Source organism: Morus notabilis, unplaced genomic scaffold (genome assembly GCF_000414095.1).
Source record: "Morus notabilis unplaced genomic scaffold, ASM41409v2 Scaffold305, whole genome shotgun sequence".
NCBI classification, from domain to species: domain Eukaryota; kingdom Viridiplantae; phylum Streptophyta; class Magnoliopsida; order Rosales; family Moraceae; genus Morus; species Morus notabilis.
Genome location: NW_010358151.1, coordinates 1,315 through 103,930, shown reverse-complemented (window position 1 = coordinate 103,930; position 102,616 = coordinate 1,315). Strand labels below are relative to the sequence as shown.

The following is a 102,616-nucleotide window of genomic DNA, read 5'->3' as shown; positions in this document are numbered from 1 at the left end:
CTACAGGATAAATGATGATTTTCTCTTCCTTCCCTATCTGATATTGGCGCCACACAGGGATGAGAATCCCCTTAGAATGGCCGGCCATATAGGATAGAGGAAAAGAAGAGATTTTGTTTAAAATTCAAATAGGAGATAATTAACAAGCTTTATCTTAGAGATAGAGATTGGATTCCTTCTAGAAGTTTGACTTTTACTCTATAAATATTATTTTTGAGACAATTTTCGGAATGGTTTTTTGCCCTAATTTTAGAGGTAGCCGAAATTTCTCTATAGAAATTTTGGAAACAATTTTTCAGCCCTAAGAGTTAAGGCTGGCCGAAATTCTCAAGAGAGAAAGGAAGAAAAAATTTTTCTCCAAAAATTCCACATCGTGCATGCGATGGTGTTTGTGGAAATTCGAGTGTTTATTGTAACCCGTTTTGTCTCATGTGTGCCCACACACACGTCTTCGTGGATTCTAGGAATTGACGTGGAAGACATTGGTTTTCTAAACACAAAGATTGGAGCGAGGACTGTTCGTGGTCAAAGAACTCAAGTTATCATCCGAGTCGGCTTCCAGGTATTTTTCCTGATTGAGTTCTTAATAAATGAATTAATGAGATTAATTTATTCGTGCATAAATTAATATAATCTATAGAGTATCTCAAAAGTTTTATGAAAATTTTTGTTATACACAATCCGCCTCTTCCCCCCGCACCACCACGCTTCCGCAGCCGGATTCGATTCGGCGACCAACAGTATCTTCATTAGGGCTCGCCATAGAGGATTTACATCGAAGCACAAGTCCTTTACTTGGCGGCAAGCAAATGAGTCATAGAGATGTACTTGGAGGCAGTATCGTCGTCAAGAGGGAGGCTGACAATGTGCGAAATGGTGACTATGTAGAAGGTGATGAGGTTGGGTAGAGATAAAGATAAGGCAATAAAGCTTGTTCTTGTTCTCTTACGAGTTTGGATTATTCTTAACCACGGGGTATATATAGGTTTTTTTTTTTCTCTTTTTACACTAATATAAAAAAACAACCATTTTATCGTAATGAGAACAAAATAATAACAATATGTTAAAACAGCAAGTATACGAAGCAAAATTATACAAAAAGAAATAACAAAAATATGAAATAACCATACTTGATGTGTCGAATGGATGTTAAATGTAGAGATGCAACAATAGGTTAGGGCCCGTGGGCCGGCCCAGGCCCATCCTGACATAGTGACGGGCTGGGCTGGCATGGCCTGTTACTGTTCAAGGCACGGCCCAGCCCATAAATATTGGTGGGCTGGGCTGGGCTGGGCCAACATATATCAGCCCATGGGCCAACTCGATACGGTCCATGAAAAATCATGGGCTAGGCCAGGCTAGCCCGTCTAGGCCCATGATGGGCTGGCCCAGCCTAGCCCATTTAGGCCCATACTATCTTCATTTTTTTTTTTTTTTTAGTAATTTTGTCAACATCTTATGTATAATTATTCTGATTGTACTCTTTTTACCAAGGTTTTGTCCCACTGAGTTTTCTTTAGAAAGGTTTTTATTTAATGAGATAATCGTAAATAAAATATCCCTTTTCATATTTTTATTAACTATTCAAACTTATATATTTGTTAATTTGTTTAAAAAATAAAAAATAAAAATAAAAATAAAAAAATTGAAAATTACATGCTTAGATGGGCCAGCCCATCTAAACCTATAATGGGTCAAAATGGGCCAGTCCATTCAAAAAGAGGACGAGAAGTGAAAAGCATGATGTGCAATGAAAAAGGCAAGAAACTTATAGAAATCTAGTGCACAACAACAATATGTTAGCACTCTAGAAGGTCCATCTCAGAAAACATATCCCATGAACTCTCGTGGAAGTAGGTATTGATGGCTTGGGAGGGTAGACTGAAGTGGGGAGGAAGGCGAATGGCCTGATTAATGAAGTGGTCAGAGACTCCAGTCACTTGGAATTCCCAATCGAGAACTCTCAACCCTGGGATTAGCCACTACTTAGGCTCTATTGCCCTTGTCAGCCTAACGAGAGCTCCCAGACACCTCGTCGACATGAACAACCCCAGGAATTTCATCCCGAGCCTTCTTGGGCGGAAGAGTAATATCTTGGGTCGACAAAGCGATTGTTGCTCGGGCTTCTCAAGAAGTCATTCTACCTTTCGACTTATAGCTATCGGTAGCCTTCTGTTTCTTTTGTTGGCCTAGAAGAGTGTACTTCATTGTCAGAGTAATTGCTCATGCGAAAGAAAATATGGTACTGAGACTCAACGACGGGTAAAAAGGGATAACTCGACCGAGTTGAATAAGGGAAAAACCTTAGAAAATTTTTAATTTCCTTGAATAAGCTCAGCTGTGGGGATAACTGGTTAAGACGGGAAAGGAAGGTCGACCTGTAGACCGTAAAGTTTACGATTCTCTAATATGTTGAGCAACATGAAGCTATGACTGGAGTTGAGAAGAGCTAACATCTACTCGACTCTTTCCAATGCACTCCCAGACAACTTGGGCCACAATGGATTTTCACCTGCACCAAAAATACAATATGAAAGACTGCTTGATTAAAACTCTAAAAATAGGTCGACGTATAAGGAACCTACAATTATTGCTAAACACAATTTGAACCCCTAAAGGGTGCTCGCTGTCAGAAGGATGAGAATCAAATCGACCGCCAAAGAAGAAGAACTGGGGCTTCTGCCCATGGGAGTTAGATGACTTCTCAATCACAGTCGGTGGAACTAGTGGTTTGGACTTTGTATGAAAGGCGAGGTAGAAGAAGCCCCTTTAACCCGGAGAAGCTCGAAGAGCATAACAACACAAGAACTCCTCGACGCTGATATTGAGGTTGAAATGCTTCCTCCATAGGATGATCATGCAATTAATTGTAATGTTTCTGCACGTACCTATCTCCACTAGTATACATTAAAAGGTCATATTTAGGCAAAATATAGGTGGTGTTTTTTCTTTTTATTAATAATTTGATTTCTATTTTTAAAAAGAATATTAATTTGTTGATAGTTTGTTTTTAATTGAAAACAAATTAACAAAGGTATTTGGATGAATTAATGTTTTCGTCCCGAACTATTGGCCTTGTCATAAAATACCCTAAATTTTAATTTTAGCTTTTCCTTCCTGAACTTTAATAACTCTTGCAAATTTTATCTTTTTGTTAAATTCTTACTTCTATTGTTACTATTGCCCACCATTAATAAACTTCCAAGGTTCCTTATGTCAAGTAAATTAAGAGAAAGTTGATGTGGTAAAAAAAAATGACAACTCTTACTACGTAATTGTACTTCTATGTGACTAATGAGATTGAGCTAATAGAGGAATTGTGTAATAAAAATGGTTCAACGATACTCATTATTTATGTGATGTGTTATTTTTGTTAAAACTCTTAACATGAGTTTTTTTGTTAATTTTTACATTTCACGTGACATTTTCTACCAAAAATTTAGCTGAGAAAAAAATTTGTAAGAGTTGTTGAAATTTGAAAGAAAAAAAAAACTAAAATTAAAATTCGAAGGTTATTTGGTGACAATACCTATAATTCAGTGGGAAAATGTGTAATTTGTCCATGATATTTTGATCACTTAGAGAAAAGCTTGGAGCGTGAGTTAATCAATTCATGTTATAACATAGGTTCGAGATGATTTCTAAAAGATAAGGAATAAGTATCATATAATTTATTAAAATATAGAGTGAAATACAATATTTTTAATGAAATCATGGGGTGGTGGGAGGTTTTTGTTGTTATCACTAAATTTTTTTTTACAATCAGACAAAAATCCACACATAGTTTAACGTAATTACTTTCACTAAAAACATTGGTTCAAATTAGTTTATTAGGCACCGTTTGCTTTGTGAGTTTGAATTGTATGAATTTAAATCTTTAGATTAAACTTATAAGTAGTTTTTTTTTTTTTTTTTTTTTAATTCGAACTACGCTTAGTAATATAAGATCTAAATTAGAAATAAAGTTTAAACTAATGTTAAGTTATTTTATTTTATTTTTTTAAAAAAGAAATGTGAGTTAAAATAGTTGGTGGAAACTTTTGAATTGAGTTTTAAAGAGTAAAATGAGTTAGAACGTGAGAACTTTAGGGGATAAAATTGATTTCAATCTTCAAATTTAGATTCAAATGAACCCTAAACCCAAATTAAGTTCAAAATGTAATGCAACTAAACAAGAATAAATTGACTTTTGGATTCAAACCCACCTCAGCCCTCCAACCAGCATGTACTTAGTTCAAAACTTGATGAACTACGAACTTAATAACATATTTTAAATAAGAAATTTCGTGATAGCTTCTCTGCACTCGTATTGATCTATAAATTTATGGTAACGTTTAAAGTTTATAAATATATTACTCAATGTGTAAGTTATCCTATTCATTTTAAAAATGTTATTCTATCATAATTTATATAATTGTAACGTTATAAAATGCGCAAATTATCATATTTTCGATACAAATTTTAAAAATTCTTCTTCAAACACCATGAAAGTTTCCTCCCTGAAATTTATTTTAAGGGTTGTTCTTTTGCATTTTTGAGTTAGGGTGATTTGAGTGATGTTCTTTGAGTTGAGTTTGAGTTATAATTTGAGTTGAAGCTGTAATTTGAGTTTGTGTTTGAATGTGCACATTTGAGTTATGATTTGAATTGAGAATCTTTTTGAGTTTGTGTTTGGGTGAGTCAAAACTTAAATTTGTATTTAGATAGTATTTTAATAAAAACTCAATGGTGATGAAAAATTTTAATAGGGTATATGGGTGTGGTTTTATTTGTCTTTTCATTGTGAATGCATAGGAAAAAAATTATCTCAATCATAATTAAAACAAAAAAATTATGACATTTTTAAGAATAGAAAAAATAATGTTCATTAACTTGAGTTCGAGTTTATGAACTCGAGTTGAAGGGAAAACTTGAACTCAAATTTAGCCATAAACTCGAGTTCAAACTCGAATTCAAACTCGAGTTCAAATTTAAATTTTATAAAAAAAATATAAACTTAAATAAAATTATAACTCGAATTTAAATTTTTTTTAAATTTTATTGTGAAAGAACAACACGTTAGTCTTTTTCATTTTCCTCTTTTTGTTAGTTATTCCACACAAATGTCAGGAATTCTTCTCCGAGAAGCTCCCTGGAATTTATTTATTAGTCTTTTTCATTTTTTCTCTTTTTGATAGTTATTTCTTTCCCACAAATCATTAATAAATTTTTGGAGTTTATATACAATTATACATAATAATTTTCAAAAGATAGGGGGCAACACAAAATAGACGTTTCCTCTCTTCCTTCCACCTGCACATTTTACACAACTACATGACGCACCAAAAATACCTTTCACAAATTTAAAATTAAATTAAAAAAACATAAATTACAAATTACAAAATTATTTAAATTTAAAGAGAGAAAAAAAAAAGCAAACAAATTAGCCCATTTTCCATTGAAGCTCAAATGCGAGCTTCGTTTGACAAACAAACACCACGACCATAACGACAACAACAACAATGCCTCTAAGCAAGGACGCCATTTTCATTTCCTCTCTTGTGATCCTCTGGTACTCCTCCAACATTGGCGTTCTTCTCCTCAACAAGTTCTTGCTCTCCAACTATGGCTTCCGATTCCCAATCTTCCTCACAATGTGTCACATGTCGGCCTGTGCCATCCTCAGCTACTTCTCCATCGTCTTCCTCAAGGTCGTCCCTCTCCAAACGCTGAAATCGAAGCCTCAGCTCCTCAAGATCGCCACTCTCAGCCTCGTATTCTGCGCCTCCGTCGTCGGCGGCAACATCTCACTCCGATACCTCGCCGTCTCCTTCAACCAGGCCGTCGGCGCCACCACGCCCTTCTTCACCGCGCTCTTCGCTTACCTCGTCACCTTCAAGAGAGAGGCCTGGCTTACCTACGCCGCCCTCGTCCCCGTCGTCGCCGGCGTTGTCATCGCCAGCGGAGTATGATCTTGTGTGCCTTTTTTGATTGGATATATTTTTGTTTGGAATTTGTTTGTGCGTAAATGTGGGATCTTTCCTGGTTTATTAATGACTAATCCTGAATTTGATGCTTAAAGAAACTGATTTTGGTCTCAGTATGCAGTTACAGATCTGAAGTTTTCGTTAATTGGATTGATTTTTGTTTGGAATTTTGTTTGTGCATAAATGTGGGATCTTTCCTGGTTTACTAGTGATTAATATGGAATTCGACGCTTAGAAACGAATTTTGGTTCGATTATGCGATTGGAGATCTGAAGACTTCGTTAATCGGATTGATTTTTGCTCGGTATTTGTCTGTGCGTAAATCTAGGATCTTTCCTGGTTTATCTCAATGTTTCGATTTTGTCAGAGATCAATCTGGAATTTTGATGCTTAGAAAAACTAATTGTGGTCTAATTATGCAGCACAGATCTGAAAGTTTTTTGTCAATTGGATGAGTTTGTTGTTATTTTTTGTTCCCAAATCAGAATTGTTTTGTGTATCAATGTAGGAACTTTCCTGGTTTATCTTGGTGGTGGTTATCAGTTTTGGACTCTTCTATTTCTGAAAGTCTTTTAAGTAATTTTCATTTCTAATTTTGAAATTAATTGTGTCGTTTCACATAACATTAAAGATCTGGAAGCTTATTTACTTGGTTTACTGAGCGGTGATTTTTGCTGAAACTGGGTGATCTTTGTTTGGTCCAATCTCTATGTTGTCTTTTTCTTTTTATGGTAATGGCTCAATATATGTAATAGGTCACGCATTGGGGGTGAAAAGTAAAGTTTTTGGATGAGTATTATTCCCCCCCTTTTTTTTTGGGTGAATGAGTATTGTTCTAGTTTGATTCAGAGGAGTCTCGGTTAAATTTCTAAGATTTTGGAAATGTCAGATTTGTCTTTGAAATCTAGGATGGAAGTATAGCAGGACAAATTATTTATTTGTGTATTTTCCCTGAGGATGAATTATCTGCCAGAATATATAAAGTAAGAATTTTATCGGCTGGGAAAATTCTAAGAACTCTAGTTGCTTGTGATCTAATCTCCAATGAGTAATGCAAATCGCCTCCGTCTCTGACGCAATGTATAGGAGTAGAAATGGGATATGTCATGGCTTTTGGATTACATTTCATGTAAGAGACATTACTTGAGTGGTCTTTTTAATGTTAGTTTGGCAAAACTTCAGACTTGATATCCTGAATGATCTGTAGTACTTGTTGGCTGAATCAAATGGGTTTCATTACAGCCTTAAATGGATTGCTAAGGTTGAGGGAGTTTCGGTGTTTATTGTATGAAGTTGCATTTTATAATGGTTGCTTCTCAATTTCTTTCCTGTTCTCAAACAGTAGTTTCTAAAATAATCATACTTTGATCAATATTATCAATCAGATTGAACTGGTATCAGATACGAGACTTCTCCTAAACAAACATGCTCTTATTAAAAGTTTCTAATTTTGCATCGTCATCTTAATGTTTAACATTAGTGATGTTTCTGTATGTGATGGAACTCTGAGAATGAATTTTACTTTTTTGATCCTATGTCAATATTTTCTCCTTTGCAATTTAGATAAATAAGGAGAGCAAAACAGACATACGTGCATACATCTATTGAGCTGTTTCTTTGATTGACTGATAAAGAGCGTTGGATGTCTATTAATTTTAGCATGGCCTTTCTTTATGTTCTTATGTCTTGATTGGTGATAGGGTGAACCGGGTTTTCACTTGTTTGGCTTCATTATGTGCCTAAGTGCAACTGCTGCAAGGGCCTTTAAGTCTGTTCTTCAGGGCATCCTGCTTTCTTCTGAAGGGTATATCTTCTATTTTCTCTCTTTTTTTTTCCCCCGTACTGTCAAGAAACTTTTATCTGTCTAGCAGAGGTGACAAATATGCTTCGAAAAGGGACATGTATTTCATGATATCTTTCTAGTGAGGCTACTAAGGAGCAAATATGCTTCAAAGTAGGATATGTATTTGGTTACGATGATACTAAAATACTACCAGTAAATGTTAAATGTGAAAGATAGACATCATAAAACTAAGATCATACTAGATTGTTTTCATCCTAACCCCGCTAATTTTTTTTTTTTTTTAAGAAAGAAAGGAAATACTACGTATTAAGACCTTTTTTACTTCCCCAGACTATACAAATTGTAGATAGAATTTCACTATACTGTCAGGAAACTTTTTATCTGTCTAGCAGAAACTGTGAAGTACTTGAATCAGTATTTCTTACTATGTTCTAATGTCTCATACTTGCAGGGAAAAGTTAAACTCAATGAATTTGTTGCTCTATATGTCCCCAATCGCTGTGCTAGTATTACTGCCTGCATCACTTGTAATGGAGCCAAACGTCATGGAAGTTACATTAGAGCTCGGAAGAGAGCATAGATTCATGTGGTTACTTCTTTTTGTCAATTCAGTACTGGCTTATTCGGCTAATTTGTCAAATTTCTTGGTCACTAAACATACTAGTGCACTAACACTCCAGGTTTTTTTCCCCCCTTATTATCCTATTTCTTCCTTAATTTTTCTTTCAAATTTATTCTTCCATGAAATACCACTGGTAAATCCAAGCTGTCTATAAGATATTTAAATAAATTTTAGCGAAAATGAAAAGCTAATGACATCAAGTAATGAAGAATTGTATAAGACCATATGGGGGTTCTGTCAACTTAAAACTACAAAGGAAACAAGAAGAAGAAAGGCTTGCCTATTTTTGTTTACGGATTTGTCTTGAGCATTCAATATTTAGGATAAGATATTCTGTTAAAACTATATAGTACTGTTAACTGGCGTCTTGGTGCTATGAAAATACCACCTAATGTGATATGTGAGTTATCATTTTTCAATAGGCTATTCTATAGGCGGAAATACATATATCATCCATTGGAAGATAACTACCCCTTTTCCATTGGAAGATAACAACCCCTTTTCCATTGGAATAAGAAAGTTAGAAAATAATTTAGTTAAATAACTTGGAAAATATCAACATATTATTACCATAATGATATACTACGATCAAGAAATGAGTCTTGGAGCTCATTCCTCTGAGTCCCTTTGTCACTCAGCTTGTGCTATTACAACGGCAATATTAAGTGATTGATTTTCATATCAAATAGAATTTAATTCATTCTTAATGTATGCTTTCTTATTTTCTACTGCTGTTGAACCCTCATCTTGATCTGCCACTGAAACTATGTCATGATCAGGTGTTAGGCAATGCAAAAGGTGCTGTGGCTGTTGTGATCTCTATACTTCTGTTCAGAAATCCGGTCACCGTCATGGGCATCGGCGGGTACACAGTTACCGTAATGGGGGTTCTGGCATATGGGGAAGCAAAGCGGAGGTTTAGATAAGTAACTCCCTGCATTAACCATATTTAAGTATGGTTTATTTCGACTGAGAATTTTCTTTAACGAGGCATTGACTTTAAGCTCCAACTAGATTCTTGGTGGATATCATTTTGTTGCATGCAAGGAGAGAGGGAGAGAGAGAGAGAGAGAGAGAGAGAGAGAGAGTATTATTTTAGTTTAGTTTTGTATTTATCATATTATAGTTATTATCCGATTCCCACTTCCCATGATCCTAAGCAGTTCCTTGTCCTTGCCATTGTTATCCTATAGAAATTGTTGTTTGTAACTCTTATAGGTACCGTCTTTATTGGCAGATTATATCATTGTTGCGAACTCAATTCCCATTAATAAATTATGGCTGCTAGTTGCTACCAATATTTGATATGTCTTAGGCTCTATATTGTGGGCAATATATATTGTTTATAATCTACTTTTTATGATATTGAGCAGCATTAAACTGACTAGGCTCTATCTTCTGGTAACGATTCATCTTATTGCCACCATTAACAAAATATTAAGACTTGACCTTCTAGCTCTTATAGGACCTTTTTGAAACAACTTATTGGCAAAACTAAAATATCAAGACCTTGTTGATTTTGAATTGAGCATGAAACGGCATTTTGTTTTGGACATTAGTGTTTAAGAACTATTTATCGGGATCATTTGAAGTTGGACTGGTCAGTCTCTTACTCTATTTGTCATTCGGAAAGATATAAAACCCTCAAGGCTTCTCGAGGTGCGAGGCCTAAGCCTTGAGGCTCAAGTCTTAAGCCTCAGGGCTTTCAAGGCGCGAGGCGTATATCTATCTTGAGGCTTTCCAAAGGCATTTGGCGCAAGCCGTGACGCGTAACTACTTTAAGCTTTTGAGGCGTGAGTTCAAGAAAAAAACACCAAGCCATATTGATTGCTGCTTGTTTTTCAACCGTCAGTAAATTGCTTGTCAAATGCTGAACTTTTATCCATTTATTTGTACTTCTCAATCTTAAATATGCGCATAAAGAGTACCTTGTGATGTTTTCTCCAAATTGAACTATACAGAGAAAAAATTATCAGTCTTTTCGAGAAATACAAAATCTCACCATCCACGATTTTGCTGGCTTCTTCTGAATGCTGATATTATACAGAATTTTCCTTTTTCTGATCGAATTTGTATGAAGCAGGATGAAAATAGTGAAACAAACTGAAAACATTCACCGAGTAGTGAAGTACAATCTCAAACGTAAAACCGTTGAGCAAATTCCAGACTTTTTCAAGAGAATAAACAAATTATTGTAGAAAGTCTCGAGGCAAAATTCATAGATGCAAGCACTTTTTGTGAATCTCTCTCATAAAGAGCCACATAATGTGCCTAGTGTTTCATTTTCTCATTCCAATTTTGACTTGGTCAATAACTAGTTTCCGAGCTATACTCTGAGATTGGGTGCCTTATGTTGAGCAAGAGCCAGCAATGTGCCTTGTCAATTTGATTGGAAGCCTCAGAAATTCCTGCAAAAGATCTCAAGAGAATGAGATGTTTTTGTTTAGAGTATTGATCAAAGGGGTAAAATCATTTTAGTACTCTCTGTTATGACGAAACTTCTCATTGGTAACCTATATTTTTAATAATATTAAGATGCTACATTCATTTTTAAAGAAACCTTAGGAACAAACTAGTTATGGTTTCTCCTGCAACCAGGCCGTCGGCACCACCAAGCCCTTCTTCACTGCACTCTTTGCTTACCTCGCCACCTCCAAGAGAGAGGCCTGGCTCACCTACCTGACCGTTGTCCCCGTCGTCACGGCATCGTCATCACCTACAGAGGATGATGTTATACTCCTTTGATTGGATTGATTTTAGTTTGGAATTTGTTTGTGCATAAACGTAGGATCTTTCTTGGTTTATCTCGGTGTTTTGATTTTGTCGTTGGATTAATCTTGAATTTGATGCTCCAAAAATAGTAAGAGAAATGCTAGTGTCACGTGTCAAACAATGAATGTAAAGAATAAGAAAGAAAGTGACAGAATGACGTTAGCATTTCACAATATAGTATTCATTTTTATAAGAATAAATCTCCATTACTCACAAAAAGGTGGGTCCCATTAAATTAGATTTTACTTAACCACCTAGCAGAACCAACCTTATGCGAGTAGCGAGGTTTTAATCTCATGTAGATGAATAGGAGTGCTCATGCAGCTACTAGGTAAAACAGGTAACAAGAGGAGTTTGGCCCTTTAAGAGGTAGCAATTCGCGAGGGCCAAAAGCATACCAGCTTATGTTGCTTCATCTTCATTAACGCAAAAGTGCTTAAAACCAATTATTCTACATCCCACCCCATAAATTTACAATTTTCGTAAAATGCAAGATTTTTCATATAAATTTATTTATCACAAGACCTGTATGCGGTAATCTATCAAAAAAATAAAAATGATAATAACTTGATACTAAAATGTTCTTGACCTGTGTACCCAATTATATAACCACCCATAAATCATAATTATACCAAAGTAGAGATACTACAACATTTTTTTTATTCTCTAAGCAATCAACGTAAAATTCAAAGATTTGCAAGACTCCAAATTATATTTCAAAAAGGAATTGTGTTCCCATACATCAGTTAATGACTAAAAAAGAAAACTCAAAGGTACAACTTAATAAAATTTTTTTCACCTAACACCTACTAACGTTTGCTGTAAGATAGGAAAATATAGATGTTGTAATGATTTGAACGGAAAGTATATGTTTTCAAGAGTGTGAAAAAAGGGCAAAAGGCATTCTACTGGTCAGCCTAGTCACTAATAGTTAGCTACTTTTTTTTTTTTCTTTTTTTCAGCTTTTGCTTCTCCGAATCTTTAAGCAAGATCTGGGCCGCTAGGGAGCTCTTCATAGCCATCGTGGTGCTTGGTTTTGATTTCAACTGGGATGCACTTGAGGACAACAGCAACTGGCATACTAACAAATCCAATTAAGACACTGAGTAACCATAATTGCCAGTTTAGTGGCACGGTGCTTGCGAATGTGCCCAAGAACTCGATTATGACGGCTTGGAAGGCCACTGTGCAAAAGATGACGCCAAGGAAAACCCAGCTGCTAAACATGCCGCGGAATATGTTTATCTTCTCTATATCTCGGCTGTTTATCTCATTAAACACCTGCAGAAACATACAGAAAGAAGCACTATTATGCCCGTGTCCAAACGAGTAACTCATCCGAGATTGCTCCTTTTGTCTAGATGCATTGCATATAAAGAATGAGCTTTTTGAAGACGAAGAACATGAATACGAATATACGATATGTCGAATCAGATTTGGAGTAGGGTAGATTCTTATTTGGATAGATATACCTGGCAAAACACAAATGCATTGAATATCAAAGTGTTGAGAACCATAGTTGCATCTGAACCATTAAGTCCTAGAAGCTGCTTCCCGGTGAAATTTAGCACTGCAAGGACGGCCAATTGGTAAATGCTCTGACCGATGATATTCCTCCACATGGCCTTTGTGATGAAGCTCGCACCCTTCGGTACAGGAGGCCTTTTCAGAAGTTCATCGTTAGGAGGTTCTGTGGCCAGTGCCAGTGCACCAAGAGTGTCCATAATCATGTTGACCCACAGCAGTTGCACAGCAGTAAGAGGAGCAGAACCTGACAGTGACATAGAAAGTTATCATAGTGCATAATAATAGAAACACTGCATGGAAAAGAAGAACCAGCTAGACCAACAAACCTGAGATGCAAGCAGAAAAAAAATTTAGCACCAGAGCTACTACATTAACTGTCAACTGGAACTGAACGAACTTTTGAATGTTTATGTATACCGAACGTCCCCATCTGGCTACATTTACAATAGTTGCAAAATTGTCATCCATTATTATGACGTCGGCGTTTTCTTTAGCAACCTGCACAAAATATGCACAAAAAAAGGTCATGTTGAGAACATTTAAAAAAAAGCATCAAAAAAATACAGCAGCAGAACATGATGACCAAAGCAGAAACATATTAAAAAATAGCAACATGCTATCAAAATTGCTAAACTATTTGAATAATTGACTGGAACCTTTTTCCCATGAAGCAGATGTATAGGGAAACATACAGGTTAGCAGATTGCAACATGCACACAACAAAGTAAATGGTAACCAGAAACCAACACATTAGATGATAAAGAAGAAAAATATCTATTGCATTAATCACGCGACAGATTGGCTTGTAAGAAAAATAAATGAATGTTTTAAAGTTGCAAATGCACAGACCTCTGTTCCTGCTATGCCCATAGCAAGTCCGATGTCTGCTTCTTGCAGAGCAGGAGCATCGTTGGTCCCATCACCAGTTACTGCAACAATCTCACCGAACATATTTCTCAAATTAGTCACCAAGGTGTGTTTGTCCAACGGCAAAGACCGCGCCACTACCTGTGTCCATATGAAGCATAGAGAAGTTGAAGCATCATCAATAACACATAGCAGAAAAAGTAAATTATTTGTGCACTACAATTTTAGGTACCTGGATTCTGGGTATAATGTCTCTCATCTGTTCAGCAGACAGATTACGAAACTCCTGTCCATCTATGGCCACACCATCTGGCGTGAGTATGCCGCATTCTTTAGCTATGGCCTTAGCCGTGTTTATATTATCGCCAGTTACCATTCTAACAGTTACTCCAGCTGCTAAACAAGTCTTAACAGCATCTTTTACCCCCGGACGCACAGGGTCTTTGATTCCAACAACTGCTACCAATGTATAGCCTTCTTCAGGGATTGTCCTTTCATCGGAAGAGTCATCCATGTCTTTGAAAGCCAAGCATAGAGTTCTCAGAGCTTCAGAAGCAAAGGAATTTATAACATCCGTTATATTGCTTACATGTTGGTCCGATAAATCAAGAGGTTCTCCATTTGGGTCAACAAACTTATTACACATTCTCAATATTATTTCTGATGCTCCTTTGCAAAAAGCACGCTTCCTGCCATTAGGCCGAGCAACAAGTAAAGACATCTTTTTCCTGACTGAATTAAAGGGCTCTATCTTAAGTATGCTAATGTTTCTACGCTGCTCATCAAAGTCAGCACCCAAAAGCAAGCCGAATTCTAATATTGCTGTCTCCGTAGGAGATCCATAAATGGTGATCTTTCCATCCACATTAACAACTTCAGAACCAGTATTTTGAAATATAACTTGCAGAAGGAGGCTTAAAACCTCTTCAGATAGTTCAGATTTTAGCATGTCTTCACTCTCCTTACCCTTTATCTCTATAGATTTTTCACATAACCAAATTTTAGTAACCACCATATGGTTTGTAGTTAAAGTTCCTGTTTTGTCCGTGCAAATGCAACTTGCAGAACCCATTGTTTCACATGCGGCTAGATGTCTCACAAGTGCCCTTTCAGTCATTAATTTGTTCATTGCAAAAGCAAGGCTCAGTGTCACTGCCAATGGTAATCCTTCAGGAACTGCAACGACAATTATAGTTACTGCAATAGCAAAGTAGTTCAAAAGTGCAAGTCCATCAGTTGAAGACCAAACAGTGAACTGATGATGAAGTGCTTTTTCCACCAAAAATCTTCCTGTCAAAATCAGAAACGTAAGCACTGCAAAACCCAAACCAATTTTACCAATAATCGTAGCAACACCATTCAGCTTCACCTGCAGTGGGGTCTCATCTTCACCCCCTTCACTTAGTGTCTCCATCAACTTACCCCATTCAGTCCTCATGCCAACTGCTGTTACCAACATTTTCGCTGATCCATCCTGCACTTTTGTTCCGGATAGAAGAAAAGGTTTTTCTTCATCTACATTAACTGGCTCGCTCTCCCCTGATAAACTTGATTCATCAATCAGCAAACTATAACCAGATATAAAAATCCCATCAGCTGGAACTTGGTCTCCGATTGACAAATGAACGATGTCTCCAATAACCAAGTTATATATGGAAATTTTTTGTCTCTTACCGTCCCTAGTAACATGGACAAATATCTTCTTTTTCTCTTCATCCAACTTCTTGAATTGCAGGGATTGCTTGTAGTCACTTATGGCAGTAACCATGACAACCAGGATAATACTAAGCAGGATTCCTGAACCATCATACATGCCCTTTGGCCACCCTTCAGTGGCAATTCCAACACCTATTGAAACTGCAGCGCATACCATAAGAATGATGAGTGTTAAATCTTGTAGTGCTTCCCATACAAACATCAAAAAGGTTCTGGCTTGTTTCTCTGCATAACGATTGACCCCAAAAATATTTTGCCTGATAGGTAAATCCCTCTCGCCAACCCCTTCATTCACTGAGACGGAGACTTTTCTTGCTATTCCATCAACTCCGCCGTGAATTTTCAAGGCCCTAATATCATGGCTATGTACAATTGATGCAAGCTCATCAGGGTGAATACCAAAACCCGCTTCCCTAGCCTCTTCAGACAACTTGTATTCAATTCTACCACCAGCTGCACAACAGAAAATGCAATTAAACAAGATATTAGGAGAACAGAGAATCTTGCTGAGCACGGACAATACCATCGATGAACTGCAGTGCTGCTTTCTGAACATAAAGAGCAACTCGTATCTTTTCCTGGTAAAGCAAATGAATATGGCAAGTCAAAACACTGACGAAAATCATATTCTCGGAGGTATAATTATTGAAAAATTGGAAACTTAACTTAATGGACTTAAAACGAATGTGATAGCAGAAGCCTCAATTTCTCTACTTGAAATTTTGAGATTTGCAATATCTGAGGCATCTAATAGAATTTGCTTGATTTTCCCAGCAATTATTTGTTCATAGAATTAGTAAATGATAGTAAAAACCAAAAAAAAAAAATGCGATAACATAAGTGTTTAGTAAAATTAATGCTGACCATATCGTTGTATAGCCTTTTTGAGTGATGTTTACTCAACACTAAGTTAAAATAGCAGAGATAATATAATACTCCATTTAAATACGTACTAGTTTTACCAGTGGGCTTGTACTAAAATTATGGAACAATTATTGTAACTTCACGGTTTTATTTTAGGGTAGTAGGTAACGCACATGATACTAAAAGAAAAAAGGTTTCAGTACTTCGATTTTTCATTTCAAAAAGAAAAATTACGTAGCTTTTATCTTTGTAGTAGAGATAAGCAGCTTTTTTTTTTTATAAAAGGGGGGAAAAAGAGTCAGCATGATTGACTAATAATATTAGATATTCTTAGGCCAGACACAAATAACAATTTTTTAAAAGGAAAAGAAAAAAGAAGCCATCAGCATTGACTAATAATGTTGGATATTCTTCGAGCCAGAGAAATAAATTTTTACAAATTTAGATGGAATTTTTATTTTAGTTTACATGAAATACTTGTCATAACCAAATAACTCTCTTGTGAGTTACATAAAACTCTAAATAATTATGCAACTATATATATTATTATCTAGGATGAAGGAATTTGAATTTAATATTAGAGATAATGTAAACTTACTTTAAACTACGCTGATGATCGCTGTGCAACTCTATTTAGCATTGTGCCTTTTTTTTTCCCTTAATTTCGAGGCTTTTAATGTTAAGGCTTTCAATTTTATAGTTGATTTGGGGATTTTTTATTTACTTATTACATGTAAATATAGTATTTAGTATTTACCAATACCTATTGAATATTAACTATTTATGTACTAAATAGATTAATGAATTATCTAATATTTATCATTTTTATACCTAATAAATGCATTATTTATCTAATCTTAATCAATCTATTTACTTAATAAATAAGTTACTTAAAAAATTTAATACTTATTAAATACATTATTTGTCTAATATTTACCAAATAAATAGATTAACCTATTATTTAGTAAAGAAAATTTACCTACTATTCAGAGTAAATTCTTTACTTACCTAATATTTACCGACTAAATAAATCTATCTACTATTTTCTTGGTAAATCTATTATTTAACTAATATTTAGGGTTTTCATTTGGAGTTTTATGATTCATTTAGTTCATGTATATATAGTCTTTACCAACACCTACTCAATATTTACAAATTTTGTACTTAATAAATAAATTAGTTACCTAATATTTACAATATTGATAAATTTACCTAATATTCAATTAGTAAATATATACCGAGTTACTAAATTTACCTAATGCTTATTATAAATCTATTCGTACTTGCATAATATTTATCAATTTATATAGTAAATTTTATTTAGCAATTAACCCAAAAAACAATATCACTCATGTTTATAAATAATAAATCAATTATTTACCTAATATTTACCAATTTATTTTCTCAATAAATAAATTATATATCAATTTTTGTACTCAGTAAATTCTTTGTTTACCAAATATATAGCAAATAAATAAATTATTTACTACTTTTTATTTGTTTATTAATTTTTCTTTCAAAAATAATGTTTACTAATTCCTATATATTTCTTTCAAGGCCATTGACAGATTAAAAATTTGTCAAGAAAATTGAAATATGCAATATGTTGAATTGTTAGTGTAGAAAACATAGAAGCCATTTGTTAAAAATAAAAATACAAAAATAAAAAAATAAAAAAAAATAAAAAAGAGAAAATTTAACTTATTGCTCCTAAAATAATTCTCTCTAAGATGTAATAAACTAATAATTTCCATTGAAAATCTATAAAACCATCCATCAAAAATAGGAAACCTTTCACAAAGTCTAAAGGGATGCCATACCCCGTCCTAGAAGCAGGACGGTTGTGTTGAAAGCAACTTGCATTTAGTATAGGAAAACTTTTTTTTTTTTTTTTTTTTTTTTGTCCCCGATGGGCATGGTGGGTCTACTTTTGTGTTTGATATGTTGGATCTTTAATTTAATATTGAGCTTATATGTGAATAATTATGTGTTGGAGACTGTCATATAAGATTAAGCCCATTTAAAAGTGGTCTACTAAGATTTAGGTAATTTGAGCTTTAATGTATCTGATAGGGTGTGGGCTCTTAATGTGTACAGATTTAAAGATAATTTATATTTTTATGATGGACTAAAATAGAAATACCAAAAAGATAATAAGAAATTATCTATATATAATAGTTATAGTCTACAGATTATACATATTATTATTCTATTCTTTTCTGACATCCCATCATCAAAGAGAGCAGGGAGAAAGTTAAAGAATTCTCTAAAAAAACGTGTTAATTTAGAAGAGAAATCGTATAATTTTAGAGAATAATTTACTATTATGGATTTAAATACGCTTTCGTTTATTAATCTATTAATTTTTAGTGACTGTTTCCTGAATTTTGAGAGATATTTTACCTCTTAAGTATATTTTCTAACATGATAGGGATGAATCTCATCAAAACAAATAGACTGTTCGTTAATATAAACTTACGTACGGAAATGACAGAAAACGACACATAAAAATAAACAGAAAAGGAACTGGGTAGCCGATATAAAAGAATTCAATCCAAAAAAAGAAAAAGAAAAGAAAATAAATGTATACATCAAAAGTTTAACAGATGTCAGCAGAAGAATATCTTCGATAAAAAATTGTAAAGAAGATGACGAGCATGAGCATCTGATTCTCTTTCGCTTAATACGTGCTTACTGCTTAACTACTAATAACCAGATGCTAACACAATCCCAACAAAAAAAAAAAAAAAAAAAAAAAACATAATCCTAAAAATCTCTCCCATCAATGTACTTTGTTTAATTTTTCTATTGTCCCACATTAATGTGCCTGCTGACAAGAGAGAAACATCGAGGAAGTTTCGTCCCTTGTCATTATCAAAAGGTTAAAGTCAATAGCTCCTTTTTCTTCAAGTATTATATCACAACCACTACATCTTCAAGCGACTTTTTTGTCTCTTTTCTTTTTCTTTTTTCAATTTTGGAAATTTCCAGTTATTTGTCTAATATCTAGGGCAAAGGGACAGTCTCCAATGCGTGCAAACGCATCAGAGAGAGTCATCTTATTTGAATCAATAGATGCGTTTGCACGCAAAGAATGTTGGGCCTTTTTAGTTTCTTTTTTTTTTTTTTTTTTGAAAAAGCCAAGTTGGCTATGCATGTATTTTGGTGCCAATCTTTCCCAGTGAAAAGAAATTGAATTCTCTTTAATTGTTTTAAACTATTAGGCTGTATTTATTTATAGATTCAAACCATCATTTTTAATTCTTTTATAATATTTTTTTCTCATAAAAATTTAAATATCATAATCATGAATTATAATTTAAATCATTTATTTATAGATTCAAACCATCATTTTTAATTCTTTTATAATATTTTTCTCTCATAAAAATTTAAATATCATAATCATAAATTATAATTTAAACTTATAAACTACACATCTTTAGTCTTTTATTAAATTTTTATTGTTTTTGTCCTTTTACTCGGATGTAATTTTGTGCAGCTACACAATAAATCCAGTTCGTCTTAAGACATAGAGTTCAAATTATAGTTTAAATTTTTTTTTATAGCGTTTTTTATCAGAAAAAGTACAAATTTATGTTCAAATTTTTTCAATTCCGCCTTACGATAAAAAGGATTAGAAGCTGTGCGTCAGCAACAGAATTATTGAGCGGCCTGATCCAGAACACCCAATCGGATAGCGCCACGTCAGCATATAGTCCGAAAACGATGGTCCCAATTCTAATAAACATTGGGGACACCAGATCATTAATACAGGACAGACAAGTGACACAAAGTCACAGCCTATATAGCGTCCACTTGTGTTAATCTATAATTCCGGTCTTTTGCCCGTCAAGAGTGCAATAACCATTTTCAAATATACTACCGGCCTTGAGCAAGATAAAAAATAAATAAACTACTGGTCAAATAGTAGTGGAAAAAAAAAACCCCTAAAAATTAGTCAAAATACGTTTGTTTGTTTAAATAATTAATTCTATTATTATTTTTTCTTCTCGTAAAAAATTTAAATTTTAAATATTAAAATTAAAAATTATGATTTAATTATACCTACTAAATAGATCTAAAAGTTTATTGTGCTGGTGCACCTATTTGAATTCAAAACTTTTGATAAATTGGATTTCAAATTTGAAAACTTATTGAAACTGTAGTCCAGAAGCTGACTGACTGACATTAATTAATGGGCGAAAAAATCTCAAAATGCACTTTATAAATTTTGAGAACCTTTAGTTAGAGGATTCAAATTATGTGATTCGAATCATTTTTAATTTATGTGTATTTTTTATGAGAAAAAATACTATAACAAACTACGAATCATGATTCGAATAAGAGAACGAATCTTTCTACCAAACATCCTCTTAGTTGACATTTTAGAGCTTGATTTACTACCCACTAATTGATTACTGTAATCAAACTGAATTGCATTGTTGATGATTATCAACAGAATTGCATTGTCAAGGTCCATTTTATAAATAATGAAAAGTCTAAAGTGCATAAGTCTAAAGTGCATGAGAATAATTTTATCCCATTTAAATCTCGTTTATTTCACTGAATTGAATTTATAATTCGAGTTTTGTTACAGTAAAAAGTTCTCAGAAACAGTTACATTTAATTTTTTTATTACAGTAAAAAATTTTCACGTAATATTAAATCTTAACTCAAATTAAAAACTCAAATTAACGAACCAACGGAAACTAGAAAGTTAAACACGATTTCTACGCGGAGCACTTTCGCTATCCCAGCTAGCTACCTATTTTGAGAAAGCCATTAAAGATAGTGGATTGAAAAAGAAAGGACAGGTACCCAAAAACAAAAACAAAAACAAAAAGCAAGGACTCTGTTTGGATGCCGAGAAAAAGAGTGAAAACGTGTTAAAGCAGCAATAAACACAAAAATTAAAACAAAAAAAAAGTAAAAAAATCAAAATGATTACTCGGAAGTTCTCAGCCATTGAGTAAAATCAGTCTAATACTAGATGAAAACCTAAATAAACGAAATGACTTATGACGATATTACAAAAATAATAATAACAATTCAAAGTAAAACATAGATTAGCGAATTGTTGAAATTCGTCAATATTTGCGTTCAATTTTTCTTTCAAATTCGAAAACGCTCTTATATTGCAAATTTTTGGATCTAACCAAACAGAAAAAGAAAAAATTACGCATATAGAAAGGAATACTGAGAAATGGCAATGGAGAAAAACCTGGATACTTTTCCTCTTCTTGTCGGCCGCATCGCGCTTGGCGAAATCGGCGATGAAACGGAACCTCCGGCGAGGGTTCTTGACGACGGCGCCGACGGCAGATCTCCATCGGCGTTGAGCCTCCGGCGACGGGCGCTTGTTCTCCACATCGAAGTCCTCCAAGCTCCACAGCTTTTCCATATCTCGCTTTTTCAAGCTTTCCGTACGAGTCTCTCTCTCCCTCTCTATAACGGAAACGACAAAAAGAAGAAGACGAGAAGAGGCTTAAGGAGAAAGTGAACGGAAAGTTTTATTGCGTTGGCGTGTGTATATATATAATTAATCCAAAGCAGAGATGGTCCGTCGCTGGTATGACGAGAGAGTGAGACCGAGAGAGAGAGAGAGCCAGACAGCCTTTCAAGAAGACAATCACCTTATTTAATACTGCGCTGTGTTTGTCCTATGACTCCATTATCGCTATTAATTTCTTACCATTTTTTCTTGAGTACTGAACAATATTCCACAAAAAGTGATGGCATTGATTTTGACTTTTTTTTCTTTTTTCTTTTTTTTTTTTTTTTTTTTTTTTTTTTTTTTTTTTTTTTTTTTTTTTTTTTTTTTTAAGGAAAAGCTTATGGTGGCAACCCTAGTGGTTCGTCCTGTTATGTTGACTATTTGATTTACTTCATCTATGAATTGCAAGTAATTATCTGTGGCACACTTTAAATTTTTAACGTAGACCTGCCTTCAAACTGTAAAAAATTTGATTCAAGACTTATGTTTGGTACCTAGATTCGTTTTCTGGTTCAAATTATGATTCGTAGTTCGCTGCAGTATTTTTTCTCATAAAAATACACATAAATAAAAAATAATTTTAATTACATAGTTCTAATCTATGAACCAAACGTCTTAAATAGTAATAAAACTGGTATGATAAAAATATTTGCCTTATCATAAAAATTGCCTTTATTTTATTGATTTTTTTTTATTTTTTATTTTTTGAGGACGGTGTGTTTGTGTATTTTAGTTTACTGGCCGAGGAACTTTGAAATGTTATAAAAATCTTCCTTGAATTAATAAACGTTTACTTATAAGAAATCTCCCTTGAATTTTCGTATTTAAAAATCTCCTATGGACTGTACTTTATGTAATAATTTAATTTTTAAATTTTGGACCCGTTTAGTTCGTTAATTCAAATTTTTAATTTAAATTGAAATGTGACTTTACGTGAGAATTTTTTACTGTAGTAAAAATATTAGATGTGATTATTTTTAAGAGCTTTTAACTATAACAAAACTCGAGTCGGTGAAATGAAGGAAGCATTTATATTTTTTCGTGAATTTTTATTAGTGCAAAGATGGGTGACTAACCGTAATTACCTTTTAAGATGTGATTATATTGGTCCTAACACGCAAATAGGTACAAAAAAACGTCTGCGTTTAAGTACAACTGCTTATGTTGGGTGTCAAAAACCAAAGACTAATAAACATGTCGGTAGGGATTAGACAAAGCTTATGTTCAAGATTCCTTTACAAATTTGTCAAGAAATGGGTAAAGCTGTAAGAAAGTTCTGGTGGACGGGTGGAGTCGAGAAATCTAGGTACTTGTCTCTCTTGGACTAGATCACACTGCGTCGAACCGAAATTGGATAACTGAAGAAAACAGGATTGAAGTGAATAGAAGAATTCGAAGCTTCAGTCATGGCAGACAAAGAACCACTCTCACCAGAACCAGTTTGCTCTGATACCATATTAATTTTAAGAAAAAATGAAAGAACGTTTTCTAAAAAATGAAACTAATCTTCATTACACAAATGAAATGTACAATATCTATCTTAAATAGCCTAATTAAGCTCTAACTAATTACAACTCTAACCAGTGTCTTGCTAATACGTGTACATTATTCTAACAGACTCTCTAACTATAAAATTGAATCACAAAATTAAGGGCTTGTTCTTTTGAGTGAAAAACTCAAAAAAAAAACAACTCGAGTTACAACTTTATTCGAATCATGTTCTTTTAAGTTTAAACTCGAGTTCAAAATTGAGTTTAGGACTAAAACTCGAGTTCAGGTTTCCCCTTCAACTCGAGTTCAGAAACTCGAACTCAAATTAATGAACAATATTTGTTTTATTCTTAAAAATGCTATAACTTTTTCGTTTTAATTCTGATTGAGATGATTTTTTTTCTATGCGTTGACAACGAAAAGACGAATAAAACCCGATTCATATACCCTATTAAAATTTTTCTTCAGCATTGAATTTTTATTAAAATACTATCTAAATACAAATTTAAGTTTTGACTCACTCAAACACAAACTCAAAAAGATTCTTACCTCAAACCATAACTCAAATGTACACAACTAAACACAAACTCAAGTTACAAGTTCAACTCAAATTATAACTCAAATTCAACTCAAGAATTATACTCAAGTTAAATTCTAAAAGAACAAGCCCTAATTAACTATCTCGACCAAGTGGTGGCCTTGGTTTTAGGCGTTTTGAAGACTTCAATATAACCTTGCTTGTAAAGCTGGCATGGGGATTGGTGTCTAACAAAGATTGCTTGTGGATGAAATGTTCAAGGGCAAATACTGTGGTCAGGAATCCTTCTGGGATGTCGAGGCTAAGGATTCAGATTCCTTTGTTTGGAAGAGTATTCTCAGTGCTAGAAGTTTAGTGGTAGCGAAAAGTTTTTATCTTGTGGGGAATGGTGCTTCCATCTGAATTAGGCCCAAACCGGTGGCTGCCATGGTATAAAATGGACATCTCTAGAGCTGCCTTCAATTCAAGAGTCGGTGATGACTCGCCTTTATTAAAGTCTCGTTGGCTTCTTAAATTTGAGTTTTTAATTCGAACTGAGATGTGATATTTTTTGAGAGTTTTTAACTGTAACAGAAAAAGTTATATGTGACATTTTTTAAAAATTTTTAACTGTAAAAACTTAAAACTGATAACTCAAATCGGTAAAATAAATGAGACCTTACTTTAGACTTTAAGAAATAGTTGCCGTCTTCAAGGGAATGGAATGTTGATCTTGTGGACAAGGCCGGACAAATTGGTGTGGTCAGCTACAAGAAATGGTTGTTTTCTCAGTGAAAAGCGTGTATTGGTTGTCCTTGTTATCACGTCTCAAGGAAAAGAGGCAGCTCGATCACTACTTAGTGCAGCCTGCAGCCTAATTGGCAACTGTAAGCCAGTTATAGAAGCTTTGGCGGCAAACTTCTTGGCATGTTTATCATTTGTCCATTTCAGTTTCTTCCGAGGCAAGTTTGTGTAATGACATATCGTTATTTGGATCCCTGGATCAGAGAATAGCTGTGCGGATAGATTGGCTAAATAAGCTCTAGCTTCAGGCTCATCTTGTTGTTTTAGTCTTAAAAAGAGGTGGCTATTTCTGTGGTCATCATGCGTTAGTTGGGCTTTTTTATTTTTTTAATAAAGTTTTTCTTTGGAGAAAAAAAAGAGAGAAAAAATTGTTACACTTATTTTTAAAATAGATAAGTCTATATTTTTAACTTTAATTATTAATTAATACTCTTTTAATTAATACAATTATTTAATTGAAAATGATATTAATTAAGAATAAATGATAAAAATTCAGATCTATACAGAAGAAGTATTTATCTCTTTTTCTAAAAAAATAAAAAAATAAAAACAAAAACAAAAACAAAACGTTATCTCGGTAGCTTATAAACTCAAGTGCTTTACATGGAACTAATAACCCCAATTCTACTAAATCACTAAGGGTGCGTTTAGAGTAAGGATCCGTGCCATGATTCGTGACTCACTACAGTATTTTCTCTCATAAAAAATACACGTAAATCAAGAATACATCTGAATCATGATTCTAAATTTATAAACCAAACATCCTCTAAAGAGTAAGCCCAAAGCCATTAAACCACTTGATGTCCCGTGAATTATATGTTACACTTATAATGTTCTATTTCATAAATGCCAATAGATTTTTAGATCAACCCGTCTACCCAAAAAAAGTTCAAAAGAAACATAATGTTTTAAAGTTTGGAGGGGTAAATTGAGACGCATGCTACAGTTTATAGGTATCTTTTAAGAACAAAAAACTCCAATTATTAACACGTTGAATTTCATTAAAATTTCAGGCTACGGAAGGAAATTTCTTGTAACAATTTAACAATTTAAAAGTATATTTATAAGATTCTAACATTCGAGATTAAATTAAGACCAAAGTCATAATTGAGGAGGATTTTAAAATTATTTCTTTTTAGTCACTATCACTCTAATAATTGCCGCAATTGATTATTTACAATTGCTAATTATAACACAGACATTCAATGTTTATTATAATTACTAGAAAAATGGTAAGTTCTTTTAGAGTCTGTTTAGTTCGCTGATTTAAGTTTTTAATTTGAGTTCAAATGTGATTTTATGTGAGAGTTTTTACTGTAGTAAAAAAGTTAAATGTGATTATTTATAATAGCTTTTTACTGTAACAAAACTTGAATTCTAAACTCGAATCGGTAAAATCAACGAAAAATAAATAAACTACTAGTCAATATTAGTAGAAAAAAAAACTCCTAAATCATAGTTTTTTTCCCCTCTTGCCAAATTATTGATTCAATTATTATTACGTAATACATAACAATTTTGATGTATAAATTGTAAATATATTTATGTACATTTTACGTTTATGTATAATGCGTGTTAACAATATTTATGTGAAGTTAATACTATATACGGTTTCTACCAAAAAGTAATATACACGGTGTCGTTTAAAAAGAAAATTATTTATGAAGTGTTCGTTTGGTACAAGAATTTAAATCAATGTGATTTTAATTATGATTTTTGAATTAGAATTATGTTTCATAATTTTGGGTTTAAATCATGAGTTTGAATCACTTTAAATCAAGAGGGGATGGTTTTAGAATCATGAGTGATTCTGGTTTAAAACATCATATCAGATTCAGAATCATAATTCAGAATCATCTAAATCAAACACTGATTCTGAACTATGATCAATCTACCAAACGGACCCGAGGTGTGTATATATATATTATATGTTTATATATAACGAGTTTTGACAATATTTATGCAAAGTATATACAATATAACGGTTTTTTTTAAGACGATTGTATATATGACATATAAATTCCTCTTTTCAAATTTTTAAGCTTCATTTTTGCTGTAATTGTAATCATGTATTATTATAAAGAAGTGATCTTAAGTTATTAAACACCTTTTATTAAGAAAGAAAAAAATGGCAGAGTTGTAATAACGTGTAAAATAATGGTTTATGCCTTTATGGTTATACTCCATTTTTATTGGAAAGTAAAATGACATATGGTAAAAAGAGAATTAAGGAGAGTGAGAAAAAGAATGACCATACTTTCTCTAATTACTAATTATAGTGTCCAAGCAAAAAAAAAAAAAAAAAAAAAAAAAAAAAAAAAAAAACAAACAAACAAAACAAAAAAAAAACAAACAAAACTAATTATAGTTAAACATGACAGCAAAAAAAATCAAAATCAGCACTATTTAAAACTTTTTTTTGTTCATATGTAAAGAAAAATATTTTTATTGCAACATAAAAAATAGTAATTTATTATCATTTTTTAACAATTTTTGAAAAAAAAAATTGTACTTTCAAGTAGGTGTAAAATTAATGTTATTAATTTCTTTTGTCGAGCTTTTATTGCTGCGGATGGATTTTCAAAACACCCCATAGGGTCCTGTAATTTAATAATAACGTCGCTTGATTGGGTAAGTACACTACTAATTTTGTGATATTTTTTTCCTTTTTTTTTTTTTTTAGAAAGTCAAGTGGAGGTAGAGGTGTCAAACGTGTCGTGTTGGGCCGGCATGACACGCTTGACACCAAGCCCATTAAGGGCCTGGTCCGTGCCTGGCCCGGGTCTAAGAAGAAAAACTCAGGCCCGGTCCAGGCCCTTGGCCCTAATCCCTAAGGGCCAGGCCCAGGCCTGGGCCCAGGCCCTTCATGGGCCGGTCCCGGTCCTTGTATTTTTTTTAAATTTAATTAAAAAAAATATATCATATACCCCAAAAGATGTGATTTTATTGACGTAATAAGAGTACATATAAATGACTGCCTCGTTAAAAACCTTGCTAAGTAAAACTCGTAGGGAGATCGGGACAAAACCTTAGCGAAGGAAAAAAGAGTGCAGTAGCTAGGAATAGTAAATTACAAACCTAAACGCTTCCAGAATATTATGTTATTTCTAAGTTAGAAAAATATTCTTGCATCGAATCATCTGTGTATTGTTGTTTTCGTCTTCTAGCATCTTCCCAGTCTCTAATGCACATTAGCCCCTCCAAGATATCTGGATGCATTCTACTTCTCTTCTCGTCAAGAATTTAGTTGCTTGCGCTAAAAGCTTGCTTCGATGTTACTGTTGACACTGGAGTTGTCAGAATGTCACGAGCTATTATGGACAGTGTTGGAAAACGATCGGTCTTACTTTTCCACCACTGTAAGATGTCTAGTTTGTCGTCATCGATTACAAAATTTACTTCAAAATATTTTACTAGTTCCGTAGACGCTTGTGTTAAGGACGATCCTGCCGTTTTCTCTTTCTTCTTAAAGAAACTCCACGACGATCTTTTAGGCCCCGAACTGGTAGTTGACGACGAAGTTCCCTGTTCTTTTTGACCTGTGCTATATTTTATTTCATACAAACTAAAAACCTTTTCTAACATTTTCTTAGCGTCAGTAATACTTAGTTGCATATCTATTTCTAAATTCTCTGCGGTAGCAGTCATCAATGATTCAGTTCCATCTACTCCGCACCTAGGATCTAAAATGGTTGCCAATGCATATAACATAGGACAACCTGACCAATAACTTTTAAATTTATTTTCCATTAAGTTAACTATATTTCTAAAAAGTTATGTATCCCTATAATAAGAAAATGTTTCTGAAATACTAAATAGTTGATGTAAAGCTAAATGTGCAGTAGGATAATAAACTCCAGAAAGTAATTCAATAGCATTGTAAAAAACTTCTAGAAATTTAAAACAATACTCAACAATCTGCCAATCAGGATCGAAAATTAAAATTTGATCGTTCTTACTGTTTACGTATGTCGTGAGAAGTTGTGAATACGAGAGTTCTGCCTTCAACATTAAATATGTTGAATTCCACCTATGTTTCACGTCAGTTGGAAACTTTCTTGGGCGCATATGACTGTTCCTGCAATATTGTTTGAATTCTTAGAGCCGAGCTCCAAAACTAGATATGAATGATAATTATTCTCTAATATTTGTAAGATTAGCTGAGATATGTTCAATTCCTGCCTGAACCACTAAATTAATTATGTGACATGCACACACCGTTGATGAAAATTTTTTCCTCCAAATGCTGGTTTCAAACTACGTTTAAACAGATTAATTGCAGCTGTATTTACTGACGCATTATCAAAAGTAATTGTTAAAACTTTATCTTCTATCCCATAAAACCCAAAAATTTACATTATTGTACTAAAAATAGATGATGCGTTATCAGGATATGGACATAAATGAAAACTAATTATTCTTTTTTGTAAAACCCAATCGTCATTAACGTAGTATGTTGTGACACATAAATATCCAGTTTCATTGCACCCCTCCCACATATCAGAAGTGCAAGAGACAGTAGCATTAAAAGTCCTAAAATTATCAACAAGAGATTATCTCATTGCATAAAAAAATTTCATGCAATCAGAACGAGTTGTGTTTCTACTTACCCGTTTAAATTGTGGGCAAAAGGCTGTCTGGATGAATTCTTCGAACGAGGCATCATCTACAAAAGAAAGAGGCAATTCGGCACTAGCTAAAAATTTAGTTAGTGCCTCACGAGCACGTTGTGCATCGTATGTAAAATTTTGTAACCCCTGTGATGTGAGTGATAGTGTTTGTTGGCGGGAGTCCACACTCCCACCTTAGTGCAATGGTAGACATACTTTCCAATGTCTATCCAGATGACCACTACCCCCACCATTTTTAGTAGAAAAGTGTTTTTTACAATATTTACATACCGCACGAATTTCTATCTCACCTGTTTTTGGATTTGGTCGGGGCTCCTCGCTGAAATGCTGCCATGCCGGAGAAGTTCGCAGACTTTTTCCTCTGCTGTGTTCTCCAGCTTCCTCGTTGTGTACTGAAGCATTATCCACCGGGGCATTTTCTGGTTCAGTAGGGGTAGGGTTGAGAGGCATCATTTCTTCCTCAAAAAATGTCTCATCACCAAGCTCAGGAAGAGCAGTGAAATTAAGAAAGTTTGGTGCGGCCATTTCCTGAAAATTGATAGAACTTGATTAAACTTTGTAAATGAAAGAGCAAGAAAATGAATGAACGTGAGAAAAAAGCTTAGAATCAAAATCAAAGAGACAAGTTGAGAGATAGAATGAGAGTGAGATGAGAAGTTGAGAGTGAATTGTTGTGTGAGATTTATGGTGAAATCAATGGGTATTTATAGGGGATTTTAGGGTGAAATTCCAGATTCTTACCGTTGGACCCAACGCGCGGCACGTGACGGGCCTCCCGTTTGGCCCGTCACGTGCCAAACGGGAGGCACGTGCTTGGGCCACGGGCCTCCACATGCCGCAGGCCTCCACGTGCTTAGGCCGTGCTTGGGCTGCGGGCTGAGAAGCTGAGGTCCAGCCCTAGCCCATTACACGTGCCGGCCCGGCACGGCCTGTAACAGTAGGGAACCGGGCTGTGCTGAATCTGACACTATTACGGGCTGGGCCGGGCCGTCCATGGACGGTCCGGCCCATTTGACACCTCTAAGTGGAGGTAGCCATAGCCACATCACAATAAAATCAAGTAATCTTTCTAGAAAAAAAAAAGTGTATTTATAATGGAAAGGGCTATTATGCTCAATAGTATGAACTATATTTTTATTGTTATGTTAATTTTTTAAATGTCTGATATAGAACCATATTTTTACCATTATTTAAATTTTTAACAGTCCAATTTGTAGTAGGAGCAATTATGTATTGTGAACAGTAAATTTTTAATAATCTCATGTACAAACAAATAGAATTGTTAGAAAAACTAATTTAGCGATAAAAAAATAACAGTTCCTATTGATGGAGCAAAAATATTCCCACCATAGATATTCTCAAAAAATAAAAGGGACTTTTTCCGATAGACTTTCATACCAATAGTGCTAATTTTGATTGTTGAATTGCAAAACATACAATTTATGACACAGATTTAATAATTGAAAAGTAAAAAAGTGCCAATAGTTTATTTTTCTTTCTTTCTAGAGAAACTCCCAAAATAAAATCAAATAATCAACCATGTATTTGAAGTGCAACATTTTACTATTCAATCAGAGTAGGAATGAGTTTGCACTTAGAAAATCTCAAAAAGAAAAGGAAAAAAAGAAATCTTGTGAAAGTCACGTGGTCAAATAGAAGGGACTTTCTCATGTAGAATTTATATGCTAGTAGTGTTATTTTTTGACGATTAAATTTAATTAAAATCATATTGATTAAAAAACATACGAAAAAGATAATTTTTTATATAAATACGGTTAAAATAAAGCATTACTTATAGTTTATTTTTCAATATCAGAGAAATTCTCATGAAAACTAAAGGTAGTTATTGGCTTTGTTAATTTTGAGACAAATAAAACGACACCTTTCGTGTGGTATGGACTAACATTTATGAGCGTAAAATTATGTCAATATTAAGTAATTTTTAAAATTGACTTTATGTGATTTATGGTTGAAAAAATGCGCTGTGAATATGGTATTTTGTACCATATCTTAGAATATTCTAGTCAAATATCTCTTAAGAAATCGTAATCAATAATTTGTTCTAGAACTCTTTGGTAGAGCACGCGCCAAAAAAAAAAGGAACTCTATTAGTACTAGTATTGCATGATTTTGAATATTTAATTAAGTGTAATTAAAATCCGTCAAATTTACATATTTTTACTATAGGATCATTTTCATAAAGGGTAAGTTGCTCTAATACAACCTAAACTATTTGTTTTTTTTGTTTTTGTTTTTGTTTTTTTTTACATAATGCACCCCAAACTCTCAATTTTGACAAACTACGTCCTAAACTCGACGATGGGAGTCCCACGCGGCAAGGACAAAGAAGAGCCGGAGATTTCGACATAGGAATTGGTGGAGGGTGTGACAATGACGCAGACGAAGGCCTTCAATTCTAGATCTCACCGTCAGGTCGTCGTGAGCCCAATCGTCGGAGTCCAGAGCTCGTAATTATCGCTGCCGCATCGATCTCAAATCTCACAACCGTTGCCATCGCGCTAAGACCATATCTGGTTTTAACGTTTCAGCCAACATAGAGAAAGCAAGGAATAGGGAGGGAGCAAGAGGGTTTTGAGTGAGGATGGAGCCCATATCTTTTTTTTTTAATTAATATTTATTTAACAGTTAAGGTTTATGTTAAGGTTACATCTTTATTATTTTTATTATTTAATTTTTTTATAGATTTAATTAGATTTTATGGCTTTATTTAATTTTTAAAGGCATGTCACATCAATAATCTGTTAAAATTATAGATAAAATTAGATGAAGGGGGTGTTTTGAATTTATATCTATTAAAAAGTGTTTTGAACGGTTTAAAAAAATTTAGGAGTATTTTAAAACAGGGCACGCACTTTAGGGGCATTTAAAACAAAGCTTGGAATATAATTCTTCATCCTAAATTATATTAAGAACGTATAGCATTTTACCAATATAGGTTGTTTTTTTTTTCTTTTTTTTTTTGCTGTTAAAATGTTACCAATATAGTTTGGAGCATGTGAAGTGCACATGTATCATTTTTTTAAAATCCGAAAATAGGTTGTTGTTGTTGTTTTTTTTTTTTTTTTGGCTGGAAAAATGTTACCAATATAGTTTGGAGCATGTGATGTGCACATGTATCATTTTTTTTTAAATCCGAAAATAGTGTTCTTATTAATGTTCAATGTAGATTGAAATAGACTGACTTCTAAATCAATGCCATATTCTTTAAGGCGTAAAAAAAATGTTATTTTAAAAAAAAAAAAAAATTGTTGCCCATGTAATGAGAGAAATTTGACAAGTTCATGACCACATTCAAGATCTTTGAAATAGGACAGGCCGCGTTCAACTTTTCATTTACTTAAGAGCTAAATTATAAATGCCCGTTTAGTTCGTTGATTCGAGTTTTTAATTCAAGTTGAGATGTAATTATTTCTGTGAGTATTTTACTGTAGTAAAAAGTTACATGTGACTGTTTCTAAGAGATTTTTACTGTAATAAAACTCGAATTCTAAACTCGAATCGGTGAAATGAACGGAGTCTAAATTTTCAACAAAAAAAAGTTGATTAAAATTGAATATTCAACGAGAGAAAAGGAGAACAATCTTCTTTTTTTCTTTTACGCGTACTACGTACCCACTACATTCCAGGTCATTGTAATATTTTTCTTTAATGTTTTAATATTGTCGTTTAGCAACAATTACAAGTGGAAGTTAGTTGTTTGCCGGTGCCTCCCATGTTGAAAAGGGAAGAAATTCCCGCTTTTGCTGCGTAATTTTGAAGACACAGAATTATTTCAATATTGATACAATTCTTGGTCAATATACACAAAAAATAAACAACAAAAATAAATAAATAAAAAATTATTGGTCAATAGCAGGACAAGGCCAGGCAGCGGCCGGTGCCGGCGGATCTATATACATATATGCCTTATTATTTTGACTTGAACGTGCAAGGTGTGGCCGGCGGTGTAAAAGCTCTTTTGGCCAATTTGGGACCAGTGAGATCTCTACCTTTTAACCAATTTGGAATTTGAAATAAAATACAATTACTAATCTAGACGCGGAAGACTCAAACGCATTTAGACCCCGACCATATGAGTTTCGATTGAAACGTTCAAGGGGGTAACACATGTGCCGAATTCCAACAAAGGAAACATAAGAGGCACATAACAAATCGAGTACAAATTTGGCTCTTTCAAATGCACCACAAACACCGCAAAAGCCGGTGGATGATTCTCGATCGAAGTCGGATACCAAAAGCACTAAGGCCTTACCACAACACTGCAAAGAAAAATAACTTGCAGACTTAATTCAAAGATAATATCAAAAGGTGGAGAGATCACATCTGTTATTCTAAAAAAAAAAAAAAAGTAGCAATGTAAACACCCTAACACTAAATCAACGCCTTCATTGAAAAGAAACAAACACAAACAAAAGTGGACTTGGACACAGGTAGATCTGCCAGCACCAAGTCGGCCACCACGAATAACAATGTCTAGCTACTTTCTCTTGTTGCTTCCACACATATTTAATTATTCTTCTTAAAGAATATCATTAATAGTACACAAAACGCAATGGTACTAAATATTGATTATATGCCAAAAAATATTAATCTTGATTATTAACAAAGTACATATCCAACTACACATTTGATCGAGCAACATCAAGATCGATGTTACGGTCGTGTTTAGAATTGATCCCGTTTTTCTTTTTCACATTTTTTGAGAAAGAAAAAATGAAAACGTTTTTAAAACGGCGTTTGGCGTAATAAAGACAAAAAACAGAAATGAAAACGATTTTTTGATTTAGTGTAAAATAAAAGAGAAATGAAAAATAATTTTTAGTCGTTTTTCATTTTTTATTTTCGTTTTCTCCTCTCTCGAGTAGAGAGAGAGACATTAATGAATTTTTTTTATAATGAAAATAATCTATTGATAAAACTACCAAAAGGATTTTCAAAAATGATTTCTGTCTGAGATTGAAAACGTTTTCATTTTCATACAAAAAATAAAATCATTTTGGAACGAGTTACAAACGCGCCTTACATTTCCAAATAACACATATTAACTAAATCAAAAGTTAAAAACAAAGTAATATGTATAGGTTGGTTCACTCGCGAAGCTGCGGGTTTGCATGGCCATGACCTCATTTAATTTGATGGTGAGCTAACGAGGCCATAATTTCCTTTGTAATTAAAAACAAAGTAATATGTATAGGTTGGCTTAATTAACGATTGAACCATATTACAAATATCTTTCCCTTTGTCTTCCATTTCCTCATCTTTTTGCAATCTTTAATCACCCAACTAATTCAATATTATTATTATTTTTTCATTTTCAGACATTTTTATTCAATTATTTTACCAAAGATAATGTTGACAGTTTTTGAACTAGATTATTGTGAACATGTAGCTGATCTAGGCTCTAGTATTACTTGATATGTAAGCATGTATAAAGTTGGCTGCCATGATCTTAAGCTAAATTTTGCATCGCTACATGAATCTTAAAAGTTGTATATATACATTAGATTTCCAAATCCTTTTCAAGTGTCCACTGGTGTGTACGCGTTTGGTTGGTGGATTTGTGTCATAGTTCGGATCATAATTCATGACTCGCTGTAGTTCTTTTACAAAAAATACACGTAAATCAAGAATGATTCTGAATTATAATTTTGAATACATAAATCAAACGTAACAAAAAGACTGTTTGATTCACGTATTTAAAATCTCTGATTCTGTTAAAGTAATCTTTTCTCATAAAAATTTTAAATAAAAAAGATTTCTATAAGTAGATTCTTTCACAAAATTTAAATTAAAAATCAAAATTACTGACTTAAATACGTGAACGAAACGACCAGCATCTTCAGTACCGACAACAACACTTATCAAGTATTCATCATGTGTCTCCATTCAAGAAAAGGTGCGGTTACTCATTAAAGATGCCATCATGCTAATTAACGAAGACATGACTACTTTAGAATTACGCATTGAAATGTTACCCGAAAATGACTTACTTATTTAAATGAATTCGTAAAATATAATTACCCAGTCACCTTTATCTTAAACGTGTTTCATTTAAAAAAAAAATGATAATCAAGAAATGAAGTATCGTTGAAGTCAGTGGACAGCGATAATTCAACATGTATCTTAAAACTTTGATGGTGTGATGGTTTATTGATACGCTAGCTAAAGAGAGACATTTTTTATTATTATCATTGAGAAAAAATATCAATTCTCTATTTTTATATATATTTTTCAGTTAAAAAAAGAAAAAAGATCCCGGTGCTATCAGAATGACACAGTGGTTGGTCAAGACTCAACAGGAAGGTAGGTGAATGTGAAAAGTGTGCCCAAAAAAATCAGCATAAGTGTAGTCAATGACGAACTATTCAATTAATTGTTCTACAAAAAAAAAAAGTCTTTTTATTGTAGGGTTTTAATTCCCACCGGTAATGTTAATTTTTGACTATTCCATCCCATCAAAGTCACATAATTATATTAAAAAAATTTACAAAAGAGAGTTTTTGCTACATATTTAATGATTGAAAATAAGATTATTTTTTATAGTTTATTTTTTGACCATGCAAAAAAAAAAAAAAAAAAAAAAAAAATCTACAGACCCTCCTTGCGCTTTCAATCTTTCAAAACGAGGAACTAGCAAGCCTACTCTACCACACCTCCTCAGCTAAAGTGCAATTTCACTATATATGATGTAAATATTATCGAATCCAACGAACAACAAGGACAAGAAATAATGCAATCCATACCCGTCTTAGTCAAAATTTTCTTTAACGTCTTCACCTTATAGTGAATGTCAGAGTTAACTTACATTGCCAGCTTTCCATTATCGCGCAAGTAATGCAACAAACTGTGTAACAGTCCTTCGAGTCCTGATGCCATGCATAAGTCCTGCCAATTGTTCTTGATCTCCTACTAAGAGAGATAGTATGGATGAGGTCAACATTATTAGAATCTCATATTGTCTGGAGATATTGATACGATCCACTTAATAAGGTGATGACAATCCTCCCGTAACAAGCCGATTTTGTTAGGTTGAGTTAGACCCAATATCCTTTGAATTCTATAAAATGGTATCAGAGCAGGTCTAACTTTGTAATGTTGGGTCCCTAAATATCAACTTATTCACAACAGTTTAGAATAATTTACGCTGTGCGTGAGGGGACGTGGATCATACTAATATCTCTAACTAACGTGCGATTCTAATAAACATCAATAGCCACCATCGAAAATAAGATCATTGACCAAAGTCCTTAGTAGGTTGATCCAGAGTCAAAATCATCATTTTGAAGGTGTTCAGTCTAGGAATCCGAGGGTCTCCACATACTTTAATGAGATTGCATGTCTTCATCAACCCGCCAATTAATGCATGAAACCCCTTCTCCAAAATTGCACGGCCCCGCCAGGAGAAAATGGAACAAACCGGAAAATACTTAGCTTAGTTTAAGGAGTCAACTCATAAGCCCTACTTAGCAATATGAAGGCTCGGTAATTGAAATTTGAAAGGACTAACATCACGAAAACCAAGGCTATCATCACTTTTTAGGCCTACAAAATAATTCAATTCCGGTAAAAAAAAAAATTCAATAAACCACCTCAAATATTATAGCTAATTAATAATTTATTCCTCATTTTCTTTTCATTACTTTATATAGATTTAAGGCCCGTTTAGTTCGCTGATTCGAGTTTTTAATTTGAGAGTTCACTGATTCGAGTTTTTAATTCGAGTTGAGATGTGATTTTATGTGAGAGTTTTTTACTGTAACAAAAAAGTTAGATGTGATTGTTTGTGATAACTTTTTACTGTAACAAAACTCAAATTCTAAACTCGAATCAGCGAAATGAACGGGGCCTTACTTTTCATTTTTTTCTCTTTCTTTATTGCTTATAATCAATTAATGCTTTGAAAATTATTGCCTGACTAACATTTTTGGAGGAAAAAGTATTCAACAAACTCCAAATATCATAACTAATTAGTAACTCAATAGTCATATCAAGATTTTAGTTCAAAAAATTGATAGAATCAAGATGGAGAGAAAAAATTGGAGACATATCATATTTCGAAGGGCACAAAAGGTATATTTTAAAGTTAAGAGAGTATATTGACACAAGTAATAAAGTTCAGTGGTCGTTTATAGGCATTTCTGTTAAAAAAACTTGACGACGTTAGATTTAGGGGACATGTTGACACAAGTAACAAAGTTCAGGGAGCACAACATGTACATTTTAAAGTTGAAGAGGCATGTTGATACAAGTGACAAAATTAAGTTGAAGTTTATAAAATTTGAGGCATTTAAAATATAATTTTGAAATAGTAATGTTGCCATTGAGAAATTTGAAATCAACCATCATATAGAAAAATTACCAAGAACATAAGAACCACAGAAAAAAAGGCTACTCTTCTTTCAAAGAACTTCTCTTCTTTCTTTCCTTTTTTTCTTCCTTTATAGAATTCAATGTTGTTAGGGAGATCTCCACTCTCTCACAGTAGGATCACTCCACATGTCAATGACGGTACCGAAATTAAAATTGAAAGTAAGTCCAGTTAGAAAAGGGATGCCCCCAATGCATGGCTTGTTTGACGTCCACTTCGATCAAGGGAAGCACGGACCTCAGTTGAGGTGTCATACTGATATCGAGGGAAAGCACAGACCTTGATCATGGGCCAAGGTCAGTATCCCCAAAGAATTCTGATGCATCGAGATAGACCGAATTCGAGGAAAAGATGTGAACGGCACACACAAGGGAAAGATCGTCCTAAAAGCAAGAAAGTGTGATCTCATTTTCAAAGAATAATACGGCCAGTGAGAGTGCGACACGTGTAAAGTAGATAACGTAATTGAAAGTAATGTCTACCGGATTGGAAAACTTCCTCAAACCTTAGGTAAGAATCAGTGGCGTGTTATGATCAGAGAAAAGATCGTCTTATAAGCAAAGAAGTGCGATCCTCTTTTTAAAGAATATTATGACCACTGAGAGTGCAACACGTGTAAAGTAGATAACGTAATTGAAAGTGATGTCTACTGGATTGGGAAACTTCCTGAGACCTTAAGTAAAAATCAGTGACGTGTTATGATCAGAGAGAATTCATAATATTTATTTGATCATGACATACATTATATAAATAGAATGTGATGCATTCACAAATAAGCTTTTTTCTCCTGCTCTCAAGCTATTTTTTATATTTTTCTTCTATTATTTTATCTTTGTCTAAATATTTATCTGACTTGAGCGTCGAGTGTGTTCTAAAGGACACCCCCAGTTGACGGAATGACTAGAAGAAAGAGCAGGAGATAGCTGATCAAGTTCCATAAGTCGATGTTTGGGAAACCGCACGAACAAGTGTGCTTTCTTTTCTTTTCTTTTGTTTTTTTTTTTTTGGTAGAATTAAGTTGAACATAAAGTTGCTTTTTCACGAAAGTTCTATGGGAGGAATCTATTCTCTAAAAATCACACACGTACGGAGAATGTATTATTATAGCTTTTGAGTCACAAAAGTGGTTGCAAAGGTAACAAAAAGTTCTCTTCTCTTTCTAGCTTTTATATTTATATTAATTTTGTAACATATTTCGCACTTATTATCTTTACAAAGCACAAAAATTTTAAAAAAACCCTAACAGATAATAATTAATAACGTGTTATGATAACAAGAAATTTAGGGCCTGTTTATTTGCGTTTTCATTTTCGTTTTTCACGGTTTTCAAAGTAAAAAAATAAAAACGGGTATTAAAAACGTGTTTGGTGCAATTTTTTTTAAAAAACAAAACCAAAAACGTTTTTGTCTTTTTGTGGAAATCAAAAAACAAAAAAAATGTGTTTTCATTTTCTCGTTTTCATTTTCTGTTTTCTGAAAAACGGATTTCACTTTTTTTTTCTTTTCATTTTCTTCCCTCTTTTCTGAAACCGTTTTTGTATTATATATGTTTATTTAATATATTTATTTAATATATTATTATTTAATATATTTAATAATATTATTTATATAATATATTTAATAATATTATTTATTTAATATATTATTATTTAATATATTTAATAATATTATTTAATATATTTAATAATGTTATTTATTTAATATATATTTATTTAATATATTTAATAATATTATTTATTTAATATATTATTACATGTTTTCAAAAATTAGACCACCAAACGCAGTTTCAGTTTTTTTTAAAACTGAAATCAATCTCTAAATAAAACTACCAAACGCATTTTTAGAAATAATTTAAAAATAAAACTAAAAATGTTTTCATTTTCATTTTCGTACAGAAAATAAAAACGTTTTGGAATCAATTCCAAACGCACCCTTAGAATATTTATCTGATCATGACACTCATTATATAGATAGAATGCGATGCATTAACAAATGAGTTTTTTTTATTCTACTCTCAAGCTATTTTTTATATTTTTCTTCTATCATTTCATCTTTGCCCAAATATTTACTTAACTTGAGCGTAACTTCAGCGTTAGAGTGTCTTCTAGAGGACACCTCTGGCACCCGCAGCTGACGGAATGACTGGAAGAAAGAATAGGAGGTAGCTGATCAATTTCCAAAAGTCAATGTTTGGAAAACCACATGATAAAAAAGGTTTTTTTTTTTTTTTTTTTTTTTTTTTTTTTTTTGGGTAGAATTAAGTTCAACATAAAGTTGCTTTTTCACACAAGTTGAATGGAAGGAATATAATTTTCTAAACATCACACACGTACGGGGAATGTAGTATTATAGCTTTTGAGTCACAATAGGGTTGCAAAGGTAACAAAAAGTTCTTTCTCTTTCTAGCCTTTATATTTATATTAATTGTATAACGTGCTCCGCACTTATTATCTTGTTAGAGACACTGAAGAGTTTATTGCATCGAATAATAAGAAATATATAACTATGCGGATTTTTGAATTTATTTAAAAAAAAATATGTGTAGGATAATAATTGATTAAAAACGTAGAGACACATTTAAAAAAATATTTTAATCAACTAAAAATAAAATAGAAACACATACAAAAAAGTTTACTCTTATAAAAATAAAATGAGAAATAATATATTTTTAAAAAACACACAAAAATTTAAAATGCAAAAAAAATTTAAAAAATAAAGAATAAAAAAAGGTAAATAGAGGGGCTGTAAAAAACGAGCTTTGGCTCTTTTATGTTTTGTTAAATTAGATCAGATTAGCATGAACTTTATTATAAACAACAATAGTTTCTTTTCTCAACAAGACGAAGACCTGACATAAAACATAGTTTAGAGATAATGCAAGACCACTGCTATATCCCTTATTAAACAATAAATCCCATCTAATTTTATTAGAAATATGATAGTAAAGTTTTTATGTAAGAGTGAAGGTAATTTGGTTACTCATTTAATTATTAGAAAAATATTTAATTAAATAGATTAAATATATAATTTTACTAATAGTGGGATTTTGTATATGTATTTGTTTCAAAAATATTAATTAAATCGATCAATTAAAATTTATCAATAAATTGAAATCAATAGTGGTTTTGTATAATGTATTTTAGTTCGGATTGATTAGTCAAAGTGTAGTTGATTAATTTACTCTCTTCTAAAATAGATACTATACAAATTCTAGCTTTTTTTTTTTGGGTTTGAAAATGCTGAATTGTAGCTATAAACAAAGACAAAAAGGGACAATATACACAAATCGCACGTAAATCTGAATCATTTATATATATATATATATATATATATATATATATTAGCTAATGGACAAAGACTGATACATCCTTAATTAAATAAAATTTGATTCACATAAAATAAATAATAAGAGTTAGAATATGAAAGATCGAAGATGGAAGGTGAAAAAAAAAAAAAAAACTTTTTGATGGATTAAAAGGAGTGGGTGGTACATTTGAAAATCGAGAAAATAAAATGAGATATGTTTAGAAGTTAAAAACTCAAATTATATTTCTCTTTTTAAGGGAGTATTTTTTCCCTACCTATGGGGTGGAGAATTATCAATCATCGGATGGTTCAGATTAAATAGTACACCAAACAAATTATAAAGTAAGTCACACCTGATAACTACACAAAAGAAAGACAAAACACCCAAGATAAATTCTTGCGAAGTACTTGAATTCTTTTCTATCTTTAAAATTGGACCTTATTATTAATTTTGTGTCATAAATAGTGTTTAGATTGAAAAATTATCTAATAAGTGGTTTCTCAGTTAAAATTTTGAATGAAAACTATCATATTAGATATAGTATATGACTTACCATTTTTATATTAATAAATATTTAAAATATTACCAGTCAACATACACTTTTGTTTTTGTTTTAATAAAAATGGTGTCCAATCTTTGTTGTTAATATATATATATATTAGCTAATGGTCAAAGACTGATACATCCTTAATTAAATAAAATTTGATTCACATAAAATAAATAATAAGAGTTAGAATATGAAAGATCGAAGATGGAAGGTGAAAAAAAAAAAAAAAACTTTTTGATGGATTAAAAGGAGTGGGTGGTACATTTGAAAATCGAGAAAATAAAATGAGATATGTTTAGAAGTTAAAAACTCAAATTATATTTCTCTTTTTAAGGGAGTATTTTTTCCCTACCTATGGGGTGGAGAATTATCAATCATCGGATGGTTCAGATTAAATAGTACACCAAACAAATTATAAAGTAAGTCACACCTGATAACTACACAAAAGAAAGACAAAACACCCAAGATAAATTCTTGCGAAGTACTTGAATTCTTTTCTATCTTTAAAATTGGACCTTATTATTAATTTTGTGTCATAAATAGTGTTTAGATTGAAAAATTATCTAATAAGTGGTTTCTCAGTTAAAATTTTGAATGAAAACTATCATATTAGATATAGTATATGACTTACCATTTTTATATTAATAAATATTTAAAATATTACCAGTCAACATACACTTTTGTTTTTGTTTTAATAAAAATGGTGTCCAATCTTTGTTGTTATTGCGCAGCATTTTCTGATGACCTTAATGCTTTCTGCATCACTTCACGTGACCTGTAAATATGTACTTTCTGAACATGATCTGTCATCTGTCATCTGACTTTACTCCATTAACAAAATAAAGTTGGCGACATAATAGGCTTATGAATCTGAACCCTGGGAAAAATTACTACTTTCTTCTAATCTTATGTGAGTTAATTTGATGCTATTTTTTTTTTCCTTAATGATTGATGTGTGGGTTCACATGGGTTTCCCTTTGTCATTCAGCAACACTATACTATGTTTGATAGGATAGATAGAAAAAAGAAAAGAAAGAAAAGTAAAATACTTAAATGAATGAGATAAAATATTTTTCTCTTATGTTATTTGATAGATGAAAAAAAAGTGAAAAGAAAATATTAAATTTAAGATATTTTATAATAATATCTTAATACAAATAAAAATATGATGAATGGTGAAGGTTAAAATTATTATTTTACATCTTATTTTTTTGTCAAACTTTTTCCCTCCCATTTTCTTCCCAAAGTTAGAATGATTAAAAATTAGTGAGCCTCATAGATTTTCAAATTCTTTCCTTCCTCATTTCCTCTCTACCAAACAATCTAAAATTTAAATTTCTTCTACAAAATCCTTCTAAATTCTTTCCTTCCTCATTTCCTCTCTACCAAACAATCTAAAATTTAAATTTCCTCTACAAAATCCTTCTATTATTTTCTTTCTTCCCTCTTTTCTACCGTACCAAGCACACTGTAAATATGAAAAGTTTCCTAAATATGGGATTTGACCTCCCCCTTCTTTTTAATATTTTTTTAAATAGCAATTAAAGTGTTGCTTGGACACTATTTTCTATATTAAAGGTAGTTTAGATTGAAAAAGAACAAAAATAAAAAAAAAAGATGCAATGTCGCAAGGTTATGGGATTGTTCTTTTATATTTTTGAGTTAAGGTGACTTGAGTGATGATCTTGAGTTAAATTTGAGTTATAACTTGAGTTGAAGTTGTAATTTGAGTTTGTGCTTGGATGTGCATATTTAAGTTATGATTTGAATTGAGAATCTTTTTGAGTTTGTGTTTGGATGGATCAAAACTTAAATTTATATTTAGATAGTATTTTAATAAAAATTTAATGGTGATGAAAAATTTTAATAGGGCATATGGGTGGAGTTTTATTTGTTTTTTCGTTGTGAATGCATAGAAAAAAAAAATCATCTCAATCAGAATTAAAATGAAAAAATTATGACATTTTTAAAAAAAGAAAAAATATTGTTCATTAACTTGAATTCGAGTTTATGAACTCAAGTTAAAGGAAAAACTTGAACTTGAGTTTAGCCCCAAACTTGAGTTCAAACTCGAATTCAAACTCGAGTTCAAACTCAAGTTTTACAAAAAAATATGAATTTGAATAAAATTATAACTCGAGTTCAAATTTTTTCTGACTTTTGTTGTAAAAGAATAACCCCTACATGATTTGCAAACACAGGGTTGATTTTCTGCATTCTTGAAAATATAAGACGCAATGCCACATTTTTATAAAACAAGAGTTTTTTTTTTTTTTTTAATTATCTCTTTAATTATATCATTCCATTGTTGATCATACTAGAAGGGGACAAAAAGAATAAACATATTGACAATAAGCTCCAAGTTTTATGGTAAGAACTCCCCCTTTCTCGTCATTTTTGTAAACATCATAGTTCCAATATTGCAGAAATCAAATTGGTATTTTCCTTTTTTTTTTTTTTAAAAAAAAGGGTATTTTCCTAATTATTGATCAAAATTTGAGCATGGCGATTAATAGACGCATGAATGGCTTTTTAGAGCATGCTAACTCCAACTCTATTTCAAATGGTTCTGTCTCACAAAAATTTGAATGTGGTTTGAGCCCATGAACTAAACGGGCACTACTGCCAGCAGCGGTTTTCCATTACTCGGCTTTTGCTACCAAGGACTCGAGCTTCTTGAGCCAGTTCACATATTGGTCTTGCTCCTTTTTGTGTAAGTGGAGGCGGAGAAAGTTTATCAAGCTTCCTCCGACACCCTTGGCTACTAAGTAGTCCTTCAATGCAGTTTGTAGATGAAGGTCCAAAGAACTGCCACAACAAGTGAAGAAGATCCATTACTGAACGATGCAAATTTTGAAGATCCAAAGCGACAAATTAAGTAAGAAAAAGGAGATATAACCATTGAAAGCGATGATTTATGAGATTCGGAGAACAAATTTAATCCATCTAGTTATGGTAAGAGACATGGGAAACTTTTTTTTTTTTTTTTTTTTCTTCTTTTAATCATGCAACACGATATCAAAATTTATCCTCTTTTCAGTTGAAGTAATGCAAGTTCAGCAATAAAGACGAATTTCTTCCGCATCAAAGAAAACAAACCTGGAAATTTTAAAGGCTTGTAGCCCAGAAAGTATCTTCTTTTGCTCACTTGGCTTATGAATTTAAAGACATCTACTACTTCAACTTAGACCACTGACTGATTAGATAAAAACCACCTCTTCTTAAGACAAGCCTTACTAAGACATCCTTGGATCTGTCCTCTTAAGCCCAGATTTATTTCCACTTCTGTCCAAAATCATGTCTGAAGTTTTTGAATCTTCCGGTCAACAAATCTCTAATCCGACAGCAACAAATGAAATCATCAACACTGCAATAGGAGTGATGCAAAATATTCTCAAAAGTTTTAGCCGACTTCAAAACAACAATCACCTGGTTCCTAGGATCTTTGGGTGTGTGTCTTTTGTCCATATTCATTCGAAAACCGTGGTAAACTTGATCCAAAGGCTCTTAAGTGTGTTTTTGTGAGACATTCTTCTACACATAAAGGGTATAAACGTTATCATCCTCCAATAAAACGGTTCTTTGCCTCTGTAGATGACGCATTTGCTTAAGCCCAGATTTATTTCCACTTCTGTCCAAAATCATGTCTGAAGTTTTTGAATCTTCCGGTCAACAAATCTCTAATCCGACAGCAACAAATGAAATCATCAACACTGCAATAGGAGTGATGCAAAATATTCTCAAAAGTTTTAGCCGACTTCAAAACAACAATCACCTGGTTCCTAGGATCTTTGGGTGTGTGTCTTTCGTCCATATTCATTCGAACAACCGTGGTAAACTTGATCCAAAGGCTCTTAAGTGTGTTTTTGTGAGACATTCTTCTACACATAAAGGGTATAAACGTTATCATCCTCCAATAAAACGGTTCTTTGCCTCTGTAGATGACGCATTTGTGAAAGCTGAGAATTACTTTCCAAATCCTAATCTTTAGGGAGAGACATCATTCATGGAAGATAAGGATAGAGATTTGTTTTTGCTTGATCTTTCATCTTCCCCATCCTCGCAAAATCATACTCTGTCGTCATTCGTTTATGTTTCATCACCAAATGAGCCAGATCCAAGGACTCCTAGTGATGAGTGAGTTTTACTCGCTCATTTAGTATCATTTTACATTTAATATCTAGTTGATTTTTGAGGTTTTTGTTAGTTTTTATGTGTGCTTTTGTTGTTTGTTTGAAGGTTAGGTGAAAGTCTATGATTTGGAAGGTTTTGAATAACTTTTGATAGAAAAAGACAGCAAACACAGCGCTTAGGCGCCAATTTGTAGCGTTTTGACACTGAGTTTTACAGAACCAATACATTTGGATAGAATGGGTAGCGTTTTGGCGCCCTTGACAGCGCTGCAGCGCCCATGAATTTTGCACAGCCAGCGCCGCAGCACTAGGAACTCAGCGCCGCGGCGCTGCGACGCGAGAAAATATGCGTTTTGAAGGCCAATCGTGAGAAAACTTACCCGTTTTGACCCTAACGCTTGAAAACATATAAATAGATGATTCTAGGGCAATTAAAGGGGCTTTTGGACTAGAGTGACGGCTGACTTTTGAGAGGAGATTCAAGAAGAGAAAGGAGAATTGAGTACGGAGAAGAAGAACGGCTAAAATCCGGAGACGGAGACGCTTCAATTTAACTCCAAACTAGTTCTTTTCTTTCCTTTGCAATGATTAAGACTTTATTTAGGAATTTATTTTGTTTAAAGATGAATTAATTTCTTTTTCTAGGGCTACGATGTAGCTGGATTATGAATGTTCAGATTCTTAATATTCTTTTTAAGTAATTGATGTTTAATCCATATATGCTGAGTATTTCAATTTATTCTTAATGCTTGTGATTGTTTGGCCAACTATAACATGATTTTGTATTTGATTTGAGACTGAGGGGTGATAATTAAATAAGCTCTTAATTGAAATACCATGAATTGTTCATAGGATATAGATATCTATGATGCTTGTGCAATTCTTTTGAATTTCTTGCACTTAATAATTTTCAACAGGTTTAAAAGTCTGACAGAGATGTAGAGTTTACTTGTTGAATTAAAATTATTATTACTTAAGAAAGAATAATAATTGCTTTATAAAAATTACTGTCAGTATATGATTGAATGCTAATTTTCTTAAATTATGGGAATTTAAACAGGATTAATTTTGGTGAAATCAGAAACTCTAGAGTCTTAATCTATTGAATTTTATTCCACTGCTTAGTATTGTTTAATTTATTTAATTGTTTTAGTTTTACTTTACTTAATTTTATAAACTATCTTTTCGATTATTCAAATAAAATTGGGGTTAATATATAATTTCGGTAATTAGTAAACAACAATCTTTGTGGGACGATACTCTTATTCACTATTATATTACTTGATTGCGATAGCGTATACTTGCGTTACGATTTTTCACAACAAGTTTTTAGCGCCGTTGCCGGAGATTGTTTTGTTTTTACTAATATCGATACCAAATAACTCTAGTTTTACTTTGAATTTATTTTGTTATTTATTTTCTTGTTCTTGTTTTATGCTCTACAGGAATTTACTCTACGTGCATGCGAAAGTTTGAGAGCAGTATCCTACTTCCTCTTGATTCAGAAATTGAGTGTACTTGTCGAAGAAATAGAAAAGAGAAGAGAGAAATTGTCATTCAGTCGCAAGAAACTATGGCTGATCCTGAAGGCGCAATAAATGAGAACAACAACATACCACTGAACAATCCACCGGTGGTCAATCAGCCAATGGCTTTACGAGATTATGCATTGCCACCAACTGGTGTTCAATCAGTGATCAGGAGGCCTGCTATCTAGGCGAAAAATTTTGAATTGAAGCCGGTGATGTTGCAGATGATTCAAGCGATCCAATTTAATGGATTGCCGAATGAAGATCCTAATGCTCACATCGCAAATTTTCTAGAGATTTGCAATACTGTCAAATACAATAGAGTTAATGATGAAGCTCTTCGTTTTCGTTTGTTTCCTTTCTCTTTGAGAGATAAAACAAAAAGTTGGTTGAATTCACTGCCGCCAAATTCGATCACTAATTGGGAAGACTTAGTTCAGAAGTTCCTTTCTAAGTTTTTCCCACCGACTAAAACAGTAAAAATGCGCATCGAGATCAACAAATTTGCTCAATATGAAGGTGAAACTCTATATGGGAGAGATACAAGGAGTTACTGAAAAGATGTTCTCATTATGGTCTACCTAAATGGATGCAAGTCTATAATTTCTACAATGGGTTGAGTGACACTACAAGAACTCTAATTGATGCATCTGCAGGAGGAGCTTTAATGAAGAAAACCGAAGATGAAACATATATGAGTTGCTAGAAGATATGGCAACAAATATGAGTTGCTAGAAGATATGGCAACAAATAATTATCAGTGGCCTAGTGAAAGAAGCATACCAAAGAAGACAGCTGGACTACATGAGATTGATGCTATCACTCATCTGACTGCTCAAATTGCTTCTCTCTCCAAACAATTGCAAAATAATCAGCTGACAGCTAATGTTATTCAAGTATCATCTCCAGTTTGTGAATTTTCTAATGGGCCTCATCAAGGTTCTGATTGTTAAGTTGACAACCCTTTTGCACAGGTACAAATGGAGCAGGCTCAATATGTGAAAAATTTTAATAGGTAACAGAACAATCCTTACTCCAGCAAGTTTAATCAAGGATGGCGTAATCACCCAAACTTGTCTTCGAGAAACACTCAAAATGTGTTGCAGCCCGAACAAAGCAACCCGTCACAAGAGAAAAAGGTGAATCTGGAAGATGCAATGGCTCAATTGGCTACCTCTCACACGTAATTCATGAATGAAACTATGACAAATTTCCATAATCAATTAGCTCATATCATAAGCTTAGAGGTGCAAATTAGTCAAATGGCTAATATGTTTTCTGAGAGGCAACAGGGAAATTTGCCTAACACTTCTGAAGTGAATCCAAAATGAGATGGTAAGGAGTATCGCAAAGCAGTTACCATGAGAAGTGGTAAAGAATTAGAAGCTCCAGTGAGAATTGAAAAGCCTGACAAAGATGAGCAGAGCCTGTCGTAGAGGCTACTAAAAGGGATATTGAAGTTAAGGCAGAAAATCAAGCATAACCTCCTCAACGCCTGAAGAAAAGCAAACTAGATCAACAGTTTGCTAAATTCATAAATGTATTCAAGAAACTCTACATCAATATCCCATTCGCTGAAGCTCTAGAACAAATGCCGAGCTATGTGAAGTTTATGAAAGACATCTTGTCAAACAAGAGGAAACTTGATGATTATGAAACAGTTGCACTTACTGAAGAATGTAGTGCCATCTTACAAAAGAAGTTGCCCCAGAAACTTAAAGATCTAGGAAGTTTCACCATCCCATGTTCAGTTGAGAATGCTGTGTTCGAGAAGGCATTATGTGACTTAGGTGCAAGCATCAACTTAATGCCTTTATCTATCTTCCAAAAGCTGGGTTTAGATGAAGCACAACCTACCACAGTAACACTACAATTGGCACCCTAGAGGAGTAATTGAGGATGTGCTCGTCAAAGTTGACAAGTTTATCTTCCCTGCAGATTTCATAGTTCTTGACATGGAGAAAGATAAAGATATACCTATCATACTTGGAAGACCATTCCTAGCGACGGGGAGAGCGCTTATTGACGTTCAAAAAGGTGAACTGCGCCTTCGGGTAAAAGAAGAAGAGGTAATTTTTAATGTCTTCAATACTATAAAATACGCAGAAGCAAGTGATAGTTGCTTTCGGATTGATGAAGTGGAAGCTATAGTGTATAACCATGTGGGTCAATCAGATTCCTTGGAGGCTAGCTTATTGCAAAATAACTCTTCGATCATGGAGGATAAGGAGGTGATAGAGTATTTACTGTGGATGAACTCCTTTGAGCCAAATAGAAGGAAATACTTTGAAACCTTAGGACAAAGCTCTTCACGTTCGGTTCCATCAATTGAAAAGCCACCGCGTCTCGAACAAAAACCATAACCGGCACATCTCCGTTATGCATATCTTGGTGAATCATCAACTTTACCGGTAATCATCTCCTCACTACTCTCTCTTGAAGAAGATAAGTTATTAAGAGTGTTGAGCGACCACAAGTCTGCAATTGGGTAGTCTTTGGCAGATATTAAGGGGATTCACCCATCTATGTGTATGCATCGCATTCTGTTGGAAGACAACATCAAACCATCAGCTGAAGCACAACGAAGACTTAATCCAACCATGAAAGAGGTGGTGAGAAAAGAAGTATTAAAATAGTTAGATGCAGGAGTTACCCAATCTCAGTTAACTCATGGGTAAGTCCAGTGCAAGTAGTGCCCAAAAAAGGAATGACTATAGTGAAGAATGAAAATAACGAGCTTATCCTTACAAGAACCGTTACCGGATGGAGAATTTGCATTGATTATAGGAAGTTAAATAAAGCTACACGAAAGGATCATTTCCCTTTACTTTTTATTGATCAGATGCTAGATCGGTTAGCGGGCCATGAGTACTACTGTTTTCTAGATGGCTATTCCGAATACAATCAAATAGCCATAACACCAGAGGACCAAGAGAAGACCACATTTACATGTCCCTATGGCACTTTTGCGTTTCGAAGAATGCCATTTGGATTATGCAACGCTCCAGGCACTTTTCAAAGGTGTATGATGGTTATTTTCTCTAGATATGGTGGAGCGGATAATTGAGGTATTTATGGATGACTTTTCTGTTGTTGAAAATTCATTTGATGATTGTCTTGACAATCTTAAGCATGTGCTAATCCGATGTGAAAAGTGTTAAATTAGGAGAAATGACATTTTATGGTGCGTGAAGGCATAGTTTTAGGCCATCGGATTTCTTCCAAAGGCATTGAGGTTGATTGAGCTAAGATCGAGACAACAGAAAAGCTACTGCCACCAACATCAGTAAAAAGGGTAAGGAGTTTTCTTGGTCACGCGGGCTTCTATATAAGATTTATCAAGAATTTTTCTAAAATCTCCAAGCCACTCTCAAGTCTCCTTGTGCAAGGTACTTCTTTTGTTTTCAGTGAAGAGTGTCAACGGGCATTCTCTACTCTCAAAGAGAAACTTATGTTAGCACTTATTGTTGTAACCCCAGACTAAGAGTTGCCATTTGAATTGATGTGCGATGCAAGTGATTATGCGGTAGGGGCTGTTCTTGGGCAACGCAAGAATAAGGTGTTTAATGCTATTTACTATGTCAGTCGCACTCTCAATGACGCCCAACTCAATTATGCAACCACATAGGAGTTATTGGTAGTTGTGTTTGCCTTCGACAAGTTTCGGCCTTATTTAATTGGCAATAAGGTAATTGTTTTCACAGATCACTCTGCAATTAAATACCTTATGGCCAAGAAGGATGCTAAATCGAGACTCATTCGTTGGGTGTTGTTATTACAAGAATTTGATTTGGAGATAAGAGATAAAAAATGCACAAAAAATCTCGTGACGGATCACCTTTCTAGACTTGAATTACCAAAGGAAGAAGAATTGCAAAAGCCTCCAACTGATGATAATTTTCCTGATGAGCAGCTATTCACTATTTCCTCTACAAAGCCGCTTCCTTGGTACGCCGATATTGTGAACTACCTTACGGCTAAAATTGTACCTCCGGAATTTTCTTATCAACAAAAGAAGAAGTTTAAATTTTCTTATCAACAAAAGAAGAAGTTTTTCTCCAATGTCAAGCATTATTATTGGGAGGAACCGGTACTTTACAAGCATTGCGCATACTAAATTATTTAGATATGTGTCCCGAAAGAAAAGATGGATGATATCCTAAGGCATCGCCATACACTTGAGTGTGGAGGTCATTTTGGGAGAAATTGAATTGCCGCTAAAGTTCTCCAATCAGGATTCTATTGCCCAAGCTTTGTTCAAGGATGCTTATGCTTTCGTAACTGCGTGCGATAGATGCCAAAGAACGGGGAATATTTCTAGGAAGAATGAAATGCCACTGCAAACTATTCTAGAAGTGAAGTTATTCGACGTATGGAGAATTGACTTTATGGGCCCGTTTCATTCATTTTACAACAAGAAGTATATCCTTTTAGCAGTGGATTATGTTTTCAAATGAGTGGAGGCATCGGCAACTCCAACAAATGATGGCAAGATGGTGCTAAATTTTTTCCGGAAAAATATTTTCACTCTATTCGGGACTCCAAGGGCTGTAATTAGTGATGAGCGATCTCACTTTTACAACAAACTATTTGAAGCTCTACTGGCAAAATATGGAGTGAAACATCGAACCGCGCTCGCATATCACCCTCAAACGAATGGCCAAGCCGAGATATCAAATAGAGAGGTGAAGCTAATTCTAGAGAAGACTGTTCAGAGCTCCCGGAAGGATTGGACAAGGAAGCTTGATGATGCACTTAGGGCTTATCGGACGGCATTCAAAACACCAATAGGGATGTCTCCCTATAGGATGGTTTATGGACAAGCATGTCATCTTCCAGTTGAATTGGAGCATAAAGCATATTAGGCCAATAAACAGTTGAATTTGGACATGCAAGCGGCAGATGAAAAGAGACTCCTGCAGATTAATAAGATGAAAGAGTTCCGCAATGATGCATATGAGAATGCCAAGATTTACAAGGAGCGAACTAAGACTTGGCATGACAAGCACATCTTAAGAAAAGAGTTCAAGCCAGACCAACAAATGTTGCTCTATAATTCAAGGCTGCGCTTATTTCCAGGAAAGCTCAAGTCCAGATGGTCAGGGCCATTTACCGCGGTGAGAGTATTTTCCTATGGAGCAGTTGAAGTCACTCATAATGCAAAGGGAACATTCAAGGCCAACGGACAACGTTTGAAGCCGTATATTAATGGTGGCTTTGATCAAAAGAAAACCAACATTCTCCTGAACTCACCATAAGAAGCAAGACGTCGGGCTGATGACGATAAACCAAGCGCTTCTCAGGAGGCAACCCGAGCCTTCTAAAATCTTTTATTTATTTTCATTATTATTTTTTTACTTTTAGTTTACTTATTGTGTTTTAAATTGATTGATAGGTTAATAAATAAATTTGGGGGTTGCTCTAAGGATTTACAATTGAAATTAAGCTCAAGCAGGCATGAAAGCACGGATTTGGCAGCAGCAATGTTTTGGCGCTCAAAATAGAGCCTTTTGGGCAAAAGTGGCAGAGCACGTGGTGCTTTGGCGCTACCATGGAGCGCCTTGGTGCTGCCTCCAAAAGAAAAAAAAAAGACAACCAGCGCCAGTTCGGGTTGGCAGAAATAAACACGCCCAAACAACTACCCCACTCACGACATTTCCAAAAATCTCAGGCCAAAACACACACAACCGACCCTAAAGATCAAATTTCACTCCGAAATCTCTTGAAAACATTCCCAATCTGCCTCTAGTTGTTCTCACTTCAATCTATTTAAACTTTCTTCAAGACTTGTAAGAGTTGGGACAAGCTTCCGCCGTGGGGGTAGTGATGCCATAGCGGTCTTCCGTTCAAAGAAAAGTAAGCCCTGATTTCCCTTGTTTTTATTTTTTTTGAGACTTTCGTGCTGAAGTGATATGGAATTAGTGGCTATTCTCTGAGATTGGTGCAAATTTGGGGGAAGTTGAGATGTTAGGGTATTAGAAACGTGAGACTTAATATTTAGCACAATATGTGTTTGTCACAAGTTCTGAGAGGACGTTTTTAGTGTGAATGAAAAGGGCGGAACTAGAACAATACATGCTATGATTAAGGGAATTAAGCAAGTTTGGGAGAGAGTGTTTTTGGGTGTTCCTTCGAAAAATGGAAGTTACTTTGGACGTAATTCTCGGTTTGGCATACACGTTGCTCTATTTTCATGGCTTCCAAACGTCAGCGCGCGTCAACTCTGAAAACTTCATCTTCTAAGAAGGAAAAATTTGACAAAATAAAATTTATTAACTTTGACGCATCGGAGAGGTATAAACACTCTGTGGTAACCAAAACTTGTGTTCCAGAGAGAGGGATTAACTGCCCCGATACACTTATAGACGAGCACATCGAGGGCCGAAATTGGCAAGAATTTGTAAAGCAACCAAAGGGCGCGCTAGTTCCAGTAGTTCGAGAATTTTATGCCAATGCCAAGGAACATAAAAATAAGAAAATGTATGTCCGCAGTAAATGGGTATCCTTCGACAGTAAGACTATCAACAGGTATTATAAACTGCCCGATATAGAGAATGATAAGTACACTCAAGATCGACAGGAACCCGACACAGATGAGATTATTCGGTATTTGACAAGCTCTCGTGTAAACTGGAAAAAATCTACCACATGTGCTATTAACTTCTCTTTATCCGGGTTAGCCCATGAGACAAAGGCATGACATTATTTTATATCTGCCAAATTGCTTCCGAGCAATAATTACTTCTGAAGTGACAAAAGAGCATGCTATTTTGAATTATGCTATTTTCATGGACTTTAGCATCGATGTTGGCAAGATCATTGAGAAGTCTATTCTTGATACGCTCTAAGGGAAAACGACAGGGGAACTTGGACATCCATCATTGATCTATGATTTGTACCACCAAGTAGGAATTCCAACGACCTCAGATGAAGAAATTTAGCACCCGAAGTCAGTCATAACTCGGAAGAAAATGGAGAGCTACAAGTCTAATGATCAAAGGACCACTATAGCTCCAACCTCACTACTACCTGGTCCTAGTTTGATAAGAACAGAATATAGACTTCAACTAGAAAGAATTGAAACAACGAATGTGATCTTTATTGATTAACAGAAATGAATTACAAGAGCAGCTCTTTGAGATACTGCCTAATCTCCCCTGCTCAGCCTTAGCCAAGACTTCCTCAACAAGACTCCAGTAATTTCCTCCCCTCTCTCAGTTCCCGAACCCCCCTTTTAATATCCTCTGCCTTCTCTAACTAATTTCCTCCCCAACTAAAGTCCACAATAACTAACTAATAACATCCTTTCTAACAAACTACTTGCTTTTCTAACCAACTAACAAGTTCCTATCATAGTTCTCCTGGACAACCCAATAATTTCTCAACAGAACTTAGTGAGCTGAGGCATTGTGTGGCCCAATTGTAACTTATGGCGCACAATCAACAACAGTGGTGGGAGATAGTTGATCAGCATTTGAAACAAATTCAATATAATCAAGATCAAATTGCCGCAAGAGAGGACGTGCAGTTTGATTACCTAGCACAGTTCACTACAAGTTTGGGGGCAATGTATTCCAATTGTGCACTTAATTCTAGATTTGATGGAATTGTATTTCCTCAACCTCTAACTTTGCCGCCATACACTCCGGCTAGACGCCATCATCCTACCCCTGCTGCACCTCCTCCTGCTTCCCATGAAGACACTGACTGTTAACTACTCAGGGAAGTCCTCTACACTATCTCTTGTTTTACTTTTACATTGAGGACAATGCTAGTTTTAAATTTGAGAGAGCTAACTACCTTATTTGATGTTATTTTATTCAATAAAAAAAATACTTAAGCTTTGGTTCGGCTTGTTTCGCCCCGGCCGATGATGAGACAACGATTGAACTTAACTATAGCTTCTGGGAGATAATGACTAATTTGATTATTTGTGTGCTTGACTTGTTTGTTGATTTTGCTCTACTTATGATTTCCTTGCATTGTTGAGCACATAACTAAGAGCACTTGGCCATTTTGTGAACTCAGAGAAAGTTTATGTGATTATTGTGTTTTTTAAGATCTCACCGGACTCTAGAACTTGTTTGATTATCACTCGAGGCGAAATCCCAGGCAATTTATCACTAAGAAAATGATTTAGGCCATTTTTAGATTGTTTGAGCTTACCCTGTTATAATAATATCCCTAATCACCTCTTCAAACCTGATTAAACTTTTCTTTATCATCCACATTATTAGCTCAGCCTTTAAATAAATCCTATTATTCACCCTTTCTCTTGAGCTTGTTGATTATTCTAGGATGCACGTTGAGTTGTGTTTGAAATTGGGAGGTGTATTGATATTTTCTATTTGTTTGATACACCTCCCAATTCCAAACACAACTCAACGTGCATCCTAGAATAATCAACAAACTCAAGCGAAAGGTTGAATGATAGGATTTATTTAAAGACTGAGCTAATAATGTGGATGACAAAGAAAAGTTTAATCAGGATCGAAGAGGTTACTAGGAATATTATTATAACATGGTAAGTTCAAACGGCTCAAACGATCCAAATTTCCTTAATGATAAATTACCTGAGATATTTCACCTTGAGTGAGGCTCAGAGAGGTGACTAGGGATATTATTATAACATGATAAGCTTAAACGACTCAAACGATCCAAAAATGGCCTAAATCATTTCCTTAGTGATAAATTGCCTATAATTCCGCCTCGAGTGATAATCAAGCAAGTTCTAGAGTCTGGTGAGATCTTAAGAAACACGAGAATCACATAAACTTTTTCTAAGTTCACAAAATGACCAAGTGTTCTTAGTTATGTGCTCAACAATGCAAGTAAATCATAAGTAGAGCAAAACTAACAAACAAGTCAAGCACACAAACAATCAAATTAGTCATTGTCTTCCAAAAGTCATAATAAAGTTCAATTGTTGTCTCATCATCGGCCGGGGTGAAACAAGCCGAACCAAAGCTCAAGTATTTTTTTTTATTTTTTATTTTTTTTATTGAATAAAATAACATCAAATAAGGTAGTTAACTCTCCCAAACTTAAAACTAGCATTGTCCTCAATGTAAAAGTAAAATAAGAGATAGTGTAGAGGACTTCCCTGAGTAGTTAACAGTCAGTGTCTTCATGGGAAGCAGGAGGAGGTGCAGAAGGTGCAGGGGTAGGACGGCAGCGTCTGGCCGGAGTATATGGCGGCAAAGTCGGAGGTTAAGAAAATACAATTCCATCAGATCTAGAATTAAGTGCACAATTGGAATACATTGCCCCTAAACTTGTAGTAAAATGTGCTAGGTAGTCAAACTGCACATCTTGTCTTGCAGCAATTTGATCTTGATTATATTGAATTTGTTCCAAATGCTGATCAACTGTCTCCCACCACTGTTGTTGATCGTGCGCCATAAGTTGCAATTGGGCCACACAATGCCTCAGCTCACTAAGTTCTGTTGAGGAATTATTGGGTTGTCTAGGAGAACTAGGACCAGGTAGTGGTGAGGTTGGAGCTATAGTGAGCCTTTGATCATTAGATTTGTAGCTCTCCATTTTCTTTCGAGTTATGACTGACTTCGAGTGCTGAATTTCTTCATCTGAGGTCGTTGGAATTCCTACTTTGTGACACAAATCATAGATCAATGATGGATGTCCAAGTCCCCCTGTCGTTTTCCCTTAGAGCGTATCAAGAATAGACTTCTCAATGATCTTTGCCAACATCGATGCTAAAGTCCATGAAAATAGCATAATTCAAAATAGCACGATCATTTGTCACTTTAGAAGTAATTATTGCTCGGAAGCAATTTGGCAGATATAAAATAATGACATGCCTTTGTCTCATAGGCTAACCCGGATGAAGAGAAGTTAATAACACCTGTGGTAAATTTCTTTCAGTTTACGCGAGAGCTTGTCAAATACCGAATAATCTATATGTGTCGGGTTCCTGTCATCATTCTCTATATCGGGCCGTTTATAATACCTGTTGATAGTCTTACTGTCGAAGGATATCCATTTACCGCTGACATACACTTTCTTGTTTTTATGTTCCTTGGCATTAGCATAAAATTCTCGAACCACTGGAACTAGCGCGCCCTTTGGTTGCTTTACAAGCTAATCCCTGTCTCTGGAACACAAGTTTTGGTTACCACAGATGTTTATACCTCTCCGATGCGTCAAAGCTAATAAATTTTACTTTATCAAATTTTTCCTTCTTAGAAGATGAAGCTTCCGGAGTTGACGCGCGCTGACGTTTGGAAGCCATGAAAATAGAGCAACGTATATGCCAAACTGAGAATCACGTCCAAACTAACTTCTCTTTTTCGAAGGAACACCCAAAAACACTCTCCCCCTAACTTGCTTAATTCCCTTAATCATGGCATGTATTGTTCTAGTTCCGCCCCTTTCATTCACACTAAAAACGTCTTCTCAGAACTTGTGACAAACACATATTATGTAAAATATTAAGTCTCACGTTTCTAACACCTTAACATCTCAACTTCCCCCAAATTTGCACCAATCTCAGAGAATAGCCACTAATTTCATATCACTTTAGCACGAAAGTCTAAAAAAAAATAAAAACAAGAAAAATCAGGGCTTACTTTTCTTTGAACGGAAGACCGCTACGGCATCACTACCCCCACAGCGGAAGCTTGTCCTAACTCTTGCAAGTCTTGAAGAAAGTTTTAATAAATTGAAGTAAGAACAACTAGAGGCGGATTGGGAATGTTTTCAAGAGATTTCGGAGTGAAATTTGATCTTTAGGGTCGGTTGTGTGTTTTGGCCTGAGATTTTTGGAAATACCGTGAGTGGGGGTAGTTGTTTGGGCGTGTTTATTTCTGCCAACCCGAACTGGCGCCGCGGCGCTATGTTTTCAGCACTGCCTTTTTTGCTACTCTCTGTTGTTGTCGTTTTTTTTTATTATTGAATAAAATAACATCAAATAAGGTAGTTAACTCCCCCAAACTTAAAGCTAGCATTGTCCTCAATGTAAAAGTAAAACAATAGATAGTGTAGGGTCTTTGGGTGTGTGTCTTTTGTCCATATTCATTCGAACAACCGTTGTAAACTTGATCCAAGGGCTCTTAAGTGTGTTTTTGTGAGATATTCTTCTACACATAAAGCGTATAAACATTATCATCCTCCAACAAAACGGTTCTTTGTCTATGTAGATGACGCATTTGTGAAAGCTGAGAATTACTTTCCAAATCCTAATCTTTAGGGAGAGACATCATTCATGGAAAATAAGGATAGAGATTTGTTTTTGCTCGATCTTTCATCTTCCCCATCCTCGCAAAATCATACTCTGTCGTCATTTGTTTCTGTTTCATCACCAAATGAGCCAAATCCAAGGACTCCTAGTCCAGCAGCAAAAAGATAAACAGATTCAAAGTGCTACTCGCCCATTGCAGGTATATTCAATGAGGAAAGAACCCCTTGTTCATCCAATGTAGGTTCTTGATTCAGAACCAATCTCTGGTGCTAATAATGTTGAGGTACCTCCTAATCCTAAAGATCATGAAAGACATGTGCCTGTTGTTGATGATTATGATCTTCTCATTGCAATTAGAAAGGGCGTTAGGAAATGTATTCAGCGGCCTGTATATCCATTGTAAAGGATGTAAGGAAATGTATTCAGCGGCCTGTATATCTATTGTCTCACTTTATGTATAGCTGACCAGTGGTCATAAAAGTTTTCTTATCCACCTTAACACTATTAATATCCCAAAAACTGTCTCCGAAGCATCGGGAAGTAAAGAGCAGAAATAAGCTATGAAGGTTGAAATGGATGCACTTGAGAAGAACAAAACATGGGACTTGGTGGAAATGCCTCAAGGAAATAAGCTAATAGGATGCAAATGGGTCTTCACTGTGAAACACAAGGCAGATGGATCACTTGAACGCTATAAGGCAAGGCTAGTAGCTAAAGGGAATACTCAAACTTATGAGATATATTACCTTGAAAAATTTGCTCCTGGTGCAAAAATGAATACGGTAAGAATGATATTATCTTTAGCAGCTTACTGTAGTTGGAGTTTGCAGCAATTTGACGTAAAAATGGTTTTTTACATGGTGATCTCGATGAAGAAATCTATTTGGAGGTTCCTCTAGGATTTGAGTCACAGAATAATAAGATTTGTAAGTTGAAAAAGGCTCTCTACGGCTTAAAACAATCTCCCAGGCTTGGTTTGGCAGGTTTGCTAGAGTAATGAAAGCTTTGGTTTACAAACAAAGTCAAGGTGATCATACATTGTTTATCAAACATTCTGCTTCAGGGGGAGTTACAGCATTATTAGTCTATGTGGATGACATGGTGGTATCTGGAGATGACTTGCAAGGAATGAAGGCCTTGAAAACGTGTTTATGCAAGAGTTTAAGATAAACATAACTTGGCAGGTTAAAATACTTCCTCGACATTGAAGCTCCTCACTCTCGACATGGGCTTATACCAACAGAAGTATGCGTTGGATTTATTAACTGAGACGGGAAACTTGGGTGTAAACCGGTAGAGACACCCATTGAACTGAATCACAAGCTTTGTGAAGTCCCAAAAGATGCAGTGGTGGATAGAGAATCCTATCAGAGATTAGTTGGCAAACTAATCTTTCTCATACGAGTCCAGACATAGCCTGTGTTGTAGGGGTGGTGAGCCAATTTATGCACAACCAAAAGAAGTACATCTTCGAGTTTATCGAATTCTACAGTACTTGAAAGGTACTCCAGGAAAGAGAGTGTTGTTCAAAAGAGGCAATCAATTGACATTGGAAGCATACACAGATGCAGACTATGCCAAATAAGTTGATGATAGAAAATCGACTTCAGGCTATTGTACATTCCTCGGTGGTAGCCTCGTAACATAGAGAAGCAAGAAGTAGAATGTAGTTGCAAGGTCAAGCGCAGAAGTTGAGTTCAGAACAATGGCATTAGGAATTTGTGAGCTTCTATGGTTGAAAATAAGTTTGGAAGATCTGAAGATTGCTTGGAAGGACCTATGAAGCTATATTGTGATTACAAGTCGGCAATTAATATTGCTCATAACCTGGTGCAACATGACCGCACCAAGCATGTGGAAGTACACAAACATTTTATTAAGGAGAAGTTGGATAGTGGAATGATTTGTACTCTATTTGTGTCCAACCGAGGGTCAACTTGCAGATGTGTTAACCAAAGGATTGAGTGACTCTACATTTTAGTCTAGTGTTAGCAAGCTAGAATGGAAAATATCCACTCACCAGCTTGAGGGGGAGTGTTAGAATCAGTTTTTATGGTGCGTAGATTTTACAACTTAGTAGATTAGGAGAAAATGTGTACTACAGCTGTGTATTTCTTGTGATTATGGTTGTATATTATGGTAGTGAATATCCCTGATTTATGGGGATTAGGTCTTAGGAGAGTTCCCTTTTATAGCCTAGTTTTTTTCCTATATATTGCTGTACATTCTTCAGTTGAATATACAAAAATATCCCCACTTTTGGTCACTCATTAAAGCATGGGTCAAATATATTTTAGCTTCGCTTATTTACGACATAATATAAGAGCTTTGACCACAAAATTTTACCTGAATAAGGGGCCTCTGTAGGCTGAATTACTCACAATAGTTGAAGACTGAAGATAATGGGCATTATGGATGTCAAATGCAGACCCGTCGTCATCGTCCGTCTGATAAAATTCACAATCAAACTGCAGAAGAGATCTCAAGCCAGGCTTCTTCACACATACCTTCATCAACACATCCCTTGGAAGCGCAACCTCTGTCCCACTTCCAACGGGCAACGGACCCAGCAAGGCCGAAACAACGACCTCTTCTCCCGTATCACACTTTCTTCGAAGAACCACATCCCGAGACTTTGCTGAGTCCCAGTCCACTACAAAATCTCCCAAGGAACCGCCTTCGATGTCCTGTAAAAATGTGCATACCGACAACTCAAATAAACAAATTCAAAATAAAGGGCACTGCTCAAGATTTGCTTAACCTTATATAATTCAGACAATTGACATGTTGTAGTTCTTGTTTCTTTTTTTTTTGTTTTTGGCTTTTTTTTTTCTGCCCAGCAGCAACGGTAACAATCAGAATTGCTTTATCGTTTTTGTCTGCTTATATGAAATTTCTTAAGCATAACATGAATGAAATTGTGGTTACACTCAATCGTTCATGCATACATTACATCAAGCGGATTAGCAAGCCGACCAACTCGTTCATGTATACATTACATGACCAAATGAGAAACTACAAACTCATGATACATCCTCCTTAAAGTAAAACTCTATAAGCAGATTTTTATCGGCCAACTAATCCGCATCTTGTTGAAGGCAAAAGATGTACTCAAATCAATTACATGTCAAATTACTTGACCATAAAGCTGCAAGTTTGGGCCGCACGGGCCAGCCCGAGCCCGCTAGTGTTGGCCCGGGCCTGGGCCTAAATTTTTGGACTTAGCCCGACTCTCTCTCCTTTAGGGTCGGCCCGGCCCAATCATCATATTTTTAAATATTTTTTTAAAAATACTTTATAAAATTCTGGGCCGACCCTAAACTTTTTGAGCTTAGGGTTAAGCTGGGCCGACCCTTTCTCTTTTAGAGCCGGCCCGGCCCGACCCGAAATTTCCCTTTGGACTGCCAGCCCCTCATCGGACCAGTCTGGGCGTCCTAAACTTACAACTCTATTTGACCAACACAATTATAGTGAGTAACTTCGGTTTGCTTAAGAATCACTTGACATTTGGTTCCTGGATTCAGAATCATTCTCGTTTTACGTGTGTTTTTTGTGAGAAAAAAACACTGTTGAGAACCATGAATCATGGACGAATGAAGAAAAACACTGTTCATGAATATTGATGTAGCTGGAAGCACAGGAGAAAGATGCCATATCCTAAAAAAAAATTTGTTAATGATCCATTGATTCACTCAAAATACCCGAGTAACCGGACAATGGCAGGGAAGCACTTAGAATAATACCATTTACAAACTAGTTCTTTTTCTCTCTGAAAACCCACTTACACTTGCAATAATGCCTTTCATAAAGTAGTTCTTATTTCTATAACAATCCACTAACCAAAACACAATACCAAAACTGGGTGGAGCCGAAAAATTAATTGAGAAGGGCAGACATATAATTATAGGTTTTAAGAAAGGACGTACATATAAAATTTCAGACTTTTAATGATGCAAACTACAAATTTTAGCAAAATATACGCGTATAAAATTAAAATAAAAAAAATTAAGATGGAGCGGCCGGCTACCCTTGGTAAGGTGTGGCTCCACCCAACTTTGTTGGAAATGAATCCAAACCGCGGCTCAAGCTCAAAATCAAGTTCATTTCTTTGGTCTAGAAAAAGAGGAAAAAAACAAAAAAACAAAAAACAAAACCCAGAATAAAACTGTTTAACAACTCCTACCAACTCATTCAAATAACATAGAAATAATAACAGAAGAATCAAAAAAGAGAAAAATGATAAGAGGAACCTGAAAGGGATTGGAGGAAAGCTCGTGGGAAATCTCAGATTGCAAAATCTTGAGCAACTCCAGATCTTGAAGAGCTTTCTGACCCTTCCGAAGGATTGTGCTCAGCTTCCGCATTATGCCTCTTTTCCCTTTGTGCACTTGCCTCCGCTCAACGATCTACCAGAACCAGAGTTTGCTTTGCCACTTCACTATTTCAAATTCTTTTTTTTCTATTTTTCTTTTTTTGGGGAAAATTAGTTAAATGACTTTTTTATCAACGTTTTTTCAAAAATGACACGTCTTTTTTTTTTTATTTTATGAAATGGACATTTTTTGAGAATTGATTAGTGACTTACGCATTGTTCCATAATTTATTAATAATTAGTAAATTTATAAGTTGTTGATGAAAATTAATTAATTATTAAATTAATTATTAATAAATATTGATTAATAATGAAAAGTAAGCGAGTTAATGATTAATAAATTAAAATTGATAACTAATAAAAACAATCATGTTGTAATTTTATAAAATTTCAATCATTTATAAAAAATAAAAATAAAAAAATCCTTCAAAAATAGCGATTTGTACTAAAATCCATTTTCTTTCTCAAAGACAGAAATTTGTTAGCTCTATTATCCAACAACGTGAAATTAATTAATTATTTTATAAATTTGAATTATCATTTAAATTAAAAATATTTTCTCTCATAAATTTAAATTTCTTTTTAAATTTTTTTTCGTTTAAATTTATGAGCCGGACCTAAAATTATTTTTTATTTTTATAAAGAACATAATTCTGTATCATTTGCGTGGTCATTTTATCAATAAAAACTCTTAAAAACTTATTTTACTAATAAAAATTTCCTCTCACGGAGCTCATTAAATAATGAAATGAATTTCAATAACAAATGTGGTACTGTATTACATTAGTTTGCCACATGAAATATTTACTGCCAACTAAATGTCATATTGAACCGACAAATATTTGTAGTAGGTTTCGTTCATCAGTTCTAATTAGTGATTTTGATTATACATTCAAATTTTATGAGAGAATCATTAACGAGTATTTTTTAAATTTAATTTTTTTTAAGAGAAAACATGTAGAATCAAAATTATGGATTTGAAGTTTAACCATGAACCAAACGGGTATAAAAACGACACGAAATTTCTCTAATTTAAACAACAAGTAACTTAAGACAACAAGCGATAGGTCGTATCTCAAACCAAACGACAACAAAATTTTGCTTGAAAACGACACATACCTGCATTACAAATGACATGTTTCCACACATTCAATGACAGCTTTGGTCTCGTTTATTTCATCGATTCGAGTTTTCAGTTTTAGGTTTATACAGTAAAAAGCTCTCAGAAAATGTCACATCTAACTTTTTCTGTTACAGTAAAAAGCTCTCAGAAAATGTCACATCTCAGCTCAAATTGAAAACTCGAATCCGCGAAGTGAACGAGGCCTTTATGTAAGCGCCATGTCGCTTATATTTTAGATGACAAATATGTCATAATTCTCCTAATTTCTATAGATCTCTTTTAACCTTGTTGAGAGACCCGCCTTATTTTCATATAATATAAATGTATTTCAAAATCATAACAATTTCAAATAAAAAATAAAGTAAAAATTTACTATAAATCCAACCCAAGTTAAAGGTTGTAAAAAACAAATCAAATTCTAAACATATGCACATCAAATTTTAATAATAAAAGTCACAAAATGATTAATTATAGAGTACCTTTAATTATACTTGAAAAGTTAATATTATGTCGATTTATCTATATAAAATTCATGAATATGGGATGGAAGTGGAACGGAAAGCGCTACGATTTAGACATAAGATTTTATCTCTATCCTTACCTCTGTTTCTACCTTATATGGGTATGAAAACAAACTCATCCAATAAGAATTCCTTTGAAATTGTATAAGTTTGGTATAATTTTTCATTTTTCCAAGATTTTGATCTAATGATCTTACCTTCAAAAACTATGCTAAGAATAATAAATAAATAAAAAGATGGAAAAAGAAATAAAAATGGAGCACCAGTTTTCATTTTAGGCTAAAGTGGTTTGAAAATTTTAGGGCTTTAGAAAGGCCCTTAAAACCCCTTTTCCCTCTCTCTCTCTCTCTCTCAACTTTCCCACTCTCACAGTTCTCTCTTCTCCACAGCAATGGCGAGCGAGCAAGACATGAGCAACTGGACCGATCTCCTCCATTCCTCCACCAAGCTTCTCGAGCAAGCTGCCCCTTCCGCTCAGTTCCCTCCTCTCCAGGTTCACTTCCTTACCTACTCCTTCCACTTTCCTTTTGTTTCCCGAGAAAATGCGGGACGAGAAATGTTTCATTTTCTTTTACAGTCGTTTGGTTTTTGTTGTTTGGGGGTTTCGTCGAAGATAGTCTTTTTCTTTTACAGTCGTTTGGTTTTTGTTGTTTGGGGGTTTCGTCGAAGATACTCTTTCGGTTTAGCTGCCGTCACTTTTGATACCGAGAAATTGAAGGAAAAAGTGCAAGTTGAAATCTAATTATCGGATCAATCGTTATTGAATATTCGAAAGCAAAATTAGCTTTGCGCAATTTGAAATTTGTTGGTTCTGCTTAGTAATTCACACTCATTCGACTGTTTGAATGTTGAGAAATGGTGGAAACAGTATGGCATTTTTGTTTGAAGTGTAATCAATGGGAATTGTGGAAAAACCTTGCTGTATTGAAAATGTGGTTCCTCTCTTGTTTGGTTGCTTAGAAAATGATATAAAGAAAGGAGGAAAAAATTCAATTAAACATAAGGATAAAGTTTTCTTCTTGACGCAAGAATTATATCTCATTGGAGTAATTTTCTTGATTTTAACTTTATTTTTTTTCCTTGTTTCAGAGAAATTTAGATCAGTTAGAAGCATTATCTAAGAAGCTCAAGGCAAAAACTCTCAGAACTGAGGCTCCATCGCAATCAATTGCTGCGACGAGGTACTTTAGTGTTTATTCTGGCAGAAATCGCTGCGATTCTTAAATTTTCTAGTTCTTAAATAAAAATAGGAAATGGGGACTATCAGTTTTAAATATTTCAATTCTTATACTGTCCCTTTGTTGTGTCGTCTATAAAACATGATTGATTGAACGTACCTAATATGTTGTTGTTGGGGGCATTTATAGGCTTCTTGCACGTGAGGGAATAAATGCTGAGCAGCTTGCACGTGATCTGAAGTCTTTTGAATTGAAGGTATTTTTTTTTTGTTGGGTGTTCAATACTCTAGCTCCATGGCTGCGAAAACTTTTTTGTATAAACATTTGATGAGTTTTTTTTTTTTTTGTTGGGTGTTCAATACTCTAGCTCCATGGCTGCGAAAACTTTTTTGTATAAACATTTGATGAGTCGCTTGGTTGCAAAACTTGTCATATTGTTTCCAATTTTGTAATCTCAAATGGCATCTGCATTGGAAAAATTGCTTTAATAGGATTAGAAGAGCTAACTAAAATTGTTTCTGATGTTTTACATTGTTATTCTTGCATTATGCTTCACTTATTTATTCTCAGTTCAAATCCTGTCCAAAAAATGTTGTCGTTCAAATTCCTTAAACTAATTTTCTATATTTTTTCTTGTGTAGTACTTGTGTAAAGCTCACGTCACACCTTTTCTTTTTAATTCTCTTTTAATGGATGGACTGGTTGCGGACTTGTAGTTTAATTAACATCTATGCTTTAATATTGAGTTATTACCACTATAGCTGATTTTTGCTTGTATTTTCTTTATGGTGTACTTTTTATGAAGACAACATTTGAGGATGTTTTCCCTGCTGAGGCCACAACTGTTGAGGAGTATCTGCAGCAGGTACTTTATTCTTTATATCATTTGCTAACTATTCAATTGCTTAAACAATACTTGTATTTTCCACTACTTTAATGGTAGGACTGTTTCGTTACAAATGGCCAAAACCCAAGTAATAGTTAACCCATTTATTTGTTTACTTATATTGAATTAGACATGTTAATTGTTAGGAAACCTTGTGTTACAGCCTTACAGGGAAATGGGTATAGGTGTGGGCTGTGGGTGTATGCACAAGTGTTATACTCTTTCTCTCTTTCTCTCTCTCTCTCTCTCCCCACAATTTAGATATTTCAGTGGTCATACTTCTTCTGCCCATATCCCTTCAAAATAGGTAGTTTGTGTGTATTGAAGGGAGGCTTCCCAGTTATTTGGTCAATTTTTGTCCACATTTAGTTCAAATTCAACATAATAACATATAAATTTGGTACATGCATATTGACTGAGCTGTCAAAGTGAAGTGCAGTGAAAGAATCTTTCATTATGGCTCTGATCCTGAAAGTTTAACCGTCTTTGAGTATCTGGCAATTCTTACGCAATACTTTCCTACTTTTTTCTTGGCAGTGACTAAAAATTGTTCTGTCTATCATACCAATCTACCAGGTCCATGAAATGGCAATGGTTTCGGCTGTCCAGGAAGCTCAAAAGGATAATCTGAGAAGTTTCAATGATTATATGTTGAAAGTCTTGGAGGTTAGCATGACATAAATGATAAACATGACTATATTAATTTTGAAATTTTCCAATATGGCACTCTGGTGTTTGATAGCGTCAAATCTTTGTACCAGAGGGTAACCACTTGAGGAGAAATATTAATTTGGAATTTGGAAATATTTCAAAAAATGTTGAAGTGGTTATCTTTGCTAATTGTGTTTTGGGCCTGATTGCCTTTATTGCATATCAGGAGGATTGGCAAAAGGAGAAACGTGATAGTCTTCAGAACTTAAGTCGAATTTCCACATTACCACGGACTAATATGATAGTTAGCAGCAGTGGGGGTGCTCGCTCTGGTCAGATAGTGTCGATGACTTCCAGCCCTCAGGTTTCATCTGGTGCATCAAGCATGGAGATTGTACCTCTAGCTAACAAGCCTACCCTTGAGAAAAAAGCAACAGTCTATGCTAAAGTTGTAAAGGATCTGAATAATGCAAGGGAACGTGGCTTGCCATTTAAAGTACGCCTATCTTGTGTACTATTCCAATGATAATTTAAAGAAGCTAATGCTGTGGGCATTTATATAACTAGTTTGAAGCATGACTGAGTGGTTGGTTTGAGTTATTATTGTTTAGTATAACTAGACATTTTGCAATCTTGGAAGTCGTTATGAGCAAGATTGGTCTTATATTTTGCTGAGATATCTGCTGTTTTTTTTTTTTTAATATATTAATAGTCAGTTTTTATTGTTTCCACACTTCAATGATATACTCAACTGGTGAAATGGCTGGTGCTGTTGGGATTGTATTCAAGATTGTATTCAAGTTTTGTTCCATTTATGATGTGAATCTAATTACTATTTGTTTCTTTCACTAGCCTGCAACAGCATTTAAGAGTGCATATGAAAGTCTAGGCCTTGATGCATCTGGCGGAAAATCAGTTAACATGCAGAAGATATGGCACCTTGTTCAGGTATACTATATAATTATGTGCTTTACTTCTACTTTACAATCGTTGTATTATGTGCTCGGTTTCTCTAGCACATGCTTGTGAATGCTTTTCTTTGGTTTTGTTTCATGGAAAATAAGATTTTTTTTAAAAATTTTTAAATTACTATATAATTATGTGCTTTACTTCTACTTTACAATCGTTGTATTATGTTCTCGGTTTCTCTAGCACATGCTTGTGAATGCTTTTCTTTGGTTTTGTTTCATGGAAAATAAGATTTTTTTTTAAAATTTTTAAAATTTCTTATTTTTTATTTGTAATGGGCAAAATGGTGTAGGCATTGATTGGTGAAGACTTGACTACTCAACGGAGCATGTCGAAGAAGATGTCTTTAGTTGTTGGTGCAAGGTGCCACCTTGAACGGGGGCATGAAAAATATATAATGGATACTATTCAAAGTCGTCCTGCCCAGGTAATAATTATATATGCTATCATGTTTGTTTTCCGCTGCCTTGCTGGATTGGATTAGATCTGTGAAATTATTATTTTTAATCTTATCATTATTATTTTCTAATAATGCTTCCCCAATATAAATGTTTAGTTGGATTTGTTTTTCCTATGAAGTTTGAGTGAAATTTTATTGATCCATAGTTGATATATTCTTCCAACTAAAGAATTTGTAAGGAACTTTTTATTTAGCTATCATCTTTGTATACCTGTTTATTTCAATTTCACAATTTTGCTTATCTTTTGATCTCATTGTAGGCTGCGCTCGGTGGGGTTGTCGGAAACATGCAAAGAATTCGTGCCTTTCTTCGGGTTTGTTGCCATGCTGATTATCAATTTTTGAAGACGTGCAAGTTATATGTTATATTATTGTTCTGGATACTTTTGTGATGTACAGTATATTTGACACTTTTCTATATCTGTACAGATTCGTTTGAGGGATTATGGAGTCCTAGACTTTGATGCAGGTGATGCTCGTAGGCAACCTCCTGTTGATACTACTTGGCAGCAGGTTCTCAATACTAATTTTATCTTGTTTTTTGATTTATTTATTTATTTATTTGCTAAAGAAAAATATGCAGCAGGTTCTCAATACTAATTTTATCTTGTTTTTTGATTTATTTATTTGCTAAAGAAAAATAATTTTTTATTGATGATTCAAGACTTGATGTTTACTAATTTTGAGGCTATCTTTCATATTTATCCTTGTTGTCCGTGACAGATATTCTTTTGCTTGAGAACTGGTTACTACGATGAAGCAAGAAATGTTGCTCTTTCTTCCCGTTCTTCACATCAGTTTGCTCCTCTGGTACTGACATCTATTTTATCTACTTATTTATTTCTTGCACAGCAATGATGTGATATCTGATGTTTGGGGCTACCTTTTTATCTTCTTTTATCTTTTGGAAAAAAAAAAAAAAGCTCACAGAATGGATCAATACTGGGGGTATGGTTCCAGCAGAAATTGCAGCTGCTGCATCAGAAGAATGTGACAAAATGTTGCGAATGGGTGATCGCCTGAGTCGAAATGCATATGACAAGAAAAAATTGCTATTATATGCTATCATATCTGGGTCACGCAAGCAAATTGACCGAGTGTTGAGAGATTCACCAACACTTTTCAATACAATCGAGGACTTCTTGTGGTTCAAATTATCGGCTGTACGAGACTGCACTGTTGGTCCCCAATCTGTTGTTTTAAGTGATGGTTTGGTACCATACACTCTGGATGATTTGCAGGTTTACCTAAATAAGTTTGACCCCTCATATTATACAAAAAATGGAAAGGATCCTCTAGTGTACCCTTATGTTTTGCTTTTAAGCATCCAGTTGCTGCCAGCTATTCTATACTTGTCGAAGGAAGCGGGAGATGAAGGATACAATATTGATGCTGCACACATGTCAATTGTGCTGGCAGACCATGGGATCCTTTCTGAAGGTGTCGGGGCTGGACAAAAGTTGGGGTTGATGGATGCTTATGCAGAGGCTTCTACCATAATTAGGCAGTATGGATCTTTGTATCTACGTCTTGGTGACCTTCCAACAGCACTAGAATATTATGCGCAAGCTGCTGCAGCAGTTGGTGGTGGACAGTTGTTATGGTCTGGGCGAGGTACTGCAGATCAACAAAGGCAGAGAAACTTGATGCTGAAGCAACTCCTTACTGAGCTGTTACTGGGAGATGGTGGAATCTATGTTTTACTTGGTTCAAGAGGTGCTGGGGAAGAAGGTGAATTGAGCCGGTTTTTCATTGATGATAAAGCAAGAAAACAGTTCTTGCTTGAAGCTGCTCACCGCTGTCGAGAAGCTGGATTATATGACGAGGTAATTTTTTCCCTTCCCTTGCATGTTATTAGTTGGAAAGAATGCGAGGAACTCTATGAAACATCAACTTTTCTTATGGTTTTAATTCCATTTTTCTTGGTGATGGATGGTGGTTAGTGCACTTTGCAAAATGTGCTAATACCGCACATATTTGGACTCTGGAACCTTTCCTTTTATGTGGATAAGAATTATTTTTCCCTGATGAAACGTTATGGTGGAAGATGGTGACATCCACACAACTTTTGGATACTGATAAACCCCGCATGGAACTAGACATTTGGTTCTGTCTTAAAGATTTGAATCTTTGTACTTCGTTCAACATTTCAAACATTTTGACTTATCATATAGTTATTACTTCACTCTTCTTGACTTACACATGGCTGTCAAATACTTTCTGCTCATGGCCTATTATTGATCTGGTGACTTTAATATAGCATCGCAAATAATTGGGTTTTAATAATTGTATTAATCGTTTCCTCATTATTTCAGTCTATAGAAATTCAAAAAAGAATTGGGGCATTCTCAATGGCATTGGATACAATTAACAAGTGCCTATCCGAAGCAATCTGCGCCCTCTCACGTGGTAGATTGGATGGTGAAAGCCGGACAGCTGGCCTCATTCACTCAGGAAATGAGATCCTAGAGAGTTATAAGTATCACGTTGATGTCAGGTCATTCCACAATGCATCTTTTGTTTCTCTTAATTTAAGTTCAAATTGTTGAATTATTTCATATGTTTGAGCAACTCCAACCATGCTAGCTATTTCGGCGATGTTTGGTAAAATGATTCGTTCCCTGATTCGAATCATGATTCGTGGTTCGCTACAGTATTTTCTCTCACAAAAAATTCACGTAAATAAAAAATGATTCGAATCACATGGTTTGAATTCTCCAACCAAACGTCCTCATGTTTTTTTCTAAAATAGCTAATGATTTGGCTTTTTTTTTTTTTTTAGCATTTCTCCACTCCAATCATTAGGTAAATGATTAGTTATTTTAGCTAAAGCATTTTCTAGCAAGAAGTGGCTAGCTATTTATTCTTTTTATTATTTTATTAAAATGGCTTTCTAGCCATTTTAGCTAGAATTTAGCATTTTAGGTAGCAACTTTTTAGTGAGTCACTCCAACTACACTCTCTATTTTAGCTAAACATAGATTATTTTAATTTTTTTTTTTTTAGTTTAAAATATTCTTGCTAAAAAGTTTAAAAATATAAATAACTTTCTTTTTTAACGTTTACTTTATGTCAAGACTAAGAATAAAATAATAAAAAAAATAAATAGTTAGCAACTTCTTGTTAGCTATATTTAGCTAGTGGAAAGTGCTTTAGTTAAAATAGCTAACCATTTAGCTAATGATTAAAGTGGATAAAAGCTTAAAAAAAAAAAAAAAAAAAGCAAAAGCTAAATCATTAGCTATTTTAGTTAAAAATATGAAATAACTAGCATGGTTGGAGTTGTTCTTACGTGCTTTAGATTTCCAGATAGGTCAAATTGTAAAACTAGAACAAATGTTTGTTTTGTTTTTATTTTTGTTTGTTTATTTTGTTTTTTTTTTTCGGTTTTACTTTGCCAATACTCGCTTGAAGTTTCTTCTCCGACTAAAGATCTCTATAATATGCTTTTGCAGTCCGCAAGAGAGAGAGCATGTTACCGAACAGCAGACTGTTCTAAGGCAACTTGAGGCAATACTGTCAGTCCACAAATTTGTGAAAGTGGGTCATTATATTGATGCTCTGAGGGAGGTTGCAAAACTTCCATTTCTTCCACTGGATCCTCGAACTCCAGACACTGCCACTGATGTGTTTCAAAATCTCTCTCCTCATGTCCAAGCTTGCATTCCTGACCTTCTTAGAGTTGCACTTACTTGTCTAGACAATGTGACTGACTCCGATGGATCACTTCGTGCCCTGAGGGCTAAGGTGTGTTTTTCAACCAATAAATTCTTCGCCTATTGTTGTTTGACAAAGTGCTTCTCTGTTGCTTGGGGCCATTCTACTTATGACCTATTTCAAGTATCTATTTTTATTTTAAATGGTAGATATGGATAAGTTCTCCTGAAAGAAATTGTGAAATTTTTGTTAATTTGTTTTATGCTGAAGTAAATTACAGTCAAAATAACTGCTTAGAAAAACCTTGATCAATTGTATAGTATCGATGATGCCTCTGTTATTTGCTTTTGCAGATCGCAACTTTCATTGCAAATAATTCAAGTCGGAATTGGCCTCGTGATTTATATGAAAAGGTTGCAAGGACCCTGTGAACTATAAGAAAAGAAAAAAGCAATGGCGGCTTTAGATGTCCATGCGGTCGAGCAAATCCAAATTACATGTAACCATGATTAAATTTTTTCTTCTTGTAAATTCTATGGGAATCATCAGAGTTGAGCATTTCGCTGTGTTGATCAGTGATATTGGTGAGGTGAAGAAAAGTTTAGAGGTAATAATAGGAACTGGAAGTTAGTTGGTTAAGTGATTGTTTAGTTGTTGTTACTTGTTAGTATTTTTTTAAGCAGTTTGTTATCAGTTTGTTAGAAGGGTTAGAATTATAAAAGGGAAAGGTTAGTAGTCAGGGGATGGAGGGATTTAATGAGTGTGAATTTAGAGAAAACCTTTGGGAGAGCTAGTAGACCTCTCGAAAGTCTGCAAGTGGGGTAGGTTTCCCAGGGGGGTGTTAAAGATCTACTTGTTCTGCTATTTTTGAAGCTAGATCTCGTGTAATAGTAGAAATAATCTGCAATCTTTATAACCTATGGTTTGTTACAAAGCATCTATAATTTGCACATGTTTCCTCTGAGAACATCCTTTGTGTACTCAAATCGCTGTGATTGGTATGTCGATTATTTTATGAGGTCTACGTGATGATCAAGTGTGTTTCTTAGATATATATAGGGTCCGTTTAGTTCGTTGATTCGAGTTGAGACGTGACTTTATATGAGAGTTTTTTACTGTAACAAAAAAGTTAGATGTGACTGTTTCTTAGAGTTTTTTACTTTAGCAAAACTTAAAATTTTAAATTCAAATCGGTGAAATGAACGGAGCCATAATTGCTTATAGGAATGACAACTGGGCGGAGCCACCGGGGTGGGTATGCTTTTCACACCTCCCATATCTTACTCTTTTGTTATTCTCGTATTGTTTTCATATTCACCTAATTTAAGGCGCGGTCGGGGAATCCCCATTAGAGGAGCTATTCCCATACTTATTCACTAATTGTAAAATTCAACAACAAAGTCACTAATGTCTTATAAAGTAAACTGAATAATATTCAAACTTCCAGAAATACCAATGTCTTATATATTTAAAATATAAAAGTACATATAACCGGTCAGGTCTGAGATCAAACTCGCACTTTGAATTCAAGCTCCATCTTAGTTCCTACCCCGCCATATATCATTTGATTTGATAGTCATTGAAACAGAAATGATAGATAGTTTACCAAACTAAATAAAACTTGTCTACTATCATCAGTCCCTTTAACTAGCTTTATGATAAAATTATATGACGTCGATGATGACCAAAGTGGGGAAGAAATGAGAAGAATCAACTGTAATTGGCCGTAAAATAGCAATGTCTGGCATAAAAAAGAAGAAATAAATAAAGGTTCAATCTCATAGATGGTTACCAAAGCAAAAAATCTTATAGATGGCTCCGGAATTGTACCCTAAAAGGTCCCAAACTAAACCTTGAATTATTAGTTTGTTTCAGTTTTAACCTATCCATTAGCTGAATGTTAAAAAAAAAGACAGAATATATAATGTTTTACTAGTAAAGTATTATTTTCTATCAAGATCACTGGCACTATAAAGAAAAAGTATGATGTGTATATTTTCTCATCTTTTTAACATTAACTACAAGGAAGAATTAAAGTTGAAACAAACTAATACCTTAGAGCTAAATTTGTGATGTTTTAAAAGTTAGAGACCAAAACGAAATTAAAGATAAAATTCTATAACCATTTATGAGATTAGAACAACTAAAGAGGAAGCAAGCAATAGACAAAAAACATAAGATTTAAATGATTACTCTAATATTTATCCATTAGTGGGTATCATTGTTTTAACCATAAAATATTGATCAGACGGTTCTAATAAATTTAGCAGCTGACTAAAAAAGTTTATGGCTATTAGTGAAATTGAACTCTTATCAGGTCACATCATCAAATTTCTATATTTGATGTGCAATCACCGATACAAGCCTAACCATTAAAACTCGTCCACACATACATCTACGTGGGTTTGAGGCAAGACATGCAATTAACTAGAAGAAAAGGAGACAATTACCCTTTAGAGTGCATAGATCTAGATTTTTACCTTTTACTCTTGATTAATTCTTTTTTAATCATATAACTATATTAGTCAAAAAGAGTATTAATCAATAATAAGAAGTGAAAATTCAAACTCATGTATTCTAAGAGTAAGTTCAACAATTTTCTCATTAAAATTGAGGAAAAATCGCCCCAAATACTGTGAAACACCACGTTGCCGTTTCAAATTGGCATCCCTAATCCAATAAGTGGCAGAACATATATATTTCTTCGAGTGATGGTTTCAAATCAAAGAGCTTGTTGAGTGGACTTGCTATCCTGAATTTAGTGGAAGCGCAATAAAGACAAGATTTAGATACTGAAATAATAGTTAGGAAAATCAAAATTCTCATTTGATTGTGCTCCCACTAACAATTAAATTGTGCTCCCAATCGAATTTCCGTTCATCCATTAATCTCCTATTCAAATGCGTAAATAGTTCTTCAAAACATTAATATAAAAAAAATACTCTCTCAATTGTAGCAATACAAACTGAAAGAAGTAATGCAAGTGTAACAAGCAAAACAGTGAAACACCAATAGGATTTTGTGTAAAAATAGATTTGAGAGTATTGAAGAAAAAAAGATTTTTATGTAGGAATATAGAGTGGATAAACATTATTTCAGTGGGGACAATAATGAAAAAAAGTTAATACGAGAATAATATTTAAATAGTGTTACATTTGCAAAAAGTTATTTTAATAAGCACGAAGTAAAAAAAAAAATGAAAAAAGGCACATTCAAAAATATAAAATTCAAAAAAATAAACAACAAAGAAAATGAACCACAATGTATGTTGTGACAAAGTAATAATATTTTCTAGGATCATGGGAAGAAATATTTGAATATGCGCAAGTACAAACTCTTTAATAGACTGCATATCAAGAATATAATTTTCAATCAATTATTAAATGCTATGAGTTCTATAGAAAAATCTTTAGGATTTCAATCAATCATGGTTTTGATTTTAAAAATTTAAATTTTTTGTGAAAAAAAAATATTGTAAAGAACTAAAAATTATGATTCAGAATAAGAACGAACCTTTAAAACAAACATCTCATTAATTTTTCAAGAGAGACACGTGCCCTTCTACAATGTACTTGGCTCCGTGCCTATTACCATATAGGGTCCATTCCTTAATCAGAGTAATCGGACTAATTGTGGAGTTACATATAAGATTTCTTTTGTCATTTAAGAAGTTATGGAGATTTCTTTTGTTATTAAGAAGTTACGGAGATATAAACAATTATCATTCAATTAATAAAAAAAAATAATGTACTTTTGATTAGTTTTCTTTTGTTAGTATAATTATTTGATTAAAAAGATATTAATTAACAATAAGAGATAAAAATCAAGATGGATACGTTTTTAAGGAGTATTCGACAAGATTTCTCAAAAAATAAAGGCAGGGAGAAAGAATTTGGCCAGTTGCAGGGATTTCAACAAATCCTATTCCTAAAATCCTTGTATAGACTTATTTTTAGCTCAAAATAAACATTCGTAATTGTTAAAATAAGATACCCTGCATCTTTTTCAACTTTAATGTCATGTTTATAATCCCTAATTTTTCTCCATCAATTTAATGATACTGCCATTATTTATTTTACTTTTTTTTTTTTTTTTGCTGAAAATGATGCTGTATTTTTTGTTTTCTTTCTAGCATTTACATTCTATGGTTATCATCATGTGCGGATTTATTTATTTTCTAAATTTCTCAAAGAATCATATGCAGGTGTTTATATTTCTGGAGATTTCTTTGGCAGGTGTTAAAAAAATAAATTACCAATAATTTTTTATTTTAGACAATATTATGACTTATCCGCTCATGCAATACTGTTGTAAACGCCAACCAAATCAGCAAGTAAATATAGTTATTTCTTATATATCCACTTTTGTCTTACATATGTAAATTAACTGATGACATTTTATTTCTTCACTTAATCTAAAATTGAAAAGAAAAATTCTCATTAATTAGAAAGAGAATATCCGTCATCAATTCTCATATTAATGTAACAATACTTCAATACTAATTAAAGAAGTTGCTTTGAATCTTTATTTCCCTCAAAATAGAAATGACGAGTGCACGCCCATATATGTATGTATATATATATATATATATATATATATAAATGTGTGTGTGTGTGTGTATAATTAACTTGGATTAATCCTGGCAAAGACCTTCTCAACCAGGACAATCTTATTCTGAGTAATTTCTTGATCATATATAATTAGCTTTCCCTAGTGATATGAGCAATAAAAGAGTCCCACTCCATTTTAGTAATGCCTCCTTTCTCAGTAGACATTATCACTTGACAACCCAATTCCTCAGCCTTTTTCCTTATCTCATCTCCTTCCTCCGATTTCATCAATCTCTTCGCGACTTCTTCAATCACCGATGAACTCACCAACTCATCTTTTTTTGCCCATTCCCTCACAAAAACACCAACTTTGAGAAAATCTGTGATCAACACAGCATTAATGGGCTGATCAGAGTGCATTGGCCAGGCTGCTATGGGCACTCCAAGACTAATACTTTCCAAGCATGAATTCCACCCACAATGACTCATGAACCCCCCAGTTGAGAGTGCCCCAAAATCTCCATCTGGGGCGCCCAATCTCTCACCACAATTCCTTTTCCTTTCACTCTCTCCTCAAACCCTAGTGGAAGTTGAGGTCTTCTAACTTCACTTTCATCAAAAACATTTCCTTTGTCTGCGTCTCTCAAAACCCACAAAAACTTGACCCCACTTTCTCCAACCCAATTGCCAATTCTCCAATTTGCTCATCTTCCATGAAAGTTGTGCTCCCAAAAGAGATGTACAACACAGAGTTCTTCTCTTGCTTTGTCAAGCCACTCCAAACACTTGTTTTGGCCTTGGCCTTTCACTTTGTTCGGTGATCTGTTCTTGAAGATTGTCACTGTTTCCAGTGGCCCAATTGCCCACTGCTTCATATTCCCACCCATGATCTTTCTCATTTCCTCTAAAAAGGAGTCTAGAAATTCACTGTCTATCAACCTACAAGTGTTGTACAAATGCCCACATTTGTTACCACTCTTGAACAGAAACTGAGCTTGGTAATTTGAGAAAACCTCAAACTCAGGAACCAAGCACCCTTCATAAGACGGGATCTCGGGGCGATCGTGATGTCGCCCCGCGGCGTCGCGCATGAAGGCAAAGTTCGAGACGGCGGAGACACAGTGGAAGATGTATGCCTCTGTGTTGGGCAAAGAGTCAGAATCTTGAACGACGTAACTCATCAGAACGTCGTGAATGATGACGACTCGCATGGCGGTTTTCGAGAGGGAAGTGAGGAGTGACATGACGGGTTGGCGAAGGTTGAGGGAGGCTTCAAAGGAAGGGATGAGATGTGAAGGGAACGTGGTGTTGGTAGGCAAAGGAGAGAGAAAATGAGGAGTTGGGAAGTCGTGGAATTGGATTCTCTTGGCATCGTTTAGTGCGTGACTTGCACGTGACTTGACTTGGGAAATGTGTAGAGCATAGCCAACGTAGTGAACTTGGATGTTGTGTGAAGAAATGATGTGAGAGAGCTGCAAGAGTTGGCTTAAATGGCTTTGAAGAGGGAAGGGAACCACCACCACCACCACAACGGACGGTGGAGATTGCTTGGTGGGTTCTTGATCATCATGAGATTGGTGGGAATGATGATGATCAACGACTGTCATTGCACTGAATGTTCTTGCCTCCTTGAGGATGGTCGTAATGTTATAGGTTTTGTATTTTGGTTTTGATTAGAACGTAATCTTATATATAGTGCAAGTTTTACGTAGCTGGTATATTATCAGATTATTACGTAATTTTGCTCTTATTTATTAATTGTGCTAGCCATAATAATTACAAAGTTTGATTTCTATGCCCTTGAATAGTCAAAGTTTTCGGCCTATGCATGTACATATCATTTAAAGAAATAGACATATCGAAGCGATCCAACCCTAGATCCCTTCTTCCTCTTGCTCTACGAATAATAGTAATATCGTTTTTTTTTACGTGAAATTCTCTACTCAATTATTTAATAAAACAAAATAAGACGAAAAAACAAAATCAAAAAATAAATAATACTATCTAAAAATGAAAGGAAAATCAACCTAGAAAGAAAAAAGAAGCCTTTAGAGAAATTTCTGTGCAGCAGCTTATTGATTTAGCTCTCAAGATCAAAATGAGTAAGCCATTTTATTTTTATGGACTTCTGGTATTATTGCTACTCTTTAGTTGCTTTGGAATTTTCAGAATCTTGCAAGTCCCGTTTATTTCATCGATTCGAGTTTTGCTACAGTAAAAAAAAACTCTCAGAAATAGTTAACTAACTTTTTTACTACAGTAAAAAGCTCACATAAAGTCACATCTCAACTCGACTAAACGGGCCCACAGTTTTGAAAATAATTTGTGTTCCTTGAATCAATTTCTTAATTCTCTCTGGAACTGTATTGAAGAGGCCATTCTTGACATGGATCAACTAAATAATTTTTTATTATTAGCATTGCTAGCTAGTCTTGAAACTTCGACCATTGTGACAATTTAGTCTCTAAATTTAATTTGATAAATTACTCCTTATAAGTTTTTTTTTTGGTAGATTGGCAAAGAATTTCAAAAATATAACATAAATAATCACATATATATCGCAAATAATTAAAAATGTTACATAAATAGTTATAGTAAATGCAAAATGTCCTAATTCTAGTAATGAAGATATCATCTTGCACATAGTGCTATTTTTAGTAAAATTTTAGGTTATCACGTAGTAACCATATGATTAGTGTTATTAAATTTCAGAAATCTTTATCACTTTTAGTGTTAAGGACAAAATCTGCCAAAAAAATATATATTTAGGGAGTATATAAAAAATAAAGGATCAAATTATTACAATGCTTAAGTTCAAGGACTAACATTGCTAATAACTTTTCTTTAATTTTGTTTTTGGGATCTTTGAGAGTTTTGCTATTTGATAAGATGTGTTAGTTGACTCTAATATCGGTTATTTACTCCTACAATTTATTAATTAAAAAGAGAAAGAAAACAATTTATTTTCATCCTCCTGCTTTCTTTCCCACACAAAGTTTATGAGATGTGTTTTTGTATTTAATTCATTAAAAACGGTGAGGACCTTACTTTAATGTTGAGTGTAGTCATAAGCAGCACAACTAATGCATCAAATTCACACTTATTACTACTCAATTAAGGCATTTAGGCTATACTAAAAAAAAAATATATCTGTGTTATTATCGTTGTTCGTATATATTTTCATATTAAAAAATGTCGAGTTTTGATAGTTTACCCGATTTTGTCATTGAACTTACTAGTGAATTTTATCCCTTTTTCCTAGTTTATGGAAATAGGAAAATTGTTGAATAATATTTTTATATATTATTACTTTTATTAGTATTCTGACTTTATTTGTATTTATTTTCATGTTAGGAAATCTCTAAATTTGATAGGTTAGGTTACATAGCCGATTTTGCAACTTTAACTCGTATTCATTAACTCGTATTTATATGAAGTTCATTCATAATACTCCTTATTAGTGAAATTTCTCCCCCCTTTTATAATCTGTAATTTAGACACATTATCGAATAATATTAAATCTTCATCTCGCGTTTTTTCTTCTTTAATAGGCTAAACCATCTACTAATTGCAAGATTCCTGCTAATATATATATATATATATTATATATATAATATATGAAATTATAATTTATCATTTGATTCTGATACCAATATATATATGGACAATTTTTTTTAATGATTACATTCTCATTATGATTACTAATTAAATATGCAAATTTAGTGATATGGTATGATAAGAATCCAATTTTGTTAATTGTCATAGATTTTGTTTTTGTCAACTATCTAATTTATTATAACTGTTGGATTGATATCTTACAGCTAAAATAATAATACTCATTAATGAGTAAATATTAGAGTAATCATTAAAACTACACAAATATATATATATATATATATATATTTATATATTGTTAAAACCGTGTGTATGCGCACAAGTTTTAATACGTACGAATGATAAATGTATTTATTATGGTCTCATTTGGAGAAATATATATCTATATATATATATATAAAGAATGTATAAGAGGACAAAAAGATACGAATGAAAAAGGAGAGGACAAAAAAAAAGAAAAGAGAGGAAAAAGGAATGAAAATAAAAAAACTAACCACACTTACGAAATGTTTTATTAAGAGAATATGATTTAAAAAATATAGACAGTGATATGTACGAGAAGAAATTATTTAAATGGTGAATTAAAAAGAAAAGTATATTTATGAGAGCTAATTTGGAGAAAATAAAAATTTGCAATAGGGTAAAAAAGATACGAATGTAAAAAGGAAAGACACAAAAAGAATAAAAAAAGAGATAAAATTAGGGAGGAAATAAAAAAAAAAGAAAAAAGAAGAAAGAAAGAAACGAGATGAGGGTAAAAAAAAATAAGAATGAGAAAAAGAAAAATGGCGCTAACAAAAATAAAAAGTGTGTTTATTTTCACAACTCAAGTCATAACTTGAGTATGTTAGAGAAAAATACGAAGCAAAAAAATTAAAATCAAATTTTTGTAAGAAAAAATACTGTAATAATAAAATTTGAGTTATAATTTGAGCCGTGAAAGAAACGAAATGCTTCTAAAGATATACATATTAGTGATTTAAGATGTTATTATTCTTGTTCCGGTGACGTTTAGTGTTGGAGCAATACATTAGTGGGTGGGGTAAATATTAAAAAAAAAATTGATTTTCTTTCTATAGAATTTCTGTTGCGTTTACTTTATAAATGAAAATTTTTAAGGGTATCATCACTTTTAAATTAAAATTTACAAATATATTTCTATTCAATAATAATAAAAAAAAATCTGTTTTTGATTCATAATGCCACATTAGTAAGATTGTTATGACCACTTTCCATTCCTTCTAAGACCACACTCGAATGATTCTTTCAGGCGAAGAAGGCTTTGTTTGGTTTCAGGCGAATGATTCCAAAGCTATAGAATATAGTTTATTAAGGAGCAGTAGGCTTGCCAAATTTCTTAAAGACTGGCTTTAAATTAATTTGGTTTAACTTTCAATGATTCCAAATTTAGCATTTTTAAAAAGGTTTTGAACACTTTTAACATAATTTTGTATATAAGAAAAATATGATTCTCAATCAACAAGGGAACAATGTAATATGTTTTTTTACACAACTCTATATTAATGTCTCTTCTATTAAGAAGACCATTGGGACAAAGCTTATCTTAGAGATGTTTTTAATTTGTATTCACGATTTTTAGAAAGAGGTGCTGGGTAAAACTTTCATTCACGGAAGCAATTGTAACTGCTTAGCCAATAGTTAGAGACACACTATGTTTGGTAGGGTAGAAAAATGGAAGGAATGAAGAAGGTGAAGAGATTTTAGAAGACAAAATAGAAAAGTAGGTGGTTTGGTAGGAGAGAAAAAATAAAGGAAAAGAAATTAGAAAGAAAAATAGCATAAGTGGTACCCACCATTTTTTTTTTTTATCTTTCCATGAGTGGAGATATTTTAGCAGGGAAAAATTATTACACTAAGAACAACGAGACTTTCTTTGACAATATTTTTTTTTTTTTAGTCCTACCAATGAAACTCCTTAAAATAAGATGAAATTACTTTTTGGACCTCATTTATAAATTTCAATTTTGAATAGGTAAGACTAATTCCAATGCAAATGCTAATGTCAATTGTATATTTAACATCAAAAAATATGATATGGCATGTTATTTTTATTTTTGCTCCAATGCGTAATATTATTTGACTAAATCTACCTTTTCTTATAACTATTCAGCTCCGAAAGTTGTAAAAGTAAACTTTTATTTTTAAAATAAGAGACTTTTTCTGATGTTCCCTCCTTTTTAGAAACACCAGTGATCCATGCTTCTCAACCGTCAAATCTGTATCGGAACTTGTCTGTTCTGCATACTTTTTCAATCTGGCCAATCTAGTGTGATTTTGACCAGATCTAACGACTGAAAAAGCAGGAACACCGGTGTTTCTAAAAAGTAAAAAACACCTAAGAAACTCCCTTAAAATAATTAAAAAATGCAAAAGCTGCATTGATTATATGGAAAAAGTAAACATTATAACCAATAGTAATCAAATGACAACTTTCTCATATGTTATACTTGGTGGGAAATTTACCACAAACTACAACATATGGAAAATGTGGCATAACAATTGGCATTGCATTGAAGAGCGTTTTTTACACTCAAATGTTAATTTTGCAATTAACATATTAATTATAACATTGCATTGGAGATACTCTAAAATAATAATTGTATATTAACTCATTATCTTTTCCATCATTCTTATTTTCTATCCTTCATCTTTTTCCCTTCATTCCATTTCTTTCCCTCCTACCAAATAAAAGCATTAATCATGATGAGATGTTAAGGCTTATATTCCTAGTAATGTACTTTACATTACAAACATATAAATATTCTTATCCGCAAATCTATAATAGAATGAGACTTTTTTTTTTTGTTCCTAAATTAGAATGAGACCTTTTATTAGTTGATGTGGGTGTCTCGTACTTTTGGAGTAGGATTTGTGGCTCAAATTAAAGCCATGAAATAATTAAGTATCCTAAAAAATAAAATTGGAATTGGTATAATCGGTAGAACCAGAAGCCTTTGCATCATTTGCCTCTAATCTCAATAAAACTACTTATCAGAATCAAGGTCAACGATTACGTGAGTTGCTCAAATTTATAATCTCAATTACTCTCTAACGGCCGTGAAAGAATTCTTGATTACTTTTTATGGAGAAACAATTAGAAATTTAACGAAGTATCATTAGTTACGAACTTACTTAAAAATGAATAAATCTCAGTTCCAAGAAATGAAGATATTGTGGTGAGGAATTTAAGCCCTTTTAAAAGAATCAAAGAACAAATGTAGAGTTTTCTCCTTTACGAACATATAATAAATTAACCATTTAAAGTCTATATTTTTAGTAAGTGAAGGTAAGAAGCGAATTTAATCTCTTATTCATAAGAAAATGGATGCTTTACATTTCAATTATTTCTTTATTTATTTTCCCATTTTTTATAATTCGGGAAAAATGAATACATGAAAGACTCACCTGAATTGCGTATTCAATTCAATAATTCATTACATTATTAAATTGGATACGTAATAATGCTTTACTTTATTCGGTTCAATTCCTTAATTTATTATTTCAAATATTATTTATTTTATTTTATAACTGATGCTACAACAAATTATAGAAATTATATCGAAGAATGAACTATTTTGGAAATAGAAGTATTTTTCAATGAATTTATGAAGTTATTTAGAATGATTAAAATTTGAAATTGCATATACCTAACAACCTGATTAGTATTTGTCCCCGATGGCCTGATTTCAGAAAGAGATGTGATGAGTGAGTTTTTGTACTCACGAATTTAGTGCTTAATCTTACCCTTTTGTTGGTTTTCGAGTTTCTAGTATAGGGTTTACCCTTGTTTTTGCTCTTGTTTTGTAGGTTAAGTAGGATATGGCACTTTGGATCGATTTAGAGTTAACTGGAATAAAAGAAGTCTATTAACATTTACTTTGAGAAAGGATGAGCGCCATGGCACCAAACAGGCAAGGCCGTGGCGCTAGAAAGGCATTTTGAGTGATTCCAAGAGTGCCATGGCACTGACCATAGCGTCGTGACACTCAACACTGACGCCATAGCATGTGTGAGCTGAATTGAAGAGTGCCGCGGTGCCCATAACTCAGTGCCGCTGTACTAGTGTTGACAAGGTGGGTTTCAACATAGTTTTTTATGCTGAAAAATCCCAATTTTGCCTCTACGACCGAAGGCATATAAATAGGACTTTTTAGGACTGAATAAGTGGTTCTTTTCTGAGAAAAAAAGGAGAATTGGCAGCACAACGAAGTAGAAGACGGCTCACTCAGAAACAGACTCCGACCTCGAATCTTCAATCTAGTTTTCTTTTCTCTTCCTTTTCTCATTATTAGAATTATTGTTAGGATGTTTTCTATTTCCATTATGTTCTAGTTTCATTTTCTAGGGCTACGATGTAGCCAGATCATGATTGTTCTATAATTTTCAATTCTTAATTCAGTCGATGTTTATTTCATATTGTTGAGTATTATAATCTATTCTTAATGTTTGTGAATGTATGGCCAATCTTTGCATGAATTGGAGTTTAATTCTGAGACTGAGAAGTGATGGTTAAACATGATCATTGATTATAATGCCATTAGAACATCATAAGCTAGAGATAGTTATGTGACTAGTGTGGTGATTATGATTTCTTAATCTTAATGCGTTCAACATATTAAAATCTTGATAAAGATATGAGGTTTGCATTCTTGGGTAGGATTACTAGTGCTTGAGAAAGATTAGTAATTAATCTAGAGAAATCCACTCTCAGCATAGGAATAAACATACATTGACTGATTGGGAATTGAGGGTTTGAACTTGATTGATCTTGGTGAAATTGGAAACCCTAGAGCCGTTTTATCATTGAATTTTCTCTAATCATCATTCGAGTTTTGTTTTGTTTTATTTTTGTTTTATTTTTATTATTTTAATTCTCATAATAAAATTCTATTATTTCGGTCTGTTCAAATAAAGTTAGGGTTGACATAATTTCGGTAGCTAATATCGATCACTCCTTATGGGACGATACTCGTATTTACAAAATTATTACTTGACAACGATACGTGCACTTACGTTCACATTTTTCGTAACAAGATGGCCTGAGAGAAGAGCCTAGAACCTATTGTTGCAAGAGTCTCCTGCCTCTCCACAACCTAAAAGAATCATAAAATAACAAACAACAATAAGTTAAAATTAAAAAGGTAATAATAAAAACGGTTTTCTAAAAAGGAATAATAAACATTTTTTAAAATTGTTGGGTACGTGAGTGTGTGCGTGTGTCAATTGTCAATCAAAGTTTGAAAAAATTAATAAAAAAATTAACGTTTTCATTTCTCATTAGTAAAGTGGGAGTCATAGGTTTCACATCATATTAAAAAAAATTAATGTTTTCGAGTTATAAAATATAATGAGTCTGTAGCATGCGAATATTAAAAAAAATACGAGAACCCAATCGGGAACATTATGATAAAGGTAGCTGGTCATGGAATAGTATTGCAAGTTAAATAATACTAAATCATAAAGTAGATTTAAGGCATGTAATAATTATGGATCTTGAATTTGAAACTTACAATGTTTCTATCCTCTATATTTTTAAATTACAGTGTGCATGTGTTGGTTATTCTACCAAGTCAACTTCCAAATATTGGAGGTTGCGTTTCCAGATAAAATCTTATTTATTATTGTTTAAAGTAAATGAGCTCTTTCTTAAAAATATTTGGTAACTCATTTTATTAAAATAAAATTAGTAGACATAGAACATCATCACTCGCTAAATTTCTTAATCTTGTTTACCTCCACGCAACCATCCCGTTTTGCAAGCGTGACAACATGCTAATATAAAAGCAGCACAAAATGCGTTCCAACAATTGAGATCCAAACTTTGTTCATGTTTGGAGTTGGTTTTGTTTTTGTTTTTCACATTTTTTGAGAAAGAAAAAATGAAAACAGGAGAGAAACGATGTTTGGCACAATTAAAGACAAAAAACGGAAATAAAAAGATTTTTTAGTTTAGTGAAATGAAAGAGAAATGAAAAATGATTTTTAGTTATTTTTTATTTTTTGTTCTGTTTTCTCCTCTCTCGAGCACAAAGAGAGACATTAATTGATTTTTTTATACTGAAAACAATCTCTTGATAAAACTACCAAAACGTATTTTTAAAAATAATTTCTTTATGAGATTGAAAACATTTTTATTTCTATTTTCATACAAAAAATAAAATCATTTTAGAACGAGTTCTAAACGCACCATTCGAATATTTCAATCAATCCCATATGTACACATTGAGAGTTTCTCCCGTGCGTCCAAGATTTTAGAACCCCTACTAGATTCTTTTTTTATAAACCATCCAATTAGTTGAGGACAATACGTACATTACCCATTTTAGATCTCGTATATTTAATCGATTTGAGTTTTTAATTTATATTTTTTACAGTTAAAAATTTTTAAAAAATATCACGTCTAACATTTTTTATTACAGTTAAAAATTATCAGAAAATATTAATCTCAACTCAAATTAAAAACTCGAATCTATAAAGTGAACAAGACCTTAAAGTACTCTCTTATTTTTTCCACATATCAGTTGACGTGGACTTTTTTCCAGGTGAAAAATTAAAAAAAAGGAAGAAAAGAAGGGCAATCATCTATTTATTGGGCTCGTTCACTTCGCTGATTCGAGTTGAGATGTGATTTTATGTTAGAGCTTTTTACTATAGCAAAAAAGTTAGATGTGACTGTTTATGAGAACTTTTTACTGTAACAAAACTCAAATTCTAAACTCGAATCGGTAAAATGAACAGAATAATTTTTTACTATAATAAAATTCAAATTCTAAATTCAAATCAATAAAATAAATTAGACCTCAATTATTTCAATGCTTGTACAAGGGTTTCGCCTTAGCCCTCCATAGAAAAATTTTATTAAAAAAAATAACTTTTTAAAAATTTTTATTTATAAAATAATTACAGAACAATCAGAAACGATTATTTTTTACGATCATAAAAAATAGAAAATATCATTTTGTTAATTTCATTTTGACAATCGCTCTAGCAAATTTCTCGAGTCGTTTACCTCGGTGACAGTCGCTTCTTCATCAGACTTCTCGCCAGTAGTGAAAGCGTTAAGTTCGTCATCGTTTCTTGAATATCTTGCTCCACTCCGAATCGGTATGTTCTGGTAACTTTTAAATGGATTCTGTGTTGCTCTGGTGCAGCTCTTCCTTGTTTTCCGTTGTCAGTAGTTTGGGTATTTTTTTTTTCGTGGTAATTTAAATTTGTTGTATGGCCCATTGACATCCTTATTCCTTACGTATCAATCATCGCCACTCATAATTTGATGTGATTTTTTCGTGGAATTTTGGTAATGTTTCCATTTGGTGGTGCAACTCCAGAAGTGTTGATGTTTGCTGTTTAACGAAACGAATATTTTAGTCACATTTGCACATCAGGTGCTTGTGAAAAGGCGTGAGTTAGGATTTTACATCTACTTGGTTGGTTAGCACACGAGTTTATAACTTCTACGAGTCTTTTTTTGTTTTTGGTGTTATGAATGAAGGAAGATAAATTGGTGTTGGTTTCGAAAACCGATTGCGCAAAAAATTTGCGGGCTTGATTTTTTATATATATATTTTTTCTTTTTACTTCGGCGACTTTGTTGGCTAACGTTTGCAAATTGAACTTCGCTGCATTTATGCTTGTTTTATGGTGGAAAACTTCATAGTTATGTCCATTTAAGTGTACTAATTCCGTTGTTAGTATTTTTGGTTTCACGTTTACTTAGTTCTAAGCAGTGCTTTTGCTTAGTTATATGCCAAGGGAATTATGCACGGATTAATCCGGATTTTAGTTTTGAATTTCTTTTTGAAAGTGAATAAGATAGAAAATGTCATAATATAGCCGTTTGATGGAGAGCGAAAAAGGAGAAACTTGTTTGGGAGAAGCGAGTGATGGTGAGACCCATGATCATGACTCTGGTGAAGATGATGAAGAATTTTGCTATGCTTCTGTACCTGTGTCCAAGTTGCAGCCTAGGTAGAGGCTTCTTCATCTTCAAGTTTTCATTTTTTTATTATTTGTTTTTGACATTGAAGGATTTAATTATTTATTTTGCTTTGTTTGAAATCTAGGAAAGTTTTATCAAAGGGTCGTTGGATTAATGAGATGGGAATGGCTGAGGTCGAAGTTCTAAAGGGTCCAATTTGGAGTACGACGGGAATAGTTCGTGGTGGAAAAATCTATTGCTCAATTGAAGAAGTTTTGTAAGTGCAATTGCTGTTTTGATTGTGTTTCCACCTGTTCTATATGCAGAGTTTTTGTCTTCTTTTTTGGCTATGAAATATAAAATTGATGTAACACGATCTATCTATTGCCCAGAACTTTATATCAATTATATTAACATATTCATCTTAACACCCGCAGCAGTTTGATGCCAATATTTTGAACAATGTTCCCTAAGTTGAACTTTCTTTTTGGGGGAAAAAAAAGAAGAAAAGAAAGCTGGTTCCAAAGTTGAATTATGAAATTGCTCCTTCTTGTAACTTTGAGCTGAAGGTCTGATTTTGAAAAATCGACGGTTTCATGAGGAGTTTGAAAATAATGTACCTGTGAATGCTTTTATTGTTTAAGATGCATTCTTCTCTTTTGCTTGTTATATTGGATTGGATAATTATCAAATCACAATCATTTTTAAGGTTTCTGGCTGAACTTGGAGCTTTTCTTCTAATGGATGATGCTGGTACCCGTCTTTCTATGGAAGATATGTATGCAAAAATTTCGGATCAAAATAATGGATGTTCATGGGAGTACTTTCAAGCCTATAGGCAACTGAAGTCTCTTGGTTACATTGTTGCGCGACATGATATCCCCTGGTCTCTGAAGACTGTCAACAGCAATAGTGGATCTTCTTTTCCTATATGCTCCTTAGAAAAAGTAGCAGACTTGAAATCGGAAGACACGACCTCCATAACCGCAATGTTCAGTAGAGTGCAGATTGACGAAGTAAAACCAATTTTTGACGTCTATCCCCCAAACAGCAAGTTTAGAAAGTCTTCTCCTGGTGATCCAATCTTTGTGCTCTGCTTTTCTAGGTATTTTGCTTTCGTGAATATGTATGATATGCATGAGCTTTTTTTTTTGGGGTTTTTTGTTTTATTTATTTATTTATTTTGCTGTAGTAATATGCGTGAGCTTAAATTCATCAGTGATGTGTTCTTTTCTAAATGTGTTGCTTGAATGAATTCTTCTTATTTATTAGGAATATTGTTATTTTCACTTTTTTCTTTCATTTTTAATGTTTTGTATTTGAATATCTGCATGTGACAATTCTATGCTGTGATCTTACATTAGTGTAGATTACACGTTTGCTGTATTTGGAATTTTCACTGAGAAACAACTATAAGAGAACTTGTTATTTTTAGCCTTTCAGGGGTGAAACAATTTCGTTAGTATTTATTTTCTTTTATGGAAAACAAATCAGGAAGAGAGAATTCCCCTTTAATGTATGAATCTTGTTCTTCTTCAGTGGTTCTCCGCCATCAAAAATGACATTTGAAGTCCTCAAAAGACATTGTCGAGGAGTTCCTCCGAAATTTTGTCATGTAGAGCAGGGACGAGTGAGTTTCTTTTCCTTTAAAAAAGTGGAGCTTCCTGTTCTGCCTTGATGTTCAGTTTTATTGTTCGCGACCGGAATCAGATGCAAAAGGAAAATGGTATGAAGATTATGTTTCAATATCTGTAGGTAAAATTCATTTATTTTTCTTAAAAAAAAAGATAAATTGACCAATAAACATGTTAAATCTGTCTTGACCGTGTTAAATAAGTCATTATTATATTAGTTATTTGTTCAATATGTTAATTTAAACGAGTTATACGGGTTGACACGATTAACACGATTAATAAATGGGTCATGTTTGAGTTGATATTTTTGACACGTTTAATAACAGGCCGTGTTTAGGTTGATGTTTTCTGACACGATTAATAAACGGGTTGACACGAATACGACCAACTAACACGAATTGCCACCCTCACTTACGTAAAAGGCACATGAATTGTATGCTCATAACTCTTTTGTTAGCTATCTATATTTGAAGTTTTAGTTTTAATACATTTTAAGGGGGAAGAGCGACACATTTAGCAATTAGGAAGAATTCTGAATCAATAACAACAGATCGAACAACAGCAAATATAATGGTACAAAAAGCATTGGAATGTCTTACGTAAAGAAACAAATCAACTGCAAGAACATAACAGCAATAATTATAATGGTACTGGAATGTCTTACATAGGAGAGTAATATCTCTTAATAACCAGTAGCTAAAGTTCAACGCCCAAATAATTTCTTCAGATGAATTAGCACTCTCTGGTGATGTGTTAGGAAATATCCTTCTGTGAAAACCATTACTTGAAATCCAAGAAACGTTCCTCTTGGATCACCAAGAATCAATATGCCAATAAACGGAAGCGTACCTGAATTCATGACGATAAATTACTCTCTAGAGCAGTGCGGCTTGTCTTAAAGATCAACACGTTTCCCTAGTGATATGAGCAATGAAGGAATCCCACTCCTTGCGAGTAACTCCTTCTTCAACTGACTTTCTAACTTCATAACCCAATTCCTCAGCCCTTTTCCTCACCTCATTTCCTTCCTCCGACTTCATCAATATCTCCACAACATCACTAATCCTTGATGAACTCACTAGCTCCTCTCTTTTCTCCCATTCTCTAACAACGAACCCCACTTTGAGCACTAGTGTGATTAGCACAGCATTCCTTGGCTGATCCGATTTCATTGGCCAAACCGCCATGGGCACTCCCATGGAAATGCTCTCCATACAAGAGTTCCATCCACAGTGACTCAAAAACCCACCAGTTGATGAGTGCCCCAAAATCTTCATTTGGGGCGCCCAATCTCTCACCACCATCCCCATTCCTTTCACTCTCTCCTCAAACCCGTTTGGAAGTAGTTGAGCTCTTTTGACATCTTCTTGATCACCAGCAGCTCTCAATACCCAGATAAACTTTATCCCACTTTGCTCTAACCCAAGAGCCATCTGTTTTATTTCTTCATCTTTGAGTGTAATTGTTGTTCCAAAAGAAATGTACAAGGCAGAGTTTACTTCTTGCTGGTCCAACCACTCCAAGCACTTGTCTTCTTGTCTATAATTCACTAATTCTAACGTGACAGGGTTCAATGGCCCAACTGCCCATATCTTTTTTCCGCCTAAAAGCTCTTTATCATTCTCTAAAAGATCCAAGAAAGCCGCTTCAATTGATCGACAAGAGTTACTGATGTATCCGTTACCTCGGGGTTTCATACACCGAGCACGATGATCGAGGTACCTGTTGATGTCAGGTGGAAAACATTCATCACGACATGGAAGCTTATAACCCAACTCTTCCGATGGACTCCCATTGAAGGGTGAAAGTAGTGAAAGCTGATATGCTGTAGAAGGCGCACGATTCAGCGTTAGATATGGAATCCATAACTTTCTCGATAAAAGGCTCCATTAAAATGTCGTATACGATGACGAGTCTTGTAGCGGTGGGCGCGAGGGAATGGAGAAGAGCCGCCATTGGTTTGTGGAGGAGGTCTGGGGAAGTGGTGGGAAGAAGACTTGGGAGAGGAATTGGAAGGTCATGGAAAATGATTTTGGTATTGAAGACAAAGTTAGGGTTCGAGTTATTAGCATAATTTGTTACGAGTGAACGTGATTTGACCTGGGAATTGTGGGCTGGGGAGGCTAAGTAGTGAATTGGAAGATTGTTGTTGGAGGAAATGATGAGGTGAGAGAGTTGCAAGAGCTGGTTGAGATGGCTCTGAGCTGGGAAGGGAACCATTACGACCACAACTGATGGTGATGAGGATTGGTTCATGGCTACTTGATGATGAATATTGGTGTGGCTATTGATGAATTCTCGGAGCTGGGAAGGGAACCATTACGACCACAACTGATGGTGATGAGGATTGGCTCATGGCTACTTGATGATGAATATTGGTGTGGCTATTTCTCGATATATATATATATATATATATATATATGTATATATATATAAAGCAAGGTTTAAGTCTTCTGCGTTTTAGGAATATATCTGAAGTCTTCTGCGTTTTAGGAATATATCTGAACTGGGTATGTCAATATATGATTGTTTTACTATATAGGAATCGTCTGCAGTCTTATTTAAAATGTGTATATATTAAGAATAATAAGAATAATTTTATCTTTTTATGTCCCAAAAAATTACTTTGAGATATTAAAAGAAGATTTTTTTAAAAATTAAGATATCAGCATAAAATTATTAAAAATAAAGAATACTAAACTCATATTATAATATAACACAAGATATTAAAATAAAATTTTCTAAAAATAAAATGCATGTATGTGTAATTCTACCGATAACCAATGCCATAGGCTGTGCCACAGCTGAGGTTAATTGAACATCCTTTTTATTTTCTTTTTCTATTAAACAAATCACTTTCAACGTTCAAAATACCAAAACTAACCCAAAAATAAACCCTAATTCTCATCTCCTTTCTTTCTCCCCTCTCATTCTCTCTTTTTCTTCTCTCTCCTTTTCTTCTTCTCTCTCCTTCTCCTCTCACAACGCCGACATCCTCCTCCTCACGCGACCCCATTGCCAGGAATTCGAGAAACAGCTCCACGTGGAAGAGAATCTATCTATTTAGGTCTCGTTTATTTCACCGATTCGAGTATTCAATTTTAAGTTTCTACAGTAAAAAGCTTTCAAGAAATATCATATTTATTTTTTTTTTTTTGCTACAGTGAAAAGCTCTTAGAAAATATCACATCTCAGCTCGAATTGAAAACTCGAATCCGTGAAGTGAACGAGGCATTAGTAATAATGGCAAATTTCTCTTTTTTTTTATTTGAGAATTTCTCCTTTTTTTGTTTTGTTTAAAGAAACAGTAATTTTTATATTTATTATAAAATAATCAGTCTATTATTTTTATGAAAATATTGAAATCACTAGTTAAGGCAATAATTTTGTAGTGAAAATTTGAAATTAACTACAAAGGGGTGACATGGTCTTTATAATTGGTAGAAATGATTTTGTTCTTATAATTTGTAGAAAATGGTAGAGACCGTCTACGTCTAAAAAGGCATTGAGCCTTTCAACATTAAACCCAAGCAAATATACTGGTTTCGTTCATTTCACTTATTTGAGTTTTTAATTTCATTTTTGTTATAGTTAAAAGCTTTCATTAAAAGTCACATATAACTTTTTTTAGTACAGTTAAGAGCTCATACATAAAGTCATATATCAGTTTGAATTAAAAATTCGAATCGACGAAGTGTCGAGCCACTATTTTAGTGATTTACATATGTGTCCATTATAAAAAGAGTGAAAAAAGCAATGTCCTCGAATAACTATTTGCACATAAGTCTGTATATTGACATGTACTGACCTTTTTATCTTTTTTAAACCCTTTTGAGGACCATTACGTTTTTTTTTTTTTTGAGATTCTTTAACACATCTGTGTTATATGTATGAAAAACGCTTTTTAGATAATTGTATCAGAACAGTTTTGTTTTTGAAATATAAATCAAATGAGGATCACGTTTTTAATGATAAATTCCGATTATCTAAGATAGACATCCAAGTAATATTGTTAAATTGTGTATATATAGTAAAAAGAGAGCCCAAAACTGGTCATTTTGTGTAAATACTTCTTTAATTTTACAATTTTCCTTTCGTTCGTCCACTGAAATTTTTTAAACTACAGTTTTTACATAGATATTTTTTAAGTTTCTATTATCCCGTGTTTTAACTATGAATTTACAATATTTCAAAAATCATAAAAAAGTTTCAGTTATACTCTAGAATTTGACTTTAAATGCCAAATGAATAAAAAACATAAGGGAGAATGTAGTAAATGACATATTTTTGAAATTAAATTAAGGTGATTTTTGGTTCATAGGTTCAAAATTATGATTTATGATTCTGATTTTTTAAATTCAAATTTTTTGTGAGAGAAAAACACTATTGCAGAATCAAGAACAATGATTATAAACCAGGCAGAACTCTTAAAATAAACGTCACCTAAGTAAACAACATATAATAAACTATTTGAGGTAACTAGCAGTTTACCGTGTAAATGTTTTATTTACTATTAGTAAAAAGATTGTTTTCCATGTAAGTTTATTTTTATAACTTTTAAAATATTTTTTCCTACGTAAATAAAGATTTTTTACAACATATTTTATTTTTTACCAATCATAATGAAACGTTTACCTAGTAGAGTGCTATTTAATTTAAATAATTTTAAAATTTACTATTTACTTAATTTTGAAAAATCTGCTATTTATTACAATTTTTGAAAAATGTCAACATGCTACAATATAAACTCATAATTCGGAGACTTTAAATTTAAGAAAATTTCTGAAAAATGTCAACATACTACAATATAACTTAATAATTCCGAGAATTAAAGCTTTAAGAAATGAATTAAACTCAATCACAAACTTGATTAATTTGAACGAAAAATAAAATATTAAAAAAAAATAATTGACCGAGTCTTTTACCTCCCTTTTTTTTTTTTTTTTTTTTTTTTTTGGCTCTAGAGAGCACTTATGAGTTGTGGAGGCACATCTTCTTCAATCAAAATTGCGGAGGCACTGCAAGTAATATAGACAAGGCTACTTTCTTTCGAAATTACTATGAATCTATTCAAGGATAAAAATTGTTCTTAATTTAATGAATATCACAAAGATGTCTAAATTCAAAGAATGCACATCTTCTTCAATCAAAATTAGGTATTATATAGTGATTGTAGGTATAACTTCTATGTGATTTGATTTCATATATTATCTCATTTGAAGATGCAAAATTCAAATTCTCTCCTCAAATATAGCAGTGAAGGACTATCTATGAGGATTCTATCATCTGAGACTTAAGGCTAAATATGACTTAAATTGATGTCACTTTTTACTCTTTAGATATTACCGAAAGCATAATTTAGATTCCTTTGTGATCCATTTATGGTCTCAATAGATTGTCACGTAACCGCTAGGCCGCGGGCTTGAGGATCCTTTTTCTCCAATTAAAAACATTAAAAAAGAAAAAACGCATTTGACATTATAGATAATAATAATTAAGAAATATGATGGTAATTTAAGTCATTATACGATAACACGACTTGAAATCCGGATCGAATTAAAGGATTTTTGGTTTATTATAAATGTGGTTGGGTCATATTCTAGTTAATACGATTGACACAATTAATAAATGAGTTATGATTGACCTTCTAACTCGAAGTAACCCGAATTGACACGATTAACTATATGCGTCATTTATAAATTAATTATATATGATGTAACCTAAAATTTTATATGGTGTAGTGAATACAAATACCATGAATTTCAAAATTATTACATAAATTATACTTATTTTTTAAAAGAAAAGATAAATTGATTAATAAACTATTAAACGTGTCATAATTATGTTAAATAGATCATACTTATATCAATTATTTATTTAATATATGCATTTAAAATGGGTTACGTGCGCAAACTAACACGATTAATAAATGAGTCATGTTTGGTTTGATGTTCTCTCACACGAATAATAAACAGATTGGACATGAACACGACTCATTAGCACGAATTGCCACCCATGTCAAGGAACACACTTTGACCTCGTTCATTTTACTCGTTTTGAGTTAAGAACTCGAGTTAAAAAATGAATTCATGTGAGAGAAAATATTATAACAGAAAAGGTTGAATTTAAGTTTTTGTATGAGAAAAATTTGTAGTAAAAAACTTGAGTTGTAATTCAAATTTACTAAATGAACGGGGCCCACTAAGAAATTAGGTACCTAAAAAAATTAAGAAAAGAACAAAAAGAGTCAGATTTTGAATCTCAGAGGCGGTATCCAAGAGTTTTTTCTTTCGTTCTTTCTTTTTTTTTTCTTTTTAATTTATATTTGTCATATCACTAGATGGAATACTACTAGCTCTAATTAGTATCAAACTACCTTTTTGTAATGGAAATATGTTATATGCTCTGTACAACGAGTTCCGGACGTGGATTTTCATCCCCATGTAAAACAGAGCAAGTTTCAATAAATCTGTTAGAAAACAAATGAAAATAGCACAAAAGATTAACTACAGAGCATTAATGAAAATAGCACAAAAGATTAACTACAAGAAAATATGAAAGACAGAGATAATAGAGACACAATAAAATATTTTGACACGTTATCTACGTTGTTAAAAAAAAAAAAAAAAAAAAAAAAAAAAAAAAAAAAAAAAAAATTCAAACTTTCATAATTTATAATTCATGTGAGTTTGCAAACTTTGCAAATTTTCTTATAATTAATACATTTCCGCACTTTTGATAATATCCCGTTTATTTCACCGATTCGAGTTTAAAAAAACTTTCAGAAACAGTCACATTTAATTTTTTTGCTACAGTAAAAAGTTCTCACATAAAATCACATCTCAACTTAAATTAAAAACTCGAATCAGCAAACTAAACGGGCCCTTTACGGTTTTATTTGATAATTGGGAAATTGAGAAATTATTAAAAGTTCCACGACCATCAAATATGCAATATTCACTTCAGGAGAATTATAGACAAAAACAATAATATAAAATAGAGGTCATCCCATATTATTTGCTTAATAATAATATAAAATAGAGGCCACGTCTAATATCAGTTTTCATGACCTCGTCATAATTGCACTTATAATCGTAAAATTATCCAATATTTATATTATGAAATATGCAAAGCCAAATAGTCTATAGATTCAATACATTCGTTTGAAAGAATGCCAACGGCGATCATACCAAACTTGTTGCAATATAGCTTATTAAAGATAAAAATATAGACACGCCACAAGATTTTTATCACCAAAGAACATGCTGTACATGAATCATCATATTCGATATACCACTGGTAAAGATAATATTTAATCATCATGTTTGCATGACAAATATATAAATATATACATATGTGTGTGTATGGTACACACCGTAAAAAAAAAAAAACAAAAAAACAAAAAAACAAAACAACAACAACAACAAATATGTATACTTCATAAGTTTTTAAATTTCTAACATTTCGACATTGGAGGTAAGCAAAAATGTGGAGAACAAAATATTTGGTCTACTTGGTCCAAAGTTATCCGTATAACATCAACAAAGTTCATCAAATTTAAAATAGCGTTTATGCCTTTAAGAATAAATGTAACAATATTTTTTGAGACATTTTGTCTATTAATAAAGAATTATTTATTTCATATATCTATGTATTGTCCTCATTATGTTCATATTAGTTGAATGTATGATAAGCAAATGGAAAGTCTGAGACTATCATTATAAATCTTTAGGTCATGCATGTAATAAGAAGAACATGTGAAAGACAGAAATTTAAAGATGATAGTCTAAAACTTATGATCTACAATCGAATGAATAAAGTTGGGCACTTTTTTCATGTTAAGATTGTTATGTTGTCTACTTCCTAACGGAGACAGCTTGTCTTGGTCGTCGGAGGTGCGACTCTATGGGTAGAGACATTGATATAGTTTCTAGCAGTGAAATCTATATTGGGTCGGACCAAAGTTGAATTGTTTTAATTAATAATTCCGTTTGAATAAAACAATTCACTTTTGACGAATTATATGTTGTCATCTTAATCTTGATATGGATAATGAACATGTATGCTTGACTTGTATTTTTTAATGTACCAAAGGGAGACATCCTCACATTATGTAAAGGTACGCTTACCCGGTACATTGGGGGTATGACTCGTGTATGCGTATATTCGTTATTCATAGATAGTGGAATCTATAGCTCCTACAAGGAGTCGATGATATCATCTTATGCATTATCTATGGATTGAAAAATACGAGCGCTCGGCCATTAGACTACTCTGTGTTATATAATGATTTACTATTCGTAATGGTACGAATAGTTATTTTCTAATGGAGCAGTAATGGAACATAAGATAAATGTAAACGGGAAGGTAAAACAGAACTTGACCTCAAGTCGATTATGGATATCCAATGGGGATGATACACTAATATATTGAGTCATGGACGAGAGCTATTTAAAGCTTTGTAAATGTGCTATATAAATCGAGAGTGCAACTCTAGGCTTTTAGTTGAGTAGCGCTAGAGTTTTATGACTATGAGACAGACTTGTTGGTTTACAAGTAGCATTGTGAGTATAGGAGCTTGATTTATATATGTCCATCGGGTCCCTTTGCTAGCTTACATAATTTTCTGTTACGATACAGTGTATTTCTTAGCTTGATTTATATATGTCCATCGGGTCCCTTTGCTAGCTTACATAATTTTTTGTTACGATACGGTGTATTTCTTGCATATTGGTAACTTGTGTTATTTTTCATAAAAGAGGTTCAAAGTTAATATGAGATTGGTTAATTAATTCATGAGTGATCTATCGGGGTGAATTAATTGATAAATTAATTCTAGATAAATTGGTTGAATTATTATTTTAAGATTCGTTTAATATGGGAAGACTATTATATGACTATTTTGATCAGACAACTTCTCTATTGGGTTGCTTGAATCAAAATTGAGGCTATATGCAAGTTTTCCGTGGTGAAAAACTAGGAAAATAGGTTTTGCTTGTTCAGACAGGTCGACCGGTCCGGTCAAGAACAGGTCGACCGGTGAGTTATAACGTCTCTGTCACTGGTCGAGCGGTTGTAACGTGTAACGCATGTTGACGTGGCGAAACTGACTCCGTAAGCGAGATAAACTTTAGGAAATCTAATTGTTACGGAAATATGACTTCCTAAACACTATAAATAGTCCATTAAGTCACATTATTCACTAGATCACTTGAGAGACTTTTGGGGGCTATTGGTAAAAGATTCTTGAGAGGAAAAATTATTTAATTCTCAAGAACAATTTTTTTTTTTTGCTTTCTTGTGGTTGGAAGGAGTTCAAGAATATCAAGGGTATGATTCAATAGCAAAGAAGACCAGTTGGTTGAGGCTCCTCCAGTTGTTGTTTAGAACGCTTTGATCTGTGAGACGTTCTGTTTCTTAAATCTCTAAAGGTATGATTTAGATCTTTAGTATTTATGTTATATAGCATCATGAACATGTTCTTGATTGGTTTTGGCATTGATTTAATTTTTTTTTTAAATTTCATTGCACACTCGATGTCGTTTTTTCCAACAATAGCTGCATTGTTAATGTATTCATGTAGAGGTATCAATTGACTGTTATGGTCCGGGCCGGCCCGGCACGCCTGAAGGGCCTCATGTTTGAGGCCCGCAGCCCAGGCACGGCCTAGGCCCGCCACGGCCCAGGCACACGAAGGGCCAGTCATGGTCTAGGCATGCGAAAGGCCTGGCCCGGGACATGAAATTTTAATGAAGTTTGTGGCATTTTAGGGCCAACTGGCCGACTTATATCATCCGGTCAACTAGTCATTTTCTTGTAATTATTCATATTATTTCAATAAAATCACATTTTTATTGGGCATATGATATATTACTTTTTTCTGTCATCAAATTTGAAATTATGAAAAAAATCCAAAAAAAATTGTTAATCATAAGTGAAACTGAAGTGCATTAAGAAAATTAGGTTGAAATTGAGTTTAGACATAACAGAATCTTCTAGAAATACATAGGTTTTATAATTTACTTATCCTAGAATATTGGACTCTTTTTTCCTGCACTAAGATTTTATCCCGATCTCCCCACGAGTTTTACTTGATAAGGTTTTTAACGAGGCAGTAATTTATGTGTACTTATTCATATTCTCTTAATTCAATAAAATTACATCTTTTAAGGGCATATGATATTTTTTTAATTAAATATTACAAAAAAAATTAAAAGGGCCAAGGCCGGCCCGTGAAGGGTTTGGGCTGGGCCCAAGCTTGGCCCTTATGGACTAGTGCCGAGGGCCTGTGCTGGGCCTAAGGGTTTCTCCTCAGGTCCGGCCCTGCATTGTGTAGGGCCGTGCCAGGCACGGCCCAGGCCCGCCACGGGCCTGGGGTTAGAAGGGTCGTGCCGGCCTGGCACGACCCTTTTGACATCTCTATACTCATGGATAATATATCTATTAGTGCTTCTATAATAGACACCTAAATAAGTGTAATAACAACCATATGTGAAAATGGAAAATAAAACATAAGATATACCACCAAAGGTCTATTTAATTCGTTGATTTGAGTTTTTAATTCGATCTGAGATGTGATTTTATGTGAGAACTTTTTACTGTAGTAAAAAAATTAAATATGACTATTTAAAAAAAATTATTATAATAAAATTTAAATTTTAAATTTAAATTGATAAAATAAGTGAGGTTTAATAATTTAGCCATGTATATCAAACGTTCGAAGAGACTATGGAATTGTAGCTTGACAAGTCATAAGGATGATGATGAGAGCCCCCAAAGATGTGAAACAATTGTCTCCAACGAAAGCAAGGACAATAAAAACTGTGGATAAAGAAATAAAAAGCGGTGACGGTGGTGAAAACAGAAGTCAAGGGCCCACTATTGCTGAACATGCAATAAGAGGAGATAAACAAGCGCTGACGTAGCCACGTAATCTCGCGTAGCTTGTCTTAGATAGTGGCTGACGGTATCTACCACGTTTCGCGTTGTGATTGTCCGAAATAAGAAAGTGACCGGCCCGCTTGCTGCGCCAGCTGACATGCCTGCACCCTTCCCCCACTGGACACGCCACTTTACGCGAGTAGTTCATGGGGCAATCTGAGCCGTTGGAATATTTATTATTAATTTTAAATTGATTTATTGTCTAATTTTAATATCATTTTGCACTAAATTTTTGATACTATTCACATAAAAATATTTTAAATAATAAAATAAAATTAACCAAACACAAAATAAAATCACATTAAATTAAATTAAAAAAATTAAACAAAACGAAATAGAAACAATTTAAAACACAATGAAATAATCTTTGCTTAATATTTTTCTCCTTTTTTATTTTTATTTCTTTTATTTCATTTTTTCTTTCACTTTTTTTAAAAATAAATTGTATAGCCGTTGTTTTAAATTAACCACACGCACGTTTAACACTAAAGCTAAACAAAGATTAAAAAAAAGAAAACAAATGGCGTTGAATTGTAGTCTGATTTTATCTATTTTAATACTGTATTACTCTAAATTTTTAAGACTGTTTAGAAAAAAAATACTATAAATAATTGGAATAAAAATATAATTAAATAAAAATAGCTAAAATAAAATAAAATTAGATTGAATTAAATAAAAAACACAACGAAAAAAAATAAAATAAAACTAATTTAAAACACAACAAATAAGTTATAATTTTTTTCTCGTCTCTTGCATATTTGCATCAAATCTTTTCTCGCTTTTGTCTTTATTTCATTTTTGTCTTTATTTTTTTTCTTTTCTGCTTTTTTAAACAATTTGTCTTTATTGCATCAATTCGTGTATACTTTATAGAGTCTAAATATACGCCCATCAGGCTATCATTTTCACCTGTTGTTAAACCTTCCTTCACGCTGCACTTGAAAAGAAATAATGATTAGATAACGTGTTATAAACAAATGAAAATATTACAAAAGATTAACTATAAAAGATAAATAAAAAAGAGACATGAGAAAATATGAGAGACAAAATTATATTATTTCTTCACTTTGGTAGTCACAATACAAGCTAAGTAGAGGTAAGATGACACAATTGATTTACAACAAAATTAATGTTATTTCGTTTTCCATTAAAGAAAAAATCAATGTTATTTGCATTTGGCTCATTGAATTTATTCATCGTCTATATTCTTCGAACTAGAATCTTCCTCGTCTATATTCTTTCGGACTAGAATCCTCGGTTCCCCCGTTTTTTTCTGGCAAATAATATTTTGATACGTGATTAAAAAAAAGAATTTCAATTAGCGTACATCGTTTGTTCACGAGACTAATTACATAACCCCACTCTTTTCTCTCTCCTCCTTTCTCCACCCCTTTTCTTTCTGACTCAACTTTCTTCTTAATTTTCTTAGGAAGAAAAAAAAACTTAGACATGTTTACTTATCAAGATTGAAGAATTGAATTAGGGAATGAGAATCAATCTCATGTTTACTTGATCTTTTTTATCTTAGAATGAGAGCATCGTTTGTTCACGAGACTAATTACATAACCCCACTCTTTTCTCTCTCCTCCTTTCTCCACCCCTTTTCTTTCTGACTCAACTTTCTTCTTAATTTTCTTAGGAAGAAAAAAAAAACTCTTCTTAATTTTCTTAGGAAGAAAAAAAAACTTGACATGTTTACTTATCAAGATTGAAGAATTGAATTAAGGAATGAGAATCAATCTCATGTTTACTTGATCTTTTTTATCTTAGAATGAGAGTGAGATTGGTGGGCCTCACTCAAATTTGGGATTGAAGAATGGGATTGGTACTCTCATGCCCTCCCTTGGGATTGAGATTCTCATTCCTAATATTAATATTAATTTACTATCATATCCTTATTTTACTTATAAATACATAATTAAAAATAAATTTCAAAAAAT

General features: G+C 33.4%; 6 protein-coding genes and 1 pseudogene across 7 annotated transcripts; 3 read left to right on the top strand and 4 right to left on the bottom strand.

The window, feature by feature from the left end:
- Positions 1-5,422: 5,422 nt before the first annotated feature.
- On the top strand, positions 5,423-9,692 carry LOC21399586 (UDP-URONIC ACID TRANSPORTER 1). Its single transcript, XM_024161520.1, has 4 exons — positions 5,423-5,945; positions 7,667-7,770; positions 8,222-8,450; positions 9,172-9,692. The coding sequence occupies exons 1-4, from the start codon at positions 5,502-5,504 to the stop codon at positions 9,316-9,318; spliced, it is 924 nt and encodes a 307-aa protein (XP_024017288.1). The 5' UTR covers positions 5,423-5,501; the 3' UTR covers positions 9,319-9,692.
- Positions 9,693-11,847: 2,155 nt separating this feature from the next.
- LOC21399585 (putative calcium-transporting ATPase 11, plasma membrane-type) lies at positions 11,848-21,904 on the bottom strand. Its single transcript, XM_010091901.2, has 7 exons — positions 21,360-21,904; positions 15,798-15,852; positions 13,791-15,727; positions 13,541-13,699; positions 13,018-13,189; positions 12,637-12,935; positions 11,848-12,445 (listed from the first exon to the last, which is right to left on the bottom strand). Exons 1-7 carry the CDS (start codon positions 21,537-21,539, stop codon positions 12,146-12,148), a joined length of 3,102 nt encoding a protein of 1,033 aa, XP_010090203.1. The 5' UTR covers positions 21,540-21,904; the 3' UTR covers positions 11,848-12,145.
- A 21,788-nt stretch (positions 21,905-43,692) lies between these two features.
- On the bottom strand, positions 43,693-62,627 carry LOC21399584. Its single transcript, XM_010091900.2, has 3 exons — positions 62,431-62,627; positions 60,527-60,867; positions 43,693-44,126 (listed from the first exon to the last, which is right to left on the bottom strand). The coding sequence occupies exons 1-3, from the start codon at positions 62,542-62,544 to the stop codon at positions 43,961-43,963; spliced, it is 621 nt and encodes a 206-aa protein (XP_010090202.1). The 5' UTR covers positions 62,545-62,627; the 3' UTR covers positions 43,693-43,960.
- A 1,906-nt stretch (positions 62,628-64,533) lies between these two features.
- LOC21399583 (nuclear pore complex protein NUP93A) lies at positions 64,534-72,956 on the top strand. Its single transcript, XM_010091899.2, has 15 exons — positions 64,534-64,689; positions 65,286-65,377; positions 65,564-65,630; positions 66,180-66,239; positions 66,837-66,926; positions 67,138-67,407; positions 67,764-67,859; positions 68,173-68,307; positions 68,601-68,654; positions 68,770-68,853; positions 69,064-69,150; positions 69,264-70,166; positions 70,656-70,837; positions 71,796-72,087; positions 72,351-72,956. Exons 1-15 carry the CDS (start codon positions 64,588-64,590, stop codon positions 72,426-72,428), a joined length of 2,592 nt encoding a protein of 863 aa, XP_010090201.1. The 5' UTR covers positions 64,534-64,587; the 3' UTR covers positions 72,429-72,956.
- Positions 72,957-76,697: 3,741 nt separating this feature from the next.
- Positions 76,698-78,154, bottom strand: LOC21399581 (annotated as a pseudogene).
- A 9,025-nt stretch (positions 78,155-87,179) lies between these two features.
- Positions 87,180-89,904, top strand: LOC21399580. 2 transcript variants are annotated; one of them, XM_024161531.1, is made up of 5 exons: positions 87,180-87,287; positions 88,017-88,151; positions 88,247-88,378; positions 88,811-89,206; positions 89,641-89,904. In XM_024161531.1, exons 2-5 carry the CDS (start codon positions 88,024-88,026, stop codon positions 89,777-89,779), a joined length of 795 nt encoding a protein of 264 aa, XP_024017299.1. In that variant the 5' UTR covers positions 87,180-87,287; positions 88,017-88,023; the 3' UTR covers positions 89,780-89,904. The 2 variants fall into 2 exon arrangements, with proteins under 2 accessions (XP_024017299.1, XP_010090198.1); XM_010091896.2 differs by lacking the exon at positions 87,180-87,287 and having other exon boundaries at positions 87,993-88,151.
- A 355-nt stretch (positions 89,905-90,259) lies between these two features.
- LOC21399578 (zeatin O-glucosyltransferase) lies at positions 90,260-91,991 on the bottom strand. The gene is made up of 2 exons (XM_024161521.1): positions 91,641-91,991; positions 90,260-91,552 (listed from the first exon to the last, which is right to left on the bottom strand). The coding sequence occupies exons 1-2, from the start codon at positions 91,989-91,991 to the stop codon at positions 90,638-90,640; spliced, it is 1,266 nt and encodes a 421-aa protein (XP_024017289.1). The 3' UTR covers positions 90,260-90,637.
- Positions 91,992-102,616: the final 10,625 nt, after the last annotated feature.

What these genes read in the sequence shown, in the direction of transcription:
- LOC21399580 (XM_024161531.1), top strand. Translation starts at nt 88,024, where the DNA reads ATGGAGAGCGAAAAAGGAGAAACTTGTTTGGGAGAAGCGAGTGATGGT. An exon ending in GTGTCCAAGTTGCAGCCTAG is followed by an intron (nt 88,152 to 88,246) that starts GTAGAGGCTTCT and finishes TTTGAAATCTAG; the next exon opens with GAAAGTTTTATCAAAGGGTC. An exon ending in TGCTCAATTGAAGAAGTTTT is followed by an intron (nt 88,379 to 88,810) that starts GTAAGTGCAATT and finishes ATCATTTTTAAG; the next exon opens with GTTTCTGGCTGAACTTGGAG.
- LOC21399584 (XM_010091900.2), bottom strand. Translation starts at nt 62,544, where the DNA reads ATGCGGAAGCTGAGCACAATCCTTCGGAAGGGTCAGAAAGCTCTTCAA. An exon ending in TTTCCTCCAATCCCTTTCAG is followed by an intron (nt 60,868 to 62,430) that starts GTTCCTCTTATC and finishes ACATTTTTACAG; the next exon opens with GACATCGAAGGCGGTTCCTT. An exon ending in TACAGAGGCCCCTTATTCAG is followed by an intron (nt 44,127 to 60,526) that starts GTAAAATTTTGT and finishes TTGTTGTGGCAG; the next exon opens with TTCTTTGGACCTTCATCTAC.
- LOC21399583 (XM_010091899.2), top strand. Translation starts at nt 64,588, where the DNA reads ATGGCGAGCGAGCAAGACATGAGCAACTGGACCGATCTCCTCCATTCC. An exon ending in CTCAGTTCCCTCCTCTCCAG is followed by an intron (nt 64,690 to 65,285) that starts GTTCACTTCCTT and finishes TCCTTGTTTCAG; the next exon opens with AGAAATTTAGATCAGTTAGA. An exon ending in AAGTATCACGTTGATGTCAG is followed by an intron (nt 70,838 to 71,795) that starts GTCATTCCACAA and finishes ATGCTTTTGCAG; the next exon opens with TCCGCAAGAGAGAGAGCATG.
- LOC21399585 (XM_010091901.2), bottom strand. Translation starts at nt 21,539, where the DNA reads ATGGAAAAGCTGTGGAGCTTGGAGGACTTCGATGTGGAGAACAAGCGC. An exon ending in AGCACTGCAGTTCATCGATG is followed by an intron (nt 15,728 to 15,797) that starts GTATTGTCCGTG and finishes TCTGTTGTGCAG; the next exon opens with CTGGTGGTAGAATTGAATAC. An exon ending in TGGGCATAGCAGGAACAGAG is followed by an intron (nt 13,190 to 13,540) that starts GTCTGTGCATTT and finishes TATTTTGTGCAG; the next exon opens with GTTGCTAAAGAAAACGCCGA.
- LOC21399586 (XM_024161520.1), top strand. Translation starts at nt 5,502, where the DNA reads ATGCCTCTAAGCAAGGACGCCATTTTCATTTCCTCTCTTGTGATCCTC. An exon ending in GCGTTGTCATCGCCAGCGGA is followed by an intron (nt 5,946 to 7,666) that starts GTATGATCTTGT and finishes GATTGGTGATAG; the next exon opens with GGTGAACCGGGTTTTCACTT. An exon ending in ATCCTGCTTTCTTCTGAAGG is followed by an intron (nt 7,771 to 8,221) that starts GTATATCTTCTA and finishes TCATACTTGCAG; the next exon opens with GGAAAAGTTAAACTCAATGA.
- LOC21399578 (XM_024161521.1), bottom strand. Translation starts at nt 91,991, where the DNA reads ATGAACCAATCCTCATCACCATCAGTTGTGGTCGTAATGGTTCCCTTC. An exon ending in CCGCTACAAGACTCGTCATC is followed by an intron (nt 91,553 to 91,640) that starts GTATACGACATT and finishes ACAGCATATCAG; the next exon opens with CTTTCACTACTTTCACCCTT.